Raw genomic sequence first — 101,632 nt, forward strand, 5'->3', positions numbered from 1 at the left:
TTTTGGTCTGAGGAAAGGAGAAAATAGGAAGCCAGTAGAATAAAAAGTGATAAAGGGGCACCTGGGTGGCTCAGTCGGTTACGCGTCCGACTCTTGATTTTGGCTCCGGTCACGATCTCATGGTTTGTGGGATCGAGCCCTGCATCGGGCTCTGTACTGACGTTGAGGAGCCTGCTTGGGATTCCCTCTCTCTCCCCTCCCTTTCCTGCCCCTCCCCCACTCATGTGCGCATGCTCTCTCTCTCTCAAAATAAACAAACATCTTTTTAAAAAGCAATAGAGATTTTAAATTTTCTGTACTGAATGGATCGAATGCCTGTTATAGCCATTTACTGTGCTAGACCATTTCCTTTTGGTGTGTGACTTAATCCTCATGACCACTCTGAGGTCCCCGTGATCACCTTTCTTTCACAAGGAGGAAACTGTAGCTCTCAGTGCCCTGCCCGGGGTCACACAGTCAATATGTGACGGAACTGGCATTCAGACTCGGAGCTTTTGAACTGTGCTACACCATGTTATCAGGAGGCCTTATTATCAACATTGTCATTATAAAAAACCACACGAAGATAGCTTCTGACTCCAGGATGATCATTATCTCAATTCCAAGCCCCTTTTTAACTACTTCACCTTGGCAGGTGCCGTTTGGAGTCAGGCGGCCGGCCTTGGCCGTTTTCCACATGTTTAGCATGAGGTCCCAAGAAGAGAAGTTTTAAAAGACAAATCCTTTCCCTCAGAGAGCATACAATCACGTTGGGCAGTCAAGACTAACGCACATAGAACAGACATTTAATCCAAGCCACGATTACTTGGGGAGCAAGGCAGGAGCTTGACTAATGTGATAGGAAGCCATGCGGAGGTGGAGAGGCCAACGTGGGCAGAGAAAAATGAAGCCCCGGTGGGAGTTTCAGCGAGGTCAGCCATGGAGTGCCTTTTACATCTCTTGAGCTGAGATGGGCCGAAGAGTGTTTAAGACCCATTATTCGGAAGATTCTGGAGTGCACAGATCAGAGCGAGACCAACTGGACTCAAGGCAGTCCCCCAGCCATCTCTAGTCCACCATATGCCGTAATGCAAGAATGACCACTCCGGGCTGTCACGTAACGCCTACAGTTCTCACTTTACTCAGCCACATCAAGTAGGTCCACTTTGGACATTTTTAAAGATAAAATATTCATGAGTCTCCTGTGACCCAGCACCGACCTTTTACGCTTTTTGAAATTTCTGCGCCTTCCTCCCACTCCTGAGCCAAAGGCACACCCACGTTTTTTACTTCGGCTCTGGAACCACATACTCTTTGGCGTGGGAACTTCCTCTCACCCAGTCCGCCTTCCTCACGCTGTCTAGGCCTAGCAGCTCAGGCAGGATGCCCTTGTTGGCTTTTTACCCCATCCTCCATTTCCTGCTTCTCAGCCTCGTTCCAAAAGACTTAAGGCTGGCTGGTCTCATCCCGGGATGTCCTGCACACATGCTCCAGCCCCTGTGCTGCTGCTCTGTGCCCTCGCCTCGTGGGGACGGCCAGACCTCCCCAAGGCCCCTGCGAGGAAACGTGAGAGGATCCAGTAGACATGATGCCAACCCACCCTTTGAAAAGTCCCGGTGTCTTTCCCTGGAGTAAGTCCCTCCAAAAGCAAAATAGTATGTCAACACCTTCTGTTAGTTATTTTCCTTCAGCCTTCATTTTCCAAGAATCTCCATTTGAGCACCATTGTGTCTTTTGCAAAACTTTAACTGGAGGGATTGCCCAGTGTATTCACATGGGAGGCAGTATGCAAAGTGGTTAAGAATCAGAGTCACGGGGCGCCTGGGTGGCGCAGTCGGTTAAGCGTCCGACTTCAGCCAGGTCAGGATCTCGCGGTCCGTGAGTTCGAGCCCCGCATCGGGCTCTGGGCTGATGGCTCAGAGCCTGGAGCCTGTTTCCGATTCTGTGTCTCCCTCTCTCTCTGCCCCTCCCCCGTTCATGCTCTGTCTCTCTCTGTCCCAAAAATAAATAAACGTTGAAAAAAAAAAAAAAAAAAAAAAGAATCAGAGTCACGCAGTTAGACGGCCTAAGTCCAAAAGCTGCAATGTATTCAATTTCTCAAGACCCCAGTTTCCTTATCTGAAATATGATGTTAATAATACCCTCACATCATAGATGTGTGGTGAGACTTAAAGCAGCTCATTCCTTTAATTGGCATAATGCTCAGCACTTGGCAAGCACTCAATAATGGGCAGCTCTCGGGGGCACCTGGCTGGCTCAGTCGGCAGAGCCTGCTGCTCTTGATCTCAGGGTTGTGAGTTCGAAACCCACGTTGGGTACAGAGATTACTATAAAAACAAAGGGTAACTGGGGCGCCTGGGTGGCTCAGTCGGTTAAGCGTCCGACTGCGGCTCAGGTCATGATCTCACGGTCGGTGAGTTCGAGCCCCGCGTCGCGCTCTGGGCTGACAGCTCAGAGCCTGGAGCCTGCTTCAGATTCTGTGTCTCCCTCTCTCTCTGACCCTCCCCCGTTCATGCTCTGTCTCTCTCTGTCTCAAAAATAAATAAACATTAAAAAAATTTTAAAAAAATTAAAAATAAAGGGTAACTATTATTGCATTACTAGGGCATACACAATATATTATTTTTAGAGCTTCCCTATGGGGGAAAATGTTTTGTCAGACAATGAGGGGTGTTGAACACAGCATACATCCCTTTCTACTTTTGCAGCCATAGCCAGGATGCCAAAGTTGTAATCGACTCGTATCAGGTGGCTGGTAATATCTAGTCTTTCATGTCAGATTCCCCAGGTTCTGAACCTCGGCTTCATGTTAGAGTCACCTGGGGAGCTCTAGACAATATAAGCCCAAATCTCCTGAGTATCACCATTTCTCATAAGTTTTCCATTGAGTATAATGCATCCAACGGTAAGGACAACTGATTTAGGCCCTCTCTGTTCTCTTTTTAATCTTAATTATCCAGTTTTACATTGGTCTACTTTATTAAGTCTTTTAAATCTTTTTGAAAACAGCAGGGTTATGAAACCTACAAGGGATGGATGGATGGATGGATGGACTGATAGATGACTGTAAGTATTATATACGCTAGGATTGTCACAATAAGAACAGACAGTTCAAGATGGGTATAAGTGGCATTTCAAAAACTGACAAACAAATTACTTACTAAGTATGAAGAATGAAGGACAAGAATAACTAAAAATGACAAAAAGTTTTCCAGTCTAGCATGCCTAAGGGGATGGTAATGTCACTGAGAGAAGTAAGGAAATGGGGAACTGGTCTGTGGTTTCCAGTAACTCACAAAGAAATGGACTGACCCAAAAGGCACATAATTTAAGATATTTCGATCGCTGAATAAAGATATGAAATCAAGGGGTGCCTGGGTGGCTCAGTCAGTCGAGCGTCTGACTTCCGCTCAGGTCATGATCTCACCGTTCGTGAGTTCAAGCCCCGCGTCGGGCTCTGTGCTGACAGCTCGGAGCCTGGAGCCTGCTTCGGATTCTGTGTCTCCCTTTCTCTGCCCCTTCCCCACTCATGCTCTGTCTCTGTCTCTCAAAGATGAGTAAATGTTAAAAAAATTTTTTTAATAAAAAATAAAAAGGATATGAAATCAATACACAAGTGGAGTGTAGAGCACTTCTAAGTCCCACCTCAGATTACCTCATTTACTCTGATATCTGTGGCCCCTGCCATATACACAGGGGAGTATCATTAGCTACTCCTGGACGAAGCTTGTGGAGACTGTAATCACAGGACTCCTTCTAGCAAAAAGAAATAAAAGAAAGAAATTATTCTTTGAAAGCAATCTCAGCTTCTATTTCTACTAGTGAACCGGAAGCCCAAATCTAGCAAAAGCCCTTTGATACAACAGCTTTCCTGTCTTTTATCTGGCATGTGCGGATGGTATCATATTGAGTGTGTGGAAATCACACTATTTTATCATGGCTATTAAAATATAGATAAGGGACGCCTGGGTGGCTCAGTCGGTTGAGCGTCTGACTCTTGATTTCGGCTCAGGTCATGATTTCATGGTTTGTAGGAGCAAGCCCTGCGTCGGGCTCAGCGCTGACCGTGTGGAGCCTACTTGGGATTCTGTCTCCCTCTCTGCACGACCGCGCTCAAGCGTGTGCACTCCACCCCCACGCCACTCAAGCGTGTGCACTCTCTCTCTCTTTCAAAATAAATAAATAAACTTCAAAAAAATCGATGAAATAGGTACACTTATGATGAACACTAAGGTGTAGAATTGTTGAATCACCAGATTGTATACCTGAAACTAATATAACACTGTATGCTAACTATCCTGGAATTAAAATTTGATAAAAAAAAAATAGGGGCTCCTGGGTGGCTCAGTCGGTTAAGCGTCCGACTTCGGCTCAGGTCATGATCTCATGGTTTCGTGAGTTCGAGCCCTGCGTCAGGCTCTGTGCTGACAGCTCAGAACCTGGAGCCTGCTTCGGATTCTGTGTCTCCCTCTCTCTCTGTCCCTCCCCTGCTCCTGCTCTGTCTCTCTCTGTCTCAAAAATAAATAATTTTTTAAAAAGCTAAAAAAAATTTTAAAAAGTAAAAATATTAAAGAAGTAAAAATTTAATAAAAAAATAAAAATTAAAAAAAAAAAAAAACAAGATCCTGCCGCTCCCACACTTAAAACTTTACGCCGGTTTTAGTTTACAAAAAATAATACTAAAACCCCATATTGTTGTCTCCAAGAACCCCTGTAACCACCTCTCATATCTCAAGCCACTCCCTTCTTCATTCACAGTGCTCTAGTGACAAAGGTCTTCCAACAATTCTCAGAATTGAACACACTTTCACGCATTAGATCCTTTATACTTTCTAGTCCCTTTTGACTTCATGAGTTTCCCCTGCTCTAAGCAAGGCAGCTGCCTTCCCATGCTTTAAGTCTTAGTTGTAATTTCAGAGAGACTTTTCTCTGACAGTCCTATTCACCAGCCCCACACTCATTTTGTCTTTAAACACAACACCCCCCACTATTTTTCCCTTCAGAGCATCTGGGACTATCTGTTAAGATTTTGTGTCTTTATTTCAAATAACTATTTGTTAGTGTTTGATTGATTGATTGATTGATTGATTTTATTGTTCAAAAATGTCAAATGCCTGCTATGTTGCTTTGCTCTAGGTCCTAGAACAATAGCAGTGCATGTCCTCATGAGCCTTACTTTCTAGCAGGAGAGATGGCAAATAAGGGAAATATAGCAGAGTTAGAGAACGTACAGTTGGGAGAAGGTTTGACTGGGTGAATAGGATGGGGTTTTCTAAAGAAAAGATACTTAAGCGTAGACTTGAATGACACAAAGGAAAAGTTCGGAAGCCCTGAAGGAAAACCAGCCCATGCCGTAGATTAAGGGCTTGGGTCCTGTATCTGTGATTTGCCTATAAACACCAGGCAGAACTATTAGTAAGTAGCTGGGCATACGTGTAATGCCTAATGGGAGATATGGAGAAGGTGTGGCAGTCAAGTGTAGAAGCAGTGTGGTCACTGAAACTGAGTGTAACTTGCCCAAGATAATGTTTTAGTGGGGGGGGGGGGCGGGGTGGTCAGGGAGGGATCTAGCTGAGGGTTTTTGTTTGTTGCAGAAATGTTAGAGACCAAGTGGCCATACAAAAAGTATCAATCGGTAACTTCCTTTGTGTTTTGACTTCAAGTCTCTGACACTTAGGATTCTCACTAAATGGAAGCATACAGTTAACTGGAAGAACTTCCCAGCATAGACAGCGAGGAATTTTTATTCTAGTATTTATGGCTTTGCTCTCCTTCCAGAATGAGTCATACCTTCTTGCTTTCATTCTTACATTTATAAGACTCCTCAACCTCGGACTGTGTTCAGCTTTATGCCCATCACATGGTTTTTCCTTAAGGAACTTGCCAGGCGTTTAGCATGGGCCATCTTTGTCTGAAAGGCACCTACATGAACAGTTTTTAAAAATTGTTATTACTCTAAACAGATGACAACTATTAACTGATATTTGGTAGCTAGGGTAGTGGGGACACGGAGGTGAACAATATTATTAGTAAAGTTGAATGTTTGGGGGGGGGGCGGGAGGATGGAATGGATGAAATAGCAGCCCTTGGGGAAAAATGCAAGTGCCAGCTTTTTAGGGAGGGACTATTGACGAGCTGGGTGGTTTAGTACCGTGTCAACTCGGCTACGCAGGAATTACGCTGCCGAGAAACCCCTTCCTTATATGGTTCTAGGTTAGAATTGCTCAAAAGAGCAATGGGCGTGTGATGAAGGTGGAGTGAGCCACAGCTGTCTGTCTGATGCCATGGGGCAAGATGCATGAGTGAGGACACAGGGGCGCTGTGAGGTCCATCCATCCTCCTCCTCACCCCCCCCCCCCCCCCCGCTTTGCCTGTAACTCTCTTCCCACTGCTGACCAGGTTGACCTTCAGCCATATCAGGCCAGCAGAGCAACGGGCTTCTCCAGATTTCTTCACGGACTCCCCTTCACAGGCCCTCTGCAGCTGGAGGTGCTTGTCCAGATTTTTCCCGAAGAGCTCTGATTTGTCCAACAGCGCAGAGCCTGAGGAAGCCTGATCAGTGACTTTTCTCTCATCCTCCAGCTTCTTTTCCCTGGGTCCCATTTCCCTAGTCTCTCCCACTAGGGTGTAAGGTCTAATCCCTGAGATAAAACCCTTGTACCATAATACTCATGGTGGTTCTGTTTCCCTGATCAACCCTTGACAGACAAACCCACCTTTTATCTTCTATCATCGTGCATTGGGGGAACACATTCCATTGCTTCCGAATGCAGACCCAGGCCCAGCAATGTGAATGCTTTTGAGCATGTCCTAAGACAATGAGTACAAGCTGTTCCTGCCCTAAGGGGATCAGGTTAGTGGGGGGGGGGGGGACACAGACATATAGGAATATATATCAATCAGCATAAAAATTACAATGGTAGGTAGAGGTGTGTTTTCAGGAGAGTGAGATCCAGAAGGAAGAGTCAAGTTTGAGACCGTAAGCAAGCCATTGGGCAAGGTCCCATCTTGTACAGCATCATATTCCCAGGATCAAGGCATCGTGCCTTAACAGAAAATTAGGGCCCCAGAAACATTTCTTGGGGCGCCTGGGTGGCTCAGTCGGTTAAGCCAACTCTCGGTTTTGGCTCAGGTCATGATCTCATGGTTTCATGGGTTTGAGTGCTGGCAGTGTGGAGCCTGCTTGGGATTCTCTCTCTCTCTCTCTCTCTCTCTCTCTCCCTCTCCCTCTCTCTGCACCTCCTTGCTCACGCTGTCTCTCTTCCAAAACAAATAAATAAACTTTTTTAAAAATTTCTTTTAAAAAAAATTTTTTTTCAACGTTTTTTATTTATTTTTGGGACAGAGAGAGACAGAGCATGAACGGGGGAGGGACAGAGAGAGAGGGAGGCACAGAATCGGAAACAGGCTCCAGGCTCCGAGCCATCAGCCCAGAGCCTGACGCGGGGCTCAAACTCCCGGACCGCGAGATCGTGACCTGGCTGAAGTCGGACGCTCAACCGACTGCGCCACCCAGGCGCCCCTAAAAATTTCAAAAAAAAAAGGAAACATCTCTTGATTTGACTTGAACTAAACGGAACTCAATTTGCATATGGAGCAGTGTTAAGCCCAGGAATACGGCACTGAAAAAGACAAACACAGCTCACGCCTTTAGCTCACAGTCTAACGCCGTGGTTCACAAATGTAAGCATGCAACTGAATCTCCTGGGAAGCTTGTTAAAACCCAGATCGCTAGGGCCCATTTTCAGAGTTTCTCACCCCACAGGTCTGTGACGGGGACCTGGAGTCGAGTTTCTAACAGGTTCCAGAAGAGTCCAGGGACCACACTTTCAGAGCTGCTGTTCTCAGCCGGGCTACACATTAGAATCACTTGGACAACTTTTAAAAATACCTCGCTACAAGCATCCTCTCAGACCTGTTAAGTCAAGTTTTAAGAGCTCTGCAGGTGGGGCTCCTGGGTGGCTCAGTCGGTTGACTCTTGATTTCAGCTCAGGTCATGATCTCACGGCTCATGAGGTCGAGCCCTGCATCGGGCTCTGCACTGAGAGCATGGAGACTGCTTGAGATCCTCTTTCTCCCTTTCTCTCTCTGCCTCTCCCCTATTCATGCTCTCTCTCTCAAAATAAATATTTTTAAAGAAAAAAGAGCTCTGCAGGTAATTTTAACCTGTAGGTCAGGGTTGAAACCACTGATGTGCCATATGGGAGTAGTTGCCATTTATTACCTGCCTGCTACGGGCTAACATCTGAAGATCCCATACACAGGATCACATCAATGAATCCTATTTTTCAGGTAAGTAAACCAAGTCTCAAAGAGATGAGATGACGCTGGCCAAGGTCACAGATCAAGTGTCAGGAGGGGAGGCAGGACGGAACCCAGGTTTCTCTGACCCCGGAGTCCACGCTCGTAACCACCAATGACCGTGCCACACGAGCCTCACAGAAACAGTGCACCTGGTTTGAATATTGGATGATGAGTAGAAGTTCTGAGGCAGACAAAGGGGGAAGGGCATTTCAGGCAGGCGCACTGAGCTCCACATCTTTGGAGGTGCTGAAGTAGAGGCCGGAAGTCAGAGGTATCCGGAAGCATTTCTAGCCGGGCAGGAGGGTGGGACAAGATGACAGCTGTGGCCCATTCTCCCTAAGGGTCTAGAGTTATGTGATGGGGGCGCCTGGGTGGCTAGTTGGTTGAGTGTCTGACTTCGGCCCAGGTCATGATCTCACGGTTCGTGAGTTCGAGCCCCGCATCGGGCTCTGTGCTGACAGCTCAGAGCCTGGAGCCTGCTTCGGATTCTGTGTGGCCCTCTCTCTCTGCCCCTCCCCTGCTCATGCCCTGTCTCTCTCTGTCTCAAAAATGATAAAAATATTTTAAAAAATAGAGTTATGTGATGAAGCCATCTAGAACCTGATGGACCAAGAGGAGAAGGAGAAAGATATGGGTGACAATTTGCTCAGAGTTGCCCTAAAAGAATATTTAGCAGATGCCTCTGTCCTGTATTTAGTCTCTCTAGTTTGAACGGCTACTACTGCTCAGTTCTGAAACCATATCCAGGCCCAAACAACTTGATGCTCCAAATATGTGCCACATCAATATTAATAAGTAAAAGCCAGGACGTATGACAGGAAAACGTAGGACTAAGATTGAGGCCATTCATATTTAAATATTCATTTAAAGGTTGAAATCCCCGATTAACGTCTCTCTCAGGTATGTGTGCTCTTTCTTTTTATATATCTTGTGGTATATCGTAGTTTAATGTTTCATGTAGGAAATTTAGAAAATACAGAATGAAAGGGGTGCCTGGGTGGCTCAGTCGGTTAAGCGTCTGACTCTTGATTTCAGCTCAGTTGATAATCTCACTGTTGGTGGATTTGAGCCTTGTGTCTGGCTCTGCATTAACAGTGCAGAGCCTGCTTGGGATTGTCTTTCTCTCTCTCTCAAAAATAAATAAACTTTAAAAAAAAGAAAAAAGAAAATACAGAATAATGTAAAGCAGAAAATACAAACTATTGTAATCTCACCAGCCAGATGAAACTGCTGTCGAAATTTCGGTTATAACTCTCTAGAAATGTTTTCTCCAAATGTCTGTAGGTGTGGGTATTCCAAAAACAGAATCATGCTGTAAATGTAGTATATAATCTCTATTTTTTACTCACCATATATCATGACCATTCTTTATGTCATTAGATTTGATTCCCATAAATTCTTTCCTAATTATATAAAGATATGAATATATTTTATTTTTATTTTTTATTTAAAAAATTTTTAATGTTTATTTTATTTTTTTAAATTTTTTTTTAGTGTTTACTTATTTTTGAGACAGAGAGAGATGGAACATGAACAGGGGAGGGTCAGAGAGGGAGGGAGACACAGAATCTGAAGCAGGCTCCAGGCTCTGAGCTGTCAGCACAGAGCCCGATGCGGGGTTTGAACCCACGAACTGTGCCGAAGTCAGTCATGACCTGAGCCGAAGTCAGACGCTTAACCAACTGAGCCACCCAGGCGCCCCTTTTAATGTTTATTTTTAAGAGAAAGAGTACGAGTCGGGGAGGGGCACAGAGAGAGGAAGACACAGAATCCGAATCAGGCTTCGGGCTCTGAGCTGTCAGCACAGAACCTGACATGGGGCTCGAACTCATGAATTGTGAGATCGTGACCTGAGTGGAGGTCAGACACTTAACTGACTGAGCCACCCAGGCGCCCCCCACCTCCACATCTTTTAAAGATGTTTTTATTTTTAAGCAATCTTTACACCCACATGGGGCTCAAACTCCCAACCCAGAAATCGAGAGTCACATGTTTCCCCCCCATACACACCAGCCAGCCAGGCACCCCAAATACACAAATACCTTTTAATGGCGATACACTGCCCCAAACTTGCAGTGGGTTAGAACATCCAGAAAGTATGGTATTTGTTGTTGCTGTGACCATACTGACCAGGGGATAATAGTACAAAAGATGGACCCGTAAAATGGGTGGAGACCCCCTTCTGTTAGTCCCTTGACTCAGAAGGAGAACCAAGTCTTCACTTTTTGAACCCTTGAGAGGTGATTCAGCTGAAAAGGTGATCACTTAAAAGGTGATTCAGCTTTTTCTGGTGAGTGAGGATTCTTTGCGAGATTCCAACCTCGGCAGGAAGCAGGTTTTCCCTCACTAGTGAAATGAGAAGCGGAGTGAAGAAGGGCCAGGGCCCAAGCTCTTTTTCCCAAGGTTATGTTTCTTGCTTTACAGGGAACTGCTGCCCCCCAGAGGACAAACACGTGGCTGAAGGTCCTTCTAGGAAACCCCAGGCCGCTGGGAGGCGGCTTTCTCAGTGAGTACATTTCTATCCCTTTTTCCCTTGTTCTTACCGAGTTGCTGTACAATTTCCACTTGCCTGAGAGTTTACTAATTCCTTTTGTTATCTGGCTATGATCTTCCCCCGTGTGAAAGTCCGTATGTACCCAGGAGGATGTGGGACTCAGGAAGGGACTCTAGCCTTTTTTTTTTTTTAATGTTTATTTATTGTTGAGAGAGACAGAGCACAAGTGGGAGAGGGGCAGAGGGAGACACACACACATAATCCGAAGCAGGCTCCAAACTCTGAGCTCTGAGCTGTCAGCACAGCGCCCAACATGGGGCTCGAACCCACCAACTCGGAGATCATGCCCTGAGCCAAAGTCGGAAGCTTAACTGACTGAGCCGCCAAGGCGCCATCAAGGCCCTTCTGAAGCCTGTGGCAGGAAAAGGTATCCGTTCCTGGAGGGCTGGTGTGGATATGCCACAAACACCAGAGAACAAGAGGCTCCATTGGCAGAAGCCTTAGAATTATCTAGGATAACTCAACCATGGAGGAAATTAGAAAACAATTTCCAGTAAAATATCTCTTATTCAACGGGGTGCCTGCAATTGGTCTCAAAAAACCGCTAAGACTTTACACGAATCTAGCAGAAAGGATCGTAAAGTTTCTCAAGAAAAGTGACCCATTAAGTCTGAAGGAACAAAATTCTCCTGGCTGGGAGGGAAGGCAAATAAATGCTTTTCTGTGACTCTGTCAGTGCCCGGCAATAAAATTACACTGTGTGGCTTGTAGAAATGCCTCGAGTAAGTTAAAGTTAGTCTTCAGAAGACAGCAAGTTAAAAGGGATTTTTTTTTTTTTCTGGGAGAAGGTGACTTCCAAGTGGATAAGTTTAGGTTTAGATGAGAATTAATATTATGTCTGATTAAAATAAAGGTAAAAAACATAAATTATGGTATTAAGATAACTAAAGTATTAATAAAAGTTTAAACGGTATATCAAGTGTTTTCTAATATGAAAATCAAAAACATTTTTAGATGAGAGAAAGGAAAACTTAGCTTTCATTGAATGACCTGGTGTCCCTTTCAATTATAAAATAAAAAATAGAGATAGGCAAATTTACATTGAGCCAACAATTAGTAGTTATGAAAAGGGAATGAAAAAGACAAATTCATTTGTCTTTTCAGGAGACCCATTTCATTTGTAAAATATTAATCATAGACACAGCTTCCAATTGAAAAGACCCTAAGAAATCCTTTTGACTAAGATTTATAGGGTTTTCATTTTACTTTTAAAATATAAGAATAGGGGCGCCTGGGTGGCTCAGTCGGTAAAGCGTCCAACTTCAGCTCAGGTCATGATCTCACGGTTTGTGGGTTCGAGCCCCCCGTTGGGCTCTGCACCAACAGCTCAGAACCTGGAGCCTGCTGCAGATTCTGTGTCTCCCTTTCTCTGCCCCTCCCCTGCTCATGATCTGTCTCTCTCTGTCTCTCAAAATAAACGTTAAAAAATTTTTTTAAATAAATGAAGTATAAGAATAAAAAGTAAATATAAGCCAAGTTTATGTAATACTACTCAACTACTTGGATAAATCATGTTTTAAAATATTCATTTACTTTGAGAGAGAGAGCAGGGGTGGGGGGTAGAGAGCGAGAAGGAGGATCCCAAGCAGACTCTGCGGCTGACACAGGGCTTGATCTCACCAACTGCAAAATCATGACCTGAGCAGAAACCGAGAGTCAGATGCTTAACTGACTAAGCCACCCAGGTGCCCCTGTCTTTTTATATATTCTGGATGTGAGTGATAGCTATATATTTTCTCCTGGTTTTGCCATTTGAGAAAGAAAAATTAAAAAACGTAACATATAATTTCATGCGAAAAGTTTAGCATTTCACAAAACGGTAAATTAAATGCAAGTTTCAAGATTCCAAACACGCAGCTTATAAAATAATGCTTACACTAATATTTTAAAGTGTATAAAGATAAACATGGGCACGCAACTGGGTTTCTCCGTGTTTATTTGAATAACAGGTATAATCAGAAACCAGTCTCACAGACCTCAGACAACACTTCAATTTATGAGAACTGCAGAGTTCCTCTATTTACCCTTCATGTGTAAACTTAGAAGATATGACATCTCTGTGATAAAAGTGTAAAAACAGCACTATAGCGAACTTTCCTGCCAACTTAATATTTTTTTCTAATCCACAATTGTCTTTAGAACCTTGAACTACTACACTATTGAGATACTTAGCTAATACTCAACATTTCACCTGGAGAGTTTAAAAAATGTTAGAGTTCAGAGGGCCAAGAACTGAATAATCTAACATTTCACTCCAGTTTCAAGCTAACATGTTAGCCTCCATAGTTCCATGATCCTGACAGAAGGTATAGGACACCTGGATCAGAGACGATATTACACAAAGCCACCCCTGCAGTTCACAGGGTGACACAAAAGGGGTCAGCCGATCGCCGCGTTGCACGCACGGTGGATTGCACAGCAGGAGAGGACCCCCAAATTTTAAGAAGACAAATATTTTATAATAAGCAGTAAGCCCGCCTGACCTTTGTGCTGGAAGGAGACATTATCTTTATTATAATGGCCAGTAAATAAAATTGCCCTTTGCTCAGGAAGGAGACACAATCTCTACTCCCAGGGCCGTTCGTTGTACAAACATCCTTGAAAGATATTCCAGACCTAAGTTAGCCATTGCCTCCGCTCTTAAGATGTGCAGAATTATGAGAAACCCAGGGAGGCCTGTCTCTGAACAGAGAGAAAGAAAATATAAAATGTATCGTTCCTACATAACACCTAACATGTTTTTTATAGATGTATTCTTATTTATGCATAAATACTTTTTTCCTTCAGAATCCCCAATTAAGACAAAATAAACATCAAATTATGTATTTGATAAAGTTTTTTTAAAACCTAGAGTTTTAGGGGCGCCTGGGTGGCTCAGTCGGTTAAGCGGCCGACCTCAGCTCAGGTCATGATCTCGCGGTCAGTGAGTTCAAGCCCCGCGTCGGGCTCTGTGCTGACAGCTCGGAGCCTGGAGCCTGTTTCGGATTCTGTGTCTCCCTCTCTCTCTGACTTTCCCCCATTCATGCTCTGTCTCTCTCTGTCTCAAAAATGAATAAACGTTAAAAAAAATTTAAAACCTAGAGTTTTAAAGCTTTAAGTATTGTCATTTACATTGATAGGACTATCTAAGTGTATGCACATGTACATATCAGAGCTATATCAAGGTTAATGAATTTTTAAAAATTATTTACAAAAGAGGAGAGAGGACTTCCAGTTTGGAAAAAGAAATTGGTCTCTGGGTATGTCATCTGCTGTCAACATGAAGCAGGTAAAACTTCTTTGCCTGAACGGTGTTCCCACATGGTTGCAAAAGTTTTCACACCTCTGGGTGTATACTCTCACTTCTCACAAGTGTGCCAGTATTTATCCTGATCCCTGCGATGTTTTTCAGTACTTCGTGACCACACGAGTGTGAAAACAGCACAAGTCCCTTGTGCTAAAAGGATTATATGTCTGCTATTAACCTCCGAGTGGCTGTTATAAAATATCCATTCAAAAATTTCAGTTACCTTTTTTAATATTTAATCAAGTGCGCAGCCCCTTAGGGCTATTTTTTCATATATCATCCATTTCTACAATTTGACCCCAAACTCAGAAGCTCTGGGCACTTACAGGATGTCCCACTGGCCAAGGATCTTGTAAAAAAAAAACAAGGGGGGGGGGAATAAAATGGCCAGAAATACCGCCCCATAGCAAAGAGGTAAGTCGCAATGGTTACCTCGGGGGAGGGCAGCTGGAAGGGAATGGAGTATGAGAAAGACTACTTTGTAACCACTCACCTTTTCTTTGGACATTTTGTACAAGGTGTATTATTACTTACCCAGAAGTGCATGTAATAAAGTAACCCTCTTCTAAATGACAATTTCACATACCTGCCCCTTGAGTCCGGCTTCTCAAGGACAGATCTGTACATGCGCAAATGATGATGGTGCGGGGCTGTTCGGGCAGTGTTGTGTGTAACAGCAACAGGTGCGAAATGTGCACGTGTCCGTGAAAGGGGATCAGTGAAATGAACTGTGTAACCATACAGTAGAATGCGGACGGAAGGAAGGATCAAGATTATGTACGCATATGGAAATAGTATCTCCAAATATATTAAGTAATAAAAGAGAGAGAGAGAGAGATGCAAAAAAGTAAAGTATCTCTCATTTTCCGTAAAATAGATATGCATTTCCTTGCGTGTGTGTTAACAAATATATCTAAAGGATACAGAAGGAATTAATATAATTGGTTGGATTTGAAGAGAATAATTAGGTGGCAGTGAGGCAAGAGTGAGAGGGTGACTCTTCACTGTATATACTTGTATATCTTTGACACTGTAAATCGTGGGGCACCTGGGTGGCTCAGCGGGTTGAGCATGAGGCTCAGGTCATGGTCTCACGGTTCCTGAGTTCGGGCCCCACATCAGCCTTGCTGTGCTGTCAGCACAGAGCCGGCTTCGGATCCTCTGTCCCCTTTTCTCTCTGCCACTCCCCTGCTCACGCTCTCATGAGAATCAACATTAAAAAAAAAATAAAAAATAAACTGTAAATCGCATAAATGTATTACCTATTCACAAAATAAAAATCAAAATTTTTAGAAGAGGAAGATACTAGTGAACCGTTACCAATTTCAAAAAAGCTCAGCGGTGTGCATTTCTACAACTCCACCAAAGTTCACTTGGTGTCCCAATAAAGTCCATCTACACTGTCTCAGAATGGATCCTGAGATTGTGCCAAGTAGAAAGAATTGAGCTTTTACTACTGTAGCAGTAAATGAGGAAACTCAGGTGGTTTTTTATAGATACATACTTCTTTAAATGTGTGAATAACCACCTATCACAGTGCTCTTCTTCCAATGAGCTTTTCCAAACTTCTAAAATTGTGACATGAGTTTAGACTGACAGAAGAGTTGCAAAAATAACAAGATAGCTCTCGTATACCACCTTTCACCCAGTTTCCCCTAATGTTAGCATCTTACATAGTGCAGTTATCAAAACTAGGAAATTAACACTGTATAGTATAATAAAATAGTAGACATCGTACACTATAACACAATATAATACATAGTTATAAGACTACTGACCACACTATAACTTTATTCTGATTTCCTGTGAGCTTTTAAAAATTTTTTTTCAACGTTTATTTATTTTTGGGACAGAGAGAGACAAAGCATGGACGGGGGAGGGGCAGAGAGAGAGGGAGACACAGAATCGGAAACAGGCTCCAGGCTCTGAGCCATCAGCCCAGAGCCTGACGCGGGGCTCGAACTCACAGACCACGAGATCGTGACCTGGCTGAAGTCGGACGCTTAACCAACTGCGCCACCCAGGCGCCCCTCCTGTGAGCTTTTAAATGATGTTTCAAAACCTACTTGATTCAAAAAGCAAGCCATTAGTAGGAGCATGAACATATTGTTTCTTTCTGTTCACAGCAAAAATTCTATTTTTGTTTTGGGTTTTTTTGTTTTGTTTTGTTTTTGGGGTTTTTTTGTCCTCAGGTCTTAACTTTTTGTCACAGATATTTTTGCAAATGTTCAAAATAGCTAGACTGTATCCTGAAGATGTTTAAATTTTCACATGTATGTACTAGAAGGCACATTTGTGTTTGTAATGAGAAAAAGCAGGATGCTACAGAATTGTGGATCTGCCTTCAGGGAGTGCTTAAATTATGGCTGGAGGGAGCTGCTTCTCGGTTTCATTGCTTGATCACATTTCACTAGTCAACAATTCTGTTAATTATCCAGTTAATTGAAAAAATTTCAGTTCCATTCCTCAGTCTACCATCAAAAGCAGTGGCTCTCAAAGTGTAGTCCCGAGTGGGGCGCCTGGGTGGCGCAGTCGGTTAAGCGTCCGACTTCAGCCAGGTCATGATCTTGCGGTCCGTGAGTTCAAGCCCCGCGTCGGGCTCTGGGCTGATGGCTCAGAGCCTGGAGCCTGTTTCTGATTCTGTGTCTCCCTCTCTCTGCCCCTCCCCCGTTCATGCTCTGTCTCTCTCTGTCCCAAAAATAAATAAACGTTGAAAAAAAAAATTTAAAAAAAAAAAAGTGTAGTCCCGAGACCAGAAGGTCGGCACCACCTGGGAACTTGTTAGGAATGCCGATTTCCAGCAATCTGTGTTTTAGAAAGCCCTGAGTGATTCTGACGGTTAAGCTTTAAAAGACTCTGATGAAAAGAATTGTTTTGATGACTAAAGGGAGAAGAGGGAGGGAAAGAAGAAACTAAAACAGAAATTCCCACTGGGACATTTAACCTGTCTGTTCGTTCATAGAAAGGTCTTTGTTCAAACATTTTTTCTAAGAAATGAGATTGTATGTACTCTCTCTCTGTCTCTCTTTTAAGTCAAATTTTATTTTATTTTAATTTTTTTAGGTCATCTCCATGCCCAATGTGGGGTTCAAACTCATGACCCTGAGATCAAGAGTCCCATTGCTCTAATGGACTGAGCCAGCCAAGCGTCCGTATACTTCCGTATACTTGGTTTCTCTTAAGTACTGACACACTTCCCCAGGCACCAGGCTTTGACCTTAGCCACCTTTTGACCTGAGTGAACTAATTCCGAAGTAATTAACTTAGAACTTCTTTTTTTTTTTTTTAATTTTTTTTAACATTTATTTATTTTTGAGACAGAGAGAGACAGAGCATGAACGGGGGAGGGTCAGAGAGAGGGAGACACAGAATCCGAAACAGGCTCCGGGCTCTGAGCTGTCAGCACAGAGCCCGACGCGGGGCTCGAACCCACGGACCGTGAGATCATGACCTGAGCCGAAGTCGACGCTTAACCGACTGAGCCACCCAGGCGCCCCTAGAACTTCTGTATCGATAACCTCTTCTGCCAGAAACCAATTCGACCCTATTCTGGACATGAAATGAGTACTGGCAATCATTACTTGGCACAAATTTCAGCAGCAGCAGTTGAGTTAAATTAAGACCAGTCCCTCAACAATACGGTGCAAACTGCAGTTACCACGGTATATTACCTGTGAGTAATTACATAGTACAAATTTCATGGTTCTGCAAACACCAGGGAAATAACAGACGTCCATCCTGATTAGTGGCCAATTTCATAGATTCCTGTTGACTCCGCTGATGGTTCGACACAGCACATCTGTTATTCAGTTCACGCAGTCTGCCAAGGTGTGTGGTTGCTGTAGAGGCTGCTTGTAGGCACCAACTTGAACAGTGGAAACCTGAGTAAGGTCAAAGGACGCACAGTGACCCCCAACCCCCGGGCTGAATACAAACAGGCCCATCAGGCGACCGCCTCAAAATAGCCACAAGCCCTAGCTGACCAATTGGTTACTTACATCCAGATGCAGGTTCCAAAAAAGGAAGATTCCATTGGTTTCCAAACCTCCTCACCTTCCGCACTTAACCACAGCTCCCCCCAACCTCATGGCAGACAGTCTGTGCTTTGCTGTCCCTGCCCCCTCCTCCCTTCCCCGCCCCCAGCCCTTGCGATGTATTCAGGAAACTTGTATCTCCCTTGTTCTGTCTTGGGTGAATTCTTTCACTGCCCGTGCTGCCTTCTTCCACCGGATTGGATTGCCCCCCATTTGGTGGCCCCTCCCATCCAACTGGGAGACACCACAGTTGCCACTGCATCTCCCAGTGATAAACCCACATGACGTTTTACAAAAATGGATGATGAAAAGAAAGAATTGTCCAACACAGATGAAAGGGCAGCTAAGAAAGGAAAAGTGGTGTCACTAGGAGAGAAATTGGGTGTGATTAGAAGTTACTGATGGGCTGGGGCGCCTGGGTGGCTCAGTCGGTTAAGCCTCCGACTTCGGCTCAGGTCATGATCTCACGGTCTGTGGGTTCGAGCCCCGCGTCGGGCTCTGTGCTGACAGCTCAGAGCCTGGAGCCTGTTTCAGATTCTGTGTCTCCCTCTCTCTCTGCCCCCTCCCCTGTTAATGCTCTGTCTCTCTCTGTCTCAAAAATAAATAAACGTTAAAAAAATTAAAAAAAAAAAAGAAGTTATTGATGGGAGAATGTTGATGAATCTGCCCGTCTCCAGACTCCAGGTATACAGCCAGGGGGATCTCATGAAGAGGAACTCACTGATAGAAACACAAAACTCAATGTGACACGAGGGATGAAGATGTCCCAGTGAAAGTGACACTTGAGTCCCTTCACATCAGAGGACCCTCCGGGGTGTTTTATAACACTAAAAGCACGAAGGATGGAATCTTGTAAGCAAAAGTAAGCTGCCAAATTAAATACTCCCCTGAGAGCTGGGACCTGTATAAATGTCCTGGCAGACCCAGGGAATTAGGGCTGAAAAACTGTATAATGAGTTGGAAAATGGTAGTTCAGAGACTATTGCCATGGCTTGTGTAAGTTACTCTTTTTAATGTTTATTTATTTTTTGTATTCTGAGGGGGGAAGGGCAGAGAGATTGGGAGAGAGAGAGAATCCCAAGCAGGCTCCATGCAGAGCTCGATGTGGGGCTTGATCCCAGGACTTCGAGATCACTACCTGAGCCGATATCAAGAACTGGTCACTCAACCGACTGAGCCACCCAGGGGCCCCTCGTATAAGCTACTTATATCCTCTAAAGTTGGATTTCTTCCTGGTTGTTATTCTTAGCAACTTACTAGTCTGGTTGTAATATTTAAATTATTGTCTCTTTTTTTTTTCTGAAAGATGTAAATACTTGTGATTTTTTTTTTTTTATTATTAAGCTAGAAAAGGATTTTTGGCTCTCCTCCTGCATTTGTGGTGGTTAAAAGGAAGGAAGGAAGGGAGGGGGCGAGAAGGGGAGACAAAGAGCAAAGAGGAGCCCTGTTCTCCACCCACCTTCTGAATTGTTCTCCCTTGTCTAGTGTCTCCTTCTCTTCTTAGGGACTCAAGTCATCTATGTATTAATCATTTTACATGTTCTTATTTCACATTTTCTTTCAGATAGCCTTTCCATTATCTGAAGTTCATGACCACTGAATTGCTTGTTTTAAGTACACTCTCGGGTGTGGTACACTGTTTCCATGTGTGTCCATGTTTTGATTATGAGCTCATCTGTAGCAGAGATTGCTTTTTCCCCAGAGAATCCATTGTGCCCCAGGGTGAAAAAGAGTCCTGGAAGATCCATTCTCGGTTGATTCTGCCAAGAGTCTTATGATGTCACTGCATTTGACAGGTTCTTACGTTCAAGTCTCAATTTGGGGTGTGGGGGACTTCATTGTTGAAAGAAATTCAAACTCCAAACCTCTCTGAGGAGCTCGACTCTGAGATTTTAACAATGGGGGAATCCAGGCGCGGGGTACGCACAGGAACTCTGTGTGCTAGCTCTGAGACTTCTCTGCCGACCTAAAATTAGCCCAAAATCAAAAGATAATTTTTATTTTTTATTTAAAAAAATTAAAAAAAATTTTTTTTAATGTTTATTTATTTTTGAGACAGAGAAAGACAGAGCATGAATGGGGGAGGGGCAGAGAGAGAGGGAGACACAGAATCGGAAGCAGGCTCCAGGCTCTGAGCCATCAGCCCAGAGCCCGACGCGGGGCTCAAACTCAGGGACAGCGAGATCGTGACCTGAGCTGAAGTCGGATGCTTAACCGACTGAGCCACCCAGGCGCCCCTAAAAGTTTTTTTAAAGTCTATTTATTTATTTATTGTGAGAGAGAGAGAGAGAGAGAGAGAGAGAGACGTGGGAGGGGCAGAGAGAGAGAGAGAGAGAGGAAGAGAGAGAATCCCAAGCAGGCTCCACACTGTCAGTGCAGAACCCGAGGTGGGGTTTGAACTCACGATCCATGAGATAATGACCAGAACTGAAACCGAAAGTCAGACAACTGACTGGGGCACCCGGGTGCCCCTAAAAAGTTAATTTTTAAACAATGAAGCCCCCAGGTAAACACTTAGGTAGCTGTAGAGTCAGCTTGTATGCTTCCTGGTCCCATTTTTACCTCCTTCTTCCTTTTGGGTATCTGCAATATCCTTTTATCCTTCCAAGTTCAGCTATGAATTTATTTTTTTAAGTGTATTTGTTTATTTTGAAAGAGAGAGAGAGAGAGAGCACAAGCAGGGATGGGGCAGAGAGAAAGGAAAAGAGAATCCCAAGCAGGCTCTGTGTCATCAGCACAGATGACACAGATGTGGGGCTCGAGCCCATGAACCTCGAGATCATGACCTGCGCCAAAATCAAGAGCCAAACACTCGACCAACTGAGCCACCCAGGCGCCCCTTGGCTCTAAACTCAAAATAATCTTTGCTTTCATTTATCTAGCATTTCTGGGAGTTGTCGTAGGTGGATATTGAGACCCTATCAGCTCACTACGTGTGGAATCTTAACTCCCTAGTTTCTCTTTAATCCACACATGTCAAGCTTTTATCCCTACCCCTGAAACTGCTCTGGTCAATCTTACCAGCAGCGTTCCATCGGCAAACAAGTGGTTGATTCTTAGTCATGAACTCCATCTTCCATCAGCGTCTGAACCGTTGTACGTGACTTCCTTGAAACCCTCTGTTCCCTTGGTTTGTCACACTCTCTTTTTTTCTCCTCCTTCGCCGGCGCCTCCCCAGACTGCTTGCCGGACTCTGGCTCCTTGGCCGACCTTAAGTCTTGAGTGCCTCTGGACTCAGTCTGCCATCCAGTCTCTTATAATTTTACCTCATTCCTTAGGTGATTCTATTCAGTTCAATGATTTTAAATGCCATACATATGCCAGTGACTCTCACACTGAGATCTTCCGACCTGATTTCTTGTGCGCCCACCCCTGGGTCCCCCCGGACTCATGTATACTATGCAACTGCCTAGCCAGCATCCCTACTTGAATGTCAGACAGAACTCTGGGTTTGGTGCCAACAGTCACAGAATAGGTCATCCACCATATGCCTGTGGTAGGCCTGGGCCAGGCCTAGTCATGTGGCAGCAAAGAGAACTGAAAAATTAACCCCTACGGCACAGCAAAACCCTCTCTGTCAGGTAGTAGGTAGACCTTTGAGTTTGAACGTGGCCCTTCCGCAAGCCTAACAGTGTAAGACCGTAAAACCACGGTTCTCTGCATTAACCCCCAAATTTCTAGTGTATCTTCAGGAGGACCCTCGGTTCAGAAACCTACTACTTCATTATATTTGAAGTCAAACCTCTAAATTAGCCAGCATGAAGGAGAGAAAGTTGCCCAACTACGTGGAGTAGGGAAGGAATTCCTGGAATCTGCTTTTTTTTTCCTTTGTCCTCACTCAATGAGTTCTCGTTGCATTGGGAAGGGGAAGAGTTGTGAGCACGTAGAATTGTTCTGTTCCATTGTCTTTCAGACAGAACTGGGATCCAGGTTCTAATTTTCTTTTAAGTTCAGGATCTGAATCAGAGTCAGAGGAGGCTGACGGCTGTTGGGAGAAAGGCGGGAAACAGAATGTACACTTGACTTTGAAAGTCGCAGGTCCCAGGGCTCCCATTCAGGTTCCTGAGGACCCTCCAGATAGATCACCATGTAGAATATGGATGGCCTGAGCCTAGGGCTGGTCTTGGGAGATGGGAGGTCAACCACATGTGCAAAGGAAGGACCTGGGAAGCCACTGTCCTCTGATCTGTACCCCCAGGATGCTGTGAAGGGCCTTTTCATAAAGAGAGGGCCAGGTTCGCTCCTCAGCCTCTGGTTGGTCTCATAAATGATAGAGAGTAAATCCTGAAAATTTATGAGCATCTGGAGACATTGTTGCCATTTTTCTTTAGGCCCCTGTCCCTGAGACCCTGGCCAAATGCTTTTGACCATATGTGGTTCTTCTTCCTTGCTCGTTCACATTCAAGGAGATCCCGTTCTTGTAGGAAACTCTGGATTTCCTAGTCACTCTAAGGTTTAATTAATGGGCCCATGGGATTTTCTGGTCCTTGGGCTTCTTTTTCCTACTTTACTTCCTAGAAGTTTCTGGTGATTTCAGCCTGATGTGCAACTTGGTCCGTTTTTATTCCTGAGTTTTCTCTGCAGTCACAGGGTTCTAATCCAAGGCTGGCAGAGACCTGGCACTTATTGGGTCCTGTTGCATTTCAGCAGAGTCTGGAGGTGCTCTGGTGCAGAAATGGGCTTGCTCCTCTCTGTTCTGGAGGTTTCTGCCTTTTCAAAGGATTTTCAACTTGTGTTCATGTTTCAGTCTCACATCCCATGTCCAAAGGAAGCTTCCAATTTCTGAGTCTTTTGGTTGTTCTACAATATAAATGAGCTGTCCATTGGCTTTCCCCACACCTCATTGAGGACCAAGCTTTCTCTCATCTGCTAATTTTGTCATCATTTCCCCTTTCACTTTCCAATTTAAGAAGCCTTGTGGGCTGTTGTCTCCTTTCCAATTTTCTTGAGTGTTTAATTGTTTTTAGCCAGACTTTTTACCATTATTTTCATTAGCTCTTATCATCTTCCTTGAACCCAAAAGCAAGACTTTAATATATGGAGACAAAAAGTTCTTAAAGGGGCGTATGGGTGACTCAGTCGGTTAAGCATCCACCTTCAGCTCAGGTCATGGTCTCACGGTTTGAGCCCTGCATTGGGCTCGGTGCTGACAGCTCAGAGCCTGCAGCCTGCTTCTGATTCTGTGTCTCCCTCTCTCTCTCTGCCCCTCCCCTTGGCCTCTCTCTCTCTCAAAAATTAACATTAAAATAATTTTTTTTCAAGTTCCTCTTAAAGGAGGAGGTCAGGATGGAACAAAGGTGGGGCTGTTAATGCCCCTGGGGGCCTAAAGAATCTATCTAGATCCACAAACTGAATTATTCAGAGTTCCCTGGGAAGCTTCGAAACCTCACTTCATGCTTGTTAGCTTAGGGGATTGTCCATGGGAATTCTTATCTCTCTCCACTCAATCAAAGCATTTAGATGCGAGCATTTTGAGATAAATCATTTAATCTCTGTACCATCCAACCCCCCTCCACAGTTTTACCTCTAGGAACCAGGGTGCCTGCAAAGAAGGAAGGTCTCTCAAGTTGGAAAAAGAGGCACCCCAAAAGAAAACTTAGTAATTATGCCTCAATCTGTACCCCTCTGAGAGTCTGTCCTTCAGGGACTCCCAATGTCCCACAAGCATCCTTCTGTCTTATCAGACAGCCTTTGATCTGATTACTCTAAACTCATACAGAAAGGCACTCCCTGGCTCTACTTAAAAAATTTTTTCTTAATGTTTATATATTTTTTAGAGAGATAGACAGAGTGGGAGTGGGGGTAGGGTAAGAGAGAGAGGGAGACACAGAATCTGAAGCAGGCTCCAGTCTTTGAGCTGTCAGCACAGAGCCCAATGCAGGGCTTGAACTCACAAATCCCAAGGTCATGACCTGAGCTGATGTCTGACGCTCAACCGACTGAGCCACCCAGGCACCCTCTCTACTTTTTAACCTGGGAACCTCATTTAGTCCATTTGATAGATTTTCCATTCATTACCTACTTCAGTGAGTCCAACAGATTCAGCAACTCATCCCCAGATGGAGACAGGCAGGAAAGACAGGAAGACTCTGGCTGGAGACCCCAGAGGATCGCTTCCTCTGGATTGTCAGGAGTTCTGTCTGGAGCATCTCCTTTGCCTTCTGGAGGCAGTTTGCCGGCTGAGCTTACCGCAGCCCCATCTCCAAGCGCCCAGGTTTTAGGGTGTGTTTAGATGTACGCTTATTAGAATCAACATTTAATTTTACTTGCACAGCCAGCAAAAAGACAGCTAGACACAGAGGTCTGAGGTTTCCTAATCAACTAACACAAGAGACGTCAGGTTATGTAGAAAGATCGGTCATATTAAATCAAGGCTATCAAAATTCAACGCCAATTTAAGTGAATACATTCCATTTTCTACTGCAAACATATCCTGTAGATTAAAGAAACACGGCAAAGTTGTATTTGCTTTGCAATAGTAGGGAGATGAAATGATGAATGAATGAAGGAAACACATGTGAATAGCAGTGGACATCTCAGGAAAATTTTTAGTATTTTTTATTGACCACAAGAGATAGAGCCTTGTAAATTACAATTAAGTAAGTCCTTTTCTCCACCTATCTGATCCCCTATTCCTGAGATTACCAGATGGTATATACACTTTAATTTTTTTTTTCATGTTTATTTATTTTCGAGAAAGCACATGGGTGAGCAGAGGAGGGGCAGAGAGAGAGGGAGAGAATCCCAAGCAGGCCCCATGCTGTCAGCACACAACCCGATGCAGGGCTTGAACCCACAAACTGTGAGATCATGACCTGAGCCAAAATTAAGATCTGGATGCTTAATGGACTGAGCCACCCAGTCGCCTCTATACATATTCTTGATCCCTAGTTTCTTAATTTACTGTGGAGGATAATAAGCCTAGTACTTTGAAAATTTCAAGTACTTGACATAACAGGTTGTGGTCATAATAGGTTGCTTGCCCCAAAGCTTATTTTTTAAAAGTTTTTTTATTTATTTAAGTAATCTCTACACCCTATGTAGGGCTCAAACTCACAGCCCTGAGGTCAAGAGTTGCACACTCTTCCGACTGAGCCAGCCAGGTGCCCTGCCCCAAAGTTCATTAAATGACATTAGAACCCATATAATGTATTTTTTTTTTAATTTTTTTTTCAACGTTTTTTATTTATTTTTGGGACAGAGAGAGACAGAGCATGAACGGGGGAGGGGCAGAGAGAGAGGGAGACACAGAATCGGAAGCAGGCTCCAGACTCCGAGCCATCAGCCCAGAGCCTGACGCGGGGCTCAAACTCACGGACCGCGAGATCGTGACCTGGCTGAAGTCGGACGCTTAACCGACTGCGCCACCCAGGCGCCCCAATGTATTTTTATTGAGATCGAGTGTAAGTGTAAAATTTTAAAGTTACTTTTCAAAAGAATTTTAAAGGAAAATAAAAATAAAAGCCTCCAGCAAGGGGACGCTACCCCCTGACTCTTCTCTCTTCAGGGAAGACTAGACCTTCCTAAGGGGTCCCTGGCTGGCTCAGTTGGTGGAGCACGAGGCTCTTGATCTCAGAGTTGTGAGTTTAAGCCCCATGTTGGGTGTAGAGATTACCTAAAGAAAAAAGGAAACCTTCTTAAACAGAAACAGTCTCAGAGAGCACCAGTAAGTTATGTTTCGCCTCAGCCTTTCAACGGGGGTCAGGAAGATAGCAGAATGGAAGTTCTAGGAGGTTTTGGTTTTGTTTTGCTTTTTTTTTTTGCCCAAGTTCTATTGATAAAATAGAAAATAGTTTTCACCAAAAACAACTGACAATTAATGTTTATCGGGCTAATCACAGACTTCAGCAGGCTTCTCATTCAGAATTCAGCACTGGAAACCAAGATCTAATTGGCCTCTGCCATAGTCTGGCTGGATTTCGGGAGGCCCCCAGTCTGTTCCAGTGTATCCCCAAGGAGTCAGGAATTTTCAGATGGAGTATATTGACATACAGTATTTATTTTGACAGCTATGTCATTACTTTGATCAGCATTAGAAAAATACAACAAATTAAACCTATGATTCACTCAAGTGGAGTAAATACAAGTCAACTTGTAAAAATATCAGGTAAATAATGGTGCTCAGATCGTGCTCAAGCATGGCAACAGTCATGAAGCCTGAAGAATTGAATGGCCGGATTTGTACCAAGGCAACAAGGTCTGTAAACTCCTGCCTCACTTCTATGTCTACTGCACCACGGATTCCGATGTAAATACTGGATCTAAGGACCACCACCAGCAGCCCGTGCTTCAGATCCAGCCTGCACTTTGGGCAGATTCCCCTTACAGAATTCACAAATAACATTGGCAGAAGTGACAATACCAAGGCAACTAATGGGGCAGCGAACAAGAGGAAATGTTCTGCTGCACTGAGCTTTGGTTCTTAATGCAGTAGGGTTAGGAAAAACTTCCCCCTTTAAATGTCCTTTATTGTTTTTAAGGTATTGCCTGGAGTGGAGCGCCTGGGTGGCTCAGTCGGTTAAGCAGCCGACTCGATTTCAGCTCAGGTCATGGTCTCACAGTTGGTGAGTTCAAGCCCGGGTCGGTCTCTGCACTGACAGCACAGAGCCTCCTTGGGATTATCTCTCTCTCCCTCTCTCTCTGCACCCCCCCCCAAACAAATAAATAAACTTAAAAAAAAAAGTATTATCTGTACCATTAAAAAAGTAAGATTAAGAAATTGCAAGTAGAATTATAATTTGTTTCACAGGCCAGACAGTTTTAAATAGCTCCTTGTTGGGGCCCCTGGGTACTCCGCTGGTTAAGCGTCTGACTTTGGCTCAAGTCATGATCTCCTGGTTCATGAGTTTGAGCTCCGCTTGGGGCTCTGGAGACTGCTTTGGATTCTGTGTCTCCCTCTCTCTCTGCCCTTCCCTGCTCTCTCTCTCTATCTCTCTCTCTCTCTCTGTCTCTCAAAAATAAACAAACATTAAAAAAAAAAAAACGTTCATGTAAATTATCACCACTCCAGGGGATAGAAATTGGCATAGAAGTTGGAGGGAACATGAGGATGTGTCCTTTTTGAATGTGGATAGTTCTCCATACAAGGAGTAATAGACTCTCTAAAAGAAATTGAACAGAATATCAACATTGCAAATCACTGTAGATAGATAGTGTAGAATAGATACTGTTCCTCTGTCTGTGAGTCCTACTATTCATTCTTCTAGTTATTCACTCATTCATTCAAAAAATAGTTGAGTGCTTACTATACGTGTAAGGAATTACTGCCAGCAATGAAAAATTCTTCTCCTAATCAGTTCCTTTGACCTACAAATCAAAGACGCAAAAAAATCATTTTGCCATTTTTGGACCAAAATTCACAACTTCTTAGAAGCTCTTCTGGATCACCTCTATTCTATTCTAATGATTTGTTTACTGTCTCCCCTCAATATTTATTGTAAACACTATTCAGCATGTTGATTGGTCGTTGTTATAGGCAAAATAATGCCCCCCCCCACCCCGCAAAGATGTCCACATCCTAATCCCCCAAACCAGAGTGATGTGCCCAGAAGCCAAGGAATGTGGGCAGCCTCTAGAGGCTGGAAAAGACAAGAAACAGATTCTTCCCTAGAGTGTCAAGGAGGAGCACAGCTCTGCTGACCTCTTGATTTTAACCTCATAAGATACATTGCAGTTTTCTGAGCTCTAGAATTAAAAGCTGATGCTTTTTGTTTTGTTTTGTTTTAAGCCATTAAGTTTGTGTAATGAGTGACAACCGCAATAGAAACTAATGTAAGCATCAAAGCATTGGGCCTCATGTTGTGGGAGATGCAAAGATGAAACCCTCCTCTCAAGATGCTTATTTATAGGTTAGAACAGATGAGATGCCTAAGCTAAACTATTAAGCTAGAACATGATGACTATAGTAAAAGAGGTACCACAGAATGGCTATGGGAGTCCAAGGAAGGAAATCGCTTCTTTTTTAGGGTATTTTGGAAGGGCGTGGTGGAAAAAAAGGCTTTTGGGCTGACCCTAAGAGGATGAGTACATTTTAAGAGATAAAAGGAAAGGGAGCACCTGGGTGGCTCAGTCAGTTAAGCATCCGACCTTGGCGCAGGTCAGGATCTCGTGGTTTGTGGGTTTGAGCCCCGTGTCGGGCTCCGTGCTGACAGCTCAGAGCCTGGATCCTGCTTCAGATTCTGTATCTCCCTCTCTCCCTGTCCCTCCCCCACTCATGCTCTGTCTCTCTTTCTCTTAAAAATAAAGAAACATTAAAAAAAAGAGAGAGATAAAAAGGATGGAGAAAGTGGCATAACTCTTACAAATTAAATCACATAAATTATTTTTTAAATCTATTATTAGTCCTTTGATAAAGGAAACACTGCTGTGTTAAAAAACAAAATCATGCCTCAACACATCTTTTTTTAAAAAGCTGTTTATTGATTCTTGACAGTGAGCATGTGTGAGAGGGGAGGGACAGAGGGTCTGAAACAGGCTGTGGACTCCGTGCTGACGGCAGACAGCCTGACGTGAGGCTCAGACCCACGAACTGCACGATCATGAGCTGGAATGAAGTCAGATGCTTAACCGACTGAACCACCCAGGCGCCCCATAGGTTACACCAGATGTGGTCGGATCTTTGAACCTGAAGAATGACTTCCATCAGTCTTCTAGGGCTGCCATGACAGGATACCGCAGACGGAATGGCTTCAACAACAGAAATTTATTTTCTCATGGTTCAGGAGGCTGGACGTACAAGATCAAGGTGTCCCCAGGTTCAGTTTTTCTCCTGATACCTCTCGCCTGGCCTTGCAGACAGAGAGCCTCTCACTGTGTGTGCACGTGGCCTTTCCTGTGCGCATGCACACCCTTGGTGTCTTCCTCTTCTTAAAAAGCCACCTACAAAGCCACCCGTTCTTTACCAGTTCTTTTGGATTAGAACCGCCACCTTTATGACCTCACTTAAACTTGATCACCCTTGAAAGGCCCTATCTCCTAATCTAGTCACACCAGGGGTTTGGGCTCCTTTCTATGAACTTAGGGGAACACAGTTCAGTCCGTATCATACAGAATTATTGTTTTAAAAATTATAGATGTGAGATACACCAATGGTACAAAAAATACAAACCAAACAACAGTATGTCAAGTAGAAAATAAAAAAATTTTCTTCTCTCTCATTGCCTCTAGAGGAAATCAGTTTCCTTCTGGAAAAGTCTGATTGAAATAATTATAGCTAAGACACCGGAGAACTTGCTTCCTCTCTCTTTCTCTGCCCAAATGTACTTAAGAAAGGCCATGTGAAGACACAGTGAGGAGGCTGCCCTCTGCCACCCAAGGGGAGAACTCTCACTAGACACAGACCTTGCTGGCACCTTGATCTTGGCTTCTAGACTCTAGAACGGTCAGAAAAAAATTTGTTGTCTAAGCCACCAGGCTATGGTGCTTGGTTATGGCAGCCCAAACAGACTAAGATAGCATCGTTCTCTGCATAAAACTATGCGTATATCTATCCATTTTTAAACACAAATGGGATCTTGCTAAACGTAATGTTCTTCAACAAACTTTTTCCGTTTACAACATATATTGACAATCTTTCCATACCGGTACAGATCTAGTGACCTCATTGTTGTTATTTTCCACTGTCGTTTTATTATTCCAGTATCCAACCTGGAATACCATGATACCTTTAGTGATTATTCTCTTTATTTTTTAGTTTTAATTTTGTTTTGAGGTAATGGTAGATTCACATGTAGTTGCAAGAAATAACACATGTACTCTTTCCTCAGTTTCCTCCGATGGTAAGTAACATCTTGGAAAACTACACAACATTATTACAACCAGGATATTGACAGTGATACAGACAAGACATGAACACTTCTGTCACCACAAGGATCTCTCTTGTGGCTTTCTCATCGCCACACCCACTTCTCTCCTGCCCCTTCCTTAACCCTGGCAACTACTAACTTGCTCTCCCTTTCTATAATTTTGTCTTTTCGAGAATGTGATATACATGGAATCATACAGTAGGTAACCTTTTACGTTGGGTTTTTTTACTCCGTCTAATAGTCTAGAGATTCATCCAGGTTGTGTGTGTATCAATGAATAGTTCTTCCTTTCTACTACTAAGTAGTTTTCCATGGCTAGATGTAGTATAGCTTAACTGTTCACCAGCTGAAAGATACCTGAATTGTTTCCAGCTTTTGACTATTGTAAATAAAGTTGCTACGATCATTCATGTACAAGTCTTTGTGTGAACATAAGTCTTCATTTCTCTCTGGTAAATGTCTAGGAGTAACATTTGCTGTGTCATATGATAGATGCTCTTTTAGTTTTGTAGGAAACTGCCAAATTGTTTTCCAGAGTAGCTGTACCATTTTACGTTCCCACCAGCAATGTACGAGAGACGCGGTTTCTCTGCATCCTTGTCAGAATTCGGTGTTGTCACTGTTTTTATTTTAGCCAATTCTATTAGATGTATAGCGATAAGTCATTGTGGTTTCTATTCGCATTTTTGAAATGGCTAATCATGTTTAACATCTTTGCACGTGCTTATTTGCCATCTATACATCCCCTTCCGTGTAATGGCTTTTCGTGTCTATTTCTCATGTTTCAATAGGATTGTTTGATTTTTTTGCTATTGAGTTTTTGAGGTTTTTTAAAATGTTTATTTATTTGGGGGGGGGGGTAGGGAGGAACAGAGAGAGAGAGAGGGAGACACAGAATCCGAAGCAGGCTCCAGGCTCTGAGCTGTCAGCACAGAGCCCAATGCGGGGCTCAAACTCACGAACCACAAGATCATGACCTGAATGGAAGTCAGACACTTCACTGACTGAGTCACCCAGGCGCCCTGAGTTTTTGAGTTTTACTATATCTAGACACTAGTACAGTAGGCCCTTGAACAATGCAGGAGTTAGGGACACTGATCCCCCATGCAGTCAAAAATCCATACTTAACTTTTGACTCCCCCCCCCGCGAAAACTTAATTACTAGTGTTGACCAGAAGCCTTACCAATATGGACATAGTCAGTTAACTGGGTGTCTCAGTGGGAAGAGCATGTGACTTCTGACCTCAGGGTCATGAGTTTGACCCCCACATTAGGTGTAGAGTTCACTAAAAAAGAAATAAATTTTTAAAAATAGTCAATTAACACATATTTTGTATGTTATATATATAATATACTGTGCTCTTATAAAGTAGGCTAGAAAAAATGTTATTAAGAAAGTCAAATGGTAGCAAAAATGAACTACTGGGACCTCATCAAAATAAAAAGCTTCTGCGCAGCGAAGGAAACAATCAGCAAAACTAAAAGGCAGCCGACAGAATGGGAGAAGATATTTGCAAATGACATATCAGGTAAAGGGTTAGTATCCAAAATCTACAAAGAACTCATCAAACACCACACCTGAAAAACAAATAATCCAGTGAAGAAATGGGCAAAAGACAAGAACAGACACTTCTCCAAAGAAGACATCCAGATGGCCAACTGACACATGAAAAAATGCTCAACATCACTCATCATCAGGGAGATACAAATCAAAACCACAATGAGATACCACCTCACACCTGTCAGAATGGGTCACATTAACAACTCAGGCAACAACAGATGTTGGCGAGGATGTGGAGAAAGAGGATCTCTTTTGCACTGCTGGTGGGAATGCAAGCTGGTACAGCCACTCTGGAAAACAGTATGGAGGCTCCTCAAAAAACTAAAAATAGAACTACGCTACGACCCAGCAATTGCACTACTAGGCATTTATCCACAGGATACAGCTGTGCTCTTTCAAAGGGACACATGCACCCGCATGTTTATAGCAGCACTCCCAACAGCAGCCAAAGTATGGAAAGAGCCCAAATGTCCATCGATGGATGAATGGATAAAGAAGATGTGGAATATATATATACAATGGAGTATTACTCGGCAATCAAAATGAATGAAATCTTGCCATTTGCAACTACGTGGATGGAACTGGAGGGTATTATGCTAAGTGAAATTAATCAGGGAAAGACAAAAATCATATGACTTCACTCAGGTGAAGACTTTAAGAGATGAAACAGATGAGCCTAAGGGAAGGGAAGCAAAAATAATATAAAAACAGGGAGGGGGACAAAATAGAAGAGACTCAAAAATATGGAGAACAAACTGAGGGTTACTGGCGGGGCTGGGGGAGGGGGAGGGGCTAAATGGGGAAGGGGCACTAAGGAATCTACTCCTGAACGTATTGTTGCACTATATGCCAACTAATTTGGATGTACATCTTAAAACCTAAAAAATAAAATAAAAAAAAGAAAGTCAAAATACATTGTACAGAATGGTACTGCATTTATTGAAAAATATCTGTGTGTAAGTGGATCCAGACAGTTCAAACACGTGTTGCTCAAGGGCCAACCGTACTTTGTCAGATATGTGGTTTCCAAATATTTTCTCCCATGCTGTAGCTTGTCTTTTCATCCCTTTAACAGAGTATTTCAGGGAGCAAAGGTTTTTTTTCCTTGCACAAGGTCGAGACTGGGCCGCCCGTCTACCGGGCACCGGGGACCAGTAGCTGGGGGGTCGGGCTTCCACCTGGGCCAGGGACGGTCCTTCCTGAACACCTGCCTCCCTGCAGCCCCATCCCGGGTCTGGCTTTCAGTGGGAGCACACGGAGCATGAAGTGGAAAAGGTGGGCAGGATGATGGGGCAGAAGACGAAGGAAGAAAAGGAGAAAAGGAAGAAAAAAAGGAGCTGGAGGGGAGAATGTCACCCAAGGAGACCCAGGAACAGATTCTGAAGTTGCCAGAGAAGCTTTGGGCCCCCCCCCCTCCGCCCCCCAGGAAGAGAAGCACCAGCTTTTTCTGCAGCTCAAGAAAAAGGAATTTTCCCACGAGGGAGAAACAGGGAGGCCCGGGGAGCAGAGCACCCTGACCACTAACTACATCAGCTGTGTACGAGCAGACCAGACGGTCAGGCCAGAGCTCACCTCCTCAGCCTGGGAAGACACAGCCAGCCAGGCGCCCTCAGGGCAGACGACCGCCAAACAGGTGTTGGGACCCCAAGTACTTACCACCCAGAGTCGTGTGGGCTCAGCGGCCGCTTTTGTAGGGACCCCAGAGCCACGGGCAATTCCGCAGCCCGGGCAGTGCCTATGGGAGTGCTCGTCCCGCACCCGACTCAAGGCCCACGCAGCCCACCCACAGTGCTGGCGAGCAGCTCAGAGCACGTGAGCAGCACGTCCCGCAGGGCGAGACCGGTCTCGATCCGGCCACCGCCTGACGCCACGCACGGCCGCTTTCAGACCACCCAGACATGGGAGGCAAGAGCAAAAACCCAGGGAACTCACATGTCCGTCTCAAGGTTTCCAGCCAGCCTGCCCTCTTGTGCCCCTCTCAGCCTTCTTGTGTCTGCTCTATCCACAACTTCCGGGGGTTTTAGTTGTGCTTTGCTGGAGAAATAGGGAAAAGTGTGTCCACTGCATCTTCTCAGAAGAGAAAAGTGGACCTCATTGGTTTTCAATGGCTAAGTAATGTGCATGGCCTGCAACTCATTAACCAGTCTCCTTTTGATAGACATTCAGACCGTTTCTAGGTTTTTTGCTATTAAAATAATGATGAAAAGGAATAGATGTTCTCCTTCTTTGTGGGGGGGGGGAGCGGGAAATGGGGAGAGGGCAGGGCAGATTCTGGGTTCTTGTGCTGTTATACGCAGAGGCTAAAATTCCCAACGGGAATTGTTGGGTCAAGGGACACGTGCATTTTAATTCACCATATTGTCAAAATATCCTCAAAAAATGTTTCACTAAACTCCCACCAACAGAAGAGTATGTGTTTTTCTATTGAGTATTGTCAAATTTTCTAATCTTTGATCACCCGATTGAGAACTGTTCTCTTAAGCTGTTTTTGTGTGCTTGTTTTCCTTTCTCGGTAGGACTCAAAGTGAGAAGGGTGCCTTTTTCATTTTCTTGTTGTCTGCAAGGACCTGGCCCCAGGCTACATACCATAATAGTTATCTGTTAATAGTTTTAGCACTTCCAATAAAGGATTAGAGCTGGTCATACAGAATTCTGGCCAAGTCTCATGACTTCAAATAACACACAAAATTTCAACAGGTTTTACAAGCAGGTGTTTTTCAAAGTGTCTGTAGATGAACCTGAATCAGAATCACTTGGGGGTAACGGGAACCCTAACACCACACATCTCCTGTTATGATGGACTCAAGAGGATGCTTTGCCACCTAGATGTAATATTCTTGCCAAAAAATGGTGACACTGAATCTAGTAAGGAGGGAACAATCAGACACATTCAAAGTGTGAGACATTCTGAAACAAAGAAACAAAACCAAACAGGTCTGGAATCTTCAAAAACTGAATGTGCTATAAGACAGGAAACACAGCCACACTAGATAATGAGGTCACAAGAAATGCAAGCCAATCCACATACACATATACCATATATATATATGGTATATATAATATATATAATATATAATAATAATATATATAATATATATTATATATTATATATAATAATAATATATAATATAATAATATAATATATATTAGAATTTCTTTTTTTAGGTTTATTTTGAAAGGGAGGCAGCGCGTATTCACATGTGTGCATGTGCAGGTGTGCAAGAGCGGGGGAGGGGCAGAGAGAGAGAGAAAGAGAGAGAATATCCAGGCTCCATGCAGTCAGCACAGAGCCTGACCTGGGGCTCGAACTCACGAACCGCGAGATCATAACCTGAGCCGAAATTAAGCGTCAGATGCTTAACCGACTGAGTCACCCAGGCACCCCTGTGGTAGAATTTCTGACGAGAAAATCCCTTCTCCAAAGGGGGGTACTGTTCTAGATGAAAATAGACTAAAGAGACTGGGTCACTAAATATAATGGTTAACCCTTGATCGAGTCCTAGATTTTATTTTTAAGGCTATAAAGTACATTATGAGGACATTTGAGAAATGATGAATATTGATAACTTTGTAGGTGTTACTGTAATAGCAAACTTGGGGGATATAATATTTCTGTAGTTTTATAGAAGAATATATTTTTAGGATGTAGTGCTGAAGTATTAGGAGTCAAGTGTCACTACTGTGCCTAAAACTTCAGAAAGTTCAGAAAAAACTCAAAAGACAACAAATATAGTAAACGGTTAACAGTTGGTAAGTGCGAGAAACATTTGGTGTTCATTACTGTAATCTTGCAACTCTTCTTTAGTTTTCAAGATTTTCAAAATAAAAAGCTGGCCCTACCTCAAATCAGATCTGAATCTTGGTGGGAGGACAGCACCCATTTGTATCTGCATTTCAAGCAGATCTTCCCATTGATTTTTATGTATACTGCAGTTTTAGAGGTACTGATTTGAAGTACAATAATGTGTTTTTATTTTAGTCTTTATGAAGGTAGAGCTAAAAAAAAAAAAAAAAAAAAAAAACAAACAAAAAAACCCAACCCTCCATATCTTGGTTACACAATAGAATTTAAGGATGTTGGGTTAACAGATTTTTTTTTTTTAAACGTTTATTTATTTTTTGGGGACAGAGAGAGACAGAGCATGAACGGGGGAGGGGCAGAGAGAGAGACACAGAATCGGAAACAGGTTCCAGGCTCTGAGCCATCAGCCCAGAGCCCGACGCCGGGCTCGAACTCCCGGACCGCGAGATCGTGACCTGGCTGAAGTCGGACGCTTAACCGACTGCGCCACCCAGGCGCCCCGGGTTAACAGATTTAAACCCAGTCTTTTTCCACATTCCCTTCTGTGGTCCTCTTAATTTTCTCCATCTCCTTCAACTCTCTTAATCTTTACTTATCTTTATGCACAGTGTTTTCAAAGTTATTGTGAAGATTGTGTCAGTGAGTGCTGCCCTCTAAATTGCTGCAGTGGACACCGCCTATATTCAGGTAGAATCTAGCCTCTTATTTCCTCCAGCAACTGAATAATAAAGAGGTAAGTAGCACCACTGTCCCTATCCAGCTCAAGGCAATTCTTCTTAAACACTTAAATGACCGATGTAGGGACAGCACGTATTATGTGGTGTGTTTACCAAATAATAAATGACATTCACAAGTAATAAACTGGTGAAAGATCCAAAGCACGTGCCTTAACAAACTTACGCATATCAATAGCTTGTCAGGACACTGCTTTAAATGCGTAACTATCACCTAAGATCAACAGATGGACTTGAAATAATGTGGGAACCTCAAAAGAATACCTGGTACTTTCTGTAAGGAGCCATCACCATCAACATAAAGCCTACTGTTTCGAAGGTTCTGTTGTACTGACAAATTCGTACTAATTGCTGGATTTCCTCTGGTGAACAGTGGCTTACAATTGTTAGCTGGATTTAGAATGGTCAGTTGAGGCTACTGAAGAGTATACATGGCCTCACATGATCCGGGGTAGCAAAGAAGCAGATGCAGTTGACTTTGAGAAGGCTTTCTAATTTTAGATCTCAGGTAAGTAGAAAGTTTATCACAACCATAAAAGAATATGCTCTCTGGGGCGCCTGGGTGGCGCAGTCGGTTAAGCGTCCGACTTCAGCCAGGTCGCGATCTCGCGGCCCGGGAGTTCAAGCCCGGCGTCGGGCTCTGGGCTGACGGCTCAGAGCCTGGAGCCTGTTTCCGATTCTGTGTCTCCCTCTCTCTCTGTCCCACCCCCGTTCATGCTCTGTCTCTCTCTGCCCCCCCAAAAAAATTAACGTTGAAAAAAAAAAAAGAATATGCTCTCTGTTGGTATACAAACTTTGTTAATATGTATATTTTGGATCTTTAACTCACTTACTACTTGGTGGTATTTGGTAACCACATGCAAATGTTCCGTAAGCACAGCATTTATTAGAAATACATTGTAACGCTGCAGGCACTGTGGCTTTGGCTTTTGACTGTGGATTTTTACTGGATTTTTGATTGGGACGCTTTCCCCACCCCCCCCCCTTTTTTTTTTTTACCTTGAAACCTCTTTAGCACTTGTGATCTAAACCAGAATCTAACCTTTATTTATTTTTTTAAAAGAGATTCTGGAATCCTCCACAGCATGTAACAGTAGCGCTAAATCTAAAGTAAACACTCAATAATTAGGTGTTAACTGTTGATTGATTTCACCCTGTGATTCATTGGTTTCACCCTAAGGACTCAAGTGAGACTAAATGGTTGGTCATTTTTCTGATTTAGTATTTCCTTGGGTTTCTTATATCCCTGGAGAGTTTTAGTAGGTTTTAGATGAGACAGTAAGGATCTTTGACCCATTCTCAGAAAATGTCTGGCATTACCTCAAATCTGAATTTGATCAGTATTACAGGGGGATGGGTAAGGAGCAGCAGCCCTAAACTGGGGCCCAAGTCTACTTTGTCATCTTGGTATTAGCTTTAGTCACAGTTTCTGGCACGCCAGGATTTTTCAAATAAATTTTTTGGAAAAAAATATATTTAGAATTAACTATCATATACATATAAAATTAAGAGTCAGTTTTTCTAGTTAGCTGACTTTAGGTGGTTGTCTGAATTAATGAGGAAATGTTTCCCTTGACAATATTTTGCAGTGTGGGTAGCATTTTAAAGTTAAATGACTAAATACATTGATTTTTTTTTTTTTTCAACAGGCCTGGGTTAGGGCTACGGTTGAAAATCTCTGGGGCTTAAAGAATCAAGCAGTTTATTTAAGCAGCAAGGGTTGTACTGCTCTCACTTTCCATTAAATCAACATGCATTAGGTATTAAACAACTAGAGTTCAAAGCCTTTTGAAAAAACAAAAACAAAAAGACCAACATAGACTAGAATCAAAAATCTATCTAGTCCCCAAGGGGCACGGAGCTGTAGCTGCCGGAAGCGTCCATTTACATTCCTGCATCACAGGAAAATTACTCGTTCCTTAGCTGTTAAGCATTTGCAAAAGTTCAGTGATTTTATCGGGCATTCCTCACACGTTAAAATTACTATTATTTTAAAAAGAGAACGAGAGAAGACCAGAGGCAACATGAGAACAGAGTTGCCTACTCCAGAGACATTTGTAAATGACACTAAACAGTTTTTTCCCGCTTGGCACAATGTACTCCGGTGCACCGGGTTTTCTGGGACGAGCTGGGTGGCCGACATCTTCCCTCGCAGGAAGTTTCACACTTTTAAGATCTGAATAGATGTTCAGCGCTCAGCTAGCGGCCAGAAGGCTCTTCACGGTCGAGTTGAACAGCGGCGGGAGGCGGCGGAAGAACCCGAACCCCTCCTCCCCACCCCCCCAGGTGCAGAGCGGGGCCGTGCCCCAGTCGCGGGCCCCGAGCGCCGGCGGCGGACGGCGAGCTCAGCTCCACTGGCCCGCGGGGAAACGCCGGCTGCCCAGCACGCAACCGCCCCAGGCTTCCGCCTCCCGGTCCCGCTCGGCTCCCCCGGCCGTCTCTGCTTCAGGGACGCGGAAACCCCGTAGGAGCGGGGCGGGCCGGGAGCTTGGTTTGGCCACCCCTTGCTGCAATATTCTTCCGCCGCAAGGCAAAGAGTCCCAACCTTCCCCCAAGGTCCTGGGATTTCCAGCGGCCCTGTAAGATCCAGAAATCACTAAATTTGGATTTTCCCACCCACTTGCTTAGGATATTTTCTGAGGTAAGGACCCCAGGGTCACAATTTGGTGGATGACCGAAGAGCGACAAGAAAATTCCTCCGCAGAAAACGGGTTCCGGCCGCGAGCCTATAAAAAACGGGTGGCGCGGTACCGCTGTCTTTCCAGTCGGGCGCTGAGTGTTTCTTCGGATCATGTCTGGTGGCTCCGCGGATTATAACAGGTATGGCGCTTTCTCGGTGGTGGTAGTTTGTGGTGAAGGTCATATGACGCGAGCGGACAGTGTAATGGACGGCGTGGGGCAGGGAGCTCTGGGTTCATGGGCGTTTCCTTGGGGTGCAGTACCCCCCTGCCCTTCGAGAAGCTTCCATGATGGGTAGGGCCTGGGTTGTGGGGTGACTAGGGTACAAAAACGGAGTGGTGTTGGAGGGTGTCCTCTCTCCCCCCGAAGACGCTTTGAAACCGCGGCCGGTTTCCCTGCCACGGGGCCACGTTTAAAGGGGTGGCGCAGTCCGCAGTCGGTACACTGTAACGGGCCGAAAGCTTTATTGGCGGCGGGTGGCGCGAGTTGTAGTGCTCGACTTTGGGTGGGGTGGGGGGAAGGGTGGCAGCGGCGCCCGCTCGTCACCACCACAAGGCGGCTGGGACCGCGCCGGCAACGGGGTCCCTGCGAACCGTTGGCACAGCTCTTGCCAGGCCTCGGCCCGCGTCAATCACCCCGGCTTGCGCAGTGTAAGGGGCGGAGCTCAGCGCGTGGAGCTCTCGCGAGACGGTCTGCCGCCGAGACGGCAGCGCCCGGCGGTCGGGCCTGGGGGGGAAGGGCCGCCGTCCGTGGGGCCTTTCCGGGCGTCCCTTATTGTCGGCCTTCGGACTGGCGCGCACGGGCCCTCTTGTGCTTTAGAGAGTGTACACGTGCAGGGGAGGGTAGCCCGAGGAGGCCGCCGAGAATAGGGCTGTCCCTTGGTGTGCCCCTGAGAAGACGTGGGAAAGGGAAGTTCTCTAACTGCAGTATTCTCGTCGGCAGAGAACATGGAGGCCCAGAGGGAATGGACCCCGATGGTGTCATCGAGGTAAGGAATGTGTGTGGATTTTGAAACGGTGGAAAGGTGAGCTTGTTCATCCCACTTACTCGGTCTTTTTTATATGTAACTTACAGAGCAACTGGAATGAGATTGTTGATAACTTTGACGATATGAATTTAAAGGAGTCTCTTCTTCGGGGCATCTATGCTTACGGTTTTGAGAAGCCTTCAGCTATTCAGCAGAGAGCTATTATTCCTTGTATTAAAGGTAAAAGAACTAGTTAGCACTTGATAGAAATGAATTAACTGTTCTACATAGACCTGGACCATTAAAGGGAAAATAACTTCTGGGGGACTAGCACCTGTTTGTATTCCTTAAAGTGAAATGATGGCAATCATCTTTCGGGACTGACCTGAAATGAAGAGAATGCTCATTGCTGATCACTTGATGATTTGGGCATAATTAATGTTCCAAACGGAATACATGGTGTGAACTAGAAGTGGCGGTTTGATGTGGGATCGGTAAATATGTATCCTACTTTTTTTAGGGTATGATGTGATTGCTCAAGCTCAGTCAGGTACTGGCAAGACAGCCACATTTGCTATTTCCATCCTGCAACAGTTGGAGATTGAGTTCAAGGAGACCCAAGCACTAGTATTGGCCCCCACCAGAGAACTGGCTCAACAGGTATTGATAGTGTAGTTCAAAAAAACTGCTTGCGTGTTGCATAGGTTTCAGGTTTCACAACTGTGAAGAATTTAAAACTTAGTGTAAATCGGTCCTATTAGAGCCCTCCTTTTAATTGTCCATGCATGCAGGGAGTTGTTGAAAGTTCAACATAGGAACTGGGTGTGCAGGTATGGTTTGCAAGGTTGTGTAAGAGGTTTGAGAAACCAAAGTGTTCTTTTCAGGGTGGACTAGGTCTGTTCCCATTTTGAAGTTTGAATGCAGTTGTGCAACATGAAAACTGCAGTGACATGTTCTTTGACTGTCTCAGTAGTTTGTGATGCATCTGTTGCATGCTATGTTTTCAAAGCTCACTGCTATATTGGCTTTGAAGTAAAACCTTGCTAATAAAACTAGGCTTTATTAAGGTCAAAATGACAAATTCCAGTACTCGGGGAAAACTTAAGTATCCACATGTTGTCCTAGATGTAATTGCAGAGATCATTCCACTGTTCCACTATTTACCCCTTCCTACACAATGAAGAGCAATGTAGGAAATGATTGAACTCAGATCTTTTAATTAACATAGCTGGTATCTGGGGCAACAAGATTCCAAGTTTGACAAGGCATAAGGAAGACACCTTAAGGGAATTTTATCAGGAAGCTGTTAGATCAGTCTGCATTTTAAGCTTGGAAGTAGTTAAGTGCTGTGCATGCATAGAAGCTATTTGCAGACCAGATATTTGCCATTGTGCTTTGGAATTTTAGTCACAGCCTATAGTTCTGCTGCATAATAACGAAGGGTATTGGCTTTTAGATCCAAAAGGTAATTCTGGCCCTTGGAGACTATATGGGAGCAACTTGTCATGCCTGCATTGGTGGAACCAATGTTCGGAATGAAATGCAAAAACTGCAGGCTGAAGCACCACACATTGTTGTTGGTACACCAGGAAGAGTGTTTGATATGTTAAACAGAAGATACCTTTGTAAGTATTGTTGATTGAATATAATTTGTTTTTGCTATTACAAATTAAAATTTGCAATCCTATTCTTACCGATCTAGAGCTGATAATATGTATGGCTTTGTCTTTGTCAGCTCCAAAATGGATCAAAATGTTTGTTTTGGATGAGGCAGATGAAATGTTGAGCCGAGGGTTTAAGGATCAAATCTATGAGATTTTCCAAAAATTAAATACGAGTATTCAGGTGAGCTTTAATTTTACTCCCTCTCCTATAGTAGTTGGGACTTTGGTTAATGCAGGTTGCAGTACAATTGAAATGTTGGTTTTTTCCCTTAAAGCAATTGGTGCAGAACTGTAACAGTTTCATAGTGAGGCTGGTCTGTTTTTTGAGTATTGTGAAAGTGTGTTATTTGTGCAGTAACATAAGCATGGTCTTTTTAAGGTTGTGTTGCTTTCTGCCACAATGCCAACTGATGTGTTGGAAGTGACCAAAAAATTCATGAGAGATCCAATTCGAATTCTGGTGAAAAAGGAAGAATTGACCCTTGAAGGAATCAAACAGTTTTATATTAATGTTGAAAGAGAGGTAATGTATCTAATTACTAGACATTAAGATGTAGCTTTTTTTTTTTTTAACCTTCTTGTATAAGCACTGTGCTAAAATTACAGAACCTAAGATTGTCTTAGTTTCTGTAGTAATGCTAGCAGAGTACACACAAGAAGAAAAATAACTGCACTAGATTGTAAAGACTGGGGTGGACCTCTTTCTTAATGTCCAGTGTCCTTTGTCTTAAGATTTGGTGCTATATGTATTAGGCCTAACAATGAATTTCTCATGGGAGTTGGAAACTAGATTTTAATAACTGTGTTAACTTTGAAATATTGTAGGAATGGAAGTTGGATACACTTTGTGACTTGTACGAGACCCTGACGATTACTCAGGCTGTTATTTTTCTTAATACAAGGCGCAAGGTGGACTGGCTCACTGAGAAAATGCACGCCAGGGACTTCACAGTTTCTGCTCTGGTAAGAGGTGTTGTAACCTAGCAGTGGTAATTATAGTGTTGTATTTTCATTAAAGCAGGATTTAGACTACAATATAGCTGTTAAGTGCTGTGTTGTCGTTCCCCCTGCTCAAAATAAAGTTGTTTCTTAACTATACCTGTCTGCTATACTCCTGTAGCAGCCAGGGACGCTTGGTCTCATACATGTCAATAAAGTTAAATATTGGTTTGACTGGTGATTCTTGAATTAAGGTTTGTTAATTTGCAGCATGGTGACATGGACCAGAAGGAAAGAGATGTTATCATGAGGGAATTTCGATCAGGGTCAAGCCGCGTTCTGATCACTACTGACTTGTTGGTAAGTCTCTTACCGTTCTGTTTAATATACCAAAAGTTTGTTTTGGGGGGAAGGTTTTTTAATAACCTTTACCAACTTGGGCTCTTTGGGAGAATAAAGAACAGACCACACTCCACAGTGGGCTATACCACTTAACATAGTTCACTACTATTTTGTGGCCTACATTACATAGCTGTGTGGGGTTTTTTTTGGGAGTTGAACATTATATTACTGTATTTCAGGCTCGTGGGATTGATGTGCAACAAGTGTCATTGGTTATAAACTATGATCTACCTACCAATCGTGAAAACTATATTCACAGGTGAGTAGGTGGCATCTTGACTGCATTGGGAAAAGGAATTCATGTATGTCTTTTCTACTGACTGATTTATTTGAAAGGTAACTTCAAATCAGGGAAGTAAAAAGACTTAGTAACTTGGTAAGGTGTAACTAAAATTGTACTTGGGAAGATTGGTCATCTTAACAGTGGGAAAACAGTTGTAAATGTTGCCCAAATTGTGGACTGAATACATACAAATCTGGTTGTTTAGATCTGTTGGTCTTAGCTTATTTTTGAGTTTTTAGTGAAGTTCCTGTGTCCATGTGCTTTCTCGATGATTCCTCTGTAGTTGGGATTTTCTTGGTGTTGTCTGGTAGCAATTTGAGCAGTCCCTGGTTTAGTTATAGTGGCTTTATCCCTAAGTAAATTGAACTGTACTTTGTTATATGATGTAAAAAAAGACTTTTTAAAAAATACAGGAGTCGATAGCAGCAGTTGATGACGAGATGGCGCTCAGAAACGGCGTTGACGTAATTTAGGACGTGGAATCATAAGCGAAACAGCACACTGTTTGAATAAAGAGCGAGTCGGTATTTATATTTGTTTTTCTTTTGTCATGATTATTTGATATTTTAAGTTGCTCCAGCCAAGGCATTTTGTATGTTAGTCTAGTAGGTGGTTTGTGTTGTCTGGTTTCTATCAGGAAGGTAGAAAGCTGTTTTGGAGGTAAACACGTTTTGAGTAATTTGAGTTACAACGTGTGAAACTGAGCAAAAAAGCAGTGATAAGTTTGGGTTACCATACCAAATACTTGTTTTCCCACTGGAAAAAGTTGTGAGTCTTAGGCAGTAGTTAACCTTGCAGCATTTGTATTTACAGTTTACAGTTCCAGAGGTGCGTCGAAATGGATTACATAACTGTTCTTTTTGTTTTATCCCTGGTGTTTACATCTGTCCCAGGCTGACATCTGCTCTTGGCTGGCCCACTTTGGTATGGGCTTTAATTTCACTACCCCAAACACAATACTGTCATCTGCTTTAAAAGTAGTGCTCAAGACACCTGATAAAATCTCATTTTGCAGCCAGACAAGCCTTGAATCCTTTTGGCACTAACTGCAAAGGAAGATTTTTTTCTCTAGATATTGATTAGCAGCTAGTGCTCCAATTAGAAGCACGAACTATAACCTTGTTAAGTAAACAGCAGCTGATGGTTAACAAGTGGATCATCATGTTCAGTAGTTCATTTGAATTTGAGAAGAAACATTCTAATTGCTGATTTTTTTTTTTTTCTTACACAGAATTGGCAGAGGGGGTCGATTTGGGAGGAAAGGTGTGGCTATAAACTTTGTTACTGAAGAAGACAAGAGGATTCTTCGTGACATTGAGACTTTCTACAATACTACAGTGGAGGAAATGCCAATGAATGTGGCTGACCTTATTTAATTCCTGGGATGAGATAGTTTTGAATGCAGTGCTCGCTGTTGCTGAATAGGCGATCACAACGTGCATTGTGCTTCTTTCTTTGGGAATATTTGAATCTTGTCTCAATGCTCATAACGGATCAGAAATACAGATTTTGATAGCAAAGCGACTTTAGTCGTGAGCTCTTGTGAGGAGAAAGGCATTGGCTTTATCCTCTTTAGAGTTAGACTGTTGGGGTTGGGTATAAAAGATGGGGTCTGTAAAATCTTTCTTTCTTAGAAATTTATTTCCTAGTTCTGTAGAAATGGTTGTATTAGATGTTCTCTATCATTTAATAATATACTTGTGGACTAAAAGATATAAGTGCTGTATAAAATCAGCCAATTATGTTAAACTAGCATATCTGCCTTTATTGTGTTTGTCATTAGCCTGAATAGAAAGGCCTTTAAAATTGATTTTTTTTTTTTTTTTTAGGAAGCATTTGAATGCATTTTGTTTGGTATTGTATTTATTCAATAAAGTATTTAATTAGTGCTAAGTGTGAACTGGACCCTGTTGCTAAGCCCCAGCAAGCAATCATATCCTAGGTAGGGTTAAACCCCCAGTAATTAAAATTGCCATATTGCACATGTCTTAATGAAGTTTGAATGTTAAATAAATTGTATATTCACTTTAAAGGTGTTTTGGTTATTTTATTTAAGTTTTAAACATCTTACGAACATTTCAGCAATTCTGAGTTAACTGCTGCATCACAGTAGCACAGAGGCTGATCAGTTGTAGATGTTCATCAGCACCATCCGCTAAGCACTTGTCTACTTCCTACAAGAAAATTAAAGGTTAGTAAAATTTCCCTTGGAGTTCCACATTTTGCTGAAGTGTGCAAACAGGTGCCTACTTACAGCAAGTTTTTCTGTGATGATAGATTTCTGTTTGTCGGAAAGGTTATCGTTTTCTACAACCACATCATGAAGTTGACTCACAAGCTGAGTGGCTGCATGGCCCTCATCTATTAAATTCTGCAACAGGAAAGTACAGCATTTGGGGTGATTCTTTTAAGTTTTCCCTTCCCCATAGTTATGAGTGAAGCGATGACTTACTTTTACCACACCTTCTAGTTTGTCAAAAGAGCCACTCTGACATGCAGCAAATAGTCCATCGATGGTCTCAGCTGGTATTACCTAAAAAGATTATAAGGTTTGGTTTCTGGGTCTGAACATGCCTGAACCCACTTTTCTCTCAGGCCTGGGTAGGGTAGTTCATTGTATGCGAAAAGACGTCCTGTGGCATGGGATGTAGAGCTGTTAACCCTAACTAAACCCATGCAGAGCTGGAAAGCCCCTTTATGGCTTCTATCCTGAACTCCAGACACATGATCCAGAAAGCTAGGGAGCTGAGTTTTCCATATGGCCCTGGCTTTTTACCCTGTGTTGGAGCACCTTAAATTAGTCCAGTCACTATTCTATATCCAGGGAGATGCATTTTGCTTTCCTTTGCTCCTGAGAGCTTCAAGTTTGAGCCCATGATGAAACAAGAATAGCTGATCTGGGCAGTGGGTGAACAGCTAAAAATTGTCCCTACTGGCTGCTGTCATACCCCAGTGGCTCAAATGAGCCAAGTACTTTAAGAAAGGGACTTTAAAGGAGAGTGCCCCCTGCCCCTTTCCAAACAAAGATGCCACTAATAAGCTACTGCTCTCAGAAGGCCCAAAGTACCCAGAAAATTAAAGGCGACTAATGCCATCAATTTCATTACGGCACTGAAAAATACCTTTGGAAACTTACGTTTTAAAAGTAGTAGCAGTAGTAATCCTAATAGAGATGAACCCTGACAAATGATTTCTGTAAGTAGGATATTGCCCCTTTATATATGTATGACCTTTTGGCCAGAAGAGATTTGTCAGAACAGGGACAGTTGTTAAATCTATTTTAATGCCACATCCCTGAAGTGTTGTGATGCTTCCAGGTTGTTCCCTTATTACACGATTTCTAGCACAGTACTTGGCACATGCTATAACCTAATAACCCCAAGACTCCTATTAAAAATCCCTATTGTGATGTTAAGAAGGTAGGAGGCTGTTGGGAGGTTGATTAGGTCCTGAGGGTGAAACCCCCATGAATGGGATTAGTGCCCTATAAAAGACCTTTCTGCCAGGGGAGGATGCAGTGAGTCTAGTCCACAAACTAGAGTCTAGGCACTAAGAAGTTAGTTCTCACCAGATACTCAATACATATATTTGACCTCAGACTGCCCAGCCTCCGGAATTGTGAAATTCTGTTTATAAGCCACTCAGCCTATGGTATTTTGTTAAAGCTGCCCAAATGGAATAAACCAGCACATATTAAGCATTCTGTATATATTTGACGAAAATTTTCTAAAAGCCACAAAGCCAACTAAAAATTTCAATCTTACCCCAGCAATGTCTGTGATCACCTTCTCTGTGATCTCCTTTCCACCTGTTAATCGAGTAGCACTTTGAAGAAATGTAATAGCTTTTCTTAAGTCTCCTTCTGACACTTTAACAAGATAAGCTATTCCCTAGGAAAAAAAAAATTTTTTTTTTTTTTTTTAACAGTGATGGACAGCCAATTATGACTTTTGGCTTTAATAAAGGAAAGTGGAAAAACACTATGTTTTAGCCTAGAGTTAATGGGGAAAAAATGTATTTTCATTTTTAGGGGAATATTATCAGTCTTATAAAATGGCAGAATTCATGAAGACAGCATCAGTCCAATAAAAGGATATAGATCTTTTGCCTCTGAAAGAAATTTGCAGAGACAGAGATGTTCCACACTTCGAATCCTATTTTCTATTTAATACATGAAGCAAAAACGATTCAAATTATGGTTAAATTCTGTTAAAATGAATTAGGCCTTTATAGTCTCTTTCTGTACCTGAATTTCATCACCAAATTTCTCCTGAAGTGAAACATTAGCTAGGACACTAAAATCTTGTCATTATGCAGAGATTTTTTGCAGAATTTGTATCAGGTGTATGAAATCTGCCCCAGTTCTGGGTCTCAGAAATATAATAAACTTCTAATAGTAACAAGAATGCTGAAGAGCTATATAATTCCTCGACATTCCAACTGTCACTCTTTTAGCTTAACTTTGCCTAAAGGTATCAGAAATTAAAGCAACACATTTGATGCTTTCAGGACCTCTTTACATGAATTCATCAAAGGAATTAGTAATTGCAATAATTAGGAATTACCTCATTGCTAATTTTGACATGTTCTTTATCAGCAATGTCTAGTAATCGCTGCTGTTGAATTTTATCTGACAGTGGTTTGAAGCGGAATTTAGAACATCTAGAGGTCAGAGGTTCAATTATTCTGTAAAATATTGGGGAAAAGAAAGTCAGTATCTAAAGAATTTCCCCCCAAAGACCTTTTTATCAGAACAAATCAAGATGTGATAGAGGAGAAATTACTGTAGCCTTGAAACATTTAAAGTTTTTTTTCTCCCTAATTGGAGTTATCAAAATAAGGCTGCCTAGCATCTATCTTCTTCAGGGCAATACACATACCGACTGACATAATTACAGATGAGACAGAATCGGGTGGTTTTAGACTCCTTCTCCATAGTACGTCGTAAAGCTGCCTGAGCAGCCGAGGTCATAGAATCTGCTTCATCCAGAATCACAATCTTAAAAGGTGGACATGGCTTCCCACTGATTCAGAGAAACAGGAGTTATAATTCACATATCACCACCACAATCTACTTTTAGAATATTCTCATGGTCCCCCCAAAAAACCCCATGCCCACTAGGAGTCACTTCTCCCAACTCTCCCAGCCATAGGCAATCATGGATCTCTACTTTCTCCACAGATGTGCATATTCTAGACATTTCATATAGATGGAATAATATGTTGTCTTTTGTGATTGGCTTCTTTCACTTAGCATGCTTTCAAGGTTCATTTTGTTGCGTCATTACTTCATTCCTTTTTATGGCTAAATAATATAGCAAAGGGATATACCACAGTTTATTCAGTCATTCATAAGTTAATGAATATTTGGATTTTTCCATGTTTTGACTATTATAAATAATACCGCTATGAACATTTTTGTACATGTTTTGAACAGACCTATTTTTTCATTTCTTGTGGGTATATACCTAGGATTGGAATTGCTGGGTCATCTGGTAACTCTATGTTTAACTTTAAAGGACCCGCCAAAGTACTTTCAAAATGTACCATTTTACATTATAGTCAGCAAAGTATAAGGGTTCCAATTTCTTAACATTCTTACCAATATGAATTCTTTTCTTTTTGATAACAACCATCCAAGTATGTGTAAAGTGGTATCTCATCATGGTTTCCATTTGCATTTCTCTGTGGCTAATGATGTTGATGAGCATGTTTCCACATGCTTACTGGCCATTTGTATAGTAGTCCCCCCTTATCCACAGGGAGTACATTCCAAGACCCCGCTGGATGCCTGAAGCCCGGGATAGTACACCAAACAGCATACAAATATATATACCATGTATTTTCCTATTCACACATACCCCCTATATACTTACCTATGAAAAAGTTCAATTTATAAATCAGGCATAGGAAAAGATGAACAATAATGTAATTAATAATGAAATAGAACAATTACAATTACAGTGTAATAAAGTTTATGTGAACATGGTCTCAGAATATCTTATGAGACTGTACTAACCCTTCTTGTGATCATGTGAGATGGTAAAATGCCTATGTGATGAGATGAAGTGATGTCAGGCTACTAATGACCTTCTGAGGATTATGTCAGAAGGTAGATCATTTGTTTCTGTACTTCAGCTGAGTGCAGGCAACTGAAACCACAGAAACAATATATAATGGGGGGGCGGGGGGAGAACTACTGTATCTTCTTTAGTGTAAGGTCTATTCAGTTCCTTTGCCTTTTAAACTGGGTTTTCTTTTTATCATTAAAATGTTAGAGTTCTTTATATATTTTTGATCTAAGTCCCTTATCAAATACAGGATTTATATGCATTGTCAGGCCAAGGTAGATATCAAAAATCACTTTCTACAAATTCTTAAATATGCTCAGATACAAATTTAAATATATGCCAGCTTCCAAAAATTTTATCTTGGTACTTTGCCATCTAAGCAGTATAAGTAGCTGACTAAACATCACTGTTTAACTCAGGGCAGTCCTATTTAAATTATTAATAATACCTCCTCTTTTAGTCTAAAAGTGTCTGAGTTTAGACAAGAACTTATATGGTCACCCTAAGTATGAAATATACACTGAAGCTTAAGATACCTGAAATTTTTTTCAAATAACACAATAACAAAAATCTGGATTTTTTATTATGAGTGTACCATCAAACTATCAAATTTGATTAATACTCCTTAGACAAAACATCAGTTAAAAACTCTTGACAGTAAACAATTTAAAATTAGTTATTATAATAGAAAGGTCACTTGATGGGTTTAAATAATTTAGATAATTGGGCACCTGGCTGGCTCAGTCAGCAGAGAATATAACTCAATCTTGGAGTTATAAGTTCGAGCCCTACAGGGTGTAGAGATTACTTAAAAAAATAAAATCTTAAAAAGAGATATGATCCAAGGAGTTGGACAGGGGTGCCTGGGTGGCTCAGTCGGTTAAGCTTCCGACTTCAGCTCAGATCATGATCTCACGGTCCTTGAGTTGGAGCCCCACATTGGGCTTTGTGCTGACAGCTCAGAGCCTGGAGCCTACTTCGGATTCTGTGTCTCCTTCTCTCTCTGCCCCTCCCCCACTTGTGCTCTCTCTCAAAAATAAACATTAAAAAAAAATTAAAAAAGAAGGGGCACCTGGGTGGCTCAGTCGGTTAGGCATCCGACTTCAGCTCAGGTCATGATCTCACGGTCCGTGAGTTCCAGCCCTGTGTCGGGCTCTGTGCTGACAGCTCGGAGCCTGGTGCCTGCTTCAGATTCTGTGTCTCCCTCTCTCTGACCCTCCCCTTTCATGTTCTGTCTCAAAAATAAACATAAGGAAAATTTTTTAAAAAATTAAAAAAGAAAAAGGAGTTGGACATTTGGCAGAGAAGTATTTTACATGCAATGACATGGGATGAAGAAGGGAAAGTGAGCTTACTTACTCTGAACGACTTCCTGACACAGTTAATTGAGCAAAATTCTTCACTTTTTCTCTAACAACCTGTATTCCACGTTCATCAGATGCATTTAATTCAAGAACTCTCAATCGAAACAACTCAGGCCTATGTCAAAATGAAACAAATATGAAACATCATACAGCATATAAATAACCAAGGTTTAAACTACATTTTAAAAATGGCACATTTTGAAGTAGTTTAAAATCCACCTAGTAAACACTATAGATAGAAGGCACACAATCACTTGTGTATTTTTTCTTTTGCATAGACATAGGTTTTTTTCCATGCAGTTTAAAAAGCAGATGGGAAAAAAAAAAAGATGGTATCACATAATTTATAACATTTTAAATCAATTTTTCACTTAGGATTATATCATGAACATCTTGCCATGTCATCAGAACCACCGTAAATATCATTAAAAAAATTTTTTTTTAACGTTTATTCATCTTTTGAGACAGAGAATAGAGCGTGAGCTGGGGAGGGGCAGAGAGAGAGGGAGATAGAATTCAAAGCAGGCTCCAGGCTCTGAGCTCTCAGCACAGAGCCCAACGTGGGGCTCGAACTAACTGACCGCGCGATCATGACCTGAGGAAGTCGGACGCTTAACTGACTGAGCCACCCAGGCGCCCCATAAATACCGTTTTAAAAGCTTTATGATGTTCTATCCTATGACTGTACCATTTGCTTATTGTTGGACATCTAGATAGTTTTAAATATGTTCAATTTTAAATACTGCTGCAATAGAGCATATTTTCGATTATTTCCATAAGGTGGCTTTCTGTCAGCGCTATTACTGAATTAATACATGAAGTTTTTCTTAAGTGAGTTTTTAAAAAAATTCTTAAAGGTAGTTCACCAGGGGTGCCTGGGTGACTTAGTCGGTTAAGTGTCCAACTTCAGCTCAGGTCATGATCTCATGGTTTGGTTCTTGAGTTTGAGCCCTGCATTGGGCTTCACAGAAGCGCACTTCAGATCCTCTGTCCCCTGCCCCTCCCCTGCTCACGTGTGCTCGCTCTCAAATTCTCTCTCTCGAAAATAAATATTAAAAAAAAAAAGTAGCTCACCATAGGACCATCTGAGAAATCAGAAGAAAATTAAAAGAACAATTAAAACACCCTGCCACACCAGTGTGTTGAAAATGGGTTCCCCTTTTTCATTATACACATATTTTTTAATTAAAAAAGAGTTGGGATTTAGTCTTCTCTTTATTTTTCCTAAACAGCATGAGATCCTAGGCATTTTTCTTTGGGCATAAACACACAAAGCTCTGTGTATATATTTTCTATTTTAAAACTACATATACTATGAAATGTGGAATTCATAATTAAAGTTCTTTTAGTTCTATAAGGACATTATTTTTAAGAGGATATTTTAAAAGTTATATAATTTGGATTGACCTCTCAAAAAACTAATAAAGTACTTAATTTCATTATGACTACATTGCTAAGGCCGGTTCAGTTTGGACTGGAGTTGTGGAATAATCCAAAGAACTTTTATAATTTCCTTGAGAAACAAAAGTTGCTGTCAAATAAATAAAATATTAGGTTCACAGCAGCTTCCCCATTTTTCTTCCTTCACATTTCACATAGTTCCTTCACATTAGTTCACATAGAACTAATTATCTCTACATATTTGGTGCTTTCAGAGGCATCTGATTATTTTTACGTGTAGGATTTCAGATGTACCCTTTGACCTTATGCTTGATACAAAAATTGTGGAGAAATCCAAAGGCTGCTCTAAAATGGTTGGCTAAGCCAAGACAGTCAATCCAGAAAGAAGAATCTAAGAAACTGGCTCACAGATTTTTCTGGTGTTCCTGGACTCCTACTGCATCAACTACCACATACTGTGCTCACTCAAGATACTTAAGGGCAAGGAGCTGGCCTAGTTACTCCAGAGGCAACGCTGGAAAGGCCCAAGCCAGAAGAAACTCTGGAAGGGGTGGTGTGGGTCAGTAGCATCAGACACAGCAGATTCTATCACACAAGGACATAGATGCGAACACACCATTAACAGACTGAGGTGAGTATTGGCATGATTGAAGAAAGATAGGATAGGTCCTCTGGGCTCCAAAAATCATAACGAAAAAGTTCAAGTGATGAAAAATCATGACGCTACTGTGTTGTAGTACATTCCAGCATCTGAGTAAGGTTCAAAATGAAGATTACAAAAGATGTAGCCAAGCTTATTTATTGGAGGGGAAGAACTTGAAATGGGCCCGCTGAATTAATAAAAAATACAGAAATAAAAACAAAGCCAATAACCATGCATGCAGAGAAACCAAATATAAGTTTTTAGAGAAAGAAAAGCAGAGATTTTTGGTGTCTAGGCCTTTTTAAAGAGAGAGATTTGAACTTACCCAAAAAGCTCTCTAGCTGCTGCCAGAATAGTGGATGTTTTTCCAGTTCCAGGTGGCCCATAAAACAAGAGATTAGGGAGCTGTAGAAGTTAAATTTTATTTTTTAAAAACTGTATTCTGGCACAAATAGATGAAAATGATGACTGAAAATGTCTATGGAACAGTGCAATGACTTCCCTAATAGTGCACATATCTGAATACAAATATTTCTTCATATAACCAGTATCACAGTATTAGCAGTTGTAAATCCTGCTTTTTCTTTTTTCAGGTAATACCGTACTTTCTTCCAAAATGTCTAATATCTTAAGCTGAATCCATATTTATGACTGCTCTATTCCCAATATACTTAAGTGAAGCTTTCAAAGCTGGAATTAGAACTTTTTTTTTTTTTTTTTAAAGATTAAATTTCTTAAGTAATCTCTACACTCAGCGTGGGGCTTAAACTCACAACCAACCCTGAGATCAAGAGTCTCACACTCCACCAACCGAGCCAGCTAGGCACCCCAAAACTGGAATCTCAGGCTTCTTTCAGTGCCCTATCCCACCCTTTGCTCAGGATTGGGCAAGATTTTATATTTTATAAATATGTCAGTTGCTTCAAAGAGGAAACGGACCAAAGGAGAACCTGGATTTGGCTAATACTGAGGAAAAAGGAATGAAAAAGACTCATCAGGGCTCTCGATAATGTTCCAAGAGTAGGAGAAGAAAAAAAAAAAACAAAAACCATTTATTAAGTGCTAGGTAGTACTCTATACCATGATTATATACTGTGTAGGGATGCCCAATATGTCAGGGAGAATTAATTAGAGGAAGAAAGGATTAAACTAAATCACTATGTTTTTGTATACCTTAAATCTCATTAGCTTGGCTCATATCAAGCACACAATCTGTGGTACAGACTGATAAATCTACAAAAATCTAATGAGCTGTTACAAAACTGCATTCTTCAGTACGTCCTTTCACATACAGAAATCACCGCACATAGGAAACTAGGCAGCACAGTTCATGTGTTTCCACTCTTGTCTAACCCTCAGCCTTCCCATCCATTCTTCACCCAAATCAGATGCCACTCTGCTTGCCACTTAAAAACTATTCCTAGGGGCGCCTGGGTGGCGCAGTCGGTTAAGCGTCCGACTTCAGCCAGGTCACGATCTCGCGGTCGGTGAGTTCGAGCCCCGCGTCAGGCTCTGGGCTGATGGCTCAGAGCCTGGAGCCTGTTTCGGATTCTGTGTCTCCCTCTCTCTCTGCCCCTCCCCCGTTCATGCTCTGTCTCTCTCTGTCCCAAAAATAAATAAACGTTGAAAAAAAAAAAAATTAAAAACAAACAAACAAAAAAAACTATTCATTGACTTCACACTCTACTTAGAAAAACAAAACCAGACAAACAAAAATCAACCTATACCTACAAGGACATCCATGATCTGCTCACCAACTCTCTCACCTTCTAGGCTCCAACTTACAGTGAATTCTAACAACTAAGCACTTTATGGCCTATGTTTCCCCCATGAGCTAGGTAGGGTCTGTTTTTTTCTGTTTAGCCAACTCTTACTGCATTACAAGTCAGAAGCCTTCCCTGACCACCCAGTCTAAAGTGGAACTCTTGTGTTACTCTCTCATCAGTCTTTGCACTTAACACACTTTGTAATTATTTATTTATATACAGTAACTTACAGTTGTTACTTAGTGATTGGGTTTGATTGTAAAATACCGGTCTACCTCACTAGATGGTAAGCGTAAGAAGGTCAAGAACTTTATTTGTTCTCTTCATATCTGTGTTCTCAGCATCTTGTACTGTACTCAACATGTGTCAAATAAATAAACCGATGTACAAATGTATAGACTGAAGACTGGTACTGTCACGTTAGTAACATAGCTTAAGACACAAGCTACGAGTTTCACTACTTAAAAACAAACACCAAAAACCTTCATTTTTTTTTTTAATTTTTTTTTTTCAACGTTTATTTATTTTTGGGACAGAGAGAGACAGAGCATGAACGGGGGAGGGTCAGAGAATGAGGGAGACACAGAATCGGAAACAGGCTCCAGGCTCTGAGCCATCAGCCCAGAGCCTGACGCGGGGCTCGAACTCACGGACCGCGAGATCGTGACCTGGCTGAAGTTGGACGCTTAACCGACTGCGCCACCCAGGCGCCCCGCAAACACCAAAAACCTTCTAAGCATTTTAACCGGTTTTGGAATCAGGAAAATACTAGCCTCATAGAACAAATTTGGTAGTTTTCCTTCCTCTTCTACTTTTTTGATTAGTTTGAGAAGAATAGGTATTACCTCTTCTTTAAATGTTTAGTTGAATTCACCTATGAAGTCATCTGGTCCTGGACTTTTGTCTGCTGGGAGTTTTGGGATTACCAATTCAACTTCATTACTAGTAACTGGTTTATTCAGATTTTCTATTTCTTCCTGATTCAGTTTTGGAAGATTATTTGTTTTTAGAATTTATCTATTTCTTCTAGGTTGTCCAATCTGTTGGTATATACTTTTCCATCATGTTCTCTTATAATTCTTTGTATTTCTGTGGTGTCCTTTGGTATCTCTATTCTTTCATTTCTGATTTTGAGTCTTGTCTTTTTCTTGAGGAGTCTGGCTAAAGGTCTATCAATTTTGTTTATCTTTTCAAAGAACCAGCTCTTGGTTTCACTGATCTTTTCTACTGTTTTTGTTTGTTTTAGTCTCTATTTTACTTATTTCCACTCTAATCCTTATCATTGCGTTCCTTCTAGTAGCTCTGGGCTAGTCAACTTGGGTATGTCAATTTTATTAAAAAAATATTCCTGGGCTTCTTCGTCTTTAAGATTATAACTATTTTTTTAAATATTTATTTTTGAGAGAGAGTGCATGCGCTCATGCAAGAGAATCTCAAGCAGACTCCGTGCTGTCAGTGCAGAGCCTGACACAAGACTCAATCCTATGAACCATGAGATCATGACCTGAGCAGAAATCAAGAGTTGGATGCTCAACCAACTGAGCCACCCAGGTGCCCCTTTAAGGTCATTACTATTATTTTGATTCATGCATGCTTCAATATTTATAGTAATTCATCCATGTAACTATCACATACAATAACTTAAATTCTTTGAAACATGGCAAAGTTATTAAGCCTTACATTACATAACGGTGATATATATGGTGCGTTCAAGAACTGTATGTGGAATATTAGGGCTTAAAATTGATTTCTGGAGGTGCCTGGGCGGCATAGTCGGTTAAGCAACTGACTCTTGATTTCGGCTCAGGTCACGATCTCACAGTTTCTGAGTCTGAGCTTTACATGGGGCTCTGTGCTAACGGTGTGGATCCTGCTTGTGATTATCTCTCTCCCTCTATTTCTCTGCCCCTCTCCTGCGTACTCTCAAAATAAATATATAAACTGAAAAAAAAAAAAGTCTGAAAAACCTCTATTATAATTCTACTTTAATAACTTCTAATCTAAATGAAGGAACGAGTACTCACTTCAGCAGCACCTACACTAAAGTAAATGAAGGTATGGATTGTTTTTCTTTACTCTGTAGAATTTACAAGTTATTTCACCTTGGGACACCTGGGTGGTTCAGTGTTAAGTGTCTGGCTTGAGTTCAGGTCATGATCTCATGGTCCATGAGTTCGAGCCCCACATTGGGCTTGTGCTGATAGCTCAGTCTGGAGACTGCTTCGAATTCTGTATTTCCCTCTCTTTCCCTTCCCACTTGCACTCTCTCTCAAAAATAAATAAACATAAAAGCATTTATTAAAAAAATATTTCATCTTTAAGTTTTCTAAAACTTGGTCTGAAAACAAACATAAAATATTAAACAAGGGTTTAAAAAAGAAACTTCTTAATTCAGCCTTATGAGATAGATGGTATAAAGTCAAGAACTGGATCATAATCCCACTACATATGCCTAAAGAGTTGAGAATACTACCAATTAAAATATATCTTGTCCTGCAGTCTGTGTAGTTATTACTATACAATTAAAATTGTATACACCATGGGCATCTGAGTGGCTTAGTCAATTCAGCATCCGACTTCAGCTCAGGCCATGATCTCACAGTGTGCAGGTTCAAGCCCAGAGCCTGGGGCCTGCTTTGGATTCTGTGTCTCCCTCTCTCTCTGCCCCTCCCCCACTCACGCTCTGTCTCTCAAAAATGAATAAACATTAAAAAAAATTTTTTTTAATTAAAAAGAAACTGTATACACCAAAATTAAAAGGTAAAGACATTTGTGTCAAGATCAAATCAAAACAAAAGTGGCAAAGATTTTAAATAGTTTGAGAAATAGAACTTCTTTCAAAATATGTACTACTCTAGTATAATTCCAGGAAGAGAATAATGGCAGCAAAAGCCAAAAGAACCTCTAATCCAAAGTAGCCAGGCAGAGAGGAAGGAAGCAACTCTTCCTCGGGAAAAAAAGTAAAAACCACATCCCACTTTCATCTGCAACTTTTCCCCTTCTTTTACTGAGTTCTTAAAGCACTTCATAATACAACTTTAAACTGCTAATTCTTCTTACGGAGTTATCTTGCCCCTGAATAACCTAAGATGCAAGTCATTCAAAGTTTTGGGTTTTTTTGTTTTTTAAGAAAGGCAGACTGCCACATGCAGCACCTCATTTGGATGTGTCTGGAGTCTTGGAAACTTGACTACCCTATATTCTCCTACAAATGGACCTTGAGAGCTTGTTTGGAGGTTTCGGCAGGGGAGCGCAGCTACTCGTACACCCTTGACCAAAGAACGGTCCTCCTCTATCGGGGAAGGTTGTCCTCTTCAACCGAGCGTGCAGCTTCGGGAGGGACACACATGGAGCGGTGAGGGAGGAAGGGGACACCCGCCTAGCCAGCCAGATCAGCTGAATCAACCCTGGCCATCAATGGGGTGACAGATGTTACAGCCAGATCACTCTCACATCCATAAAGAGTTTTTTTAAATCTCACATATCACAGCAGGAGACACAATGCTATAAGCAGAAATACTCATGTTTTTTATGTTGTAGTTCAAACCAAATCCTAACATTAGGTGAGCAATTAGAGTTTCAAAGAATCTCTAACTCTTCTTCAGAGCACAATTATCTATAATTCTCTTATTTATTTGGCTTGCAGATTCATTCTCTGTCACTCTCCACCAAAATAAAAGCTCATGAGCCAAAGAACCTAGCGTGTCTCGTTCAATGGTCTCCACTTGAGTATTACATAACAATGCCACAGGACAGAATGGGAGATGCTCAATCAATATTTGAACCAGTCATCCACTGTACAAATAGTTATCAAGGGCATACTGTATGTACAGCTAGTATTTTAGGGGAGCAGGCAATTATAAAAGGAAGGAAGAGGGTAAGTAAATTAAATCTTCAATCTCCCAATGACGTGACACATCATTTGCTACTCACATCAGCTCCTTCTAAAGACTTTTTCAGTACTGCAACCACTTCTTCCTGGAAAGCGACTTCATCCACACATTTTGGGCGACTGGGAAAAAACCCCCAGAGATTATTTAGTATAATAGCCACAGTAATGTCTTAAGTGTTCCTTTTGCTAAAATACCAATGATAATTCTTATATATTGGTGATAAAATGGGAAACTTTCATAATTGGAAGTAGGTGGAAGCCCCATTTGTATTTACCTTAAGCTAATATATACTGAAGGAGTGAAATCACTTTTCCTTTTACATGCATTGCTTGCATCTAGAGTACTTACAACAATGAAGTAAAAATATTTTGCTTTATTACACCACAAATGCCCACTGGTTAAAAATTTAAAGTAAACAATGGCCTAGAACATAATGTATTTTGATAAGATCATGCACTTAAGCTGAAAAGAGAGACCTACTTAGCACCCCAGAATAAACACCTATTTTGGTTAATACAGTTAATACACAGTTAACATAGTTAATTGGTTAATACCAATTTCATCCATCACCTAACTGTGCAGAAAATGCACACCTATTCACTTGACTGAGGGCTAACAAAATAACAAGTTTAACCAAAATGAAGTATAACAACATATAATTTTCATCTTACATCAGTAGTGATTTTAAGAGAAACTGGAACAAAGTTATACTCCTAACCCTAAGATTAGGTACTGTACTTAGTTGGCTAAAAGCTCTTCCTTGATTTATACATTTCTAATTAATCAGGTCAATGCTGGGTGGGAATTTTATGTCAGATAATGCTTTCTAGGGAAACCAGTGTATGTTATACACCAGGGTTTCATATGCAAATACCTGCAGGGGCCAGGGAGAAAGCAAGAGTAAAGAAGGCAGAGTGTAAGGCAAGAGAAAACAGAAGAACGATGGCGAATTGAAGAACATATGACCTTGCCAGAACGAGAAGCAGTACTCAGGTCTCATGGTGTCAAGTGAGAATCTGCATCTAGTGCTGTCTAATCCCCTGAGAAGCTGAAAACCTAGGTTTCCCCCCCTCCGGTATATTTTTTAAATTAAAAATCTAGATTCGAATGTGAAATCTCCCATTTTAAAAACCATCGTTGGTAGCAAATAAAACACGGGAGGATTTTATTTGACCTATAAGTAATCCACAAACTTTTGGTAATAATTGAGGCTATATTATTATAACACCAAGGGTTATAACAACTTGTCATAATATCACTTAGCTGATTTAAATTTAAGCGCCACCTCAAGCGTTTTTGCCAAAATGCATAAACAAAAACTCAACAATGTCCACCTACCAGCAATGAAAGGGGGAACAGATTATTTGGATTTAAATGGAACTCCTGACAAGCCCTTATGGTCACCTTCTAGAAACTGTTTTCTTCTGCTGTATCTCAATCCCTAAACCACAGACCTGAGTTATACACAAGACCTTAGTTCATCTATAAAGTAATTAAACTAGATCATTCTATAGTAGTTTCAGCTGCAAGGCTCTATGACTTACCTAATTGGGTGATTCTTAAGGACATCTAAACAAAGCAAATCATCCCTCTCCCCGTAAGTTAAAAAAAAAAAAAAAAAAAAGTGATCAAAACTGGTTAGAGACGTAATATATTAACTATTTCAACAAAACCACAAGCATTCTTACTATTTTTCCACCCACGGAACAGGTTTGGCTTTCTTGTTCTCTCCACTGCTTCCAGCTGTGGCAGCTACTCGATCCTTCAGTGGTGGTTTAGTACTGACAGATGTGCCTTTTAGAAAAGCCTGCATGGTTACTTCACCCTGACCAGGTGCAAGACAGAAAAGGAAAAGCTCTTTCGAAATCATTATGAGGACATACGGCGTGAAAGCACGCTTAACCTTGTGCAAAATATTCCAATAATTACTTACCAAATAAAGGACATCACCTCGTGACCTAGCATCCTCTAAATGTATTGTGCTGAGAACTAAAGGGACCATAAAACTGGCCGAAGTGCTTAGGACACTTAGAATTTATTTATACTGAGAGAGTTACAGAACAAAGATAAATTTATGAATGAAAAATTCTGAATTCCACACTTTTTGACAAATATGATGTCATTAATGGCCAAACTATGCATGGGCCTCTACAGTCTCTTCCATTTCAGTCAGGGGCCTAGCTTTAGCTCAGACCCAGGGACGGACTTAGCAATGAGGAGTTGGGACCACAAATGAGAACTTTCATTTCTTTTCTTGTGCCTAGAGCTCTACTCAAAGATCTGTTTTAGTGGCAGAGCCAACGACTACCGCTGACTCTGAAGAGGCTGTTTTGTGGGGAGGGTCGGGTCTGGGAATTTGTTGTTAAAATGGAAACAGTTCTTTTGCTTAATAACATGCTCATCCGAAGAAATCAAAACGAAGTGGGAAAGCATGAATTGTTCTAAAAAGTCATGCAAAAATCTCACCCAGAAGATAACCACTATTAACATCCAGATATACTTTCTTACAGGCAGCAGAAGGCTGTTTTAGGGATAAGAGAGCATTGTTAGCTTGCCCGAAAATTCTGTTTTTTTCACTGCTCTCGCTCAGGGCCTAGAGCAGTAACTAGTACATGATAGATGCTCCATAGTATTTGGTGACTGAATTACCATTTATGAGACTCAGCTTCCCCTTCTGTAAAAGGAGCTAAGGCCGACTCCATAAGGCAGTTAATAAAAGAATAAAAGGTAAATAAAAGAATTGTGCCAGCGAGGGCTGTTGGCCCTTTAATTCCCTGTTGGTGGGAATTAAATTGGCGCAGACACTATGAAAACCAGTATGGAGTTTCCTCAAAGTATTAGAAAACAGAGGTATCATATGATCCAGCAATTCCACTCTTGGGTATTCAAAAAGATCTATGCGCCCCTATGTTCAATGCAGCATTATTTATAACAGCCAAGATATGGAAACAATTCAAGTGTTCATCAGTGGATAAATGGATAAGGATGATGTGATATACACACATGATGTTACTCAGCCATAAACAAGAAAAAACATCTTGCCATTTGTGGCAACACGGACAGACCTTGCGGATGTTCTACTAACCAAAGACAAAAGAAAGCCAAATACTGCATGATTTCACTTACATGAGGAATCTAAACAAAACAAAACAAAACAAAACCCAGACTCAGCGAACAGACTGGTGCTTGTCAGAAGGGAGAGGGCAGAATGAATGAAGGGGATTAAGAAGCACAAACTTCCAGTTATAAAATAAATTGAACCACGGGATGTAACCTACAGCACAGAGAATGTAGTCAATAGTTTCTCAATGTATTTAAGCACTGTGGTACACCTGAAACTAATATCGTATGTCAATTTAATCTTTTTTTTTTTTTAAGAAAAACACAGAAAAAGCATACTTCTGTGTACACATACCTCTATGCTTGGCATATGAGTAAACACTCGGTAAAAATGGTTAAAACCTGCATTACTGGATTTTTTAGCGTTACTGGATTATTCCCTCCATCCCTGCCACAGGTTGCAGCAATTACTAAACAGTACTACAAGCCAAAGCAGGGCTCTGAAAGATGCTGTACTGAGCTACCATTCTGCGAACTGGAGCGACGGGGGAAGACATCACAGGGGAATCAAGGGCGCAGGAGGTGAGGAGAGCGAAGGCCACCCTTGCAATTTCTCCTGCCGGTCGCCCGTTATCCCTGGCTCGCCTGCTCCTGGGCACTGCCTGGGCCTCTCAGCCGCTCGTCTCCGGAGCGAGGATGCCGCAGGGTCGTCCCCGGGGCTCCCGGGGATAGGGAAGGGGCGAGGTGGCTGCGAAATTCTAGCTCCGTTCCCCAATGTGAGACCATCAGGCCTCGGAGGCCCGGAGCCGCCAGACCGGGTGACACTTACAGTAGCCGCCGTCAGCACGGTCGCCCGGGTTCCCGCCACGGAACAGCCGGCGAAGGGCAGGGCGGGAATACGCGGGCACGGAGCGCGTCACTTCCGGTTCGCCGCGCGCGCTCCGCGCCCCCGGGGCCCTTAACTTCTACCCCGTTTTATTTGCACAGGTGACACGCTTTGGGGGTCGCACAGACTGGGGCAAGAGTGACAAAGAGGTGTAGATTAAGTTCCACGCCGTCCCCGTGCATTCCTCGGACTGGAGGCTGCAGGGCAAGGGAAACACAGCGACCCAGGCGGGAGGAGCCGCGGGCACAGCGGCCCCGGCATGCTCTGCGAAAGTGGGCGGGGAGGGGTCTGCGACGGCTCCCACGAGGGGCCGGACGGGGCGTGGGCCTGCCCAGAGCCTGCGGTCCGCGGAGGGCCTCGGGAGTCCCGTTTTCCTCTACCGCACCGTGGACTTGATCGGTAGTCCTGGGGCGTCTCACTGACGTTTCTGCCTGGACACAGTTTGGCCTGCAACCTACTTCACCCCAAGGAAAGAGGGGGATTGGGGAGGGTGGAGTCGGTCCCTGGCCAGAAGAGGGCACCCTGATTATCCTGCCCTGTAACTCCACCTTGGTGGTTGCCTGGCAAACTTTGTGCTTAAAAGGGAGACAGCGGGACGCCTGGGCGGCTCAGTCCGTTAAGCCTCCGGGACTCTCGGTTTCAGCTCAAATCATGATCTCAGTTCGTGAGAACTGTCGAACCCCAACATTGGGCTGCAAGCTGAGTGTGTAGCCTGCTTGGGATTTTCTCTTTCCCCTCTCTCTCTGCTCCTCCCCTATTTGAGCGCTCTCTCTCCCTCTCTCTCTCAAAATAAATAAACTTTAAAGAAAATAAAGGGGGAGGGGCGCCTGGGTGGCTCAGTCGGTTAAGCATGTACTTAGATTCAGGTCATGATCTCACCATTCGTGGGTCTCTATGCTGACAGCTCAGCCTGGAGCCTGCTTCAGTTTCGGTGTGTCCCTCTCTCTCTGCCCCTTCCCCGCTTGCACTCTGTCTCTCTCTCTCTCTCTCAAAAATAAACATTAAAAAGAAAAAAAAATTGAAATAAAGGGAGAGACATCAGAAGTCTGAAGTCGAGGTCTTTGCCCTTTTGAATGCATGTGGCTTATACCTCTATTAGTAACTGGCTGTTGGTGAGAGGGAGCACTTTTCCATGCAGCTGCTGTGATCATCTTCTAATCCCAGAGCCCTGCCCAGAAATCTGGTGGTGCAGATGCTCAATGAAAATCAGAAGATTGTTAATAATGTTTAACCCTACCATGACACATGCCCTATGGGCCCTAGGCAAGTCTTTATCTTTACTCATTTCTTAGGTCTGAATTTTTCCTACATCTTACTGAAATCTGACCCCTTTTAAATGCAACCTTTGCTGCAGGGCTTTCCCCTAACTCATAAGGTTGATCTGGGTCTTCTCTAAATGAATGAGTATAAATTTTGTTTGATACAAGCTCAACATGATATTCATTGTTAATTTTACGCGTTTATTCATTTGTATTTTAACTAGTGCTTACAAAGTGCCTAGACACTTCCAGGTGGTGGGGGTACATCAGGAAACAAGGTGGAAGGTCTTTGCCTTCAAGTAGCTTTACAGCCTAGGAGGGTGACAATGTGATGTGTGTTAGGAAGACGAAGTATGGGGCTCTGAGTACATATATCCCAAGCCTAACCTAATCAAGGGGCTAACCAGATTAACTATCCTTTATACTACTTTCTAACTCTCACAGGGCCTGGTACACTTCCTGGAGAGTATAAAAAACACACAGGTTACCTCTCTGGTCACTGGTTTACAATGTCAGGACCCATGAAAATGTAGACTTAATGTATGTGCATTTTACTGTATGTAAATTATGCCTCTATAATAAAGTTGCTAAAGATCTGTAAAGGTAGGTGGTATTCAGTTGCTACCTGAAAAAACACCACAACCACACAGAGGGAGAAATACCCCCATTTTATAGATAAGAAAACCAAGGCTTAGACGGATAAGGTTAACAGCAAATAAGCAAGAAAGCCAGAATCCACATCTAGGACTGTCTGACTCCAGAGTTAAGACTTATAATTAGTTACTGGGCAGGGTCAGGGCTGGCACAGAGATGCCATTATCATAAGTAGAAAAGAGAGACCTGCGTGCTTGGGCAACTGGTTTTAAAAACTGTGCCACATTCCTCTGGTATATTCAGCCCCTTAATGGAGTGAAAAACTTGGTGATTAGAGGCTGGGCCAGATTTCAACCTCACTTGCCTTCTTAAGCAACCATTTCATTCCTGAACACAGCTATAGGTAGCATCCTAACCTAGGTATTTCATAATCTTTTTTTTTTTTTTTTAAGAATAGACGGATTTTTTTCAAGTTTATTTATTTATTTATATTTAGAGAGAGTATGTTCAGGAGGGGCAGAGAGGGAGGGGGAGAAAGAGAATCTCAAGCAGGCTCTACACTGTCAGTGCAGAGTCCAACGTGGGGCTTGAACCCACCAACTGTGAAATCATGACCTGAGCCAAAACCGAGTCAGACACTTAACTGACTGAGCCATCCAGGTGTCCCTAGCATTTCATAATTTTATGTGGCCGCCATGCACTGTCTCTGTCACCAGAACAAGAAAAGTCTTTATATAATTACATACTACTTTGTTTGTAGTATACCTGGGTGTTCACGTGATTAAACCAGTTAATAAATTTATAATAGCTTTGGCTTTTTTTAAAATAGCCATTCATTTACCATTATGATATTATGTGGAGATTTGTGAAGTTTTTAATGTTAAAAGAGGGCTTTTAAAAAAATGTTTAGTTATGTTTGAGATAGTGCAAACGGGGGAGGGCAGAGAGAGAGAGAGAGACACAGAATCCAAAGCGGGCTCCGGGTTCTGAGCTGTCAGCACAGAGCCCAACGTGGGGCTCGAACTAATGAGCCATGAGATCATGACTTGAGCCAAAGTCGGAGGCTCAACCGACTGAGCCACTCAGGCTCCCCAAAAGAGGGCTTTTAAAAGTTGAGTACAACTCTACTTAGCGTGTTCCCTTTTGAAACAGACAAGGATTATGTTTTATGGACCCTCTAGAAAAAGATGACTGGGGTGGAAAATAAAAGAAGATTGCTGTTAAGAATGGGAAGGATTAAATAGTGAATGACAGTGTCAATTTTGAAAACAGGAAATGTAGGTGTAGTGGGTGCTCTGGTGTGCTACCTTTTAGGGCTGAGACACTCACTTCCCCAGCTGTTGGGACTGTCGAGAGCTGACAGCTCTCAGCTGAGTCCTTTCTAGAAATTGTGCTCAGCCACCAGAGCCACTGCGGCCAAAATCACATTTCCTTGGGGGTAGCCCACCTTCAAGGACTAGTCTAGGAGGAGGAGAGAAACTTAACCTCTCTGCCTTGGGGTGGCACAGCTCATGGACTGTCCCAGCTCCAGATCTCTATTGCACTTGCACCACAGTATTTTTGCCCAGTCCTGCTTCCCTGAGCCCTCTCAGGTATTGTCCCAAGAGTACCAACCAATACAAAACCTCCATTCAGATCTCAGAATCTGTTAACTATAAATTCAACTCATGATGGCGCGTATAAGAACTAGTCCTACAAAAAACTCTTAAGATGTAATTTTGTAGTTGGGTCACCTGTCGGCCTGCTGGTAATGAGAACCCATCCTTGGTGATAATGGAGCACCGATAGCCCCTGGAATGCTATGGCAATTGTTAAAACTTTCACTGGTGGCAAACTGGAATGGGATGCCTTTGGAAATGAGTACACCGACAGATGCAATATCTTAGGGATTTTAGGAAATAGTAATTATATGAATTTTGGAATTGGATGGCCATTTGGGGGAAGGGAGGGCTTATTTTTTTTTTTCAACTTTTTTTTTTTTTTTTTTTTTTGGGACAGAGACAGACAGAGCATGAACGGGGGAGGGGCAGAGAGAGAGGGAGACACAGAATCGGAAACAGACTCCAGGCTCTGAGCCATCAGCCCTGAGCCTGACGCGGGGCTCGAACTCACGGACCGCGAGATCGTGACCTGGTTGAAGTCGGACGCTTAACCGACTGCGCCACCCAGGCACCCCAAGGGAGGGCTTATTAATTAAAACAAGACAAAGGCTGAGGGTGATTCATTGCTAGTACCAGACCAGGTGGGAAAGCCAGAGGGTCTAATCGGCAACATATAAAGTGATCACATATCCTACAGCCAGAGGGCAAAAAATAAAATTAAAAATCTGTGGCGGGGTATCTGGGTGGCTCAGGTGGTTAAGGGGTTAAGTGTCTGAATCTTGATTTCAGCTCAGGCCATGATCTCATTATTTGTGAGGTGGAACCCTGAGTTGGGCTCTATACTTACAACGCAGAGCCTGCTGGGGATTCTCGCTCTCTGCCCCTCCCCCACTCACTTGGGCTCTCTCTCTCTCTCTCTCTCTCTCACACACACACACACACACACACACACACACACACACACAAGTTCTGTGGGCCAGACCCCAAAACTAAATTATAGGAGTAGGAGTTCCAGAGGAGGTTAAGTTTTCAACTCCATCTAGTCTCCCACATCAAGGTCAAGGTCCTGATTGGGAAAAAATGGGATGCTGAGACTTGAAATGGGGTCATCTGGGTTGATGTATTTGAAAGTCTTAAATTTCCATATTCCCTTGAATGCTGTTGATAACAGAGGTAGCGCATTCTTCAGTTAAAGGCTGAAGCTTGATTGACATAGAGGTTTCTGCCTTGTAACACAACACATATCTTCCCTTACCCCTCAATGGTCTACCCCACTCTCCACTCCTGACCACCAGAGCTATAGCCAGGATGAATAATGCTGGGTCAGCTAATGGTAGAAAAGGACTACCTACTGAAAAAGCTGGCTGGATGGGTGACACAATCCAGCTGAGCAAGCAGGAGAGACTATATGGGGCTGCACTGGATGGAAAAGGGAGAAAAACCTGTGGCATAGTATTTAATAGCTAGGCAAAGAATCCAGGTGACAGCATTTGGTTGTCCCTTGGAAACTTGGAAAAAGCAATCACTCACACTAAGTAGGAATGCTGGCCTGCAGTGGCAAGCAGTGGGGGAAGAAATCAAGACACTTGATTGGGATATACTATGGAAGGCCAAAAAGCGATCAGCCTCCTCTGTTCTCAGGAAAAAGTGTTCTTCAAAGTGACAAGGGATTGGGGCGCCTGGGTGGCGCAGTCGGTTAAGCGTCTGACTTCAGCCAGGTCACGATCTCGCAGTCCGTGAGTTCGAGCCCCGCGTCAGGCTCTGGGCTGATGGCTCAGAGCCTGGAGCCTGTTTTCGATTCTGTGTCTCCCTCATTCTCTGCCCCTCCCCCGTTCATGCTCTGTCTCTCTCTGTCCCAAAAATAAATAAACGTTGAAAAGAAAAAAATTAAAAAAAAAAAAGAAAAGAAAAGAAAAAACAAAGTGACAAGGGATGTGCTGATTGAGGGGGCTTCAGTATTGTTAAGAAGCTTGATGGTGGACTGTCCCCTGTAGGCCAAGACCACTGGTAGGAAATGTGGGGACAGAACAGGGTTTTCTGATAGCAATGGGGACAACAGAATTCCAAAATAGAAGCCAGATGGCAATACTTAACTCTCAAAAGCAGTTATCATGAGTGACAATGTCAGAGGCAGTCAGAGAGGTCTGAGTCACAGAGAGCTGGGGAGGTGGTTAATACAGCATAGCATCCTGAGAGTCGTGATAGATGAATAGCAGATGAGAGTATTGCTCAACCTATAGAACCAAAATAAATCCAACGTATGATCAGGAGGCGAACCACAGTCAAGACCATCAAAAGTCTTGGTCACTTTCTCTGGTTTCCAACCTGACCATTTTTCCAACCTAAATCCCACTTACTGACAGCAGCTCACAAAAGAGGACCCTGCAAACACCATGGCAAAAATATAATGATTTCCTTAGCTCTTCTCCAAACCCATCTACTCATATAACTACCCTGAAAGAAATAGGAATACAAAGACTTTCAGGTCTACTGGATGCATGGTCAGAGTTGAGAGATCCAGGAACCCAAACCATCCTTGTAATTCCCCTGTTGGAGTAGGGTGCATGAGGGGTAGCGTAATAAATGGAGTTCTTACCCAGGTCTGGTTCATGGTAGGTCCACCCACTCCACACACTCATCTGCTGGTAATTTCCCTGGTTCCCCAAACAATGGAATGGCCATGCTTAGGAATTGGCAGAACCCACACTGGCTCCTTGGACTGTGGTGTAAGGGCTATCATAGTGGAGAATGCCAAGTAGAACCCCGGGAAACAAGTGTACCCTTCCCAGCCAAGACAGTAAATCAAAACCCATACCATATGAAGGGATACGGCAAATACTAGTGCTACCCTTAAATACGTGAAGTAGGCAGGAATGGTCCTTATCATAGCCCTTTTCCATTCACGAGTATGTCCCCCACAAACACTAAATGTATCCTGGAGGATAACGGTGGGTTACCATAAACTCAACCAAGTAGTAGCCTCCCATTGCAGCTTTGAGCCAGATAGGGTATCTTTGCTAGATCAGATTTAAATGGCCTTAGATACATAGTAAACAGCCATCAATCTCATACATGTATTCTTTTCAATCCTCATTAAGAAGGATGATCAGAGGAGTTCACATTCACATGGCACAGGACATGCTATAAATTCAGTGTTGCCTTTGATCTATGTTAAGTCTGCCCTCTCACATAATATAGCCTTAAGGACCTGGACCACCTGGACATTCTGCAAAGACCACATTCATCTATGATATTAATGATCAGATGAGCAAGAAGTGGCCAATATACTGGAGGACAGGGTAAGACCTATGCAAGCCAGAGGACAGAAAAAAAAAAGCTAAATGAAGATTCAGGGGATCACCCCATCAGCGAAGTTCTTAGGGATCCAGCGGTTTGGTGCAAGCTGGGCCATATTCTCCCATCCCCATCAAATTAGGACAAATTAGTACCTCACATCTCATGCAACTAAAAAGAAAGCACAATGCCTGGCAGTCCTCTTGGTTTCTGGAGGCAGCATATTCCATATTTAGAAATAACTGCTCTCATTTACTCAGTGACAAGGAAACTTGCCAGCAGGAAAGGGTTTTGCAGCAGATCCAGGCTGAGGTGCAAGCATCCCTGCCGCCGGGGCAGTACAATCAGTGGGCTATAAGCCACATAGACCCCGTGGTGTCCGAATTATCTGTGGTGAGAAAACATGTCATGTGGAGAAGAGCAGAATGACAACGTAAAGCCCCAGGGTCCTGATACAAGCCTGCACCATCTGCAGCAGAGAATCGTTTGGAAAAGAGATTCCCATGTGCTAGTGAGCCCTGGTATAGATTAAGCACCTAACCATGGGACATGAAATGACCAAGTATCCAGATTTATCTATCAGGAGCTGCATTCTGTCAAATTCACCGAGGTTGGGAGGAACCGGCAGCGTTCCATCACAAGCTGGAAGTGGTAAGTCTGGGAACAGCCATGTGCGGCACCAGACAATACAGGAAGCCTGCATGAGCAAGTGACCCAGGCTCCCATGTCACCTACCATTCTGTACCAGTGCCTCTCAGCTCACATTTCTGGCTGTGTATTAGTTTTCTATTGCTGCGTTAACAGTATTACCACAAACTTAGCAGCTTAAGACAATACATATTTATTATTTCACAGTTTTTGTGGGTCAACATTTGGGCCATGACTTACCTGGGTCCTATTCTTCGGGTTTTCACAAAGCTGCAATCAAGGCATTGTCTGGGGCTGTGGTCATTACCTGAGCACCAACTGAGGAGAGATTCGCTTCCAGCCCCGTATGGTTATTGTCAGAGTCCTTGCAGACTGCCACACTCAGGGGTTTAGCTTCTAATTGGCTGTTACCCAGAGGCCCCCTTCAGCTCCCTGTCACGTGTTCCTTCCCATGTGGCAGCTCATAACATGACCACTTGCTTCTTCACAGCAAACAAGGCACAGGGAGTATCCTTGCAAGATGGGTGTTACAACCTTCTATAGTGTATTAAGTACACATGCTCATGTACTTCCCAACATCTTTGCCATATTCCCATTGATTAGAAGCAAGTCGCTGGACTTGCCTACACTGAAGGGAAGGGGATTACCCAAGACAGTGAACGCCTGGAGGTCATCTTAGCATCAGCCCTCTACAGACTACCTGGAAGGCTCCTATTTCTAGCTGACAGAGGAGGGAAAAGGCTAAGCTTGGTTCATGGACAGGTCAGTTGGTATGTGGGTGCAAGAGAAAAATGGGCAGCTACTGTAATGCATCCTCACTTAGGAGAACCTCAGGGACTGCAGTGAAAATCCCCTCCTAATGCTGGTATCAAGCAGTACATCAAGGCATCTGCTTTGTGAAGAGAGAGAAATGGCCTGAGGCAAGGATGCACAGAGGCTTGTGGGTAGCGGTGACTAGCTTGGTCAGTTGGTCAGGTACTTGAAAAGAGAAAACATTGGAAGATTGGGGATGAAGGTGCATGGGAAAGAGGCATGTGGTTAGTGGACCAAGAGCATGGAGTGGGCATGGAGTGTGAACATCTTCATAACCTACGTTAATGCCCAGCAGAAAGCATCTCCCATAGGACAGGCATGAATCAACCAAACAGAATGACTCTTCCAGTTGTCCTCAGCCACCCTCTTCCCTCGGCTAGTCTAGTGTTGGCACAATAAAGTCATGAAAAGAGTAGCCATGGTGGCAGAGATGGCGGCCACAGGGGCTGTTCTAGCTACCACACTGCTGAAAGTTCAAACTGCCACAGACAGGCCAGTGGTGGGCATTCCTCTCCCTTCGAGGCTCCATCTTTCAAGACGACTTCCCAACCTTCTTCCCACAAAGAAAGAAAACATCACTTGCTGCCACCAAAAGGAAATTTCTACTCTTCGCATTGTCCTAAAAATCCTTACTTCTTAAAGTAATATTTCTCAGAGGCTATAGCTTCAGAATCACTTGAGGGGCTTGTCGCAAGCGCAGATTTCCACCCAACCTAGTGAGTCAGAATCTCTAATTTGGTGCCCAAGAATCTGTATTTGTAGAATATGGCCTTTGACTACACTTCAATATTCTAACTGGCCTTTGACTACACTTCAATATTCTAACTACATTTCTTCCAGTTACGGGAAGGGGAAAGAAAATATAAACTTAGGGGTGTCCAAAGTGAAACACATATGGAACTGATACAACTCAGCACCCAAAACACAAATAATCCAATAAAAAAATGGGCAGAACACATTAACAGATGTTTCTCCACAGAAGACATGTAGATGGCCAATGGACATAGGAAAGGATGCCCAACATCACTCATCATTAGGGAAAAGTAAATCAAAACTACAATGAGAGATCACTTCATATCTGTCAGAATGGCTCAAATCAAAAACACAAGAAACAAGTGTTGACAAGACGTGGAGAGAAAGGAACCCTTGTGCACTGTTGGTGGGAATGCAAACTGGTATGGCCACTATATAAAACAGGATGGAATTTCATCAAAAAATTAAAAATAGAAGGACCCCACAATCCAGTAATTGCACTGCTGGGTATTTGCCTCCCAAATGCAAAATCGCTAATTCAAAGGGATACGTGCATCCCTACGTTTCTTGCAGCATTATTTACAAATAGCCAAACTATGGAAGCAGTCCAAGTGTCCATCAATAGATGAATGGATAAAGAAGAGGTGGTTTATGTGTATACAGTGGAATATTATTCAGCTATAAAAAAGAATGAAATCTAGGGGCATCTGGGTGGCTCAGTCAGTTAAGCATCCAACTTTGGCTCAGGTCACGATCAAGGTTCATGAGTTTGAGCACCACACCAGGCTCTGTGCTGATGGCTTGGAGCCTGGAGCCTGCTTCAGATTCTGTATCTCCCTCTCTCTCTGCCCTCCCCCACTCATGCTCTCTCTCTCTCAAAAATAAATAAACATTAAAAAAAAAAAAAAGAATGAAATCTTGCCATTTACAACAACATGGATAGAGCTAGAGAGTATAATGCTAAGTGAGGCAAGTCAGAAAAAGACAAATACCACATGATCTCACTCATATGTGGAATTTAAGAAATTAAACAAAGAAAAAAAGAGAGAGAGAGAGAGAGAGAGAGAGAGAGAGAGAGACAACCAAGAAACAGATTCTTTAACAAACCTATGGTTTACCAGAGGGGAGGCTGGTGGGGGGATGGGTGAAATAGTTGATGGGGATTAAAGACTACAGTTATCATGATGAAAACAATAAATTAAAATTTAATTAAAAAAAAGCACAAAGTGAAAAATCACTTTATCTCATCAGTAGGACAAACCCGTTATTCAGTTACCAACCCAGAAATAACATTTATAGGGTGTCTGTGAGCCTGGCACTGTGCTCTAGGTTGTGATGGGGATTAAAAGCATAAAGTTTAGAGAAGGAAAAAGTCTACACACATAAAACATCAGATCCGAAAGACAGGTCCAGAGGTATTGTCTGGCCCCTTCTTTTACAGTCTGGCAAACAAGGGGTCAGTTTCACCCAACTCTTTCGCAGCAGAGCCAGATGTCCTGAGTGTGGCTCACCAAACAGGGTCTGATGAAATGCCACTGAGAATGACGCCAACAGTGAGGGCTCTAGGAACTCAGAGGGGCCTCGGTGCACTGTGTGCTGGAGTGGGAGCTGGGCTGTGGGCTGGTCCCTGAGAAGACAGGAGACTCCTGGACAGAATGCAGACTCAGGGGCATCAGGCAATGGGGGAGGGAGAGGGAGGTTCCAGGATCAGGAATACCAGGATCTTGTCTGCCTAGCACTTTACAAAGCTCTGACACATGTGACATTGTCACCCCAGTTCATTCCTATACCACTGTTAACCCCCGGGATTGCTGGGCGTAACTTTGTACACTCTGGGCAAGGCACACAGGGACACCCAGTGACAAGGACACTGGCAGCCGCTGAGGGATGTGGAGACAGGGCCTCTGGAGACAGCCAGGAGGAAGGCGCCTTGGGCCCAGAGGGAGTTACGGACGCAGATGGGGTTGGGTGGGGAAGCGCAGTGTAGCTTGATGGGTGGGACACGGCAGCACGACAAATCAAGGAAGGAGGCAGGCACTGTGGTTTGGGACAACTCTTCACTTGTGGCCTGACCACCTACGACTTGGGAGGTCTCAAGAAACTGGGGGAAAGCTTAGGCCCACCAAGGAAGGGCTATGGCGGCAGACAGCTTAGTAGGGGCAGCACGGTGTGCAGGATAGGAGGCCAGGAGCTAGTTCTGGCACAGTCTGAGCATGAGGCCAGGAAGTGAAGGCCACAGGCCCACTGCAGCAGCTGGGTAAGTTGTGCCAGCTGCATGGGGAATGAAGAGTAGACCCAGGAACCTCTGAAAATCATTGAGCTGCCTCTAAATGAGCAAGTTCAGTGGTGATTTGGAGCCCTGCTTGAAAGATTCATGGATGGAGTGGAAGGACACGAGAAGGAGGAGGGAGGTATCCTCAAATATTAGGCTGAGGACAAAGCATAAGAGACTCTTAAAAACTGAGAACTGAGGGTTGATGGGGGGTGGGAGGGAGGGGAGGGTGGGTGACGGGTATTGAGGAGGGCACCTTTTGGGATGAGCACTGAGTGCTGTATGGAAACCAATTTGACAATAAACTTCATATATTGAAAAAAAAATTAGGCTGAGGAGTTGGGCTTTTCTGCAGGTGCAGGCAGTGGGGAGCCACTGGAGGCCGAGACCTGGTGTTACTCTTGTAGCTGGGACAACACCTGAACAAGACGTGTGTTTCCCCACCAGCTTCTATAGTTTGGGCTCATTTCCATTCTCTTTTGGTGCACACAGGGAAGAATGGAGAATGGTGGGCTCATTGCCATTCCTTACTTCCGTAGGAACAGAGCTAGCTGGGTGGACCCAGAATCAAGGCACACAGGGAACATAGCATGGTAGGTGGGCAAGTGGGAGAGGACGCCAGGGCCAAATGAGTCAGGACTACAGAAACATTTTCTGGATATATGAGAGGAAAAAAAAGATCACAACAAGCATTTATATACACATAAATAGATACAGTGCTTTATGTGTGTGGTGGCCTTATTCCTTTAATACTTGCTTACTTAAATTTGTGTGTGTGTAAATTAAAATTGGCTTCATTCTGAGTGATTTTTTTTTTCTTTCAGCGTGAAACAAGCTTTGTCATGAAACATGCAAAAACTGCATGCTCGGGTAAATATTATTTTTTCTTTGAAAGAAATATTAACCATTTTGAGACTTCACACTGATGATTGTTTTTCTTAGCTTTTTAGTTTTTATAAGAAAGATAACAGTTCTCTCTTGGTGCTTATTAGTAACTCTGATTCCTCTTGGTCTTAGACTGGTTTGGGAAGGAAATACACACTTCAGAGATATACTAGTCTAAGTGTGCAAGTTTAAACTCTAGTTCACAGAGAAAAACTTTGCAAAAGGTCCTGATTCAGCCTGACAACCTAGACTAATCCTGAGACGACTCTTTTGAGACCTAGGTGGCTAGTGGGGCAGATGAGGCAGAAATCAGCCCGTGGTTAAACACCCACCAGGTAACAGCACCAGGCAGGTGGCATAGCACTGTGGTTAAGCGAAAATATTTGAGGTCCCAGAGTTCCAGACTCAAACTCAGCTCTGGACAAAGTTACTTACCCTCAATGTGGCTTAAGTTCTTAATGTTGTCTTTTATAACACAGAGGTGACACCTTACAGTCTCTCTGTGAAGAATGAATGAGATGGAACTCCTAGCCCAGTGCCTGGCTTGGGTACTTTCACGCATGTTACCACAACGGTACTAGCCAATGTTCCTCCAAAGGAACAGGACAAATCCCCCTGGCTCAGGCCTTCAGGCAAGGAACAAGAAGCTTTTTTAAGGCAGCTCCAGCTCCCCAGTTAAAATAACTCTGTTTGTATGCCACAGAGTGTCCTAAAATGTTCACAAAGTTTATGTTTCTTTCGATTGGGATGAGAGCAAAATCTGGAAGGAACAAAACAAAAATAGAGTTTGGCCATTTAAAATCGGTGCAGAAAGAGCTGCCAGGGCATTGGCAGGATCCAGAGTGGTTCCGATCCGCCATCTAGTGGACAAGAAGGGAAAGGAGAAATTTAGAGCAAAATAATTGAACCGAGGATTTTGTCAATGTCTGTACTTAACCAAAAAAGTGTTTTCTGATTAGTATAAACTCTGTACTGAATTTGCTTATTAATAGATGAACTTAACTTTTTTTAAAGTAAAACAACTCAGTATTTTAAACATTAAACACTAAAACTAAGTTCGCTAAAGCATTTTTATTTACAAACTAAGTTGTGAAGACTGTGGGAGAATGATCTTGAGTTCCTACCACCATGATTTTTTTCTGGTCCATCTTTCCCATTTATATTATCCATTTATATACAGTACTCTTTGCATTTATTTTGTCACATAGACTAGGAGTAGCTAGAGCCTGTGAGGGTTGTCTTCCCCCCAATACTGACTGAAATCAGTGGGGAAATAAGTCATTCCATTAATTTTTCAAGAATGTACAGCAACTTAAAACGCTGATATAGCCAAGCTGAACATCTGTTAAAGTCTACATGCTTAAATTAGTCTTTTGCTAATTTATGCATGCACATATTTCCTCTGGTTTTATTTCTAAGGTCATTTCCTTATGTGTCTATGAGGATTTCCATTTTTATCTAGGATGAAGACATTGGCAGCCAAACTGCCCCAAAACGATAGTGACAGAGCATACCTGAGGTGGCGTTTCTTTACTCTTGTCACTACTAACGATAATAACAGCAGGTGCTGGGGCGCCTGGGTGGCTCAGTCAGTTAAGCGCCCTACTCATGGTTGTGAGTTTGAGCCCTGAGTCAGGCTCTGCACTGACAGCTGCAGAGCCTGCTTGGGATTCTCTGTCTTCCTCTTTCTCTGCCCCTCCCCCACTCGCTCTTTCTCTCTCTCTCAAGATGAACATTTAAAAAATAATAATAGCAGGTGCTATTTGAGCTTCCATGATGTACCAGACATGTATATGTTCCTGATGCACATAGTGCTAATCCTCTAACTCTCCAAAATGGGTATTATCTTCAGTTTAGATGACAAACTGTTACTTGTGACCCACTGGGCAAATCTTGACTGTGCTAAATAATCACTGACCGGCTGACCCTCCAAGGCATTTTCCTCCCCCGGAAAATGGAAAGCTTTGACTACGGCCTGTTTTCTAAGACTGTGCCTCCCTCTGCTAGGAGGTGTGGGGCTTCCAAAGTGAAAAAGATTTTGTCCTTGCCACCAAGTAGGCCGGGCTCTCATGGAAAAGGATGCCTAAGGGCACGCACAGGGTGGGGTGGTAGTGTATCTTAGAACAGATGCCCTGGAAGGGGCATGATGGCAGGCACCTGTGTGACCTCCCACGAAACACCTTTTTGCACTCTGTCCTTGCCTTCTTTCTCTGTTCTACCTTTCCCATGCCCCTACCGTTCTCCTTCTTATTCTTTTCTTTCTTCCTCTGCCATGCCCTATAATGGTGCTTTTCTAACTGTGGGTTTTAATCCATTAGTAGGTAAAAATATCCGTTCAGTGGGTGTAGACCAGTCTTAAAAAAAAAATGAAATTACACAATTCAAACTATTAAAGGGCATCACTCATGCTGAGGGTAATGTGTTTTTTTCATTTAAATTTAATTATTCATTTTTTAATTTTAATGCCAGTGTAGTCGACATACAGTGCTTTATTAGTTTAAGGTGTACAATATAGTGATCCAACAGTTCCATACATTATTCAGTGCTCATCAAGACAAGCATACTCCTAATCTGAAGGTAATGTCTGATGTAAAACTTGTTTTAATAGGTGTATCTGTGTTTGTGAATACACTGTCAAGATGTAAACTTTGTATCTTAAGACATTAGGAAAACACTGCCCTAGAGTGGGGACCCCATCCCTTACCTGTGGAATTGCCAGCAAGAAGGCCACATGGACAGTCCCCAGCAGGGAGATGCTACCCGGGTCCTGAAGCGCTGGGAAGATCCTTTCTCCTTCCAGGCTCTGGCAGATCCTTCCTGGAGGCAGGGAATGGCCCAGGTGGCCCTGAAATAATGCAGTCAACATGTGGCCAAGTGTGTGAGAGATCTTCCGTGCCGGTCTGAGGGTCCCTTCCCCGCCCCGCCCAGGGCCCCCAGGAGGGAGAGGAAAGCAGGCACCAGTGCCTGGTCATTTTACCCCAGGTGCCACTTACCTGTGGAGCGGTTGGAACTGGCTGGTCTCCCAGTTCCTGCGTTGTCCCCCAGCCCTGCCAGCTCCAGGCCCTGGGTGCTCCATGGATGCCGGAGGCCTCAGAGCCCGGCCTCACCCCCGACCTCCCAGAGGGTGGCTCTGGGGTCCCCGGTCACTACCCCTAACCAACTCCCCCAACCCCCTATCACCGCCAGCCCGGCTTTGTCTGGGGCACTGAGGCCACGGCCCCTGGAGACGCAGCCCTTTCGTTCACAGGCGGCAGTGACTACATTTGGGTGTGAAAGAGGAAAGAACAAACAGCAAATCTGTTAGCCGTTGCTCCTCTGACTTTCTTCTTGGAATTTTAGGCCAACAAACACAACTAAGGAGAACGCAGCCGTGCCCGCTGCCTTGCTCGGCCCTGCGGGGGACGCGGCTAGTTTCCGGGCGAAAGCAGAGCGGGCGAGGGAAGGATGCCTGCGCACCCCCTCCCCCGAGAACTGACACCGGTTCTAGAACACCGCGGCTCCCCCGCTCGGCCGGGCCGCCCCACGCCGCCTCCATTCCGGGCCCGGCCTGCTGCGGACGCCGAGGGCCTGGCCCACCCTTCAGCGGGAAAGCAGCCAAGGGGGCGCCTCGGACCCTGCGGATCTGCAGCTGGGGGTTGGGGGTGGGGTGAGATAGGACCGCCTTCCAGAAGCCTGAGGAAGGGCCCACGGCCTGCCCGCGGAGGCCACCCTCCCGGCGAGGGCCGCTGAGAACCTGGGAGCTGCTCCACACGCTTCAGCGTTAGCCCTGGGGACTCGGCTCAGACGCCCGCGAACCTCGGGGCTGCTCCACACGCGCCTGCGCGAGCGCCGGGACTCGGTGCAGTAGCCTTCGGGCTCTTCAGGCGCCTGCGCGAGGTGCGGGGCTCCGTGCAGACACCCGCGAACCTCGGTGCTGATTCACACGCGCCTGCGCGGGCGCCGGGACTCGCTGCAGACGCCGGCGAATCTCGGGGCTGCTCTACACGCGCGCCTGCGCGAGCGCCGGATTCGATACTGACGCCCGCGGGGCCCGGCAGGAATCCGAGCCAACTTCGTGCACCAGTGTGTGCGCGGGGTCTCTACTGGAGTCCGTGCCAGTGCCTGGTGCTGCGCTGGTCCCTGATCGCCGAGGCCGTTTACTTTCAGGGAGGGTTTGGTCCATGTAGACTTACGTGTAGACAGAGATTTACGTGTAGACTTTTTAGTTTTAGAATTAATTTTAGAGTTATTTGCTTCTTCGTTTTAGCAGTTACTGTAATTTTCATTTATGTTGAGCTAGTTTTCCAGTTATTTAATTTTGTAGTTTTCAGTTTGTTTTCGAAGCTTGTTTCCAGTTATCTGCAGGTATTCTTGAATTAGCTTTTAGGATTATTTACTTAATATTTAGTTTTAGACCCAGTGTTTAGTTCTTCATAGTTTCTCTTTTCAGTTATTGTAATTGTGAGCTTTTTTAGTTTTTTCAGTGTGACTTTTTTTGGTAGTTTTTAGCTCTATATTTTTACATTTATTTAGTTTTTGAATTAGTTTTTACTTTTTTTGAATTATTTTCAGACCTATTTAATTTTTAGGGTTTTTTTTTTTCCTGAAATTTTTGTCATAAATGTTCACCTTATGTAGTTTTGAATTATCTTCGGAGCTATCTATTGCCAATTGTTTTCTTTCCTTTTTTAATAAAAAAGCTTTTCTGTTCCTTATTTTTACTTGTTAAAGTTTATTTATTTTAAAAATTGCTTGGGGCACCTGGGTGGCTCAGTCGGTTAGGCGTCCGACTTCGGCTCAGGTCATGATCTTGTGGTCCTGAGTTTGAGCCCTGCGTCGGGCTCTGTGCAGACAGCTCAGAGCCTGGAGCCTGTTTCAGATTCTCTCTCTCTCTCTCTGTCTCTGTCTCTCTCTGTCTCTCTCTCTCTTTCTCTCTTTTTCTCTCTCTCTGCCCCTCCCCTGCTCATGCTCTGTCTCTCTCTCTGTCTCAGAAATAAATAAACGTATAAATAAATAAATAAATAAATAAATAAATAAATAAATATTGCTTAGTTTTGGAGGGGCTCCTGGGTGGTTCAGTCTGGTAAGCAGCTGACTCCTGATTTAGACTTAGGTCATGATGTCAGGGTTTGTGGGATTCAGCTGGCCTTGGGTTCTGCTGACAGTGTGGAGTCTGCTTGGGATTCTCTCCTCTCTCTGTCCCTCCCCTGCTTGCGTGTGTCCATGTGCTCTCTCTCTCTCTCTCTCTCTCCCCTTCTCTCTCAAAATAAATAAACTTTACAAAATTGCTTAGTCTTAGATCTCTGTCAGGGGCCAATCACTGATGGAGACACCATACGGATTATAATGGAAAGAATTCAACATAAAGAATTGTTACTCAGCTAGCAGAGAACTAAAATAGAAAAAAAAATGTGATAATATGAGATCATGGAGATGTTAACCACAAGGAGCAGCTACCAGCCCACTGGCTGAGGGAGCAAAGGGGAGAGGTTGGAGGTGGCCCATGAGACAGGTGTCCCAGGAGGGGGAAGTTGGTTGACAGCTGGATGCGAAACTCTGAAAGGGGGGGGGGGGAGGAGGCGTGATGGGGCTGGTTGTGGAAGTGTTGGGAAAATGGCAAAGGGCAGCTACTGGAACGAGCTGTTGCTCTCAGTGTGAAGAGCAGTTGCGGGGGAGGCTGGGAGGAAGTCAGGCACACGGGGGTCCCTCTCCCCTCCTCCCATCAGTCTGCCCTATTGGCCAAGCCTCATAGGGAGCAGCTGGCAAAGGAGGTGAGTGGTCCCGGGGCCACAAAGCAGAGATTAGAAGGGTGGGCTGAAAGCTGAGAAATCATGGCTAATAACCAGCACATTGAGCTCTGGAGTTACTTAGTTTTAGTTCTGAATTTAGTTAATTTTGGAATTGTTAGTGCTCCTTGGTTTTAACTTTTTACCTGATGAATCTGGCTGAATCTTCAGTCCTCTGATTTGTTTCTGGAATGGAATGGGTCAACAAACACCTGAGGAGTGTCTCCCGTAAAACTAAAGAAAATCGCTTTAGAATCAGGAAAACAAAAATGAATGTCTCACTTTGTTCATAAAGAAGCCCTTTGACTGCATGGCCAAAATGGGGCAGAAATGAAGAAAACAGACAGGAAGGGGTCCTTTGGCACAATTGTCCAGCAAACTGTTTCAGAGATTTATACTGTGTTATGGGGCCACATTCTCCCAGCCCCTTCCCTAACGACAACATAGCTCTATTCTTAGATACAGAGTATATTTCAAAATTTTTCCGGAAAGTTACTGTCTGTGGTTGCCCTGTGGAGAGCAGGATCAAGGTTTCCCCCCACCCCCTGCAAAAAAAAAAAAAAAAAAAAAATGGCTCTGATGTCCAGGCTGCTGCTGATGCCACACATGAAAAGGTTTGTTACTCAAATGATAAGCCTTCGTGGGCAGAGCAGAGGCAAATATCCAAGCTAGTCTGAAGTGACTTGAGTGAAGGGAGAAGGGAGTGGCTTTAGTTTTATTTACTTATTTAACTTTATTTTTGGACAGTGTGTGAGCAGGGGAGAGGAGCAGAGGGAGAGAAAGAATCTCAAGCAGGCTCCACTCTCAGTGTGGAGCCTGACATGGGGCTCGATCCCATGATGGGATCATGACCTGAGCCAAAATCAAGAGTTGGATGTTCAACTGACTGAGCCAGCCAGGTGTCCCACAGCTTTGATTTTTACTGTGGTTGGGGTGGGGTGGGGCCAAGAGAAAGGTTACCAGGCACAGGCTGGGTTTTGTGTGGTTTGAACATTCCCTCTGGTACCAAGGGAGGGGATGTACACACTTTATCAGCTTGCTCAGATGTGGAACAAAAGGGAAAGAGAAAGGTGGAGTTTGAAAGTTGTCAGTAGTCAAACATTAAAAATGGAGCCAGACTCTCTCTCTGTTAAGGTTAAGCTATGTTGTGGGACTACCTTATCCTTGTCCATTCCCTGTCCAAATGACAAAATCTCTTTCTTGGGAGACAGAGTATGTTTCAAATTGGTAGACTACAATGATTTTTATCTGCACAACAAAATAAAGATCTTTCCAAATCCACAGGGAGTCTTATTTCCTTCTCCCTGCATTGTCTTCCAACCCCCATTGTTCCATATGGACCATAAGAACATTTCTTTATTTATGTATGTATTTGTTCATTTCAATCAACACCTATTTCCTGAGCACCCCTGTCCTCAAGAAGGTGTTGGCATCAGAAGAGACCACGGAGGCATGAAGGTGAGTGAGAAACTCTCAGTGCAGTTGAGGGAGACAGATGTGGAAACAGATCATCACAACACAGTGTGACAAATACTATGGGGCACGGAACCCTGCCACTGACTTCCTGATGTAGTCAGGGATGGGCTGACATCTGAGCTGTTCTCCTGGAGCAAGCGTTTTCTCCAGGTGGAGAAGGAGAAGGATATCCTGGTCATGCATAGGCATGGAGGCACGGAGGAGGGATGCATGGCAGAGAGAATGCATTGACAGAGGCCACTGGGACACAGGGTTCAGAAAGTCCCTGGTGCTTGACAGGTAGGACCTCATCTGGTCCTCACAGCCAGTCTGCAAGAGAGTAGGGAGCGACATCAGGAGTCAGTGCTCTTCCTGATCTTAGGGTTCCAACCACAGCTTACAAGATCCTCTGACTTGTCATTCCTGGAATTCTTCATCTCATTCCTGGCTTTCTCCATGATCCATTCACTCCTTCCCACTCACTCTTGGAGGTGAGTGCCTCCCTCTTCTATCTTTTGATTCCTGCTTCTTAAACATCCGTGGGGAGGGAGGAGGGTTGAGACCAGCCAGCTGTGAAGCGCAGGTGACGCCAGCTGCAGAGGAGGCAGAGCAGGTCTCTTGGGGGAGTTCTGCAGACCAGCACCGTGGGAACTGAGCTCTTGTCGAACCAATCGTAGCCTGTAACTGCATTCAGCACCCCTTTAAAGTTTGTGGGGATGCCTTCCCAAAATGGGGAACCTGCTTCAGATCCAGCCCAAGCTTGTGAATCAATAGAGAGCTTTTAAGCACACAGAGCCCTTTGCTGCATTAACAGCACTGGACATGTCTAACAGGTCAAAAGAAAGTATAGTCCTTCATGATCTATGATGGCGTATTTTCACACTTTTTATAGAACACATTCATTTAGTCAGTTTTGAATATGTTTCTCAGCATACTTCTCTACTTCGCTGTCTCCGGTTGTCTTACCCATCACCATATCCGTTTATCAGTGAGAACATGTAAGTACTGGGGCTGGATGGAAGAATCTTCTGGATCCTATTAGAATAGTCAGAAAACGCATCACCTGGATCCTCTTAAACACGTTGACCATTGATGAGCCCACTGCAGAGACAGCCTGAAGCTCTCCTAATCCTTTGGGCCCCGATCGTTTTCTGTATCTACAAAATCAGCCACCCTCGCTGGTGCTGGCAGAGGTCAAAATGCCCAGACCTCCCAGGCCTCACGTGAGGAGCCTCTCCACAAATCCTGCATCACAGGTGGGCGACAGAGGAGCCATTTCAGCACTGGACATCATTGCTGATGCTTCTGGAGGGCCTGGCCTTCCAATCTGGACATCACATTTTATTCCCTGTGGTGTGCACCCAGTAGTCACTCAGGAAATAGTTGCTGAATGACTTGTGATTGAAGTACATTTTTAAGACCTTTTAAAAGACACAAAAAAGGATGACTCTTCTCTGGGTAACATTTGTGTCACCTTTCCATTTGTTTAGATGAGAAAGAATACAGCACAATGAGATAAAAACAAGCAAGCAAACAAACAAACAAAAACCCTCCTGAACCTTTTGGAAGAATTATTCTGGATGGTTTTGTAATATTGCCTGTTGTCCCCTAGAGATAAATAACATGCTCTGACTGAAGTGGGTGGACTAAAGGCAGCCTTGATTCTGTGAAATTTGGTGGTGTTCTGAATGCACACTAAACACTTTGCTGTGCGTTATGTAATATTTAGGGCAAACAGAAATCATCGAAATCAGCATCTTTCAGATGTGTTTTTTCAGAACCAGTAAGAGAATGCAAGACGTCAGCCATTTTCTCCCTCAAGTTGCAATAGAGGAGCAAAGAAAGCATGTAGCCAGGTTCAGACACTCCCTATAGGAAGGGAACCTGCATACTTTTATTCCCCTTCATTTCCCAAACTATTTGACTGCGGTACTATTGTCTTTATGGAATGCCACATGCCACGTGGGTTAGTAAGCGGCTGCAAAAGAGCTCCACCAATACAGTGAGGCAAACGATGAATTAATTTCTGTCTCATGGAATAGTCCAGGACAGGTAGGAAGCCTGTTCTGCTCCACAGTACCTCAGGGTTCCCAGGCTGCTTCTGTGTGAGTTTCCCGTCATCCCCTACAACATCATTTTTGTCTGTATGGTTAAAACTGGGTCACAGGCCTACAGTTAATAATAGGTGTTGTATACTTGGAAGTTGCTGAGAATAGATCTTAAGCATTCTCATCAACCCCCCATGGCCCAAAGAAGGAAGGAAAGAAAGAAAGAAGGAAAGAAAGACAGAAAGGAAGGAAGAAAGAAAGAAAGAAAGAAAGAAAGAAAGAAAGAAAAAAGTTACCTGTGTTGGGTAATGGAGGCATTAATTAATTTGATTTATTTATGTATTTATTATTTATTTACTTATTTATTTATTTAATGTTTGTTTATTTTTTAGAGAGAGATTGGGAGGAGCAGAGAAAGAGGGAGGCAGAGAATCCCAGTCAGGCTCCGCACTGTCAACGCAGAGCCCGATGCGGGGCTTGAATTCACCAACCGTGAGATCATGACCTGAGCCGAAATTAAACGTTGGACGCTCAACTGGCTGAGCCACCCGGGCGCCCAACACGCTTTGAATATATACAATTACATTTGTCAGTCACTTCTCAGTAAGTTCGGAATAGAAAGGAAACATGTAGTTCTGTGACAAAAAACCAATCCTCAAACCCTTCCCTCAAAAAACCGGGTCACAGGCATTGCAGTGCATAAGTAGAGAAGAAATTGAAGCATCACATATGCAACATTTTAAGACTCAGCCTGGAAGTAGGCACACATCACTTTCTCTCCTATTCTCTAGGTGAATATGAGCATATGGTAACTTATGTCATGTGGTAACTCCTAGCTTCAAGGAGGGGTAGGAATTAGAGTTCCTGATGATGAAGACCCTTTAATATGTATCATGGTCCTTTAATATGTATCATGGTCCCCCAACCAGCCTGCAGGAAAACATGCTCTATGATGTAGGTTTTCTACTCTTGGTCCACACTTCTCGTTGCCAGATCACCATTTCTGTATGCCAGGCTTCATGTTAGAGTACAGTGGTGGAGAGTTTTATAAAATGGTCTCCTGGGGCGCCTGGGTGGCGCAGTCGGTTAAGCGTCCGACTTCAGCCAGGTCACGATCTCGCGGTCCGGGAGTTCGAGCCCCGCGTCAGGCTCTGGGCTGATGGCTCGGAGCCTGGAGCCTGTTTCCGATTCTGTGTCTCCCTCTCTCTCTGCCCCTCCCCCGTTCAAGCTCTGTCTCTCTCTGTCCCCCAAATAAATAAACGTTGAAAAAAAATTTTTTTAAATGGTCTCCTAGGGGCACCTGCGTGGTTCAGTGGGTTAGGCATCCGACTCTTGATATCAGCTCAGGTCATGATCTTGCAGCCATGAGATTTAGCCTCGCCTTGGGCTCTGCACTGGGTGTGGAGCCTGCTTGGGATTCTCTCTCCCCCTTTCTCTCTACCCCTCTCCTTCTCATGCTCTCTCTCTCTCTCAAACAAAACAAAACAAAACCTAAAGAATGAAGCTAAACAGGAAGCAAAAAATTTTTGCGTAACCTATTTTGTAAAGGCAAAAGATAAATATATTTTAAAAAAATATATAACAAAGGACTCATTTCCTTGGTATACAATGTTTAAAAATTAATAAAAATAACTCAATAGGAAAAATGGACAAAGGAAATAAACACACGAATAGAACACAACACACAGGAAAAGAAATACAAATAACCCATAAATATATAAAAATATATCCTCACACAGAATCAAAGAGATACACATTAAAACGAGATACTTTAAAAAAACCTATTAGAATGTCAAATATTTACGTGTTTGACAGTATCTGATATCGGTGAGGGTATAAGGAAACAGGTACTCTTACACCATGTTGGGAGTAGAAATCGCTATGGAATTCTTGTAAGTCAATTTAGAACAACTTTCAGAAGTTAAGATGTGCATACATCTTGATCCTGAAATTCCACTTATCCTAAGTATTTACTCACACAAATGAGCAAAGATATACAGGCACAGGGATACTCAAGATTTTATGGACAGGTATTTTGGGGGGATGAATGCACAAGAGTGGGACGGCTATTTAATATTTTAAGAAACTGCTAAACTATTTTCCAGAGTGGCTACACCATTTTCCATTTCTACTGGCAGATTATGAGTGATCTATTTTCATCATTTCCTTTTCCAAATTTAGTATTCTCACCATTTTACGATCTTTAAAAAAACGTGACCTTTATTTTTCACACCTTAAAATTTTGTTTTTAATTTTTTTAATGTTTATTTATTTTTGACAGACAGAGACAGAGCACGAGTGGGGAGGGGAAGAGAGAGAGGGAGACGCAGAATCCGAATCCAGGCTCTGAGCTGTCCGCACAGAGCACCATGTAGGGCTTGAACTCACAAACTGCAAAATCATGACCTGAGCTGAAGTTGAACACTTGACCCAGGTGCTCCTATTTTCCCCACCTTTAAACAAATTATCCACAGTCCATAGTTTATATTAGAGTTCACTCTTTGTGCCATACATTCTATGGGTTTTGACAAATGCATAGTATCTACCCTCCATTATAGTATTTCTTACCATTTTAAATTTTAGCCATCCTAGTTGGTGCATAGTGATATCTCATTGGTGGTTTTAATTTGCTTTTCCCTAGTGGCTAATAATGTTGAACATCTTTACATGTGCTTATTTTCCATCCATATATCTTACTTTATGAAATGCTTTTCATGTCTGTTGACCATTTTCTAACTGGATTTTTTTTCTCTTTAATTTTAAGAGTTCTTTTTTTTTTTTTAATTTTTTTTTTCAACGTTTATTTATTTTTGGGACAGAGAGAGACAGAGCATGAACGGGGGAGGGGCAGAGAGAGAGGGAGACACAGAATCGGAAACGGGCTCCAGGCTCTGAGCCATCAACCCAGAGCCTGACGCGGGGCTCGAACTCACGGACCGCGAGATCGTGACCTGGCTGAAGTCGGACGCTTAACGGACTGCGCCACCCAGGCGCCCCAATTTTAAGAGTTCTGTATGCAATCTAGATACAAATCCTTTGTCAGATCTATGGTTTGCAAATATTTTCTCCCAGTCTGTAGCTTGCTTTTTTATCCTCTGAACAGGGTCTTTCACAGAGCAAAATTTTTATTTTACTTATTTTTATTTTTTACTTTCACTTTTTTACATTTTTTACTTTTTAAAGTTTATTTATTTATTTTGAGAGACAGAAGAGAGAGAGAAAGCAAGTGGGGGAGGGGCTGAGAGAAGGAGAGAGAAAGAGAATCCCAAGCAGACCCTGCACTGTCTGCACAGAGTCGGATGTAGGGCTTATACCCATAAAACACAAGATCATGATCTGAGCGAAAATCAAGAATCGGATGCTTAACCAACTGAGTCACCCAGGCTCCCTGCAAAAGTTTTAATTTTGCTGGAATCTCAGTTATCAGTGTTTCCTTGATGGATCATGCCTTTGGTATTATACATAAAAACTTTCCCTAGCTCTACTTCCCTGTATTAGTTTCCTAGGGTCGCCAAAACAAATCACCACAAACTTGGTGATTTAAAGAAGAGTAAACTATTTTCACCTCCTACTATGGCCGAATATTCACTAATTATTTTTTCTGTATGCCATTTCCTGTCACCTCTCTAAATATAACAATTATTCTTAAGTCCGCTCCCCCACCCTTTTTTGGCTATTAGCTTTGTTTCCTTGGGTGTAAATTCTTCTATTTGTTGAAGTTGTGGCCTATGTCAGATTATGTCTGTTGGTACTCAGCCCTATGTCTATTTTTCTATATTCCCCTTTCACTCCTGAAGCCGGGTGTCTGAAAGGACATATCCCAGACTCCCTTGCCAGATGAGCTCCTGTTAGGTTCTGCGAAGTAGAGACAGCTGTGTAAGATTGAAAGGAGCAAAACAGAGAAGCTTTGTGTTTCTGGTGGTGCCCCCGGTGGTGTCAGTGGCCCTAGCTGCTCTTCACTGCAGTGGGGGAGCCTCTAGGAGTACAGTGACTGTAGGCTTACAGGCTATGGCCCAGGGGCAGGGGCCGCTTCCTGATCTCTGGGCAACACCCTCTCCTTTCCTTTGCTTCTCCAGAAGTTCCAAAATGATTGTGGAAAATTCTTGGACCCAAACAGTACTTTGGTATCAGGAGGGGCCCCAGGACACAGGTTCTCAAAGCTATGAATCTAGGGTTGCTTATCTGGTCTTCTTGCCAATGGAAGTGCATTACTGTTAGTCCAAAGCATGAGTGGGAAAATAGGTGCTTAAATTAGTATCTGAAGTTGCACTTGGATGAAGTGCAGTTAGAGCCAGACTTTTTCCTTTTATAGCCAAGAATTTTTTCCTTTCTTGCCACTTATAGGTATTTGGGGAAGGAGCAGAAGGCTGCAGGGTATGCTGTCTGCTGCCTTGCTCCAGTGTTCTGGATTATTTTTCAAAACATAGTAATTATGCTTAATTATGTCGATTAAGATTATTTTTTGAGATCACAATTAAGCAAAAAATATATGGCAATATTTAGCCATACTTACAGGAAACTTAGTCATGCAGCCTGCTGTTTTAATATTGCAATTCACAAGCTGACAGGGGATTGAACTGTAGCCATCATCACTACCTAGAGTGAAATGATCACATTAATGTGATCATTTCCTCTAGGGTGTGACAGTTCCGTCCTGGGAAAGAAGACTAGCCTCAAGGCACTCCTGGCTGAATGCTCTTCAGTTACAGTCTCTGAGCCCCTATGCCACAGAATTGCCTCTTTCCACATGGTGACCTTTGTAGTGGATGGCAGATTTCTCTGAGGTCTCAAAATGACAGGCTTTCACAATGTCACTGGCTGACAGCCAAACCCAGTGCAGTCCTGCTGTGCTTTTGGGGCTAAAGTCATTCCACCTTGTGCAACAGTTAAAGCCTGCTGTAAACAGCTGCATTCCCAGAAAGCCAGGAGAAAAATGGTTTTTTTGGGGGGGGGGGGCGGGGGCAACCCGAAAGCTACACTAAAGTACAAGAGTAAATCTTAGGGTTTCATAGTCCATCAGGAAAAATGAGGGACATGAGGTATTAGAAAGCATACGAGTTTTGTAGTCAGACTGATCTGGCTCAAATCTTAGATCTGTGCCTTGGCCACGTCACTTTATCTCGAAGAACTCCAGATGCTTTATTTGTAAAATATGAGACAGCCTAGCTATCTCCCGGGAAGATTAAATATGATCACTTCCCTATTCATTTATTCAACATTTTTTATTGCCTACCTTGTACCAGATCATATTCTAGGGGCCAGGGGAGACCACACTGAAAAGGCAAAGCTCCTGTTCTCATGAGGTTCCTCCTGTAGTGAGGAGAGACAGATAGTAACACAAACCAAAAGTGATGTAATTGAGAGTAGCTACCGTTTCTGTTTTCTCTTTGGTCCAACCTACCTGGCAAACTATATTAAACCTTGTTTTCCCTGGCCCCTTAGCTAAGCCAGTGGGCCCTTGGAAAGGGACTCATGACTCCAATTTCAATGGCCTAATGTGACTTTTTTTTTAAAATGTTTATTTATCCTGAAAGAGACAGAAAGAGAGCGCATGTGCTTGCATGCATGAGCTGGGGAGGGGGAGAGAGAGAGAGACAGAGAGAGAGAGAGAGAGGGAGAGAGAGAGAATCTCAAGCAGGCTCTGTGCTGACAACAAGGAACCCGACGTGGGGCTTGACCCCATGACTGTGAGATCATGACCTGAGTCAGAATCGAGTCAGATGCTTAACCACCCAGGTGCCTCATCATGTGACTTCTCTAGAAAATTTGCATATTAGCAGGAGGCCTTAGGTCAGACTTTTACTTCACTTTGCTGTGGACTTTTAGGCTCTGTGTGGCCAGCAGAGGTGGTGTTTGGGGACAGGCAGACACTTGCCTACCTCTGCCTGAGAATATTCTGTTTCGGAATGTCTTGTAGAAGTTGCTGCTGGGATCCTGAGTCCTAGCTGGGGTTGTGATTTAATGCCTGAGAATTCATGGCTTGCAGGGGCCAGCTCTGATCCTGCATTTCAAAAACAAAACACGGGTTTGCCAAGAAAGAGTCTAACGTGATGAATGTTGCCATTTCAAACCTAAGCCTTCTAGCAACACCTATGTAGGTGGCAACCTCTGGTCTTCCAAGGCCAATCCCATCCCAGAGCGGGGTTCACCAATAGGTAGATTAAGCAATATGCCTAAGGCACTGGCAAAATGAGGACTCACATACCCATAAAAAGTTAGTTTTCAAAACGTTATCTGGAATTTTGGAACCAGAAAATCTTGAAAGACATTCTAATATTAGGTCTTATGTAAGTTCTCTGTTGTGTTGAATTTGAACAGGGTTGGGGGCTCCATAATCTTTTGGAATGCAGGGTCTCTAAAGATCTTAATCTGGCCCTGCCACCCACCACTTCAGAAACTTCCCTTTACCTCCGTTCTCAGAATGAACACACAAAGTCTTCCCCACATCTGAGGTCCAGGCCAGAGAGTGGAGGATATGTTCCATGTCTCACTTTATTGCAGCATTCTCCCTTCTGAAGTGGTGTGTCTGAACAACAAAATGTCACACTTCATCATGCACAGTGAGCAGGAGTGTGGTGGTGGTAATCGGGGTCCCTGACTTATTAGGGCAAAGCTATGGGGAGAGGGAGGTCCCCTGGACCACCGGGCAATTCATTTTACAGGAGGAAGTTTCTCCCACAGATGGAGAGATAGCTTGTAGCTTGCTTTCCTTTCTCTGGTCTTGACCCTTGTCCCATCTTCTACTGCTATTGTAGGAAGCCAAAAAAAAAAAAAAAAAAAAAAAGGAGCCAAGACCTGACAATGTGAATGTTGTGACTGTGGATCCACTTGGCTTCCCAAGCCCAAGGGGGGTTGCAGCAGGTTCCCCAGAGTGGAGACCTGAGGCAGCTGCCAGGGGCAAGGTGCCCTCCCTCTGGCCTCTGGCCCTCACGGGGTTAGCCAATGGGAAGAGACAACTGTGGGGTGGGGACTGCCTGCCCCCATGAGTAACAGGCTGCCGAGGCTGGACCATCTCCTCACTTCCATCCTGACTGCAGTCTGTGGGTCTGATTCTACACCTGAGGGTAAGATCAAATTGATCACAGTTCCAGGCCCGGGGTGGGGATGGCTGCCTTGCAATGGAGCCTCTGGCTGGGGTATGCCCAGGCTCTCTAGTACAGGCAAAACTCTGGTGAGGGCAGCACTGGTGGAGGCAGACAGACCTTGGGCTTCTTTCTTGATTCTCCCACAGCTCCAAGAGTAAAGGAGCTGTTCCTCTGGTGAAAATCTTGAATTTTGCCCAATTCACTCTGTGGCACGATGCCTACCCAGAGAAAAGGTTGGGATCCGTGAGGAAGGAGGGATGGTCCGGTGATAGAGTTCAATTAAATAAGAAGAGAAGGAAATAAAGCACTCCTCAGCTTGACCAGGTAGGCAAGGAAAGTAGGCAGCTCGGGGATAGCCTGAGCTCTGACCTCAGGTTGAGTCTGGAACCCAGCTCTGCTACTTGACTCTTCTCAGCAAATATTGATTGAGAAAGTTCTATAGGCCAGACATTGGGTAGACTTGCAAAGATGAGTGAGACATAATCATTGCCTGGATTTGAGGGAATCTGTAAATATGGGGATGTGGGGATATCTCACAGGACGATTGAGACATTCAAATGAAGTAATGCAAGCTTGGCATATACTGAAAACTTAGGAAAATCTTATTTTTAGAAGACATTTTCTGGCCAAAACCAATGGGTCTGCCTGGCCTTTGCCACGCCCAATCCTGCTCGCCCCAGCAAGTGCTGTGCCTGAGGCATCTGGTTGTTTTCAGTGTAGGAGGCAGATGTCAGAGCAGGAAGGATTTTAGAGATCAGGCCATCCCTCTTGTGTCAGTGGATGTGGATCCCTGGTCTGGAGAGGTTCTGGTTTTCAGACCAGTCCTCACAGGGAATGCAGCCACCTCACTCCTGGTGACTCCCTCCATTAGGGGTAAGGCCAGCTCCTCCAGACAAGGTAGTGGAGCAGGGGAGCCCTTTATGCTGGTAGAACATGCCCAAAGGAGCATGAAGGTGTTGGCTTTGCTCTTGAAGCAGAGAAATAGAAATGGAGCCCTGCAGCTCAATTGGCAGTCCTCGTTGCCTTCCTCCCTTAACTCTTGAGGAGTTGTAGAGACACAGGACTTGCTTCTTGTCCTTTCTAAGGTGGCTGCAGGGACAGACTTTCTACCTACTCCTTGTCAAGCCAAGAGATTAGTGGCCCGACTTGGCTGAAGTCAGAAGGTAGAAGCTTTGGAGAGCAGAAATTTTCAGTCAGGATTTTTTTCATGTGAAGAACGACTGATTCTAAAAATGCATTGGAGGGATTTTCGGCTTTACTAGTTCTTGAGAATATGTGTGTGTGTGTGTGTGTGTGTGTGTGTGTGTGTGTGTGTTGGGCATAGGAATGCTGACAGCTCTCCTAGGGTTGAGTGAAAGCTTTCAGGTAAGGGGTGCCTTGGTGGCTCAGTCAGCTAAGCATCTGACTTTGGCTCAGGTCATGGTCTCATCGTTTTTGAATTCAGGCTCCTCATTGAGCTGTCTCCTGTCAGCACAGAACTCGCTTCAGATTCTCTGTCCCCCTCTCTGGCCCTCCCCTTCTCTCTATCTCTTAGAAATAAATAAAAAAAATTTTAAAAGGATAAGATTCTCTCTCTCTCCTGCTCATACTCTCTCTCAAATAAAAGAAAAAAAAAAAAGAAAAAAGAAAGAAAGCTTTCAGGTAATCCTCCTGGGAGCTAGACCAAACTGAGTTGATTCCTGATTCTGTCATTCATCATTAGGTTGTACCATGTGAAATGGTACTCCCAATATTCTACCACTTTAACCTTTAAAAATGGCGAATGCATATAACCCACAAGAGTTGTATGATTTTTTTTCCTCTCCAGCCGCCCCACCCTGGATACTAAGAATTATGTGATCTTAAGCCAACATCTTGGTCTCTTCAAGTCTCAGATTCTTCTCTATAGTAGAATCAAGAGCAGGGCCGTGGGGAAGGTTACAAGAAATCAAGTTTGAAAGTGCCTTATGTAATTTCTACTCCAAAGTATCCTTGACCAATTTCAAAGTGTTCTCACGTCCCTCCTCTTACCTGATCGCGTTCAGTAGATTCTGAAACTGAGTCTGAGAGGCTTTTTAGAGGCAGTGTAATGTGATGGGAAGCTTACCGGTATGGAAGTCAGAACAGGAATCTCTCAGGGGTCATGTCCTTAATGTCTCAATTTCCCCATCTCTAAAGTTGGGATTATTTTCCTTACTTCATGGAGTTCTTGTAAAAATTAAAATAAGTAATAAATAAAATAATGCGTGAAAGCTGCTAGTGTGGGAGCTGGCCTCTATGAGGATCTAATAAGTGCCTTCTCCTTAACCTCCTGTTTGTAGAAGCAGGGCAGGGGTGAGATGATTTCTGGGGTTCATTTGGCTCTCAGGGACTGAGTGATCTGTGCTTTAATGCCCTTTCCTGCTGCAAGGGTTGGCACAGATTTGCTGACCTATCCCCCCCCCCCGCCCCCCCGCCATACTGCTCTGTTTCCTGCCAGCCCTAAAGGAGACTCTGTCCTGTATTTTGTAGGATTCTGCTGTTGTTACTGAAATTCCAGCAGGTCAAAGTGGAATTTCTTATATATTAAACAATTTTTTTTAACATGTATTCACCTTTAAGAGTGAGAGAGACCGAGTGTGAGCAGGGGAGAGGCAGAGAGAGAGAGGGAGACACAGAATCCGAAGCAGGCTCCAGGCTCTGAGCTGTCAGCACAGAGCTCGATGCAAGGCTCGAACTCACAGATCGTGAGATCATGACCTGAGTTGAAATCAGACGCTTAACTGACTGAGTCACCCAGGTGTCCTGGAATTTCTTATAAATTTTAGCATTGAAAATGAGAGATCATAATATGGCCCTTTAGGATCCAGAGAACATCATGGCCATTCCTCATATAATTCTTTTTTTTTTTTTAATTTAATTTTATTATTATTATTTTTTGATATTAAATTTATTGTCAAATTGGTTTCCATACAACACCCAGTGCTCATCCCAACAGGTCCCCTCCTCAATGTCCATCACCCACCTTCCCCTCCCTCCCACCCCCCATCAGCCCTCAGTTTATTCTCAGTTTTTTTTTATTAATTTTTTTTAACGTTTATTTATTTTTGAGACAGAGAGAGACAGAGCATGAACGGGGGAGGGGCAGAGAGAGAGAGGGAGACACAGAATCGGAAGCAGGCTCCAGGCTCTGAGCCATCAGCCCAGAGCCGGATGCGGGGCTCGAACCCACAGACCGCGAGATCGTGACCTGAGCTGAAGTCAGACGCTTAACCGACTGAGCCACCCAGGCGCCCCTATTCTCAGTTTTTAAGAGTCTCTTATGGTTTCATATAATTCTAAGAATGAATGGATCCATGCCTATACACGGTGTACCATGAGAGCCAGTGCAGTAGAAAGAACTCGGCCTTTGGATTTTAAAGTGCACCTCCACACTCTTCCTTGTTATGCATGGGCAGAAGTTATTAATCCTCTCTGGTCCTGGGATTTGTCATGTGGGAACTGAGTCCTACTTCCTGGAGTAGAAGGGCTGAAACTTATTTCAGGGCAGGTGGATGTACAGTGGTCCAATACAGGTGGTCCATAAATATTTGTTAGTTTCCCTTCTCTTGACTTATATGTGTGGAAGTTTATAAAATGCTTCAGACTTTTAATCAACTGGCTCTCACAATAAGATTGTGAAATAGGTTGCGTAAGGATTAATATCATTAATAATCATTAATAATATCATTAATAATTTGGAGGCAAAGAACATGAGATTTGGGGGTGGGGTGGAGATAAGTAAGTCACCCAGCAAGTTAACGGTGGAGCCTAGACGAGAAGCCAGGGCACTTGCATCATAACCTGGAGGGCTTTTCATTCTATTTTTTCTTATGTCCCCCATCCCATGGGGTGGAATATGAAAAGGCAGATGTGTAATCCTGATGCATTTTTTTTTCCTCCTGTGAACTATGCCTAAAACTCTATTTTTGGGCTTTGGAAGACCAGAATTTGATTTCCAGCTCCTCCTCGTTTAAGAGCTCTAGGCTCTTGGATGAGTCACTTAACTTTCCTGAATCTGCTTCCCTCATCTCTAAAATGGGTACAGTCATAGCTAACATTTATTAAACACTGACATGTGCCATGCCCTGTTCTAAGTACGTTATATGGATTATGCCTCTTAATCCTCCAACAAATACATGACTGAAACACATTATAGGTAAGAACAAATTATTCCCACCCGAGCACCAAGATCATAGAGCATGTGATGTCCTTCTCTTTCACACCATCTCTCAAAATGGTTGTGAAGATTACATGAGACATTTTAGGCAAGAACTTTACAAATGGAGTTCTACAGAAACAGAATTATAAGTGTAGCTTGGGAGTTAGCTTCATGATCCATATAAGAGTTGTCTCTGCAGGCACCATTGAGTCTTAGATTACAGTTTCGTTTAATAGTGTTCTCCGCTGTAGAAATAGAAATCTCTCAAAATCAAAGTGTAACAATTGCCATATCTAAGCAAAGAACACAGATAATTTTGGAATACACTTTTTTAAGAGACACTTCTGCACTGGCCTTCAATTGTTATCAATTGCCGCTTTTTCCACTCAGAACTAGGTTAGAAGACAACTTTCTTCTGCAACCAGAATCTGTTCTTAGAATGACAAAATTCCTAGAATCGTGTACCCATCTTCACCCCAACCCCCCTTTTTAAATTTTTTTAATGTTTATTTATTATTGAGAGACAGAGCATGAGCATGGGAGTGGCAGAGAGAGGAAGAGACGCAGAATCCAAAGCAGGCTCCAGGCTCTGAGCTGTCAGCACAGAGCCCGACGCGGGGCTCGAACTCACAAACCGCGAGATCATGACCTGAGTTGAAGTCGGAGGCCCAACCAACTGAGCCACCCAGGTGCCCCACTCCACCCCTTTTTTCAGTACCTCCTCCACCCCATGCCACTGTCATGGAATCCAGACTGATTGTCCCTGTTAGTGGAAAAATCTGTCCATAACGCCAAAGTGTTGAGGGCTGAAAGCCTTCTCTAAGGCTGGGAGAATAGAATCTTGATTTTTCAAAGAGGAGGAGGAACCAGAGAACCCAGAGACCTTCTTACATCACACTCCCCCCAACAGTTTGGAGACAGCCCCCAATCTCCTTTTATCTTTGGGTCTTTCCATAGCTGCCCCACCAGTTCTTGCATTCTGGATTCTCTCTTCCCATCTCCCTGTGGAAAAGGACACAGCCTCATAGATTCTGCCCTCCTCATTTCTGGAGAAAGCAAGCACAGAACCTCTCAGAGGTCTTCTTGGGACTTGCAATGCTAAGCCCAGAAGGAGAAAGAATGAAGGTGACAAATAGTGAGAAATTTCAAATGCATATGAAGTTTTCAAAGCCTCACAACAAGCATTCTTCCTAAACACAAAGGGGCTTGGCCGGCCTCTCCTCCTTGGCTTCTAATCTCACTCACCTCTTTCTTCTTATTGTGGGGCAAGCCAAGCCCATGCTGTGTCTCATTTTATTTCCAGGCGCTATGGACTACACCCTCCTGAGCCCTTGAAATCAGTAGAGGGCGACAACGGTACATGCAGATGGAAAGAGTGAGCCTTGGGTAGAGATTCACCACCACTGCGGAGGGGACAGAGTCTGTCCAGTCCTTTCTGTCTCAGCTGCCGTGTTTCTTCAGCTTCTACCCCTCCTTCCATCAGTCAACCTCATTCTCAATTCTCACGTTATTTATAAGATCATATTTGTTCTTTGCTAAATGATCTATCAGCTCAATAGAGAGGGAAAAGATGAACTGGAAGTGTCTTTAAACAGCCAGTCTTCAAATAGGGAGAAATCATTTGAGTATTTTAGATCACAGCTTACACCAAAACAAAAATATCGAAGATGAATTAAAGAGTGAAATTTAAAATATATCAAACATCAGAGGATAAAAAAATAGAATATTTACCAAAACATAGAATGGTTGAGAACTGTTTAAAACTTAGAGGCAAAGAAAAATATCAGCAGAGTTGACTCTAAAAACTAAGACTTCTGCCACTTAAAAATCAGGATAAACAGAAGAATAATCTACAGAATAATCACTTAAGAAAATAGTCATGGCATATATGATAAAGTGTTGGCGTAAAGAGCTCACACAAATTGATTCAAAAGCACATGGGGCACCTGGGTGACTCAGTCAGTTGTGTGTCCGACTTTGACTCAGGTCATGATCTCGCGGTTTGTGAGTTAGAGCCCCGCGTCGGGCTCTGCGCTGACAGCTCGGAGCCTGGAGCCTGCTTCAGATTCTGTGTCTCCCTCTCTGTCTGCCCCTCCCCTGCTCACTCTCTGTCTCTCTCTCTCTCAAAAACACATAAACATTAAACAAATTTTTTTAAAAAGCACATTGTGTCCCTAGTAAATTAAGTGACAAAACCACTAACAGATTGTATAATGAATGAGGAAATTAAATTGGGATAGGAAATTAAGTTAGAAAACAGGACTTTGATAAAATGTACAACTCACTAATGATTGAAGTAGCCAGGTACCATTTCTTTTGTTCCCTAAACTAACAACAACAAAAATAGGTTTTTAAAAATTTTGCTGGTGAGAGTAGTTAATAGGCTCTCTTATACACACACTAACACACAACCTAGTAACAGTATAACAAACTGCAATTTGGAAATATCCATCAAGAGCCTTAAAAATGTTCATACCTTTTGGTCCGCTAATATTACTTCTGAGAATATGTCATGACAGAATATGAGATGCGGATAAGCTCCATGACCAAGGATATTAGTTATGGATTTTAAAATAATACTTTAAAATGGAAGTAAGCTAAAAGTTGAACACAATAGAAATTGTTCCGTATAGTTGGCTATATCCACTTGAGGAAGGAGCACATACACCGTTAAAATGATGATTATGTGAACTAGAAAATGACAAGGCAAAAATTGGGAATGAATTTCTGCGCAAAGTACCTTTTTCATTATGTTTAAAAATTAACAGAGAAAGTCTTGGGACTGGGAATCCTTTTGTTTTCTGTGGTTTCCAAGATGTTTATGTTATTAGTTTTAGTGAATACATGTGTGTGTCTATATCTACACCTACATCCATCTCTCTCTCTCTCTCTCTCTCTCTCTATGAAAAATGAATATATATGAATGAATGATGGGTTGGTTGTATCACATTGAGAGGGCACTATAGACCCCAGGTGATGGGACATAGAAATGGGATTCTAGGCGCCATGCACATCTTTGGGGGTAAAATTGCCAATCTGGGTCTTTCTTGCATCCCTCATGGAGGAACTGTTTCCTGAAACCAAACCCAATTCTGGAGACTTTGCATAACCCTTGAGAGATAAGCATATTGATGAAAAATAGTGAGTGCTCGGAGTAGAAAAATACACACAGGCTGTGTTTAACTTAGAAGCATGTTCTTGGGATTAGGCACCTTTCACACTCCACAGAGGGTTTTAGTAATGACAGTGATCCAGGATCCTTTTTCCTTTCTGTGGTGCTTTCTCTCAACTCCTTGGTGAGAGAAGGTTGAAAAGACCAAGAAGCTGGCTATCAGAGACAGGGGATAAAGATCACCCTGATATCAGAGGCAGAAACTGGGAGGGGACGAGCATCATCTTCTAGGAGGGGGATATGAAGGAACGGTTCTGGGAAGGTGTCCCTGGCCACCTGTACCACTTGAACTTTTTGCTAGGGCTCCCAGAAGACACATTTAAAATCCACTCCCCTCTCCATCCTTCTTTCCCTCTTCCTACCTCCTTACCTCCCCTCTCTGGCTCTCTTGCCCTTTCTTTTCTTCCTCAGAAAGTATTTCTTTAGTCCCTACTCTGTGCTTTAGTATGTCAGTTTTCATCCCTGGTACCTGTGGTTTAATGGGAGAAATGAATGAGCAAATCAGCAATTACAGTGTAGTGCAGGAAATGCAATGTTAGAGGTAAGTGAGGGCACTGGGGGTGTGCAAAGGAGGAACAAACAACCCAGATTGGGGAGGGAGGATTTCCTGAAAAAGAAGACATCCCTACTGTGTCCTGAAAGCTGCATAGGGATCAGGGAGGTAAGGAAGTGCTGCTAAGTGTGACCCAGGCAGAGTCAGTGCATATCCTCATGAGACAGTGTGTCTCTGGTTGTCTGACTCAGGGAAAGGCTGTGTGTGTGTGTCTTGTGCGAGTGTGTGTATACGTGTGTGCACTCATGTGTATGTATGCGTGTGTGTGTGTGCAATAACCTAAATGGTCTATCATGTGATCTAGGAAATGGGGAGAGGAAGAAAGAATGAAAGAGAAAGAAGGAAGAACAGACATAAAAATGAAGGAGAGGGAAGTAGAGAAGATAAAAGGAGGCAGAGAGAGAGAGAGATTGGTTAGAGTTGAAGGAGAGGATCTGAGCCATCATCCTTGGAAAACTTAAGGGATAGATTCTTGACAAATGGACTCTTGGAATTCGATCTAAGGAGGCTGGTCCTGTGCTCAGACATGAGGTAATTGGAAAAGTGTTGTCCTGCCCTCACTGAACTCACGATCTGTTGAGGAAAGGAGATCATACACAAAGAATAATGCTAAGTATTACAAATTTCAGGGCAAAAAGAGATCAAGGTGGGTGGAAATTGCTAGAACAGTCTTCCGTAAGAGGTGAGTGTTCAGAGAGCAGATCTCAGAAGTGGGTGCTGCTGAGATGGCCCTGGTCCTGCATAGGTCCTGATGGGGTGTGCTGTGTGGGGTCTGCTCGCAGGGCTGACGGTGCGGATCTGGGTTCCAGGGCTCAGGATGCTGTTGCTACGAGCTGTTCTATTGGTACTGGTCCTGCCCATTCGCGGCCAGAACTCCGAGACAGAAGGGCCTGGAGTCGTGGTTCCCCTGCCAAAAGGGGCCTGCACAGGTTGGATGGCAGGCATTCCAGGGCATCCCGGCCACAATGGGACCCCAGGCCGGGATGGTAGAGATGGCACCTCGGGTGAAAAGGGTGAGAAAGGAGATCCAGGTAAGAACAAGGTTTTCAGCTTCCATTGTCATAGACTTCTGTGGGGTGGAAGAGGCATTAGCTATTGACTAAGGCCTAGACACAGGGAGGAAGTGAATTTGTTTTCTGTGACCCACGAGCAACCCAAAATGGATTTGGGTTCGCCTCTGAGAATAGGTGGTACCTGTAAAACTAGTACGCTCAACTCTGCTCTAGCCACATAATGTTCTCTGTACCTTTTCCCATCCCCACCTCATCCATCACTATGCCCAATCTGTTCACATTAATGTTACCCTTCATTTCCGCTAACTTCCCATTCCACCCAGGGGCATTCACACATAATGCACACTCTTACAGCTCACGGTCCTGCTCCTGCGGAACTCTTGGTCTGATTAAGGACATAAGTCTAATGCACAAAGCTGTTAAGGATTACTACGAGAAAGCCTATTCCAAATATGCCAAGTTGAATGTGGACTAATGCCCGAAGTACGGAACCGAGACAAAATGCTCTCAATGCAGATCCGGATTATTAACAATGAAGGCTTTAAGAAGGAGGTGGGACTGGAGCCAGGCCTTAAAGGATGGGTAGACAGAATAGAGAGAGGGCATTCCAGACAGAGGGGATAGAAGTATGGTTGGTTGAGCCAACATGTGAAGGGCTGGCAGGTGGAGGGTCTATGATGGAGACTTACAAGGAATGAGGTTGGAGATGAATTAACGGGAGCCTGCTGTGGCATGTAGAAGGAGAAGGTATAACTCACCTCTTTGGGAGCCCCCATCGTTTCCCTGCTCTGCAAGTCAGGCAAGTTGTGGGTAAGGGAGATAAGGACGGTGTTTTAGGTTAGAACTAACCTAGGCAGGAGTTCTGTTTCTGTGGTCACTGAAGTCTTCTCGTTCTCTAGGTCTTGTTGGTCCTAAGGGTGACACTGGTGAAACGGGAGTAACTGGAATTGAAGGTCCCCGAGGTTTTCCAGGAATCCCAGGCAGGAAAGGAGAACCTGGAGAAAGTGCCTACGTATACCGCTCAGCGTTCAGTGTGGGATTGGAGAGCCGGGTCACAGTCCCCAATGTTCCCATTCGCTTTACCAAAATCTTCTACAATCAGCAAAACCACTATGATGTTACCACTGGAAAATTCCACTGCAACATTCCCGGGCTATACTACTTCTCCTACCACATCACAGTCTACTTGAAGGACGTCAAGGTCAGTCTCTACAAGAGAGACAAGGCGATGCTCTTCACCTACGACCAGTACCAGGAGAAGAATGTGGACCAGGCCTCTGGCTCTGTGCTCCTCCATCTGGAGATGGGCGATGAAGTCTGGCTCCAGGTGTATGGGGATGGGGACTCTAATGGGCTCTATGCAGATAACGTCAATGACTCCACCTTTACAGGCTTCCTTCTCTACTATGACACCGTTTGATCACAACTAACTTAGAACCTCCACTGGGCCAGACAACCAAAAGTGAAAGAACAGTCTACAGTTTCTCAGTGTAGTTAGGAGATTAAATTTACTACCTAGTTGGAGGGCTCTGAACATTATTCATTCATTTACTCATTCATTCATCAAGTCCTTTAAAAAAATTATATACTATGTTCCTGAAGAAGACATGGTCCCTGGCCTCAAGGATCTGCTATGTAGTAGCAATGAAAGGTTAATAACATTTCCTGGGATGCTTTGCACACATGGCAAGATACCTGACTACCATAAAGTATTTCAGTGTTACTCTGTGTCTATTGTTTTTCCTCATGTTCATGCCAATCCTGCGAGGTACACAGGAAACGTATTATTCTCCTCTTTTTGCACTTGGGTTCTGAGCCTGAGAGTGACTGCCTAAGGTGACACAGGTATTAAGTGGCAGAGTTAGAAATCAAACCCAGGTCTAGAGACCTTCTCCTCTAGACCCTGCCCTTGTTTAGGAGTACACGGCCTCTTGGGAGTGTTGGTAGGGAGTCAATCACCCAGCTCATCTGAGGGCCTCCGAGTTGGCCTTCATGGTGAGTTACGCCTTTCCCCAGTAGAGCTGTGTCAGAGAAGGTGATTCTATGGCTATGTCCCATCCCAACTGGACTACTAATGGCCCCTGAATGACTGTACTTTGGCTTCTCTGTGTCTTTCCTCAGGCTCTTCTCTCTAGCTCAGAAAGCGACTTCGATCTCCACAGGCTGAAATCCTCCCTGCTCCTCAGA

General features: G+C 43.4%; 3 protein-coding genes, 1 long non-coding RNA gene, 4 other non-coding genes and 1 pseudogene across 15 annotated transcripts; 7 read left to right on the plus strand and 2 right to left on the minus strand.

Moving 5' to 3' along the window:
- The first annotated feature begins 28,817 nt into the window (after positions 1-28,817).
- LOC125174473 (G protein pathway suppressor 2-like) lies at positions 28,818-33,387 on the plus strand (annotated as a pseudogene).
- Positions 33,388-38,761: 5,374 nt separating this feature from the next.
- Positions 38,762-45,024, plus strand: EIF4A2 (eukaryotic translation initiation factor 4A2). 4 transcript variants are annotated; one of them, XR_007155656.1, is made up of 12 exons: positions 38,762-38,878; positions 39,680-39,725; positions 39,812-39,944; positions 40,225-40,364; positions 41,161-41,329; positions 41,440-41,549; positions 41,748-41,891; positions 42,194-42,331; positions 42,578-42,667; positions 42,889-42,968; positions 43,406-43,516; positions 44,224-44,322. XR_007155656.1 is itself a non-coding variant. In XM_047875379.1 (11 exons), exons 1-11 carry the CDS (start codon positions 38,850-38,852, stop codon positions 43,413-43,415), a joined length of 1,089 nt encoding a protein of 362 aa, XP_047731335.1. In that variant the 5' UTR covers positions 38,762-38,849; the 3' UTR covers positions 43,416-44,322. The 4 variants fall into 4 exon arrangements, 2 of the variants coding, with proteins under 2 accessions (XP_047731335.1, XP_047731334.1); XR_007155657.1 differs by having other exon boundaries at positions 43,406-43,512; XM_047875379.1 differs by having other exon boundaries at positions 43,406-44,322.
- On the plus strand, positions 40,055-40,123 carry LOC125175905 (small nucleolar RNA SNORD2). The gene has a single exon (XR_007156064.1). It is a non-coding gene; the product is annotated as a small nucleolar RNA SNORD2 (small nucleolar RNA).
- LOC125175898 (small nucleolar RNA SNORA81) lies at positions 41,941-42,116 on the plus strand. Its single transcript, XR_007156058.1, has one exon. It is a non-coding gene; the product is annotated as a small nucleolar RNA SNORA81 (small nucleolar RNA).
- On the plus strand, positions 42,384-42,515 carry LOC125175868 (small nucleolar RNA SNORA63). Its single transcript, XR_007156031.1, has one exon. It is a non-coding gene; the product is annotated as a small nucleolar RNA SNORA63 (small nucleolar RNA).
- Positions 42,694-42,833, plus strand: LOC125175876 (small nucleolar RNA SNORA4). Its single transcript, XR_007156038.1, has one exon. It is a non-coding gene; the product is annotated as a small nucleolar RNA SNORA4 (small nucleolar RNA).
- Positions 45,019-62,155, minus strand: RFC4 (replication factor C subunit 4). 5 transcript variants are annotated; one of them, XR_007155658.1, is made up of 11 exons: positions 60,064-60,589; positions 59,819-59,955; positions 58,171-58,249; positions 52,797-52,876; positions 50,423-50,542; positions 47,873-48,016; positions 47,558-47,678; positions 46,757-46,882; positions 45,441-45,525; positions 45,247-45,363; positions 45,019-45,166 (listed from the first exon to the last, which is right to left on the minus strand). XR_007155658.1 is itself a non-coding variant. In XM_047875384.1 (11 exons), the coding sequence occupies exons 2-11, from the start codon at positions 59,941-59,943 to the stop codon at positions 45,071-45,073; spliced, it is 1,089 nt and encodes a 362-aa protein (XP_047731340.1). In that variant the 5' UTR covers positions 59,944-59,955; positions 62,020-62,155; the 3' UTR covers positions 45,019-45,070. The 5 variants fall into 5 exon arrangements, 4 of the variants coding, with proteins under 4 accessions (XP_047731340.1, XP_047731337.1, XP_047731338.1 ...); XM_047875384.1 differs by lacking the exon at positions 60,064-60,589 and adding an exon at positions 62,020-62,155 and having other exon boundaries at positions 45,445-45,525; XM_047875381.1 differs by lacking the exon at positions 60,064-60,589 and adding an exon at positions 61,715-61,973 and having other exon boundaries at positions 45,445-45,525.
- Positions 62,156-72,186: 10,031 nt separating this feature from the next.
- Positions 72,187-78,126, minus strand: LOC125175712 (uncharacterized). The gene is made up of 3 exons (XR_007155936.1): positions 77,189-78,126; positions 76,900-77,040; positions 72,187-75,055 (listed from the first exon to the last, which is right to left on the minus strand). It is a non-coding gene; the product is annotated as an uncharacterized LOC125175712 (long non-coding RNA).
- A 21,108-nt stretch (positions 78,127-99,234) lies between these two features.
- Positions 99,235-101,044, plus strand: ADIPOQ (adiponectin, C1Q and collagen domain containing). The gene is made up of 2 exons (XM_047875845.1): positions 99,235-99,463; positions 100,345-101,044. Exons 1-2 carry the CDS (start codon positions 99,250-99,252, stop codon positions 100,863-100,865), a joined length of 735 nt encoding a protein of 244 aa, XP_047731801.1. The 5' UTR covers positions 99,235-99,249; the 3' UTR covers positions 100,866-101,044.
- The last annotated feature ends 588 nt before the right edge of the window (positions 101,045-101,632 follow it).

Source organism: Prionailurus viverrinus, chromosome C2 (genome assembly GCF_022837055.1).
Source record: "Prionailurus viverrinus isolate Anna chromosome C2, UM_Priviv_1.0, whole genome shotgun sequence".
NCBI classification, from domain to species: Eukaryota; Metazoa; Chordata; class Mammalia; order Carnivora; family Felidae; genus Prionailurus; species Prionailurus viverrinus.

What these genes read in the sequence shown, in the direction of transcription:
- ADIPOQ (XM_047875845.1), top strand. Translation starts at nt 99,250, where the DNA reads ATGCTGTTGCTACGAGCTGTTCTATTGGTACTGGTCCTGCCCATTCGC. An exon ending in GGGTGAGAAAGGAGATCCAG is followed by an intron (nt 99,464 to 100,344) that starts GTAAGAACAAGG and finishes CTCGTTCTCTAG; the next exon opens with GTCTTGTTGGTCCTAAGGGT.
- EIF4A2 (XM_047875378.1), top strand. Translation starts at nt 38,850, where the DNA reads ATGTCTGGTGGCTCCGCGGATTATAACAG. An exon ending in ACCCCGATGGTGTCATCGAG is followed by an intron (nt 39,726 to 39,811) that starts GTAAGGAATGTG and finishes TGTAACTTACAG; the next exon opens with AGCAACTGGAATGAGATTGT. An exon ending in ACTTCACAGTTTCTGCTCTG is followed by an intron (nt 42,332 to 42,577) that starts GTAAGAGGTGTT and finishes GTTAATTTGCAG; the next exon opens with CATGGTGACATGGACCAGAA.
- RFC4 (XM_047875380.1), bottom strand. Translation starts at nt 60,132, where the DNA reads ATGGTCCCTTTAGTTCTCAGCACAATACATTTAGAGGATGCTAGGTCA. An exon ending in GAGGTGATGTCCTTTATTTG is followed by an intron (nt 59,956 to 60,063) that starts GTAAGTAATTAT and finishes GCACCTGGTCAG; the next exon opens with GGTGAAGTAACCATGCAGGC. An exon ending in ATCTGTAATTATGTCAGTCG is followed by an intron (nt 47,679 to 47,872) that starts GTATGTGTATTG and finishes AATATTTTACAG; the next exon opens with AATAATTGAACCTCTGACCT.